This window comes from Centroberyx gerrardi, chromosome 23 (genome assembly GCF_048128805.1).
Source record: "Centroberyx gerrardi isolate f3 chromosome 23, fCenGer3.hap1.cur.20231027, whole genome shotgun sequence".
Lineage (NCBI taxonomy): Eukaryota > Metazoa > Chordata > Actinopteri > Beryciformes > Berycidae > Centroberyx > Centroberyx gerrardi.
The window spans coordinates 1,432,735-1,555,478 of record NC_136019.1 but is presented as its reverse complement, the minus strand read 5'-3'; the positions used below and the strand labels follow the sequence as shown (position 1 = coordinate 1,555,478).

The window sequence follows — 122,744 nt, the reverse complement described above, 5'->3', positions numbered from 1 at the left end:
TTTTGACATTGTACAGAAAATTTTTAAAATAGACTTTTATGCCACCAATATTTTAAAAAGTAGTTTTCATAGATTTGTTGAAGAATGTGTAATGAGATATATTAGATTTAAATGCATTTCTACTCGCCTGCATGTACAAGTTAGTTTATCAAACACTGGATCAACACTGTGCAGTTATCAGCAGTAACAAACACACCAACACCATGCTAGAAAGAGAATGATAATAACAATAACAATAACATCTGTTAATGACAATAAAATAAATTATTACAAGTGAAGAAATAAACAGAAAAAAAATCAGATTAAATTATTAAATACATAAATGCATTATATACCCTATAGTATTGTGTTTATGTAGTGTGGGTGTGTGGAGTCTCTCTCACTCACTCACTCATTCACTCACCCGCATTATTTCACATGGTGATTGAATCAAGTTGACGTGTTTCTTGTTTCATTCCTCTGATGTTCAGCCTCTGTGTGTGTGTGTGTGTGTGTGTGTGTGTGTGTGTGTGTGTGCGTTGTGTAGTGCAGGACACATTTCTTTTAAAATTTGGATCAGTTTTCTTTGCCCATCAGGAAAAGCTTGTAAATGTAAATGTTCTTCAAATGAGTAAAAATAAAAACCTGTAAATAATCAGATATTAACATGTAATATTGTGTGCTGCATGTGGTCCAGTGAGCCTGAAAATCCATATCGTGTTTTCTCCAGCAGAGGGCGGTGTGACGTCATGAGATGAACTCAGACTGACCGCTCCGTTAAAATGAATGAGAAATAAAACACTGGTGATCTGTCGCTGCGGAGTGATTTTAACTGCTGTGATTCAACCAGAACAGCTTGACTACATGAGTTATGATCAAATCAATCTGACTCCTCCAGGGTCAATCAATACTTTATCATTTATTACCTTGTTCTGTCTTGTGGTTTATTTTATGGACAGACAATAAGCCTATTAATCTAAAGTATATTTAGTCTATGTATGTGTATTTATTTACATTATATTTCTCTAATGATGTAATGTATTTTTCAGTATGTGAAGCAGTTCCACCTGCAGTCAGCTGTCAGTCACATGACTATAACAACATTAGTGATGCAGATGTGTTGGAAACAGCACACACACACACACACACACACACAATTAATAAAGTTGTTGAAAAACTTTGATCTGCCTGTTTACTGTAAATAGAAGTCAGGTTTTTATTCCAGATTCTAGTAAACTCTAATAAACACACAATGGAGAACAGCTTGGATACAACTACACACAATGTCCAGCAGGTGGTGCTATAATCACATACACACACATGCTGTATAAATAAAGTTTATTGTTAGTACCTCATCAGTATTTGGTCAAAGTGATAAACTAGCAGCCATAAGTCACCAAACTATCAGAGGAACATCGATCCTGATGTGAAATGTTTAGAAAAGACTAACAAATAGTTTTATTCCTGTTCTTTGATCTCCTTTAATGATAAATACTAAGAGACTGGATCTGGAATCCTAACAAGGATTCAGGTTTGGCTGAATCCTTGTTAAATCCACCTGGCTGTGTAAAGTAAAACAGACTCTGGGTCAGACTTCAGATTAACTCCATCCCAGACACTGAAGATCTACAGGGACTTTCCACTCTGTTCTGAGTCTCAACTGAAACTCTGCGGACTTTTTAGTGACACATTATAGTCTCTTGATAAGAAGCTGAGTATCAGCATTGGCCTGTTAGGTGTTCCAGTGTTGGTGATACTCACAATCTGTCTACTGCCAACAACAACAGATCATTTCAGAGGGCATTACATAAAAAAATATTGTATTTATTATACAACTGCTCATAATACCAAAGAAATCTTAAGTCTTCTTGAAAAAAGGATTCACAGTTTCTGAAAAATAGACACATCATAAAATACTTCCAGATGATAACCTTTATGATGGAGAACATTCTTATCTCACATAATTTATCTATTGTTATGTGACACACAGACAAAACAAGGCTGCATCTCAAAACTTATGAAAATCCAAATATTGGAACTTTGCAGCAGTAAACAAATCAGTGAAATCATGGCTGAGAGAGTAGATGGCACGTTTTTCCAAACGGTGGAGATTTCATTCTAGCAGCAGTCTCTTCATGCAGAGTGGAGCGCATTGTGAGGAAATGTGTAGAAACAAAAGCACCAATCCAGCGAAGAGGGCGGTCACTCCCCGGCTCGGTGGCTTGGTTTTCTCAGCTGTGGACTGAAGCCTGGCTGCTGTTCAGAGATCAGACAAATACTGAGTGATTAATGTGAAGAGGAAACATTTTACTGTAACAATCTGACAAGAGAACAGAAGAACCACAGCAGATCAGACAGGGGAGCGAGCCTCTCTTCACTTACAAGTAAAACAACAAAACAGACTTTACACCTCACCTGACCTGCAGTACTACAGTGGGAACCATGGTAACAGTAGTACTACAGTGGTATCCATGGTAACTGTAGTGCTATAGAGGCAGCTATGGTAGAACATCACTGTTTTCTTTTAAACCAAATAAGCTGCTGAAATGAACTTAGTGAGGAAAGTTCCACTGAGTTCTACTGATTCAACTCACCAGTGACGGTGAGGGAACAGTCACGGAAGTTCCCTCCATAATCAGTGGACACTTCACACAGGTAAACACCCGAGTCGTTAGTCCTGAGTCTGGACAGGTGAAACCTGATGTGTCCTTCTCTGAGTCTGTGTTCGTGACATCGCACTCGTCCTGCAAACTGCTCATGTTGAGATTCTGGGTCTTCAACACCGTTTTGTAAATAATATAAAGGCTTTTCTTCATTAAGAGAGACCTTTGCACAGTAGATGGTAAGTGAGGAGAGAGACATGTCGGGTTTGGGTGGGAAGATCCATTCCATCGTCACGTTACCGTTCTCCTCTGCCTGATAGGAGATCTGCTTCACATTCACAATGAATGTTCCTGTGGGAGAGAGAGAGGAAAGTGAGGAACAGAGAGACTGAGAGTGTTTACATGCTCACCAATACTCTGATATGAACCTGATTAAGGAAACACTCTGTCTGTACAGGTTTTGTTGGAGATTTTTAGTGTCCATGATGGTCTAAATGCTGTTTCAGAGGCTTTTCCACCACCGAGTGTGGTTCACAATCTACAGTCCAGTATCACTGTCTCTAGTGCCACCTTGTGGTGTCATCATGTTGTCTCCATCTATCTACATATCTGTCTGGAGCTGGGACAGGCAATTATGTGTCAGGAAGAACCAACAGTGTGCAGGTTTTCATTCCAACCCTACAGCAGCTGATTTCACATGTTGTCTATGTCCTGATGTAGAGAGACATGATAAGCATTGACCCTGAATGCTTATTTGACCCTGAAGGGAAAATTGTGTCATTACAGCAACAAATAATTGAGGTGTAGGTTGATGAACAAAGTCTAAAACAGTACTAAAATATGGATAAAATGGTAATACATGATACAAATAAAATACAATAAAATCAAAGTAATTAAGAATGTCTTCGTAATCCTAATAAGGAGTTTCTACTTGCTTAAAAGAATTCTGACTGTATTGCTACTGGCAGAGAGAAAGACAAAGAGGTTGTGAGGGTAATGAAGTGAGAAAATCTGTTACTGAGGCTGAAAATATGTTTATATTTCTGGATAATGAATTGAAGGTGGAAGCTGACCGCAGACACAGGATGAGAGGAAGAGCAGCAGCAGGATCCAGATCATCTTCTCCCTGTGAGAGCAGAGGACAGAGGGGGAGGAGTCATGAACATGTGATGAAACCTAAGTCATCTCAGGCAGTAGAGCCTCTCAGATCCCTTCACACCTCCAGCCGTCCTGTGGACCGACAGCAGACACTGAGCCATGTGAGATATGAAGTCTGGGTCTGATTCACCTGCTGGAGCTGAGAGTGGAAGAATTACCGGCTCCCTGTACTTTATCCTGATGTAACGATGTTCCCTTTTGAAAGAAACAACATTAACAGCAACCGCCGCATGCAGCCCAATGCTACTTTTTACCTTCTGCCACATTGTTGACACCATCTGCAAGTAACTCTGGGTATATGTAATAACACCTCCACCTGCACCTGGGAGTACCTTTCGTCGTATGTGTACCTGTGCACTTTACAATGACAATAAAGTTGAATTGAATTGAATATCACAACGTTTGTTTACACTGCACTTCCCAGGCAGGAACCCTTAAAACTGTATAAAGTGCCACTTATATAGTATATCACTACAATGCAGAGGGCAGTACAGAACACGTATTGTACTAGGGTGTGAAAGCCAAGAGGAGGCGAGACATCAATGGCCCGGCTTGCACTAGGTCAGCCTAGTCTAGTTTGACCAGCACTAATTGATGATTTTAATTGGTCTGTCCTAGTCTAGGTCAGAGGAAGCAAGGTACAGTCAGCAAACACAATGTCAGGAAAAGACAAGACAGGTTATCTGGATCTTCTTCACGTTTTCAAAAGAGGAAGAAAGGTAGGATATGTTATAGGTTATGTTAAACAAGTGATTGATTATCCATATATGGAGAGATAGCAAAGATCAGGCAGCTGTGTGTTGGCGAGCCGACGTCAGCGGCCAGATGGACACTGGAGTGTTGCTGGACTGACACTTGACTGGCTGGTAGCTTCATGGTTAGATGCCTACAAGCTAAAAACCTCATGTGTCCAAATGTTGAGCTTTGCTACAGTCAACATAATATTGGATCACTGTAAACAAAATGTTACCATTTCTCTCCAGTCTGGCAGCTGGTTAGTTAATCCTCCCATTCAGCTCTATTTATGTGGGCTGCTGAACATTAAATGCAAAAACGAATTCCCTTCACATGAAACGTCTTATTTTCTACTTCAGACATTGTTTCCCTTAAGCTTGAGAAAATTTTTTAAATTACATTTTGAACTTGTGTCTGTATATTTTAGTAATGCTAGTAGACTCCTCGAGACATTCAGAGAGGATGAGGCTTTTCATGATGATCTTTGATGTGGCATTGAAAATATCAGCTTCCTAACAGAAGGACATCACAGGTGAAATAATTTACTTCTTAAAATAAGTTATGCTTAAAGTTAAGTCTCCACACCTAACAACCAAACCAAAGTGTGTTATTATTAGGTTGGAGTATGAGGTAATGAAATATATACCTTTTGATTAAATGTAACTCATTGGATTACAACTGGATTTGATCTTTTTTTTTTTTTTTTTACAGTATAGAGACAGATGAGTGATGAGCACATACTGTATATCATATATATTTAAAGTTGTACATATTAATTGATAACTGTGTCTGTTTATTTTTTGCACAACCTGAACAAGAGAGAGGAGGAGACAGAGAAAGAGAGATGAGTGGAGGAGAGAAATAAAAGGCAAGAGAAGAGTTCAGGAGGGCAGACGAGGAGAGAGACAGCAGACTACAATATACTGTCTCACTGTCGGCCTGTACAGACTGCTGCTCCACTGTTTACTATGCTGCTTCATTTACACCCGTATGTTCATGTCAAATTGTACCAGATTGACTCATTTTGCTGTTTGCTGACCCCCCTATTATGGTTCTGTGACAAGCTGAAATCCCAAAAACGAGCGCAAAGGGCATTTGGCTTTGAGCCAAATTGCGCGTTTTTGTACAGGTCCACTTGTATAGCTATATACACACCCTATAATATGCAGATAATAATAATTCCATGTGAATCGTTGACTTCTGCACAGACAGGCTGTGAGCGGAGCGGAAAACTGACTGAAAACTGAATGAATGGGCGGTGCAGACTCATGTTTACCCACAGGTGAAGTTTTGTATTGTTGGGCGGAGCTTCTCGGGCGGAGCTTGTGGCATTAGCGGGAGAAAACGTAATACGGCATAGATCTGAGAGAAGGGCAACAGCATAGAACGTCACGTGTACTCCCGTCACTTAGACGATTGACTCTTTGAAAAAGAGAGGAAAGTGACGGCTAACTCTGATTGGTTCTCTGTAAAAGGGGGAAAGTGTTCACCAACTCTGATTGGGTAAAGAGAAAGCATGAGTGAATGATAAGTAGTCTTCCTGATTGAAATGACGTAATACTTCACTTAATGAGAGAAAAGGAAGAGATGAAACAACTGTCAGTATGTTGTTCGGCCAAAAATAGTTTAGGGAGAAAGGTAAACAGATTATTTTACTGTGTGGAGAACAACGTTTCTTATCAGCTGACAGGATCTCTCTTTCTCTCTCGCATAAAGTTTTGTACAGGTCCACTTGTATAGCTATATACACACCCTATAATATGCAGATAATAATATAATAATTCCATGTGAATCGTTGACTTCTTCAGTCTTGAAATATACAGACGGCTGTTTCTCTAACGGATCAGACTGACAGATATTTGACCTGTTATCATCTGCATCTGCACTGTGTTACATCTTTTAAACGTTTGATCAGTGAAAGTTCAAGCTGGAACTCATCAGAAGACAACAGAGAAGTGATGCTGACAGATCCAGCACTCCGACAATAAAAACCTGATTCCTTCATTTTTTCACCAAAACCCACAGTGAACTGGTAACGTAACCTAGTTGAATGAGAAGACCAAGTAGTGGATCAGCTGTGAACTGAGACCAGGAAAGAGTCTCTTACCTTCAGGTGAACACTGTCTGTATTTCCAGTGACAAACATCCAGAGAGACAAGATTTCTCCTGCAGTCCGTACAAAAAGAGAAGGAGCAGAGATCATACAGACAGGCTGTGAGCGGAGCGGAAAACTGACTGAACACTGAATGAATGGGCGGTGCAGACTCATGTTTACCCACAGGTGAAGTTTTTTATTGTTGGGCGGAGCTTCTTGGGCGGAGCGTGTGGTTTTTGCGGGAGAAAACGTTTAAAAAAAACGTGAAACTGACAGGAAGTCGGTTGAAGCTTTCACATCAATATAAATGAGATTGTTTTCCAAATTGATTCTCCTGTTTACTGTAGTCAGGTTTTTATTCCAGATTCTAGTGAACTCTAATAAACACACAGTAGAGAACAACTTGGATACAACTACACACAATGTCCAGCAGGTGGTGCATTAATCACACACATACACACATGCTGTATAAATAAAGTTTATTATTAGTACCTAAGTAGAAAAGACTAACAAATAGTTCCTTTTTTCCTGTTCTTTGATCTCCTTTAATGATAAATACTAAGAGACTGGATCTGGACTCAGGATTCAGGTTTGGCTGAATCCTTGTTAAATCCACCTGGCTGTGTAAAGTCAAACTGACTCTGGGTCAGACTTTATTTGGATCGTCCAGTGTTGATCCTCAACTATCAGGAGACAGACAGTCTGTTCAACAAAGAGTCTCTACAGACTGAGACTCTAAACCTGATCTGTTTCTGGTCCTGATCCGGGAGAACAGGCAGCTGAGTTTGATATTACTGTAATACAACCACTCAGAATACCAAAGAAATCCCAGAATTAATGAGATTCATATTTTCTGCAAAATAAATGCATCGTAAAATAGGCTACTTCCAGAAGATAATCTGTCCGATTGAAATCATAATTATGTCACATAGTTTAGCTAATGTTATCTAAAAACGCCTCATGTTTGGTTCCATTTTTGACAGTCACAGCTGTCTTGCACACAATGGTAAAATAAAAAACAGTTGTGTTTTTTTCATAAACAAAATCGCATTATAAAGGCAGCAGAAGCCACTTCAACCGTTGGTTCCAAATACAGAAAGTTGCGTGTGGACACGGTCCCTCTCTGTGTGACAAAACCCCTACTGATTTATCTGTGTGATATTAAACTTCCTGTTCCAGCTGAGTCTGTTATTCAAATGCAGGTGTCAGTTTTAGACTCTGCAGCCTCCAGTTTGTGTCTGCATGTCAACTGCATGTCCGTTAACGGTAGAGGGGGCGTCACTAACTGAAAACAGGTTTTTTTCTTGTGTAAAGAAAGGCTGCTGCTTTGCCCACAGCTGCAGCTCTGTATCTCTGTATCTCTGTATCTCTGTTCCTTTCTCCACCTGTATGGACTGCAGGAGAAATCCAGTTTTTTCCTGGATCTATTGGATCTATTGGATCTATTGGAAATACATTATTCACCTAAAGGTAATCTTTCTTGATCCATTCCTTGGCCATCTCATTCATGTAGGTTAAAACTTTATATGGACTTTTTGCCTTCTGGTAGATAAACAGACTGCAGGCTGGTGCATTTTTCCTCCTTATTAGTTTGGATTGTGTGAATATGCAGTAAGTTTGATTTATTTATTCAAGGATGATTACTTCTGTTTAGTAAATGTATGGTTTCTTTCTTGATGTATATAATGGCCATTTATTCCTGATAATTGTTATTGTTTGTTTAATTAGAATGTTTGATCATGACTCAGGTAGGCAGGGCTGATATGGATCCTGCTGGATTAATGATCCAGTGTAAAAAGGAATATTTAATGTTGATGTTGAAATACCTTGAAATTGTGAACAGCCTATTGATTTGTTACCAGCCAACCAATCCAAGCTAATGTAAAATGGTTGTCAGGTGCTCATCTGTCCTAATAGACAGCCCACGGTCTTAATAATCCTGTAAACCTGCATAAAAGGCATTAAAAAATCCCTTAATTTAGTGTCTCTGTGAATCAATCCATGAATAAATCCCTTATAAACCCATGATAGTAACCTTACTTTTTTAAAGCTATGTTATTTTTAATGGATAATTAATGTTTATGTAATGAGAAATTAAAGACATTTCAAATGAAGGGGTTTGTTTCGTACCCTCTAGACCTTCCAGTCTGCAGTCTGCACTTCAACTCCCGTTGTTTTGAGTTTCTAGTCACATTAACAGGCGCCATCTTGTGGTAAAAGGCCGTGAGGCCTGCTGCAGAGAAACAGCTGAGGTTAGAAACTTGGAAGATTTTTACAACAATATTACTTTGAATTTATTCAGAGAACCAAACAAAAAAAAATCCTGCAGGAATTTATTTGTGGAAGTTTTGTCCTGCAGGAATCCTGTAGGAGCGACCAAATCCTGTCGGAAGTAGCTGCAGGATTCCTAGAGGACTGTGACCGGTCCTGCAGGAACTCTTTAAGCCCTGCATTAATAAGCTAATTCCTGCTGGAGTCCTGAAGGACCATGACCTGCAGGATCTTAAAATTCCTGCATTATTTAAGTAAATTCCAGCAGGAATCATTCAATGAAAACCAGGAAAATTATCACAAAAATTGGTGTATTAGCATTATCATTATTTATATTTTTATATAATGTATATTTGGTGTCAAATGAAACATGTTTGGTAAACAGCAGTGTAACAAGCAGGATAAAGTACAGGGAGCCGGCAATTCTTCCTCTCTCAGCTCCAGCAGGTGAATCAGACCCAGACTTCATATCTCACATGGCTCAGTGTCTGCTGTCGGTCCACAGGATGGCTGGAGGTGTGAAGGGATCTGAGAGGCTCTACTGCCTGAGATGACTTAGGTTTCATCACATGTTCATGACTCCTCCCCCTCTGTCCTCTGCTCTCACAGGGAGAAGATGATCTGGATCCTGCTGCTGCTCTTCCTCTCATCCTGTGTCTGCGGTCAGCTTCCACCTTCAATTCATTATCCAGAAATATAAACATATTTTCAGCCTCAGTAACAGATTTTCTCACTTCATTACCCTCACAGCCTCTTTGTCTTTTTAATTTGTTACATCTGTATGTTTACATGCACACCAATACTCAAATTACTGTCAGTAAGGGACTGTTCGTTATTTATGAGAGGGGGGGCTGGGATGTGACTTTTTTTTTTTTTTTTTATCTTGACCCTCCCCGGAGCTACAAATATTTTTCCCTGAGCCTCCGTGAGTGACTGGGGGAAAATGCATGACCCTCCCCAGTGAGAATTTTTCCATTGAAAAGACTATGGTCACCGGTGAAAAGACGTTCAAAACAGGTTTAAAAGTTAAAGTTTTTTCACCGACTATTTGAAGACGTTGATTGAACGTTCAAAGACAGGAAAAATAAAGGGAGAGAAAGAGATGGGGGGCGACATGCAACAAAAGTCCACTGCTGGATTCAAACAGACTAAAACTCTCCAACAAAACCTATATAGACAGAGTGTTTCCTTAATCAGGTTCATATCAGAGTATTGGTGAGCATGTAAACACTCTCAGTCTCTCTGTTTCTCTCTGTCCTCACTTTCCTCTCTCTCTCCCACAGGAACATTCATTGTGAATGTGAAGCAGATCTCCTATCAGGCAGAGGAGAACGGTAACGTGACGATGGAATGGATCTTCCCACCCAAACCCGACATGTCTCTCTCCTCACTCAGCATCCTTTGTTCACTGGTGTCTCCAGCTGAAGAAAAGACTTTATATCTTCTACGAAACAGTGTTGAAGAACCAGAATCTCAACATGAGCAGTTTGCAGGACGAGTGCGATGTGACGAACACAGACTCAGAGAAGGAACCATCATGTTTCACCTGTCCAGACTCAGGACTAACGACTCGGGTGTTTACCTGTGTGAAGTGTTCACTGATTATGGAGAGAACTATGGTGAATGTTCGCTCAACGTCACTGGTGAGTTGACTCAGTAGAACTCAGTAGAACTTTCCTCACTAGATTCATTTCAGCAGCATCTTTAGTTTTAGAAAACTACTGCAGGGTGGGACTGTTATCATGGTTATCACTGTAGTACTACTGCTACTAAACAACTGTCCAACAATAGCTGGTGACCCGAATACCTGAACTGACCTCCCTGGTTTTTTATTTTCTTCAATTAGTGAAGGACACCTTGAACTTCTATTTTTAAAATAACTATATTACAGATTTTTTACAAACATTATTTAACATTGAAATAAACACACAGAGTTATCTACTGTGGCTGGTTGAGCCAAACCTGTAATGAACAACTAAAGACAACAAATGATCTAAAACAAATTAAATATTGTCTGAACATAATACTTAGCTTCAGTCAAATTTATTTGACTTCTGAGAGCCGGATCCTTCTGTGGCAGAATTCTGACTTTATTCTCACAGGTCAATAGATTCTGAGATTAATCTCAGAACTCAAATAAACTTCCTGTTGGCATTCGGTTCACACAGCTTCACAGCTTCAAGTTGGCTGTCTCACCTTTGTCATTTTAGCTAAATCCAAAATATTCCCAAAAGCAGACAGACATGTTTTCCTTTCTTACAAGTTGATCTCATTCACTGGACATTTTCTTTGTTGCTACAAGGCCTTTCACAGTTCAGCGGTGATGTAGGTGCCTCATTGGTTGAAATAGACTTTCTTTTTTTTCAACTTGGGGCGCTCAAGGAGCTCTTCCAAAAAAAGCGGCAAAAGTGGAAAACTGCAAGACTCCAAGCAACACAAAAGCAGCGCACAAAAAGCTTCACTCACAATGGAAAAAGAAAAAGGCCGTCCTCTGCTGCTAAAACACATCCTGTGTGATCAGGATACTTGTGATTTATTTTCCAGGGAAAATGGGAAGTGCTCCAGATCTACCAGAGGATCCAGAGCAGAGAGAACGTGGACGGTTTGGTCTCATCGGAGTTGTGGCAGCAGCTCTAGTAGCTTTAGTAGCTCTAATAGCTCTAATAGCTCTAATAGCTCTAATAGCTCTAATAGCTCGAAAAGCTCAAAAAGATCAAAAAGCTTGTCGAGCCCATTGCCCAAAAGAACAAGGTAGGCCTATGTTTACTTTTCCTAATTTTTAACATTTTTAACATTATATTTTCAATATATTTTGTGTGTGTCAGTGTGCCATGCTGATTCCTCACTTGTTTTTGTCTCATGTACAGATCAAGAGGAAAACGTCGCCATTGATCTCCTTCCTGTCCAGCAAAGTAATGAAGAAACTGTCTCTTCACTCCAAGGTGCTCCAAGTGTGAATGGACATTGCAGAAATGCTGGGTGTCCCCCCTTGACTCCGCACTGAAAAATGTACGGTTGGACTTTTATTTTGAAAAGCCCTTGGCTTCTCGGCAGTGCATTCCTTGCCCCAAACCTGCGGCTGAATCAGTCCGCCAACTTTCTCTGTCACCCGTCCTATAGGTAGATCAGGCGCTTCACCTCGGGCCTCACTGATCAATTCAGTTTAAAAAAATAGTGGAATGAAGTTGAATGAAGAGAAAATCTCCGTATGAACAAGCCCAGATCCTTTACAGGCACACGTGATGCACTGAAGCATTGCCACACGGTTATCTGTTAAATTACCTAATTCCACTAACGTTACTTAAATACCACAAGGTAAAAACGTTACCTACCGTTAAAGTTTGTAAAACAGCAGAAGAAGAGTTATCAGGTTACTGTTTACATCCCGTTACACAGGAATTGTGGAATTTTAAGCTTCTTTTCCTACGTTTCTATTGACAAGATGCTGCTGCACGCTGAGATGATGCTGAGACTTAAAAGCCCCGCCCCCTCAACCATGATTTGTGGTTTTCAATGTCATGGCCCCCTCTGCACAGGATCTGGATACCAACACTAGTAATTTTGCAGCTGACTCCACTTTTCCCTCCAGACCGACTCGCGGGAACACCGACCCCTTGGTGTCCCGGGACCTCATCATTTACAAATTAAGCACTGACTGTGGATCAACCTGCCAAATAAATCAGATCTGACACCTCAGGGTCTTCTGTTGAAGCACTTTTGAAGATGCACTTTTATACGACTGCCTTTTCTTAATTTTGATGTTTTTGCTGCATTCTGTTGCTCTTCTGTTTTATCATTTGGCACATCTGCTTTCTGAATGTATATTTTATTATTTTACTTCCCTTCTTAATGTATTGTATTTAGAAAAGTGCTTTAATAAAGTTTATTATTATTATGAATATTATTATCATTATTGTTATTATCATTATTATTATTAGCTACACTGACAGTTATGACTATGAATATATTAGGTTCAAGTCTCTCTCTCTCTCTCTCTCTCTCTCTCTCCCTCCCTCCCTCCCTCTCTCCGAGTTCAATTCAAATGCTTCAAAAGCTTTATTGGCATGACTGGGATACAATGTTGCCAAAGCATTACAGTAGTTATACATTGTCAAGTACATAATGTATATGATTAAAATGTAAAAACAAACTACTAAAGATACTAAACAAAAATACAAAACAAAATATTAAAATATACAGTCAACTTGAGAATTATTCATGAAAATGAGCAAAAATGGCTGTAAAAAACCTAACAACGCATTCAAACATATGGGGGGAGCCGTATAGTTTCTTTTTAACACAATAATCTTTCAAACAGAAAAAGTTTTGAGTGCAATTTTTTTCTGCAGAATATAGGTTTCAAAGTATTTGGTACCTTTGTGATTAAAATTAGGTGAAGCTTCTCCTGGAGAGGAGAACAGCGCTGAGCCTCTTCCTGTAAAGTCTGACAGGCTTGGAGAACTCAGCTGGAGCGATCTGGGACCGTTCCTCCATGCAGAACATTTCAAGATCCTTCATATTCTTGGGCTTGAGCTTGTGGACCGCCCTCTTCAGTCCAGACCAAAGGTTTTCAGTAGGGATCAGGTCTGGAGACTGAGATGAACATTGCAAAACACTGATTTTGTGTTCCTGCAACCATTTCTGTGTTGATTTTGATGTGTGTGGGGTCGTTGTCTTGTTGAAAGGTCTTTCTACGGCTAAGTCTCAACCTCCTGGCAGAGACAACCAGGTTTTGGTCTAAAACATGCTGGTACTTAGTGGAATTCATTATATCATCGATCTTAACAACTAGCAGCAAAACAGCTCCAAAGCTTCAATGATCCACCAGCAGATTTTACTGTGAGGATCAGGTGCTTTTCCTTGCATGCAGTCGTCTTTTGTCACCAAACATGCCGACGGTGTGCATGGCCAAAAAGTTCAGTTTTGGTCTCATCTGACCCAGTGATGCTTGGCAAAGTTCAGGTGCTGAAATTCATGTCTGCTCTCAGTAAAGACTGCAGGAACTCGCCTTACACCACAGGAGACGGGCTGCAGCCTAACAACTGAACAAAAGTAAGACAAGAACCAAGCTGTGTGGATATCAACATGTCGCTCAGAGGAAACAGCATTTAACTTGTTTATTAAAAAATAGTTGACAAAATAAATTCAAAATCCAAAACATTATTGCAAGACAGACCTTAGGTTGGTTTCAGTATCAAGCTGTTTCCCTGCCCAACTACTGAGAACTGAGCAGTTTGCTTCAGGAGGAAAGGCACAGATTCAACTGTGGAGTCGATCCGCCATCTAGTGGAGAAAAGTTTTATTACACGGGAACAGTGTTGTTCAGGGGACAGCACAGCGCGGGACACCGGCACATGGCCCATGCTCGTGCTACTCTTGTCTGCTCTTGAAAAAGTACTCAAATCCTTTACTTAAGTAAAAGCAGCAACACCATACTGGAAAAATACTTCATTAAAAGTAAAAGTTCTGTGTTCAAATGTTTACTTCAGTAAAAGTATAGAAGTATTAGCAGTAAAATGAACTGAAGTATGAAATGTAAAAGTCCTCATTCTTTCAGAGTGTTAAATTATTGAAGCATTAACCTGTAAGAAGTATTTTAATGTTGTCGGTCTAACTGCTCCATATACTGTTGGGGAGTTTAAGCTCTAACAATGCAACATATTTTATCAGCTTATCGTATGTTTTGCAGGTAAAACTTTATTCTGCAAAGTAACAAGTAACTCCAGCCGGCAGATAAATGTAGAGGAGGAAAAAGAACAAGATTTCCCTCAACTTTTTGTGAAATATAACATGTAGCCTATTATGTGTATGAAGAAATGAACTTAATATATGAAATGTGTGAATTTGACGTCCTGTACGTGAAAAGGAGCTCCAGCCACTTAATCAAGAATCTACTCATTATAATGGACGAATGTATGAACAGGTCCATGTGGATCTGAACCTGTCACAGGGTGAGGAGGGAGGTAAATGACGTCACTCCTAAACACTATAAATCCATTTTGAAGAAACGTTACCTGAAATTCATCATTCAGTATTTCAGAACCAGAGAATTTCTCCTCAGAAACAGAACGACTGTGTGAGCCGCGGTCTGGAGAAGAGTTAAAGCTTCAGTAGAAACCTGGAATGAGCTTTACTTTTACTAAAACAGTAATTTGGTCAGAATGGTGGAATGACATTCACAGCATATAAAATGTAAGTAATTTATTTTACTAAAAGCATATAAAATGAAACAATATGATAAAAAAAAAAAAATAATAGTACACATTTAAAAATAGAGTTTACAAAAAGCAGTTTATTAAAAGCATGTCAATAAGTTGCTTTTGATTGGCCCACAGTTCCTTATCCACAGACTGACTCAGTGCAAGTCAACACATCTCAACTGTTCAGTTAGCATGTTGACCAGGTGGCTCCCTGCTCATATCTACATACTGCACAGAACATATTACATAGGTAACATGTTAGCATGATGTCACATTGTACATGTTAGCATGATGTCACATTGTACATGAACACAGGATGACACACTGACTGACAGACAGATATATCAGCTCAGTGCTTAAGGCTTTAGATGAAGGATCTGCAGGCAGGGCCGGCTCTACACTACAGGGGGCCGAGGCAGAACTTTGTTTGGGACCCCCGTACCCCCCACACTGTAATAAAGGCTCCAAGTATACAAATGGTGATCAAAGAGTTTCAGTATTTGCAGTAATAGAATTTCAAACAGTAATGTAAAGACATTAAACACTGAGGGAGACATGAATAACAGCACACTGAACAGAACAGCTTAAGGTAACATAATGGAACATAAATATGACATTAACATGTAAGATGAAACCTCAACACTGTTGGCGCACTACACAGCTGCATAAAATAAAGTTAAATAAGAAAAGCAAATACATCACTGTATTCACAAAGCTTCCTAGTACTAAGAGTCCTTGTGGTGAAATTCTAAGAAAATTCTTGAAACTATGTTTTCTAAGAATTTCCCCTTAAAAGTAAGATTAAATCCTAGTAAAGATAAAAGCTATTCAAGAAGCATCTTAGCGCTTAAGAGAGCTCCTAAGGTGAAAAACTGTTCAAAGTAGAGAGGAGGACTTTTAGGAGGCAGAAGAGAAAATGTCTGAAAGACACAAAGGAGAAATGTTCTCCAATCACTGAATGACAGTGACTCAGTTAAACTCTACAGATTAGTTTGTGCAGGATGATGTTTGTGGTTGATCTCATTACAGATGTGCTCACATCTCCCATTTAACAAAGCAGCGCTATTATTAACTGCAGCCTCAGCAATTTGGAAATTGCAGAAGTTCATTTTGTGATTTTGATTTCTTTTCGATTAATTGTTCATCTCTGCATTAGACACAGAACACGTTGTTTCCTTGAATGGGACATTTCATGTGTATTTATATAGTCAGTGCACTGTAAACTGTAAATTGTCGTCACCTGTAAGTAACTAAGTAAGCTGTTCTACACTTGCAACTAACTGTAAACTGCAGATGGAACCAGATGTCATATTTTGAAATAATTTCTCCTTCCTCTGTGTCTTGCAGCCATTTTCTCTTCTGCTTAAGAAACTCCTCAGCCTCCTAAAAGTCCTCCTCTCTACTCTGACCAGTTTTTCACCTTAGGAGCTCTCTTAAGGGCTATATAAGATGCTTCTTGAATGACTTTCATCTTTACTAGGATTTAATCTTACATTTAAGGGGAAATTCTTAGAAAATGTCATAATTCTAAGAATGTTATTAGAATTTCACTGCTAGGACCAACTTTAGTACTAGGAAGCTTCTTCTCTCTCTCTCTCTCTCTCTCTCTCTCTCTCTCTCTCTCTCTCTCTCTCTCTCTCTCTCTCTCTCTCTCACAAGCAGTGTAACATTTTACTGGATAATTTCTGCAATGTCCATTCTGACATGGAGCAGCTTGGGCTGAGGGAACAAGCTCTTTGTTCTTTGTCTGGTCAGTCAGGGGCCCGATGTCGACCTTTATCCCATGGCGCACAATGCGGCCAGGGGCAGAGAGTGGCCAAATCAGGTCACTCACTCAAGCACAGGCTCCGGCCTGCGCTTCGTCAGATGGCCTCTAGAGGGCGTGAGGACACACACACAAAATCTATTCATAAAATGTTTAAAACTAGGAAAAGCAAATACCTTGTTGTTTGCTTGGGCAACAGTATTTACAAATGAATAATACTACAGATACTAGAGCTGCTAGAGCTGCTGCCACAACTCCGATGAGACCAAACCATCCATGTTCTCTCTGCTCTGGATCCTCTGGTAGATCTGGGGCAGTTCCCATTTCCCCTGGAAAATAAAACACAAGTGAGTATCCTCATCACACAGGATGTGTTTTAGCAGCAGAGGACGGCCGTTTCTTGTTTCAATGTGAGTGAAGCTTTTTGCAAGCTGCTTTTGCGTTGCTGGAGTCTTGCAGTTTCCTGCTTTTGGTGCCTTTTTTGGAAGAGCGCCTTGAAAAAAACCCTTCAATTTCAGCCAATGAGGCACTGACATCACCGTCGCTTTTTCTCTGTTATCCGCTTAGATCAGCAGAGAGGTGGGATTTCTGCAGTGACTCTTGAAAATTGGCTTAGAATGTATTTTACAGTTTTTTTTGATTGCCAAGACACATTTCTTGAAATTATGCTCCATTTCCCAAAACTCTAAACACAAATGCATAACTGCACACTCATCTTCACAAACTTCAAACTTCCATGTCAAAACCAAACTCTCCACTCAAAACCATGTGATCTTACATCTAAACCAAACTTTGCCTTCAGACATCACACAAAAGCCATCAAATACACGTACACTACAAAATAGCCATTACACACTGGAGAGATCAATTCAAAACACTACCGTGAAAACCTGTTACTGCAATGAATACAGTAATGGTGCTTATGGTTTTCCCCCAGAACAACCTCTTTACATGATGAACACAATGTAAAGACACAACACATGTATACATTTTAAAAATGTTTAATTCCTCAATGTACTGTAGTAAAATAAACTGAAATTGAGTGAAAAAGTAAATGTACTGTAAAAAATATGCAACTGATAAAGAACGTAGAATACAGTAAAATAATTTCCATGTATTTACCAATATAAACCAATGAAAAAAAAAAACAGTTTGTACATAAAGAAAGAAATCACATTTATTCTGCGTCAGCATCCCGTCTCTGGTCTGGGTCAGGCCAGAGATTCTCATCAACATCACATCACAAAACAGGTGAACTGTCCCATGGCCCTTTTATCTGTCTATCCTGAGGTTCTGATTGGTGTGTGAGCAATTTTGACTATTAGTGTTTGCACCTGGGGAATTGTGTGTTAATTGGGTTCAAGCTGTGATGACTTGAGTTAATGATATTGAATGCCAGTGCTTTCTAAATGAGCATATGGTGCAGCCGGTGATATATGAAGGGATTTGTGTGTAGAGTTTTTCACAAAAAGTTCAACAAATCTGAATCATGTGTGGAAACAGGGGAATAGTGTTTATAGTTTTGGGAAATGGGTCTGTCTTTTGGTAGATGGCGTCATGGTTTGGGGTGTTTAGTTAATAGGCCCAGTTATAGTGTGTAAGCGATCGAGAAAAACTGTAATAATAAGGTATATCCTGATATTTTGGCTAGTATGTGAATTATATATATAATGTAGTGCACGGCTCGCCACACTAGAGGTCAGAGGTCAGTCAAGTGTAGCGCAGCAGCAGCCGCTGATCAGTGAAAGGCCAAGTAGCACCAAAGAAAATGTCCAGTGAATGAGATCAACTTGTTAAAAAGAAAAACGTGTCTGCCTGCGTTTGGGAATATTTTGGATTTAGTCCAAATGACAAAAGTGAGACAGACAACTTGGATGAAGCTGTGTGAACCGAATGCCAAGAGGAAGTTTGAGTTCTGAGATGAATGTCAGAATCTGTTGATCTCTGAGAATAAAGTCAGAAGTCTGCCACAGAAGGATCTGGCTTTCAGAAGTCAAATACATTTTTCATGTGGCCCTATAATCCTCTTCCACAGACTAAGTCTTGGTGTTCTGTTCAGACAATATTTAATTTGTTTTAGAACATTTGTTGTCTTTAGTTCGGCTCAACTGGCCACCATAGATAACTGTGTGTGGTGATGAGCCCATTTATTTAAATTCATTCGTTAAATAATGTTTGTAAAAAATCTATAATAAAGTTATTTTAAACACAGAAATTCAACGTGTCCTTCACTGATCGAAGAAAATAAAAAACAGGTGGGTCAATTCAGGTATTCTGGACACCAGCTATTGTTGGACAATTGTGCTTTGGACATATTTATTTTCAACCTGGACTTTATTTTTTTTTGCTGTGTAAGGCGGGATTTCCCATCTAAACAAACCAAACTTCTCAGATGAAATTGAGCGTGCTCATCTTTCATCCGCATTTCATTCACAAACAAAATGTATATCGGTAGGTTACCAGCCCTACTGGTAACCCCATCCTGCAGTAGGACTACAGTGGTAACCATGGCAACTGTCCAATCCTGCAGTAGTTTTCCCTTTAACTAAAGATGTTGCTTAAATGAATCTAGTGAGGAAAGTTCTACTGAGTCAACTTACCAGTGACGGTGAGCGAACATTCACGGACGTTCCCTCCATAACCAGTGGACACTTCACACAGGTATGTTCCTGAGTCGTTAGTCCTGAGTCTGGACAGATGAAGTGGGATGTGTCCTTCTCTGAGTCTGTGTTCGTCACATCGCACTCGTCCTGCAAACTGCTCATGTTGAGATTCTGGGTCTTCAACACCGTTTTGTAAATAATATAAAGGCTTTTCTTCATTAAGAGAGACCTTTGCACAGTAGATGGTAAGTGAGGAGAGAGACATGTTGGGTTTGGGTGGGAAGATCCATTCCATCGTCATGTTACCGTTCTCCTCTGCCTGATAGGAGGTCTGCTTCACATTCACAATGAATGTTCCTGTGGGAGAGAGAGAGGAAAGTGAGGAACAGAGAGACTGAGAGTGTTTACATGCTCACCAATACTCTGATATTAACCTGTGTGAGATAGCTGTAGCCTGAGGGCCTTTAGTGAAGTAGGAGGCTGACTCAGAAGGCGATTTGAAGGTCCCACAGGTGGACATTTATTTACAGTGCAACAAAAACAAAAACAAAAGAAAACAAAAATTCAAAAAACTGAAGATTTACAGAACAGAGGATATTAACCTGATTAAGGAAACACTCTGTCTATATAGGTTTTGTTGGAGCGTTTTAGTGTCCATGATGGTCTAAATGCTGTTTCAGAGGCTTTTCCACCTGACAAGCCTAACCCAAAGTCTACAGTCCAGTGTCAGTGTCTCTGGTGCCACCTTGTGGTGTCATCATGTTGTCACCATCTACTGTATCTACATATCTGTCTAGAGCAGGGCAATCATGTGCCATGGAGGGCCAAGTGTCTGCAGGTTTTCATTCCCACCAAAGACTGCAGCAGCTCATTTCACTGATTAATAAACCTTCAACCAGAGAGGAGAAAGTAATCAGTCAAATCACCTGGTGTAGACTTTGGTTGGAATGAAAACCTGCAGACTCTTGACCCTCCATGGCACATGGCTGCCCTGCTCTACTCTAGAGAGACATGATTAGCAGATTAATTTAATTGATTTTTTAATTGATTGAGAGGAAATTAGGTCATTACAGAAACAAAGAATAGAGGTGTAGGTTGGAGAACAAAGAGTAAAAAGGTCAAGTCAAGTCAAGTCAAATTATATTATCCCACTAGGGGAAATTTAGTAGCCAGGTATTAAAACACATTCAATCCATCATAAAATACAACATGAAAGACAACACACCAGACAGGACACAGAGACAACAATAGAATACAGTACAGTGCAAGATCACTTCATATGAAGAAAAGACGAACAAATTGCTGAGTGCAGAAAGTGCTTAGTACAATTATTTGTGCAAATTTAGCCTTCTAATTGCAGTGCAAACAAAAGAGTCTTTTAATTTTTTGGTCCTCTGAATTGGAACTCTATCTCTTCTACCTGAAGGTAGAAGCTCAAACTCCCTCTGCAGGGCTGGTCAGTACAGTCCAATATGGCATGAGCCTTCCTTACGACCTGCCGATCGTAAAGGTCAGAGAGCTGTGCTTGGTTCACCCCAATAACTTTACTGGCCGCTCTGACAAGCCGACCAAGCCTATTCTTATTGGCCAGATTCAGGTTCCCAAACCACGCCACAATACAAAAAGACAGCACCGACGCAATAAAAGTTCTGTAGAACAGAGTCATCATTTTGGTGCACACATTAAAATAATTCATTTTTCTCAAGAAGTAAAGACGTTGTTGTACCTTCTTAGAAATGGCATCTGCATTAGCCTGAAAGCACAAGCTATTATCAAACACAGTACCCAAATATTTGTAGTTCTCCACCAAATCAATCTCAGTTCCCTCAATAACTGTGAGTTTGGGGATGGGTGCTGACTTCCTAAAATCAATAATCATGTCTTTGGTTTTAAACACATTCAGTTCAAGGAAAGACTCCTTACACCATGACACAAAGTCATTAACAACCGGCCCATGATCTTGTTCCCCCCCCCCCCCCCCCCTTCAGCAGGCTTACTATAACCGAATCATCTGTGAACTTTATAATGTGTCTATTCTCAAACTTGCTCTGACAGCTATTTGTGTAAAGAATATAAAGAAGGGGAGAGAGTACACATCCTTGGGGTGAACCAGTGGATGAGTGGAGCTTCTTTGAGAGGACACCGTTAACTCTCACACACTGTGATCTATCTGTCAGAAAGTCTAAAATCCATCCAATAATATTAATATCAAGATTAAAATCTGAGAGAAGTTTCTCTGCAAGCAAATATGGCTGTATTATATGGTGTTAAAAGCAGTAGAAAAATCAATGAACAGAAGTCTGGCATGAGTCAGGGGGCCCTCAAGGTGACGATACAGGCAGTTCAGCAGCATCAGGGTGGCGTCCTCTACGCCTCTGCCAGCTCTGTAAGCAAACTGCAGAGGATCTAAAGAACCCTGCACCTGCTGCTGAACAGCTTTATCACCTTCTCAAAAGCCTTCATAACTAAGGATGTAAGTGCTACAGGTCTAAAATCATTTAAGGTCTTTGGATTAGACCTTAAATGATTTTAGACCTGTAGCACTTACATCCTAAGGTGCTAAATCATATGAATAAAAATGTAATACATGATACAAGTAATAAATATGATCATTAAATTAAAGCAATAATTAAAGATAGAGCGTTGTCATTGATACTAATGAGGAGTTTCTACTTGCTAAAGATAATTCTGACCGTATTGCTATTGGCAGAGAGACAAAGAGGCTGTGAGGGCAATGAAGTGAGAAAATCTGTTAGTGAGGCTGAAAATATGTTTATATTTCTGGATAATGAATTGAAGGTGGAAGCTGACCGCAGGATGAGAGGAAGAGCAGCAGCAGGATCCAGATCATCTTCTCCCTGTGAGAGCAGAGGACAGAGGGGGAGGAGTCATGAACAAACTCATCTTGAGGGCTGGCCTTACCTTACCTTAGCAACCCCTCACCTAACAACCACCTAGTAACACCTTAGCAACACCTGGAAACACCCTAGCAACCCCTGTATATCACCTAGCAACCACCCAGTAACACCCTGGCAACCCCTGTCACCTAGCAACCACCTAGTAGCACCCTAGCAACCCCTGTCTATCACCTAGCAACCACCTAGTAACACCCTAGCAACCCATGTCTATCACCTAGTAACCAGTTAGTAACACCCTAGCAACCCCTATCTATTACCTAGAAACCACCTAGTAACACTCTAGCAACTAATAATGATTACCTAGCAACCAGATAGTAACGCCCTAGCAACCACTATCACCTAGCAACCATCTAATAACATGCAAAGACAAGTAAAATACCCGGTGGTGAATACAGTGACTTTTTACAGAAGCCTGTTTATTGCAGTCAACAACAGTCAGCAACATTTATTTTCCAGGAGCTAATTCCTATTGCTGCTAAAACTACTACAACTACTACTTATACAAGTTCTTCTGCAACTGCAACTACTAATACTACTACTCCTACGACTAGTACTACAACAAGTAATAATGCTACTATTACCACTAGTGCTACTACTACTACAGTTACTAGCACTATACTTCTGTTAGTATTACTACTGTTACTCCTACTACTGCAACTACTATTGTAGAACTGACTTCTACTACTAAAACTTCCACAACTACTAATGCTACTACTACAACAACTATGCTACTTCTACCAACTGATCTTTTTAAACATTACCTATTCAATTGATAACTACAGGACGTTTGGCTTTCAATTAATTACTTACATCCCATGTATCAAACTCTAACAATATTTAAACTGTTTTCAACTTTCAAAGTAGCCTTATCCTATTTGTTTAACTATGTTAGAGCGGGAATATTTCTTGGATGGTACAGTGAGCAGCCTAGCAAGTTAACACAACAGAAAAAAACCTCATGAAAGCCTTTTGTATCACTTTATTAATCTTTAAAACCTTTGCTATCCTTTTAGAAATAAAAGGATAGCAGAATGTGCGATGCTGCGTTCATCAGATGTTCTGTAAATACGAGCTACCGACTCTGAAAAAACGTCACCTCAACCTCGTAGTGGCAATTACAAGCAGGATATGAGGGGATTTTTAGTAGACTGTGATATCTCCCACCTAGCATCACAAACTGTGTGAGTGTGTCAACACAAGCTGTAAAAATACCAAATCCGCCGATGCTGGCGGTTCAATGTATGAAAAATCACAGTTATCAGTTTTATTCACACTAACACAACCCACCACACTCATAAAAAGCAAGAAACTGAAACGAAACATCTGCTGTAGTTTGTTTATGGATGATTTTAAATTCGTAAGTACAAATGATGTGGGCATTTCAACGAGTAAAAAACGTAAAGAAACTTTCAAACGAACACAGTAGCCCATTCTTTTGTTCTTCCAAAATGACTTGAACGCAGCAGAAGACGTCACCCAGTAAATTAGGCCTAGCCTACTTGTTGACAGTCTTCTCTTGTCGTCTCCTCTTTAAAGAGGAAGTATGTGAGCAACGCTAAAAAGTTTCAAATGGACTTTTATAACTGTAACTGACAGTTATTTAAAGACATGTGGGACTGCAGTGTGTTTGCCATGTCTTCAACCTACGGACAGCATCAATATTTGCCTCTCTTTTAATTTGTTTAATAAGAAAGACTTAGAAATATCAGTATCCACAACATAAATTAGGCTACTCCCTTTAAGCCTTGACTGCGACCCAGCATGGAGCTTCACTGCGACCTTGTCTCAGTAGGCGATCTACGCCTAAAATATATCAATATATTGCAAAACCTCCCCAAGTTCTCCCTGCAGAGCATCAGTTAACCTCAGTGGGTTTGATGGATTTTCTTTAACTTGATGATTTCAGCTCTACACTGTCCCGTCCTCATCACTTGGCTCCCCTCCCCCCAAAAAAAACAAGTTCTCAGGTATTTTGCAAAAAAAAACAAAAAAAACAACAACTTTATGACAGCTCATAAGCATGCCTCAGCACTACACCAAACAGTATCATTCATTTATATATATATATATAAAAAAAAAAACATAACTGCGTCACAAGTCTTACCTGAGCTCATGCTGCTGCAGACATTTTGCAGGTTTCAATAGAGACAACAGCAGCAGCAGCTTATAGGACAGTCTGTTCAGAGGCAGAAAGAGGGCATGTTACTGTTTGGCAGAGAGGAAACCTGTGGTTCAAGTCCACACAGGTTTCCTCTCTGCCAAACAGAGATCTCTCTCTCTCACAGTTGATATTTTGTGCTGCTGTTCTTTAAAGTTGACAAAGTTTAAAGTTGTATTCATGTTCAAAAATTCCCCAAAAATAATGTAAATATTCAATGTTTGCTCCAGAGGTTTTTTCTTGTCAGGGTGGAAAAACATTTAGACCATTTAGGCCATCATGTGTTTTTTTCAGTACCCTCCTTGTTTGTGTGACTGATCTTGTCTGAAGCCTTACATTAGATATCTGAACTGATCTGAGGTCTGTGGAAGAGGGTTGAACTCTGCTCTTTTGCTTTTCCAGCTCTTTTCAACAGAGTTTATCAGCTGATGGATCCTGCAGAGCCTCACTGGTCCAGCAGTTAGAGAGACTGTCTTGTAATCAGAAGGTCTCAGGTTTGAGTCCTGCAGCTTCACCTCAGAGGTTTTACTGTCAGTAAAGTGTAGAAATGTCCTGAGGCTTCAGGCTGCAGATCAGAGCTTCTGTCTGTTTATTAGAGAGCTGCTGTTATTTCAACCAGCTGACATGGAGGATTTCATTCAACAGGTGATCAGGTCTTGTGCTTTAGACAGGTGATGTGGTCCAGAGGTTAGAGAGCAGGACTGGAAACCAGAAGGGTCCTGGTTAAGTTCCAGCAGAGTGTCTTCAGTCTGTTGAAGCTGCTTTAGATCAGACTGTCAGCTAAACCTCCTGCCTGTAAAGAGTCGTGCTGTCAGTCAGACTTTGTATAACTTTATTATGCTGACCAGGTGGATTTCATTCAACAGAGATCACCAGCTGAAGCCTGATGGTCCAGCAGTTAGAGAGAGCGGCTTGTAAACTGAAGATCGCAGGTTCAAGTCTTTCCAGTCAGACTCCTGCTGACTCTTTATAACTCACTCTGCTCTGAGTCTCCACCAGTGGAAAGCATGCTGAATTTGACCTGTCAGCTGAAGTGGGCTTTATAAATAAAGTTTGAATTGAATTGAAACACAGATACCGTGTGGCCAAAATAACAGAGGAGTGAAGGCTGCAGCTTCACCTGACCGATCTACAGCTCACTTCTCATCCAACTTAACATTTTATTTTGAAAACACCAAGACTATATGTAATTACTGATAACTATAACTATATAAATAATAATAACTATAAAAATAACTCATAGAGTCCTTTTCAGCTGGATACTTATTTAATTTTGGTATTTATTGCAGAATATTCTCTTCAATTCGATCAGCAAACTGACATTAAGACTGGGACTCGTTTCAGAGGGTGTGTGTGTGTGTGTGTGTGTGTCTGTGTGTGTCTGTGTGTGCATACAGACTGTATCTGATGGATCCTCTATGGTGAAATACTGGTTAGAGGACCTTGCCTGTTACTTCCCCTCTGCTGACTTGTGGCTGTCTGGAAGAGGAACTTCACCAGCTGACTTACTTAGTTTCACTGGACAAAGTGATATGGAAAACAGTGATCTCAGTGTGCAACACCATCATCTGTACAGATGGATGCAGAGTGCAGACTGTCTGTCCACAGCCCAGCTGCTGTGTAATCTGTCAATAACTGTAATGCTTCTAAGAAAAACCTTTCAGTTTCAAAGAGTGACAGAAAAATAAAGCTCCATTACATCAGTTTGACTTCAGTTCATTGCTTTGCTTCATTCCTCTGTATAAAGTCTATGAGCTTTGCTGTTCAGCAGCTCAGAGTTCACATTGTGTCAAAATTAACGTCCTTTTTCTGAAGTCACATTATAGTCCATGTGGTTTCTGATGCTGATCGGCCCAGAGGGAGGCTGGATCATTTTTGGGCGACATGTTTTGAGACATTTCAGACATTTTCCACCTCAAGCCCATGACTGCTCCAAGGTCTTCACCATAACTTCCCTTTTGGCCACTATGACAGCAGTTTCTAGATTTCTTTTAACCTTACATTAGCTGTGGGACACTGGATACTGTTATGTCCGAACAGAAATGTTTTAGACCAGTGATTCCCAAAGTGTGGGCCGCGGCCCCCTGGTGGGCCATGAAGGTACTGCAGGCGGGCCGCGAGAGGTCATTTACAATAAATAAATAAAAAGTTTTTAATTTTCAATTTTGTCATTAAGTTTGAAATTACCATAAATTATTTATGATTAAATATTTGCATTAAAAAAAGTAATCAGAACTAATAAAACAAAGCCATGGGATTTAAATTACGTGTTATTCTTCATTTATCTGACCTATTTTTGATCCGTCTGGAAGATATCTTATATCTCGTCATTGGCGGGGAATTGTAATTGAGGGAACACCTCATCATTGGCAGGGGAAGAGTAAAAATGGAGCGATGGCTATCAGGTTGCAAAAGGAAAGCTGTTAATGGAGAATCAACCTCCACAAGCGAATCATCAGAAGATCAAAATGAATCCGTGAAAACAAAAAGAAGGACTCGTAGAAAGTACTCAAGTGAGTACCTATCGCTGGGATAGGGGAATACTTCATCTTAGTCTCGTGTGTTGATCAGAGTTGTGATTAAAGGGTTGGGTGGGCCGCGGAAGATTTTCAGATTTCATATTGGGCCGCGGCATTCTTAAGTTTGGGAATGGCTGTTTTAGACAGATTCAGGTAGAAAAACAACACACGATCCGAGCTATTTAGTTTAACACTGCTTTATTTGCCAAAACGTCTACTCGCTTTCAGATGCCATTTGATACTGGCTCTCTGATTAGGCTTGCCCTAGTGCTGACCTGAAGCGCAGCCAATCAGCATCCATCAATTAGGTGTCAAACAACTCACAGCACTCTGTTGAACATTTAGTGCACGCAATATTTGCCATCATGGCCTCTTGTTTCTCATAAACCACAGATACAATCAACAAAAATTATCTTTGGTCAACAATTTTAATCGCTCTTAGCAGTACCCGAGTTTATTCCCATCACACTAGTAAATAATTGTAGCAATTTACCCAAAGTTATCATGGACTGGAAGACTGAATAGTCACACTGCCAAGGACTTAGCAGGTGTTTTGGATTTCTAGTAGATCTGCTGCCCATAACCTGCCAGACAAATGAGTTTCCAAAGTGAACACACACAAAACTCCTGATGTTGGATAATGTATTCAGTTCATTTAATAGGAAAAGAAATAGCCTAAGTTACAAAGTGCTGTTAGGAAACAAGCCAATATAAAGTATATTTTAAAAAGCTGCAGTGCAATAGGTAACATGACAACAAGAACACAACATTCAACATTCATCAAGGAGGTTATGTCACAGAACCTGATTCCCTGGCTGATCAAACATTCATCATTCAACATTCGGAGGCTGTCATCATTCAAACCAGTCAGATTTCACTGGGCGGAGCCTGACACTGGTGCTCACTGGTTTACTGTTGTAGGAACAACAAGGAAGTTGCTACAGTTAGCTACTAGCTAGCAAAACAAAACTGATGTGATGCTGGTGTGGGCCGTGCAGCAGCTTATTCTGTCTTCTAAATAAAAACTTTAACGTTTTACGTTAATCTCTGGTGTGGACAGTTACTTTCCTGATAGTTGGATCGCTGCAATAACAATAACTTAAATTCACTTGGTGAGGTGGCTAGTGTTGCAGAAAGACTAACGATGGAAACTTGTTCTACTCAGGAGGAAAAACAAGCCAGAGCTGCTGTTTTGCCGTCATCCAAACTGACAGTCCTATCTCTTTAGATGATCTTACTTTAATTATCATTTTATGAATCATAGTCACCAGGTATAAATACTGTATGTAAAAGTAAAAAATAAAGTCAGCAGGTAATGGATAAAATAGCATTTATCTCCATCGACCTTCGAGAGAAAAGAACAAAACAAAAGAACTGTTAACAATAAATATGCATGGCACCGTTCTGCAACCCTGTTCTTTCACAGTTTCCTTTTCTAAGGAAAACAATGTCTTTTAGTGCAAATGAATGTGCTGTAACTTCAAAACTTAACATGTCTAGCCCTCGAAATATTATTTTTTGAGTCATACTAGACAGGTCTGACATGAATTCGTCAGGTCAGGTCAGACCAATCACAATCTAAAGAGTTTTACTGGATAAAGTTACTGGATATACTGTAACCTTAACGAGTGAGTTGTTCCAAGACAACCAAGGCATTCACAAGAAAACAACACTATGTTGCTGTGAGTGCTCAATGCCACAAAATCCAGCCAGTAGCTGTATTGCCTACATATGCAACAGTGAATCTAAGGTTGCAGCAGAGGGAGGGTCGGTAGCAAGTTCAGTTCCACTGTTGAATACCTGAACTACTTGGATGGGCTCCTGCTTTGGTTTTCTGAGTAGAGATCTCATTTTTGAAGCAAAGTCTTCATGTGGAGCTGAATGCAGTATGTGAAAATGGTTACTAACAACCACTAATGGTAATTCTACTGCTATTCCTGCCAATCTTAATCCCATTCCAGTGTAGACAAACATCATTCCCCAGGTTGATGGCTTTCTTCTCTCAGGAATTGTCTGATCAGTGGCTGCTGTGAAGAGATCAAACAAAACAAGAGGAAACATTTTACTGTTACAATCCAACAAGAAAACAAAATAACCACAGCAGATAAAAAGGAGAGAGGAGGAGGAGACATAGTATTTTAACCTAGTTGAATGAGAAGACCAAGTAGTGAATCAGCTGTGAACTGAGACCAGGAAAGAGTCTCTTACCTTCAGGTGAACACTGTCTGTATTTCCAGTGACAAACATCCAGAGAGACAAGATTTCTCCTGCAGTCCGTACAGAAAGAGAAGGAGCAGAGATCATACAGACAGGCTGTGAGCGGAGCGGAAAACTGACTGAAAACTATGAATGGACGGTGCAGACTCATGTTTACCCACAGGTGAAGTTTTTTATTGTTGGGCGGAGCTTCTCAGGCGGAGCGTGTGGTTTTAGCGGAGAAAACGTTTTAAAAAAACGTTAAACCGACAGCAAGTCGGTTGAAGCTTTCACATCAATAGAAATGAGATTGTATTCCATATTGATTCTCCTGTTTACTGTAGTCAGGTTTTTATTCCAGATTCTAGTGAACTCTAATAAACACACAGTAGAGAACAACTTGGATACAATTACACACAATGTCCAGCAGGTGGTGCTATAATCACACACATACACACATGCTGTATAAATAAAGTTTATTATTAGTACCTAAGTAGAAAAGACTAACAAGTAATTCTTTTTTTCCTGTTCTTTGATATCCTTTAATGATAAATACTTAGAGACTGGATCTGGACTCAGGACTCAGGTTTGGCTGAATCCTTGTTAAATCCACCTGGCTGTGTAAAGTCAAACTGACTCTGGGTCAGACTTTATTTGGATCGTCCAGTGTTGATCCTCAACTATCAGGAGACAGACAGTCTGTTCAACAAAGAGTCTCTACAGACTGAGACTCTAAACCTGATCTGTTTCTGGTCCTGATCCGGGAGAACAGGCAGCTGAGTTTGACATTACTGTAATACAACCACTCAGAATACCAAAGAAATCCCAGAATTAATGAGATTCATATTTTCTGCAAAATAAATGCATCGTAAAATAGGCTACTTCCAGAAGATAATCTGTCCGATTGAAATCATAATTATGTCACATAGTTTAGTTAATGTTATCTAAAAACGCCTCATGTTTGGTTCCATTTTTGACAGTCACAGCTGTCTTGCACACAATGGTTAAATAAAAAACAGTCGTGGTTTTTTAATAAACAAAATCGCATTATAAAGGCAGCAGAAGCCACTTTAACCGTTGGTTCCAAATACAGAAAGTTGCGTGTGGACACGGTCCCTCTCTGTGTGACAAAACCCCTACTGATTTATCTGTGTGATATTAAACTTCCTGTTCCAACTGAGTCAGTTATTAAAATGCAGGTGTCACAGTTTTAGACTGCAGCCTCCAGTTTGTGTCTGCATGTCAACTGCATGTCCGTTAACGGTAGAGGGGGCGTCACTAACTGAAAACAGGTTTTTTTTTCTTGTGTAAAGAAAGGCTGCTGCTTTGCCTACAGCTGCAGCTCTGTATCTCTGTATCTCTGTATCTCTGTATCTCTGTATCTCTGCTCCTTTCTCCACCTGTATGGGCTGCAGGAGAAATCCTGTTTTTTCTGGATCTATTGGAAATACATTATTCACCTAAAGGTAATCTTTCTTGATCCATTCCTTGGCCATCTCATTCATGTAGGTTAAAACTTTATATGGACTTTTTGCCTTCTGGTAGATAAACAGACTGCAGGCTGGTGCATTTTACCTCCGTATTAGTTTGGATTGTGTGAATATGCAGTAAGTTTGATTTATTTATTCAAGGATGATTACTTCTGTTTAGTAAATATATGGTTTCTTTCTTGATGTATATAATGGCCATTTATTCCTGATAATTGTTGTTGTTTGTTTAATTAGAATGTTTGATCATGACTCAGGTAGGCAGGGCTGTATGGATCCTGCTGGATTAATGATCCAGTGTAAAAAGGAATATTTAATGTTGATGTTGAAATACCTTGAAATTGTGAACAGCCTATTGATTTTTGTTCTCCTTTGTTTTGTTACCAGCCAACCAATCCAAGCTAATGTAAAATGGTTGCCAGGTGCTCATCTGTCCTAATAGACAGCCCACGGTCCGGAGTCAGCAGCGAGTGGAAATACACTCATCATTCCAGCCGTAATATTTTACAATCATAAGATATTCATATTGGACGTGGTTAGTTAAAATTTGGCTGGCTGACAGACCCGATGAGTGAAGAGAACTTGTCGCCAAACTCCATTCAAAAAGTTTCATGTTTCCTTATTTATCATCAAGCGATGCACACATCGTAGATCATCACTTGAGACCTTTTTCGTATCTCTAGGAGCCGCTGGACAAGTCGGCAGTAAGTGATTCACCAAGCAGAACTTAATTTCTATAAAATCTCAATTTGGTTCACCTGCTGTTCCCACATCCTTCTTCCACCAGCACATCATGGAGCATCACACAGGAATTATTGCTGTGCCAATTTTAACTCCAATTTCAATAAATATTCATCTGATTTTGATGTTGAGCTCTAAGTTATTTAATGCAGCTGAGCTCTGACATTCAGCAACGCATTTTGAATGTTGCCCCCACCCTGAATAAATAAATAAATAATTAAATAAATGAATAAATAAATAAATCGTGCTCTCTGCCTAATATTTTGGGGGAAAGGTTCTGTGAAGAAAGTGGAGGCATTCTGTCTGTTATTTCTGTTTCACATTTGTTCATGTAATTAAACTTGACTCCTTAATTTAATGAAAAATTCAGGGAGACAGGAACTTTTCCATTAATTTCCTCTTAATAACGCTGTAAACCTGCAGCATGAAAGGCATAAAAAAATCCCTTAATTTAGTGTCTCTGTGAATCAACCCATGAATAAATCCCTTATAAACCCATGATACTAACCTTACTTTTTTAAAGCTATGTTATTTTTAATGGATAATTAATGTTCATGTAATGAGAAATTAAAGACATTTCAGGGATAAATTAAGGGGTTTGTTTCGTACCCTCTAGACCTTCCAGTCTGCAGTCTGCACTTCAACTCCCGTTGTTTTGAGTTTCTAGTCACATTAACAGGCGCCATGTTGTGGTAAAAGGCCGTGAGGCCTGCTGCAGAGAAACAGCTGAGGTTAGAAACTTGGAAGATTTTTACAACAATATTACTTTGAATTTATTCAGAGAACCAAAGAAAAAAAAAATCCTGCAGGAATTTATGGTTTTGTCCTGCAGGAATCCTGTAGGAGCGACCAAATCCTGTCGGAAGTAGCTGCAGGATTCCTAGAGGACTGTGACCGGTCCTGCAGGAACTCTTTAAGCCCTGCATTAATAAGCTAATTCCTGCTGGAGTCCTGAAGGACCATGACCTGCAGGATCTTAAAATTCCTGCATTATTTAAGTAAATTCCAGCAGGAATCATTCAAGGAAAACCAGGAAAATTATCACAAAAATTGGTGTATTAGCATTATCATTATTTATATTTTTATATAATGTATATTTGGTGTCAAATGAAACATGTTTGGTAAGCAGCAGTGTAACAAGCAGGATAAAGTACAGGGAGCCGGTAATTCTTCCTCTCTCAGCTCCAGCAGGTGAATCAGACCCAGACTTCATATCTCACATGGCTCAGTGTCTGCTGTCGGTCCACAGGATGGCTGGAGGTGTGAAGGGATCTGAGAGGCTCTACTGCCTGAGATGACTTAGGTTTCATCACATGTTCATGACTCCTCCCCCTCTGTCCTCTGCTCTCACAGGGAGAAGATGATCTGGATCCTGCTGCTGCTCTTCCTCACATCCTGTGTCTGCGGTCAGCTTCCACCTTCAATTCATTATCTAGAAATATAAACATATTTTCAGCCTCTGAAACAGCATTTAGACCATCATGGACACTAAAACTCTCCAACAAAACCTATATAGACAGAGTGTTTCCTTAATCAGGTTAATATCAGAGTATTGGTGAGCATGTAAACACTCTCAGTCTCTCTGTTCCTCACTTTCCTCTCTCTCTCCCACAGGAACATTCATTGTGAATGTAAAGCAGATCTCCTATCAGGCAGAGGAGAACGGTAACGTGACGATGGAATGGATCTTCCCACCCAAACCCGACATGTCTCTCTCCTCACTCAGCATCCTTTGTTCACTGGTGTCTCCAGCTGAAGAAAATACTTTATATTATTTACAAAACGGTGTTGAAGACCCAGAATCTCAACATGAGCAGTTTGCAGGACGAGTGCGATGTGACGAACACAGACTCAGAGAAGGACACATCCCACTTCATCTGTCCAGACTCAGGACTAACGACTCAGGAACGTACCTGTGTGAAGTGTCCACTGATTATGGAGGGAACTTCCATGACTGTTCGCTCAACGTCACTGGTGAGTAGAACTCAGTAGAACTTTCCTCACTAGATTCATTTCAGCAACATCTGTAGTAACAACTGTAGTACTACTGCAGGAGGGGACTGTTACCATGGTTACCAGTGTAGTACTACTGCAGGAGGGGACTGTTACCAGCAGGACTGGGCGGTATACCTTATTTTAATGTGTACTGAAAATTTATTTGACTTCTGAGAGCCGGATCCTTGTGTGGCAGAATTCTGACTTTATTTTCACAGATCAATAGATTCTGAGATTAATCTCAGAACTCAAATAAACTTCCTGTTGGCATTCGGTTCACACAGCTTCAAGTTGGCTGTCTCACCTTTGTCATTTTAGCTAAATCCAAAATATTCCCAAAAGCAGACAGACATGTTTTCCTTTCTTACAAGTTGATCTCATTCACTGGACATTTTCTTTGTTGCTACAAGGCCTTTCACAGTTCAGTGGTGATGTAGGTGCCTCATTGGTTGAAGTAGACTTTTTGTTTTTTTCAACTTGGGGCGCTCAAGGAGCTCTTCCAAAAAAAGCGCCAAAAGTGGAAAACTGCAAGACTCCAAGCAACACAAAAGCAGCGCACAAAAAGCTTCACTCACATTGAAAACAAGAAAAGGTTGTCCTCTGCTGCTAAAACACATCCTGTGTGATCAGGATACTTGTGTTTTATTTTCCAGGGAAAATGGGAACTGCCCCAGATCTACCAGAGGATCCAGAGCAGAGAGAACATGGACGGTTTGGTCTCATCGGAGTTGTGGCAGCAGCTCTAGTAGTTCTTGTAGCTCTAGTAGTATTCACTCGTCAACGCTGTTGCTCAAACGAACAACAAGGTATTTGCTTTTCCTAGTTTGAAACATTTTATAAATAGAATTTCTGTGTGTGTGTCCTTACTTGTTATTGTCTGATGTACAGGTCAAGGCCAAGAGGAAAACGTCGGCATTGAGCTCCTGACTGACCAGACAAAGAAGAAAGAGCTCGTCTCCTCAGCCCAAGCTGCTCCATGTGGAGAGAGAGAGAGAGAGAGAGGGAAACAGAGGGTGATGAACCAGGAGCTCAGATGGACGGACAGCAGCGTAGGCCTCTGCCTCCGTGAGTTGGATGAAATTGAAACTGAAGTCATAAGTTGAATGAAAGTGAGGAGGGAAAGAGTTCTGCTCGTGCTACAAAGACTCTGGAGTCCGGTCTGATTAATGGCAGAGACTGTAAAGGGGAATAACACAAAGTTTCCTCAGCAGTGCGTCGCTTTTGGGCCCGAGCCAGATGTCCGTTTCATGCGGAATCATGTGAAGGAAGAGGGAAGTCGGCCGCCTCACGTTCTGCAGGTTGACTGGGTTAGAGAACAGTTGGACCTTGATCAGGACCTGGTTCTCATGGTCTGTTGTCCTGGGATTTCTGCACAAACAGATTGACGATCACAGCTGGGCCGCAGTCTGAAGAGGATGTGTGACTGTAAACAGCTGTTTATGTAGAGCAGATGACGTCACGCCTTTGAACTCACCGGCTCCCAACCTGCTGTAGTTCAGATGTTTCAGGTGTCTGTCCTGAGACGCCATTTTGAGTAAGGTGACTACTGGGACTTGTAGTCCTTTGGTCCCTACATGTGTTGAGGTCATGGTGTTCCTTCTGCACAGCATTTTTCTGTGCTTGACTTGCACTTTATGCATAGGACACTCCATTTCCTTGAATGGGAAATGTATTTAATGTAAATCTATCAAATCTATCATGTTTATCTATCAAACTGTTGCAGCTTGTTTGAGGAGAGACTCTGTGTTCAGAGAGAGGAACAAGCTCCTCCTCTTTGCCTCCATATTCACAGGGAAATCTGTTAAAGATGAAAGAAAGACCATGATTTTGGATGAAAATCTGATATGTTTACCTTTCTTATTTTAGCACTTTGTCATATTTTGCAATAATCGATTTTTGGTTTGTGATGTAAGTGGACAACATTTTAGCCATAAGCTTTCCCTATATGCTGACTATGCAGTTGCGACACCATTGTTGAGTTTCTTTTCTTACATGTTAATTTCGTATTTATGTTCCATTGTTTTATTGTACCTTGCTTTATTTTGTTCAGTGTGCTGTTATTCATGTCTCCCTCAGTGTTTAATGTCTTTACATTACTGTTTGAAATTATATTACTGCAAATACTGAAACTCTTTTATGAGCATTTGTATACTTGGAGCCTTTATTACAGTGTGGGGGGTACGGGGGTCCCAAACAAAGTTCTGCCTCGGCCCCCTGTAGTGTAGAGCCGGCCCTGCCTGCAGATCCTTCATCTAAAGCCTTAAGCACTGAGCTGATATATCTGTCTGTCAGTCAGTGTGTCATCCTGTGTTCATGTACAATGTGGCATCATGCTAACATGTACAATGTGACATCATGCTAACATGTTACCTGTGTAATATGTTCTGTGCAGTATGTAGATATGAGCAGGGAGCCACCTGGTCAACATGCTAACTGAACAGTTGAGATGTGTTGACTTGAGTCAGTCTGTGGATAAGGAACTGTGGGCCAATCAAAAGCAACTTATTGACATGCTTTTAATAAACTGCTTTTTGTAAACTCTATTTTTAAATGTGTACTATTATATTTTTTTTATCATATTGTTTCATTTTATATGCTTTTAGTAAAATAAATTACTTACATTTTATATGTTGTGTATGTCATTCCACCATTCTGACCAAATTACTGTTTTAGTAAAAGTAAAGCTCATTCCAGGTTTCTAATGAATTCTTTAACTCTTCTCCAGACCGCGGCTCACACAGTCGTTCTGTTTCTGAGGAGAAATTCTCTGGTTCTGAAATACTGAATGATGAATTTCAGGTAACGTTTCTTCAAAATGGATTTATAGTGTTTAGGAGTGACGTCATTTACCTCCCTCCTCACCCTGTGACAGGTTCAGATCCACATGGACCCGTTCATACATCCGTCCATTATAATAAGTAGATTATTGATTAAGTGGCTGGAGCTCCTTTTCATGTACAGGAAGTCAAATAAGTTCATAACTTATTAACTTAACATAAATTCATAAGTTCATTACTTCATACACACAATAGGCTATGTGCTATATTTCACAAAAAGCTAATGACAAAAATGCAACACATACATTTTAGCAACATGTACATGCAGACAATTTGGAGGTACTGGCACTTTCCTTGAGTATTTCCATTTTGTGACACTACATTTCAGAGGGAAATATTGTACTTTTTCCTCCACTACATTTATCTGACGACTGGAGTTACTTGTTACTTTGTAGAATAAGATTTTTACATGCACAACAGACGATAAGCTCATAAAATATGTTGCATTGTTAGAGTTTAAACTCCCCAACAGTATATGGAACAGTTAGATCGACAACATTAAAATACTTACTACTGAAAGAATGAGGACTTTTACTTTTGATACTTCAGTACATTTTACTGCTAGAAATATGTTATAGTACTTAAGTAAAGGATTTGAGTACTTTTTCCACCACTGATATGTACAGGTGTCTGTATATGTCAGGTAAGGGCAGAGGGAGCCGAGGGAGGGAAACTAATAAAACTTGTGTTTTGGTACCAGTAGTACCGACCCGTCCGTCATCACTCTCCATGATTGCACGTGCCCCTCGCTGAATTTCGCTCCCCGTGTAATAAAACTTTTCTCCACTAGATGGCGGATCGACTCCACAGCTTGATACTGAAACCAAACTAAGGTCTGTCTTGCAATAATGATTTGGATTTTGAATTTATTTTGTCACCTATTTTTTAATAAACAAGTTAAATGCTATTTCCTCTGAGCAACATGTTGATATCCACACAGTCTGAACTTGCTTGGTTCTTCTTGTCTTTTGTCCAGTTGTTAGGCTGCAGCCCATCTCCTGTGGTGTAAGGCGAGTTCCTGCAGTCTTTACTGAGAGCAGGACATGATTCGGCATGTTTGGTGACAAAAGACAACTGCATGCAAGGAAAAGCACCTGATCCCCACAGTAAAATCTGCTGGTGGATCATTGAAGCTTTGGAGCTGTTTTCCTGCTAGCTGTTAAGATCGATGACATAATGAATTCCACTAAGTACCAGCATGTTTTAGACCAAAACCTGTTTGTCTCTGCCAGGAGGTTGAGACTTAGCCGTAGAAAGACCTTTCAACAAGACAACGACCCCAAACACACATCAAAATCAACACAGAAATGGTTGCAGGAACACAAAATCAGTGTTTTGCAATGTTCATCTCAGTCTCCAGACCTGATCCCTACTGAAAACCTTTGGTCTGGACTGAAGAGGGCGATCCACAAGGCCAGACCCAAGAATATGAAGGATCTTGAGATGTTCTGCATGGAGGAACGGTCCCAGATCGCTCCAGCTGAGTTCTCCAAGCCTGTCAGACTTTACAGGAAGAGGCTCAGCGCTGTTCTCCTCTCCAGGAGAAGCTTCACCTAATTTTAATCGTAAGGGTGCCAAAAACTTACCTTGAAAAACCTATATTTTGCAGAAAAATGTTTTACTCAATAAAATGTTTTCTGTTTGTAAGATTATTGTGTTAAAAGTATACGGCTCCCCCATATGTTTGAATGCGTTGTTAGGTTTTTACAGCCATTTTTGCTCATTTTCATGAATAATTCTCAACTTGACTGTATATTGTAATATTTCGTTTTTTATTTTTGTTTTGTATTTTTTGTAGTTTGTTTTTGCATTTTAATCATATACAGTATGTACTTGACATGTACTTGACAATGTATACTGCTTTGGCAACATTGTATCCTAACAGTCATGCCAATAAAGCTTATTTGAATTGAACTGAGAGAGAGAGAGAGAGAGAGAGAGAGAGACTTGAAGGACAAATACGCTATGCTCCTATGCTATAGCTATACAGATGGAGTACCTAATATATTCATAGTCATAACTGCCAGTGTAGCTAATAATAATAATAATAATGATAATAACAATAATAATGATAATAATAATAAACTTTATTAAAGTGCTTTTCTAAATGGATTTACAAAGTGCTTTAGAGAAGAAATGATAAAACAGGTACAATAATTAAGAAGGGAAGTAAAATTAAAAAAAAAACACATGCAAAAAGCAGACAAACAAATGATAAAACAGAGAAGATCAATAGAAAGCAGCAATAAAAACATCAAAACAAAGGCAGTCGTACAAAAGTGCATCTTTAAAAGTGCTTCAACAGAAGACACTGAGGTGTCAGATCTGATTTCTTTGGCAGGTTGATCCACAGTGCAGCTGCTCTGACTGAGGAGTGTCCTTCAGTTTGGACAGTTTGACTGTCTTGTCTGTTACTGCTGATTAATGTCCAAAAGGATTTTTGTCGCCTCCTGACGCTGTTAGTTTCAAATCCTGTTGAAGCTACTGAACTAATGTTAGCAAGACTGGAGTCAGTTCAGCTGCAAAATTACTAGTGTTGGTATCCAGATCCTGTGCAGAGGGGGCCATGACATTGAAAACCACAAATCATGGTTGAGGGGGCGGGGCTTTTAAGCCTCAGTGTCATCTCAGTGTGCAGCAGCATCTTGTCAATAGAAATGTAGGAAGCTTAAAAAAATCTTAAAATTCCACAACTTGCTCCAAACTCTCCTGTGTTAGTGACGGGATGTAAACAGTAACCTGATAACTCTTCTTCTGCTGTTCTACAAACTTTAACGGTAGGTAACGTTTTTACCTTGTGGTATTTAAGTAACGTTAGTGGAATTAGGTAATTTAACAGATAACCGTGTGGCAATGCTTCAGTGCATCACGTGTGCCTGTAAAGGATCTGGGCTTGTTCATACGGAGATTTTCTCTTCATTCAACTTCATTCCACTATTTTTTAAAACTGAATTGATCAGTGAGGCCCGAGGCGAAGTGCCTGATCTACCTATAGGACGGGTGACAGAGAAAGTTGGCAGACTGATTCAGCCGCAGGTTGGGGGCAAGGAATGCTCTGCCGAGAAGCCAAGGGCTTTTCAAAATAAAAGGCCCACAGTACATTTTTCAGTGCGGAGTCAAGGGGGGACACCCAGCATTTCTGCAATGTCCATTCACACTTGGAGCAGCCTGGGGTGAAGAGACAGTTTCTTCATTACTTTGCTGGACAGGAAGGAGATCAATGGCAACGTTTTCCTATTGATCTGTACATGAGACAAAAACAAGTGAGGAATGAGCATGGCTCACTGACACACACACAAATTATATTTATAAAATGTTAAAAATTAGGAAAAGCAAATATAAGCCTACCTTGTTCTTTTGGGCAATGGGCTAGACAAGCTTTTTGATCTTTTTGAGCTGTCCGAGCTATTAGAGCTACTAAAGCTACTAGAGCTGCTGCTCCAACTCCGATGAGACCAAACCATCCAGGTTCTCTCTGCTCTGGACCTTCTGGTGTTTTCAGTTGTTTTGCAGCTGCATGGAGAAATCATACCAGAGTTTATATATAATATACATCCAAAACTGAACTCTAAATCAAAAAAAATAACAAAGAAGCTAGTAATGTCAGCTTACCAGTAACATTGAGGTCACATGTTTTAAAGTGGCCGTCCCTTCCAACAGCTACAACACAGTGATAAGTTCCCGTGTCGTTGAGCCTGAGTTCAGAGAACTGGCATTCAATCCGTCCCTTCCTGGCGAGTTCTGCATCGCACCACACTCGCCCCCTGTACTGCTCATCTGGAAAGAGTTTGTCCTCCACGCCGTTTTCCACATGGAAAATCTTCCTCAGCGGTTCAGGTTTGACGTACAGAAGGTCGATGAACAGTGTGTGAAGAGACATGTCGGCCGTGGCTGGGTAGAGCCATGTCAGAGTGACGTTACACTGCTCCTCTGCCTGGTAGACGCTCTGAGTTACACTGACAGTAAATGGAAACTGGTCTGCAGCAGCTGAAGAGCAAGAAAGACAGAAAGGGAGAAGGGAAGAGAGCAAAAAATCTGAAAATCAGCAGTTCAAGAGTTCAGAGCATACCACCAAAATACTCTGTGAAAAATACTGCAACATCTTAGATTCATATAATGTTAAAGCCAGCCAGTAAACAGTAACAAGGACACACAGTGTCTCGATGTGCAGCAGCAGTGCTGCAGAGAGCAGAGTGAAGGATCCTGCTCAGTGTTTGGAGACGTTGCTCTGCCTCCTAACGGCCACTAGGGGGCACACAGGCTAACAGTGAGGAGGTGAGGGAGCTACTGTACAGGTCCATGAGCTGCTTTGTATCTAAAAATAAAATCTTTCATCATTTGAAGAAGCAAACTATGGCTACTCACCAATGTCATGACAGCACAGACAGATGATCAGCAGCCTGCCACAGCTTTCCATCCTGCCATCGCGTCATTGGTCGATCCTGGTGGGGAAGAAGACAGAGGTGCTTGGACCAAAGGATTTGGTCGCTACTGTCCACAATTGTTATATATAAACAATCACAATCCAATTATTTTCAAAATACAAGCTTTTTTTCTTTTCCATTAAATCAAGGGATTTATTAAAATATTTGAAAACATCTAAGTTGGGAACACCTTGTGTCGTGTTTGGTTCTAAAAGACAGCCAATCACAAAGAAGAGGAGGTGGGCCATTCTCAGTTTGACACCAGAAAGGGAGCCGTTATTTTTCAAAAGCCACAATAAAGAAAAGAAGCTACGTTTTTGGAATCTTTTTATTTTCAAACTTGCAGAAATGTCCTGTTTTAGCATGATGTGTTACATTTTATGATGATTTTTCTATCTGTACTGTCTGATTTCTTTAATAGCTGTTATCTGTAGCCTGCATTAGCTTTTTGATCTTAGCTAGCTAGCATTCAGTGTCTTCAAAAAGCAAGAAAGTGTGACTTCTTTTGCAATTGCTTTTGAAGACATTGGTGAAAACTATCAAATGTAATTCAATAGTGAGTGAATTAGCTAAAAAATGGCTACAAGATGATAACTTTAGCTACAGACCTCTAAAATATACAGATAGATATACAGATAGAAAGAAATCATCATGTAATGTAACACACGCTAAAACAGGACATTTCTACGAGTGCGAAAATGAAAAGATTCCAAAAGCATACAGCTTATTTTCTTTATTGTGGCTTTTGAAAAATAACTGCTCCCTTTCTGGGGCCAAAGTCAAACTGAGAATGGCCCGCCTCCTCTTCTTTGTGATTGGCTGTCTTTTAGAACCAATCACGACAGAAGGTGCCCTCAGAACGTTTTTCAATAACTAAAAGTCACATGAGCGTCAAAGATCCTGGTTCAGTCTGGAGACAGAGCCATGACTCCTAACGTCCACTAGGGGGCAGATAGGAGCTGCAGGTAAATACACTTTACACTTGCCCGAGGTGTGATCAAGCCAACTTTGCTTGAGTCCCAAGTCAGTCTCAAGTCTTGAAGTACAAGTCTGAAGTCGAGTCGCAAGTCTAAATGTAGATTACCTTACCAAGTCGGATCAAATCAAGAGTCCAGTATCAATTTAATAGCCTAAAGAAAACTAAATATCTAGGACTTTTCAACGCAATAACTCAAAACGCAATCACTTAAAACACACACACACACACACACACACACACACACACACAATCTCTCTCTCTCTCTCTCTTTTAAAGTGGCAGAAGGGCTTATTTTCTGAGTAAAAACACTTCCATCATCTATCTGAAAGCACTCTGCATGTTCATAATCAGGAAAGTCAACACTGAACCTTACTATGTTTCATTTGGTCTCATCAGTCTCTGACCGAACCTCATCATCTGAGGTTCATACCTTTGCATGAATTCTTATCAGTATACTTTAACATAAGGTATACCGCCCAGTCCTACTGGTAACAGTCCCATCCTGCAGTAGTACTACTGCGGTAACCATGGTAACAGTTCCCTCCTGCAGTAGTACCACAGTGTTAACCATGGCAAAAGTCCGATCCTGCAGTAGTACTACAGTGGTAACCATGGTAACAGCAGTACTGTAGAGGTAGCCATGGTAACAGTCCCATTCTGCAGTAGTTTTCCTTCTAACTAAAGAAGCTGCTGAAATGAATCTAGTGAGGAAAGTTCTACTGAGTTCTACTGAGTTCTACTTACCAGTGACATTGAGCGAGCACGCACTGAAGTTCCCTCCATAATCAGTGGACACTTCACACAGGTACGTTCCTGAGTCGTTAGTCCTGAGTTTGGACAGATGAAGTGGGATGTGTCCTTCTCTGAGTCTGTGTTCGTCACATCGCACTCGTCCTGCAAACTGCTCATGTTGAGATTCTGCGTCTTCAACACCGTTTTGTAAATAATATAAAGTATTTTCTTCAGTTGGAGACACCAGCGAACAAAGGATGTAAAGTGAGGAGAGAGACATGTCAGGTTTGGGTGGGAAGATCCATTCCATCGTCACGTTACCGTTCTCCTCTGCCTGATAGGAGATCTGCTTCACATTCACAATGAATGTTCCTGTGGGAGAGAGAGAGGAAAGTGAGGAACAGAGAGACTGAGAGTGTTTACATGCTCACCAATACTCTGATATGAACCTGATTAAGGAAACACTCTGTCTATATAGGTTTTGTTGGAGAGTTTTAGTGTCCATGATGGTCTAAATGCTGTTTCAGAGGCTTTTCCACCTGACAAGAAGAAAACTCTGGAGGAAACATCACAATATCAGCTGATTTACTGACAGTAATTTGAGTATTGGTGTGCATGTAAACATACAGTTGTAACAAATTAAAAAGACAAAGAGGCTGTGAGGGTAATGAAGTAAGAAAATCTGTTACTGAGGCTGAAAATATGTTTATATTTCTGGATAATGAATTGAAGGTGGAAGCTGACCGCAGACACAGGATGTGAGGAAGAGCAGCAGCAGGATCCAGATCATCTTCTCCCTGTGAGAGCAGAGGACAGAGGGGGAGGAGTCATGAACATGTGATGAAACCTAAGTCATCTCAGGCAGTAGAGCCTCTCAGATCCCTTCACACCTCCAGCCGTCCTGTGGACCGACAGCAGACACCGAGCCATGTGAGATATGAAGTCTGGGTCTGATTCACCTGCTGGAGCTGAGAGTGGAAGAATTACCGGCTCCCTGTACTTTATCCTGATTATTACACTGCTGCTTACCAAACATGTTTCATTTGACACCAAATATTGATTTCAATGATCTATATTACAAGCAGAAGTAATTTACTGTAACTGTAGCAACTCTGTAGCTAGCATCCATGCTACACTGTAGCAGAACTGTAACCATAGCAACATCTGTAGGTAGCATCCATGCTACACATAGCAGAACCAGACTGTGGTTACAGTTACAGAAAGTCCTACATTCATGCAGATTCATGCAGGAAAACTGAGGGAATCCTGCTGGATTTTCATGATCATTTTCCTGTGGGATTTTTGAAGGATTCCTGCTGGATTTTACTTAAATAATGCAGTAATTTTAAAATCCTGCAGGTCATGGTCCCTCAGGACTCCAGCAGGAATTAGCTGTATTAATGCAGGGCTTAAAGAGTTCCTGCAGGACCGGTCACAGTCCTCTAGGAATCCTGCAGCTGCTTCCTACAGGATTTGGTCGCTCCTACAGGATTCCTCAAAGTTCAACCTTTACCAAGCAATCAAATCAAATTTTACCACAAAGTGGAGCCAGTTAACGTGATCAGAGGTCAAAAACGACACTTGAACTGCAGAGCGCAGAGAGTGGAAGGCGGGTGGAGGGGTGGAGATTCATTTTACAGAAATATCTGGAAGGCCTTCGGCGGATGCAGCTATAACTTCTAGTTTCAATACTTTAATCACATGAATAAATGTGAAACACTTTCGGGATAAAAAAAAAAAAAAAACTAAAAAGAACTCTGGTAGTTAATGTAGAGGTGCACGTCTTCCAAGTAATATATTTTAGACAAGATAAAAATTAAAATAATTTGATTGTTAAAATTGATTATTTTTGAAACATTTTTTATTCACAACAAAAATGTTCTGCAACCAAACCATTCCCTGCAATTATTCATTTTAACAATATAGCCCCCTTTATATAATATTTAAAACAAAACATAATTAATACCTAAGTGATAAATGAATAATGTGTGTGATGTAAAGTAGTGTTGTTGATAACAAGGTGCAGGTGACAGCAGCAGCAGTGAAGTGGACTTGGGTCTGCTGAGTGTGGGCAAAGAGGAGAGGGGGGTGTTTCTGTTTCTGGGACGCTGGAATACACTGTTGAGCCTTCTTGAGCTGTCGTGGGCCTAATTCAACGAAACATGGGTGAAGGAGGAGCCACTTGAAAACCCCAATGATTTACCTACACTCACTCACCCTGAAGCTAGAGCAGGTAGCTGGTGAATGTTGCTGCCTGTCTTATGGTGCTGTAGATTTATGACGTTGTAGCCTGATGTTTTCTATGGTACTCACTGGTATGGTAGTGTATCATTCTGTTAAACTCTGAATTGGATCTATATGAATGCTCACCTTGGATTATGGCACAAGGGATATTAACATCATATCCTATGTATTGATAAATGCTAAAATAAGACCTCTAGGAATGTACAAAGTTCTGTTCTATTTTTTTATTTTTTTCTTTATTACAAAAATGGTAAAAAAAAACAACAAAAAAAAAACATATCAATCAATATTATGAATATTTTATACAAATTAACATACAAGATGTATAAGGCCTATGTTCATTTGTATGTGTGGCGTTGAAGAGAACTACCCAGCAAACATTTCCTCAACCTGCGTCGAGGCCAACAAGTCTAATAGACGTCGAGTCACAACGTGACTTTATTTCGACCATTTGCCAACATGACAATACAATCTTAGGGGAATGGTGATTTCGAGGAAAACTTGTTTTACAGTGGTGTAACCGAATAAACACTGTATTTAATTACAAGGATATAATTCCGTAACTTGAGTGCGAGCGGCAATGTTTACGCATGAATCGCAAAGGTTATTATTCCAAACGCAGTATGCTATCATGTACTGTATATGGCCAATATAGGGGCTATAATAGGTTTATCTTTTATTCCAGCATTTCCTCTAGTTGGCTTTATAGGAACTATTTTTCCTTGCGCATCAACACTACTAGTAATTCCTTCGGCCTCCAATGCATGTGCCACCAGGGAGATCCATGGATGTGGACAGACACTTCGAGTTCGACAGGGGATGCGAGTTGGTCAGGTGAGTTAACAAAAGGCACTTCGATTTAAAATACAAATGTATTTGCAAAGACGTATTGTGCTTTTACCCTTTGCAATCAAAACTTTTGAGATTTAGGCTACATGGCTTTTTTTCTAGATAGCTGCTTTTCATATTTGTAAATAATAATTGGGGGGGAAAAACATAGCTAGCATGCTAGCTATGTGTTCTGTAGAGGAAAATGAAACACGTGCATATTCATGTGGCAAAGCAGTTTTCCCATGCATTAATCCTGTGAGTTTTTGGTTATTTTCAGGACCCATTACATTACATTACATTACGTCATTTAGCAGACGCTTTTGTCCAAAGCGACTTACAATAGTACATTTTGTCAACAGTAGTGAAACCAACTGTGCATCACAGTCTTCATCAGTTAAGCCTTTTAATAGGAATAAGTAGCATCCGTTGAAATTATTATTATTATTATTATTATTATTTTTTAAAGTTCTTTAAGTTTAAAGAAGGGTAAGAAGATAGGTAAGTTCAAGAGAGGTCCAGGTGTAACCTGAAGAGATGTGTCTTTAGTCTCCGCTGAAAGATGGGCAGTGATTCGACCGTTCTGACAGAAGGGGGCGGAGCTCGTTCCACCATTGTGGCGCCAGGGATGACAAGGGTCGCGACCGGGATGAGCGACTTCTGAGCCCACGTAGTGATGGAGGGACGAGGCGACCTGCGAGGGTGGAGGAGCGGAGGTTTGGAACCTGACCATAGATTGCAGATATGGAGGGGCAGTCTGATGTACTGCCCTGTAGGCGAGTACCAGTGTCTTGAATTTGATGTGTGCAGAGATGGGAAGACAGTGAAGCGACCGGAAGAGGGGAGTGACGTGAGAGAATTTTGGTTGGTTGAACACCAGACGGGCTGCAGCGTTCTGAATGCGCTGTAGAGGTCTGATGGCAGAGGGTCGCCCGGCCAGAAGAACGTTGCAGTAGTCCAGGCGGGAGATGACAAGTGCCTGGACCAGGAGTTGTGCCGCTCATCTCGTAAGGAACGGGCGAATTTTGCGGATGTTGTAGAGGGAGAACCTACAGGAGCGGGTTGTCGCTGCAATGTAGGCAAAGCAGGACAGCTGGTTGTCCAGGATCACCCCGAGGTTCTTGGCAGTCTGAGAGGGCAACACAGTGGTGTTGTCAATGGTGATGGAGAGGTCTGTGAGAGGGCAATCTTTCCCTGGGAAGAGTAGCTCTGTCTTTTCAAGATTGAGTTTGAGGTGGTGCACAGACATCCAAGCACTGATGTCTTTGAGACATGCAGAGATGCGTCCATCAATTTGTGTATCTGAGGGTGGAGGGGGGAAGGAGAGGTAGAGTTGAGTGTCGTCGGCATAACAGTGATAGGAGAAGCCATGAGAGGAGATCACATGGCCGAGGGATTTAGTATAGAGAGAGAATAGCATGGGCCCCAGGACTGAGCCCTGAGGGACACCGGTGTTAAGAGTGCAGGGTCTGGACAGAGATCCCCTCCATGAGACCTGGTAAGTGTGCAGATCCAGTGATTCCCAGTTCAGTTAGGATGGAGAGAAGGATTTGGTGGTCGACTGTATCAAAAGCAGCAGACAAGTCAAGGAGGACAAGGACAGAGGAGAGGGATGAAGCCCTGGCAGTGTGCAGGGCCTCTGTGACAGCAAGGAGAGCAGTCTCAGTAAAGTGAGAAGCCTTGAAACCGGATTGAAGAGGGTCCAAGAGGTCATTCTGGGAGAGATAGAGAGAGAGTTGGTTGGAAACTGCTCGCTCAAGGGTTTTGGATAGAAAGGAGAGAAGAGATACAGGTCTGTAGTTCTGGATAGCAGCAGGGTCATGGGAGTGTTTCTTAAGAAGAGGCTTGACTCTGGCAGTCTTTAGAGCAGCTGGAACAAGGCCTGAGGACAGGGAGGAATTGATAAGGGCAGTGAGGAAGGGAGTGATGAGGAGTGTGAGGACATCTTCTGGGGAGAGGGGAGAGAAGGAAGCAAGACCAGAGACAAGGGGCAGAGAAGCAGGTTTGGAGTAAGGAATAGTATTGTTAGTGTCCGGATGCTGGAAGGAACAGCTGATGTCATCCACTTTCTTAGCAAAGTAGGTGACGAAATCATCAGCTGAGAGGGAGGAGGGAGGGGGCAGGGAAGGTGGGTTGAGGAGGGAGGAGAAGGTGGAAAACAGTTTACTGGGGTTGGAGGCAGAAGACTGGATTTCAGTAATGAAGAAGGAAGTCTTTGCTGTTGACACAGCAGAGGTGAAGCTGGAGAGGAGAAGGTGGTAGGCAGTGAGATCGTCAGCTGCCCGAAGCTCTGTTCTATGAGTTTGCAGAGATTCAGACAGCCAAGGAGCAGGTGGAGAGGATCGAGCTGGTTTAGTGGAGTGGGCAGAGAGAGTCAAGAGAGGAGGAAAGAGAGGATAGAAGAGTAGTGGAGGCCTCCTCAGTGGACAGGAGAGAGAACTGCTCGGCTGAGGGAAGCGAGGAAAGGACAGCAGAAGAGAGCGAGGTAGGTGAGAGAGTTTTTAGGTTGCGGCAGGTGGTGATAGTGTGAGTGGATGTTGAGTGGGAAGTGGGGGGTGAGATGGGAAGGGAGAAGGTTATAAAGTGATGGTCAGATACAGGAAGAGATGGTGAAGATCAGGTCAAGCAGGTTCCCTGCCTTCCTTGTGAGTCGGAGGAGATTGAGAGAGGGAGAGGTCAAAGGAAGACAAAAAGTTAAGGAAGGCCAGAGATTGCAATTTCTCCGGCTGGATGTTGAAGTCACCCAGAAGAATGGAGTGCCATCCTCAGGAAAGAATTAGGAGGACACCCATCTCGTCAAGGAAGTCACCAAGCTGACCAGGGGGGCGGTAGATTACCACAACGTTGAGCTTGATAGGTAGAGACAGAAGCAGCATGGAATTCAAAAGAGGATATTGAGAGGTGTGAAAGAGGAGTGACAGTGTATGTCCATTTGGGTGAAATGAGAAACTAGCTTACCCTATATAATATACTCTATTTTCCAGACTTTACTCATAGTGGGCGGAGTGGTAGCTTCTGTTGCTAGCTAAATGGAGTTGGTGTAGCCGACAGAAAGCCCTTTAGGCTGGGGCGCTAGATGGCGTTAATTTCCAACAGGACCTGTCCGCAGACAGGCGCCTCTACCGTTGACAGTCAAAAAATGCTCCAACATCAGAAGAGGCTCTGTAAAGATGAATATTATTTTTTTTGTTGTGCCTTTTTTCCAGCTGCTGTGAAGAGATGGAAAGTGAAGGCCACAGAAAATGAAAAAGCAGCCATAGGACTTCACCTGAAACAGGCACCAGCAAGGACTGGGGGACAGGGTTTGGGTCTCAATAAACAAGCAAATGCTACATTATTACCTCCGCCAAGGAGGTTATGTTTTCAGTGCCGTTTGTTTGTTTGTTTGTTTGTTTGTTTGTTTGTCTGTTAGCAGGATTACAGAAAAACTACTGGCCTGTTTTCATGAAACTTCGTGGAAGGGTGTAGCATGGGCCAAGGAAGAACCCATTAAATTCTGGAGCGGATCCAGATCCGACTCAGACTCACGAACAAGCAATAATAGCACGAACCTTGGCGGAGGTCTGCGCTCTCCAAGTGCCCTTCTAGTTTTCAAAATGTTTTTTGTGTTTTCTTTCCTGAATGCTGTCTTTTGTTGAAGAGTATTTATGCTTTCTCTATGCCCTAAATAGGTTAAAGATTTAAAGTATAAGAAAAACGACAAGGTAACATAGAAAGATGTGAATTGTAGCTTAATTCTATTTTCTTTTCTTTCATAATGTGGGGATTTGGTGGCTTTGCTTAAAAGTAAATTTTATATAGGTTGAAATAATGTTGTCTATAAAACGTTGAAACGACGTGGGTCGAAAGACCGACGTCAGAAAAACGTTCATATCAGCCCCTCCACTAGACGTCGTATCGACCTCCAGGACCAACGTTGATTAGACCTCTGATTAGACCCCAATCTTGTATCTGCCTTTTCTTTAAAGAAAACCTGATAAAGATCTTAGTACTGAAATGTCTGAATTGGAGGATTCTGGTTCAAGGTATGGCGCTACGGTGTGTCAGTAAAAACACAGACATGAGGGTTATATCTGACCAGTTTAATTTCAGGATGGACAGGAGTGTGGTCTAAACCAGTAGTTCTCAACGTGGGGTCCGGGGACCACCAGGGGTCCTTGAGGGGGTTCCAGGGGGTCCCCAGCAAACTGATGAATTGTTAAACTTCAGCATTATTTCATTTACAAGAAGTTAACACAGTTAGAGAATGTAGAAGAATGACTGTTTTGATCATAGTTTCTCTGTTATCTCTCTACCTGCAATACAGACAGTCATGGAGTTCTGGACAAAATCACATCTGACAATAACAATATTCTCCGATTTGGGTCTGAGAGACAAAATCTCATCAAATGGGGGTCTGTGGCTCTAATGTGGACTGAATTTGGGGTCCTTGATATGAAAAAGGTTGAGAATCACTGGTCTAAACAGATAAACAACAGACATTGTCGTCACATATGTAATCCATCTGTAGAAACTATTACCTAAAGGTGGACTGTAGAGTATTTGCCCTAACAATAACAAATTCCCTGTATCCAGACCTACAGCAAATTATACTATTGGCCTACTGAAAGAACCAAAAATAAGTAAGAAATGGTATCCATTTCACAATTGCCATAACAAGATGAATAAAACAATGAAGTCAAACAGCATCACTGCCTCTCTCTCCATTAGGCTATGTGGCCAGTTAATGGATTGTGATATTCCAACAGAAGTTACGCTAAACGTAACACAGTTACACATTAACAAATTCACACAGCAACCTGACACATTTCACAGTGGCAGCAGCTCCGGGTAAGCCAATCCTACAGGGTCAGCTTCCATGCAGCAACGGAAATTACACATTACAACAAATATATCCGCTTAAAAGGCTAATTGGTTACTCAGCCTTGTCACACATGCACACTCTTTAACAGAACAGTAAATTGGCACTGTGGTAATACTAGGAACTAAAACATAACTACACTCTTAACAGTTTTACTGTCCGCTCTCCTCTCTCCGCTCCTGCTGGCAGCAGCATACTGCTGTGCTCTGTTCACAGCATAGACCTACTATAAACAACAATTCGCATCGGCACAGTCCCTTTCTAGAGCCTCTTAAACAATGTTGCTCCTAATAAAATCTGTTTAACTGCAGGTGAAGTGGACAGCAATTTTCACTCTTCTCCACCTGTCTTTGAAACATTCGGGTGTACAAACGTTTCACGTGATAAAACAAAGCTTCACAAAAACCAGTTTTTAGATCTCCATGGGAATGCTTCATGCTGCATGCAAGTCCCTGCATGCAGTGTGACCTCAGTGTTGTTGCAGAGCGAGAGAGGCAGATTTGCAATTTGTACGGGAAAACATGGCAAAAAATACACAAGTAAATAAATCTAAAATCATAAAACCTTACAACAGCCCTGTGTAACAGAGAATAGTTCTGCTTCAGTGCTAAACCATCACATCGTCATTTACATATATTTATTAAAGAAGGTATTTTTAAAAAAGAATAGCCCAATAACGTCATGGTTCTTACCTGCTGGCAGAAAAAAATTAAACAGACACCAAATCTGCAGGGCGGAGCCAATCAATCTTGTTAATGTCTATGCTGTGTTGCTATGAAATTATATAATGCAATATTGACATTTGACGTCTACAAAAGTTTAGAACGATGATCTGCCCATGAGATGACAGAGTTTCCCCAGCCTGTTGATACTAGATAGGGTTTACCTCCCTGACACCCGCTGTCTGCTGAGAAACTGAAGGAAAGTTTCTCTTTAGACTGAAGGAGCTCAGCCTGCTCACTGCTCGCCTCAGTCAGGTATCAACACGTTTTGGAAACTTTGCCCACTTAACTGCCAATAAGGAATGCTGAGAACACTGACCTGAACAAAGCCACTGACACATTTGAAAGACTGAAATCGAGACATTTGAACTTGTGTGTGAACACTCATTCACTTTAACACACACACTTAATTCAACACATTTTTTCTACACACCACTTGCTGCCAGCGTCTGGGCAGTGGCATGCACAGACTCTCTAAGGGACAGGGGCAAAAACTTAAAAACGGGCACCTGCTCCACTCGCACCAACCCTAACCCACCTGGTTTGGGGAGGCATACGTGCATGCTGATATAGCCCTTCAACTGGAGTGAATATTCGTTTAGAATACTGAATTAGGTCACACACACACATACACACACACACCTTAAGCAAGTGTGTCTTTCAATGGCATGGACACTTTCTGAGAAGGCACTTTTTCATTTTTTTTTTGCTAGTGTCATTACTAGCAAAGAAAGGCCTTGCCTATGACTTTACACAACACAGAGACAAATGTATTTCTTTGGAGTTTCTCTGCACTCCATTTGATGAACAAACCAAATCCTCCCTAGAGGTCTGCTAAATGAAAACAATTATTAAATTTAAAAAACACATGTTTCCTTGTGACCTTCTAGCAAAAATGAAGCATGGAAGCATCCCATTAGAATATACCTTTGTATGAAAAAAGTGAATGTCTCATGTTCTACAGTAGAAAAAAAACATGCTTCATTTTTGCCCAAATGTCACACCAGATGGGTATTTGGGCCGCTCAAGTGCCCCTCTGGTGTGTTTTTTGGCATCCTGTTTCCTAATGGCAGCGGCACAAGTTCAAATCCGGCTCGTGCCCTTTGCTGCATGTTATCCCTTCTCTCTGCTGTGTCTCTCCTGTCTCTCTCTACTGTGACAGTCACAGTAGAGAGAGCTCTTTCACTTTTCAGCTCTTTCACTGAGGCCCATACAGAGTCAACATGTTCAGACAGGTCAGGTAGAATGGAAAAACTCCCAACAGGACTAACATACACACAGACTGCAGCACTAATACTTTACTAGATAGATAGATAGATAGATAGATAGATAGATGGATAGATGGATAGATGGATAGATGGATAGATAGATAGATAGATAGATAGATAGATAGATACTTTATTGATCCCGAAAGAAATTCTGGTGTACAGTAGCTTATGATTGTAAAATATTACGGCTGGAATGATGCTGCTGACTCCGGACCGTGGGCTGTCTATTAGGACAGATAAGCACCTGCAAACCATTTTACATTAGCTTGGATTGGTTGGCTGGTAACAAATCAATAGGCTGTTCACAATTTCAAGGTATTTCAACATCAACATTAAATATTCCTTTTTACACCGGATCATTAATCCAGCAGGATCCATACAGCCCTGCCTACCTGAGTCATGATCAAACATTATAATTAAACAAACAATAACAATTATCAGGAATAAATGGCCATTATATACATCAAGAAACAAACCATACATTTACTAAACAGAAGTAATCATCCTTGAATAAATAAATCAAACTTACTGCATATTCACACAATCCAAACTAATAAGGAGGAAAAATGCACCAGCCTGCAGTCTGTTTATCTACCAGAAGGCAAAAAGTCCATATAAAGTTTTAACCTACATGAATGAGATGGCCAAGGAATGGATCAAGAAAGATTACCTTTAGGTGAATAATGTATTTCCAATAGATCCAGAAAAAACAGGATTTCTCCTGCAGTCCATACAGGTGGAGAAAGGAACAGAGATACAGAGATACAGAGATACAGCTGTGGGCAAAGCAGCAGCCTTTCTTTACACAAGAAAAAAAAACCTGTTTACTAGGATTTCATTCAGCCCATTTCTTGTTTTCAGTTATAGGAACAATAGAGTAGGCTACACTGTGATATCCGTTGCAACCAATCAGAATCAAGCAAGTTGACACGTTTACAGTCGACGTGAGGCGACGCAACAGGCCTTCGTCGATGCCGTTTCTAGGAAGTCGGTTTGGTCGCTGTCTATTGGTAGAATTACCACCCCGTTACCCTTCAGCCAATCATCTCTGTCAGAGACGCCTGGCAGCGAAGCGGGCGCACCCTTCTTTAAAAAGGCAGGAGTTCAGAAATTTTCAGTTCGTGCACGGTAAAGCTGCCGCCCCGCTCACAGCTGCTCTGTCTCTCCGCTTCTCCTCAGGCTGCCTACGGACTGCATGTTCTCCAGTATTCACCTGAAGGTAACAGACAGAGCTACAGTCTCATTAACCAGCCCTGTGTTGAGTGCAGTGGCGTCGCCAGGGTCTTTTTTCGGGGTTTAAGCCCCGAATATTTTGAGATTAGCCCCGAATATTTTTGATCGGTTAATATGTAGTCCTAAGCATTGGCCTCGTTAGGGTCATTCTGTCGGGGCTTAAGTCCCGAAACTTCTGAGCCTAGCCCCGAATATTGTTTGAGGGAAAAAAAAAAGTTTGCCAGGGCTTGACACCGCTCGACTGTCGCTCCATAGAAACTCCGTGTGTGTTTGTGTGTTTGGGTTTGGCCAGTGTGTGTGAGAGAGACAGAGGGTGGGGTGACTGTGTGTAGGAGCCGATCAGTGTCATGCATGTAGAGCATGTAAATCTTAACAACACCCCTGGTTGTGTGTACAGTTGTGTATAGAGTTGTGTGTAGTGTGTAGAGTTGTGTGTAGAGTTGTGTGTAGAGTTGTGTGTAGAGTTGTGTGTAGAGTTGTGTGTTGTGTGTAGAGTTGTGTGTTGTGTGTAGAGTTGTGTGTTGTGTGTAGAGTTGTGTGTAGAGTTGTGTGTAGAGTTGTGTGTAGAGTTGTGTGTTGTGTGTAGTGGTGTGTTGTGTGTAGAGTTGTGTGTTGTGTGTAGTGGTGTGTTGTGTGTAGTGTTGTGTGTAGAGTTGTGTGTAGTGTTGTGTGTTGTGTGTAGTGGTGTGTTGTGTGTAGAGTTGTGTGTTGTGTGTAGAGTGGTGTGTTGTGTGTAGAGTTGTGTGTTGTGTGTAGTGGTGTGTTGTGTGTAGAGTTGTGTGTTGTGTGTAGTGTTGTGTGTAGTGTTTTGTGTTGTGTGTTGATATGATAAAGAATATAAAACAGGAATATATTTATCAATATGCAGGATATTGGGGCTGGTTGTGGGACAACAGGTCAAAATGCGCCTGTTACTGAACTAGTAGGTTGTGCAACAACTGAATTTTCCTCGGTCAGAAGGAGTTTACAGGCAATCCAGGGACTAAATCCAAACGTTGACTTTGTCACACACACACACCCCCCCCCCATGTTTATTTTTCAGTATTATTCAGCTGTCTTTCAGTTTATCAAAATGCAGGACATTCCGGCTGGTTGTGTGACAATGGTGTGTGTCTCTCTCCCCCCCACCCCATCACCTCTGTCTTCTTCCCCACCAGGATCGACCAATGAAGGGACGGCAGGATGGAAAGCTGTGGCAGGCTGCTGATCATCTGTCTGTGCTGTCATGACATTGGTGAGTAGCTACAGTTTTCATCCTCAAATGATCAAAGATTATTTATTTGTAGATACAAAGCAGCCCATGGACCTGTACAGTAGCTCCCTCACCTCCTCACTGTTAGCCTGTGTGCCCCCTAGTGGCCGTTATCAGAATCAGAATTCTTTACTGTATTATGCCATGTTTGCACATACAAGGAAAGTGACTTGGTGTGGTTGGTGCATAAGGTACATAGACACGATAAGCAAAGAAATTTACAATATAAGCAATATAAATATAGCAAAATACAAAAAATGGCAAAATATTAGCAATGTTAAGATGTTAATTGTAAATTGTATGGTGAGGTAGGAGATGTTGGTGTTGCAGGAACAGCAGTGCATTTGTGTGTGTGTGTGTATGTGTGCAATGTTGTTTGGGATGGCTATTCTGTGGGTGAGTATGGGGGAGGAGTAGGAGGAAATCCCTGATCTGGGCCTTTCACTCCTGCTTTTTTCCTTCCCCTTTGGGATGTGGAGACTGTACGTTAATGTAGCGTGTAGTGACAATGGGGGGAGGGGATAAGGGGCCGTGACAGTGGGGGTCCCGGGCCTTGTTGATGAGGCCAGCTGCAGACGGGAAGAAACTGTTCTTGTGGCGTGAGGTTTTGGTCCTGATGGACCGCAGCCTCCTGCCAGAGGGGAGTGTTTCAAAAAGTTTGTGTCCAGGGTGGGAGGGGTCGTCCACAATCTTTCCTGCTCGCCTCAGGGTCCTTGAGGCGTACAGGTCCTGGAGAGATGGCAGATTGCAGCCAATCACCTTCTCAGTGGAGCAAATGATACGCTGCAGTCTGCTCTTGTCCTTGGCAGCAGCAGCAGCGTGCCAGATGGTGACGGAGGATGTGAGGATGGACTCAATGATGGAGGTGTAGACGTGCACCATCATCGTCTTTGGCAGGTTGAACTTCCTCAGCTGCCGCAGGAAGTACATCCTCTGTTGTGCTTTTTTTTGGTGAGGGAGCTGATGTTCAGCTCCCACTTGAGGTCCTGGTTGATGATGGAGCCCAGGAAGCGGACGGACTCCACAGTGTCGACTGGGGAGTCTCTCAGGGTGACGGGGGTGAGTGGGGCTGGGTTCTTCTTGAAGTCCACAACCATCTCCACTGTCTTTACAGCGTTGAGCTCTAGGTTGTTCAGTCCGCACCAGGACACCAGGCGGTCGATCTCCTGCCTGTAGGCTGACTCATCCCCACCAGAGATGAGCCCTACGATGAGGCAGAGCAACGTCTCCAAACACTGAGCAGGATCCTTCACTCTGCTCTCTGCAGCACTGCTGAACTGTGGAGCTGCTGCACATCTAGATGAATCTTAGCTGTTACAGATTACTGTTACAGATAATGTTGCAGTGTTAGTATTTTGATGGATGAAAAGATCTCTTCACTTGTTGATCTTCTGATTTCTCCCTTTTGCTCTCTTCCCTTCTCCCTTTCTGTCTTTCTTGCTCTTCAGCTGCTGCAGCCCAGTTTCCATTTGCTGTCAGTGTAACTCAGAGCGTCTACCAGGCAGAGGAGCAGTGTAACGTCACTCTGACATGGCTCTACCCAGCCACGGCCGACATGCCTCTTCACACACTGTACATCGACCTTCTGTACGTCAAACCTGAACCGCTGAGGAAGATTTTCCGTGTGGAAGACGGCGTGGAGAACAAACTCTTTCCAGACGAGCAGTACAGGGGGCGAGTGTGGTGCGATGCAGAACTCGCCAGGAAGGGACGGATTGAATGCCAGTTCTCTGAACTCAGGCTCAACGACACAGGAACTTATCAATGTGTTGTAGGTGTTGGAAGGGACGACCACTTTAAAACATGTGACCTCAATGTTACTGGTAAGCTGACATTACTGGCTTCTTTATTTTGTTAAAATACACTTGACATGCCACTTTTAGCAGCATATTCAAAAATACAGACTCAAGACTCAATGTTGGATGGTTTCATTTGCAGCATTTCATATCAATTCACCTGAAAAAAGTGTCAGTTATGTTTTAATAAGATTGAAATTCTCAGTGACCTCCTGGCCTGAAAACCATTAAAGACCTTTGGTTTAAAGTGTCAACTAAAATGCAGAAACAAACATACAAGAACTCAGCCAACTATTCAGCCGTCACCTGAACAGGACCTTAAAGGGCTCAAAGACCCTTTTACATCCTGGATGACTGGATCGGACAGAGAAAAAATAATATAATCCAGGTGCAAATATACTGATGGTGAAGATCTGAGCACCCAAACCTCTGATCAGACGAACATTTGGCACATTAACAACAAAGTGTAAATGCAGAGCATCTTGAATCTGTGTTTAGCAACTATGGAAATGGAAATAAACTTTACCATGCAGGTCCAACCACGGAGTCCAGTCCAATCAAACAGCAGCAGGAAGCTCAGACAGAAACACACAAGGCAAAGATGGACAGTCAGCATACTGGGGGATGGGAAACTAGTAAGACGAGGCGTTTACTGTCAGTTTTAAAGGATGTAAATATTACAAGAGGGGGTGGTGTGCGCCTGATTCTGTGTTTTGCAAGGGAAAGCAAGAGAAACCTGATTCCATTGTATATACTGAAGATGCAATTTAATGTAAGGTGTAAAATGAACCTAGTTCAATCGTATCTAGCCCCAGTTCAAATACAAGATGCATGGAGCCAAAATGCCCAAAGAGGAAGGAGAGAGGAAGAAATAGACCAGTTACAGTGAAAAGCTTGGCATAGCATGATGTTGCAATCCTCTGACACCCAAATATTTTTGGTGTTAAGTTTAGTCTGAGTTTGGTTTCATTCATGTTTTGGTCCTACTCTAAAGGGACATTTCATGGCAACAGTGGAAATTTTAAATATGACCCCCCTTTACTTACTTCATGGAAAGTGGAATAAATTGGAATGTTTTTCAATTTCCCATTTTCTCTAGAATTGGTGTTTTTTGCTGTGTGGTCCACCACTGCTGAGTGGATACACAGTACTGTATATATTGTATACAAACTCTGTTATCTCCATGCAGCTGCAGAACATCTACCAGAGGATCCAAAGCAGAGAGAACTTCTACGGTTTGGTGTCATCGGAGTTGTGGCAGCAGCTGTAGCAGCTCTAGCAGTTCTAGTAGCTGTAGTTGTAGCTGTGCCATTCGCTCGTCAACGCTGTTGCCCAAGCGAACAACAAGGTATTTGGTTTTCCTAATTTTAAACATTTTCTAAATAGAATTTGTGTGTGTGTCCTCACTTGTTATTGTCTGATGTACAGGTCAAGGCCAAGAGGAAAACGTCAACATTGAGCTCCTGACTGACCAGACAAAGAACAAAGAGTTCATCTCCTCAGCCCAAGCTGCTCCATGTGGGAATGGCCATTGCAGAAAAGATCCAGTATGATGTTACAGAGAGAGAGAGAGACACACTCTGGAGTCCAATCTAATCAATGGCATAGACTGTAAAGGGGTATAACACAAAGTTTCCTCAATTGTTTTACAAAGGAATGTAATTTCTATACATTCAACGTGCAATACACATCTGTTACAGTTTTTTCTGAATGCTTAAACACTAACAGTGATTCTTGAAGCACTATCTCTGAAACCATTAACACTTGTAGCCAATGCATTTACCAAGTGTGCCAAACTGAATGCACGTTCTCTGCTTTACACTCAGTTTGTAATTTTATAACACACTTTTTGCAAAATTGTAAACACAACTCACTGCTTTACACTCAGTTTGCAATTCTGTAAAGTTTTGTCATACATGTAGTAACGTAAACACACATACACACAGGTATCCATATGTGTAAAGTATGGATGTGTATTCCGAACATAACACACTATCAATACAAATAAGGGGGAAAAGTTTTTTGTTTTTGTTTTGTTTTTATACACATCCATACTTTACACATTTGGATACCTGTGTGTATGTGTGTTTACGTTACTACATGTATGACAAAACTTTACAGTATTGCAAACTGCTATGCCCTGCACACAGAAAAAGCAAAAGCCACAAGTGTTTTTCATTTATACTATCAGTGCGTAGTTGGTGCTTCGTGTGCTTATTCAAATGATGGTTTGTGTGTTTGTATTGACGCAAAAACACAATGTTTTAAAAGAGTTTGAAGAGTTTTGCAAGAATTGTTTACTTTTGCAAGAGATGTATAATGTTTTGCTGGTTTGGTGTAAGGTTTTGTGGTTAGTGTGTAGAGTTTTGCAAAAATAGCCTATAGTTTCAAAGATAGTGCCTAAGCAATCAGAAAAAACTGTAAAACTAATCTAATTCCGCCCAGATGATTCAGCGTTACTTTAGGAGTCTTTGGGGTCCAAAGTCGTCCTTACTTTGTGTATGCAGTTGTCAGGACAGCAGTGAGTCTCTTTTAGGCCCGAGCCACTTGGTGCAGATCATCAGCTGTCCTGGAGTTTGGAGAATTCTTTTACAATTCAGAGTAGATGGGAGTCATGTGAAGGAAGAGGGAAGCCGGTTGCCTCACGTTCTGCAGGTTGCAGCTGTGTTGGTGTTCTGTTCCTTCAGGTTGGCGAAGACTGGACAGATGTGACAGACTGGGTTAGAGAACAGTTGGACTTTGATCAGGACCTGGTTCTCATGGTCTGTTGTCCTGGGATTTCTGCACAAACAGATTGACGATCACAGCTGGGCCGCAGTCTAAAGAGGATGTGTGACTGTAAACAGCTGTTTATGTAGAGCAGATGATGTCACGCCTTTGAACTCACCGGCTCCCAACCTGCTGCAGTTCAGATGTTTTAGGTGTCTGTCCTGAGACGCCATTTTGAGTAAGGTGACTACTGGGACTTGTAGTCCTTTGGTCCCTACATGTGTTGAGGTCATGATGTTCCTTCTGCACAGCATTTTTCTGTGCTTGACTTGCACTTTATGCATAGGACACTCCATTTCCTTGAATGGGAAATGTATTTAATGTTAATCTATATAGTCAGTACACTGTAAACTGTAAATTGTCATCACCTGTAAGTAACTAAGCAAGCTGTTATAACTTGCAAGTAACTAAACTGTTGCAGCTTGTTTGAGGAGAGACTCTGTGTTCAGAGGGTATCTCATATTCAGGGAAATCTGTTAAAGATGAAAGAAAGACCATGATTTTGGATGAAAATCTGATATATTTACCTTTCTTATTTTAGCACTTTGTCATATTTTGCAATAATCGGTTTTTGATTTGTGATGTAAGTGGACAAAGTTTTAGCCATAAGCTTTCCCTATATGCTGACTATGCAGTTGCGACACCATTGTTGAGTTTCTTAATTTCGTATTTATGTTTCATTGTATTATTTTACCTTGCTTTATTTTGTTCAGTGTGCTGTTATTCATGTCTCCCTCAGTGTTTAATGTCTTTACATTACTGTTTGAAATTCTATTACTGCAAATACTGAAACTCTTTTATCAGCATTTGTATACTTGGAGCCTTTATTACAGTGTGGGGGGTACGGGTGTCCCAAACAAAGTTCTGCCTCGGCCCCCTGTAGTGTAGAGCCGGCCCTGCCTGCAGATCCTTCATCTAAAGCCTTAAGCACTGAGCTGATATATCTGTCTGTCAGTCAGTGTGTCATCCTGTGTTCATGTACAATGTGACATCATGCTAACATGTACAATGTGACATCATGCTAACATGTTACCTATGTAATATGTTCTGTGCAGTATGTAGATATGAGCAGGGAGCCACCTGGTCAACATGCTAACTGAACAGTTGAGATGTGTTGACTTGCACTGAGTCAGTTTGTGGATAAGGAACTGTGGGCCAATCAAAAGCAACTTATTGACATGCTTTTAATAAACTGCTTTTTGTAAACTATTTTTAAATGTGTACTATTATATTTTTTTTATCATATTGTTTCATTTTATATGCTTTTAGTAAAATAAATTACTTAAATTTTATATGCTGTGAATGTCATTCCACCATTCTGACCAAATGACTGTTTTAATAAAAGTAAAGCTCATTCCAGGTTTCTACTGAAGCTTTAACTCTTCTCCAGACCGCGGCTCACACAGTCGTTCTGTTTCTGAGGAGAAATTCTCTGGTTCTGAAATACTGAATGATGAATTTCAGGTAACGTTTCTTCAAAATGGATTTATAGTGTTTAGGAGTGACGTCATTTACCTCCCTTCTCTGTGACAGGTTCAGATCCACATGGACCCGTTCATACATCCGTCCATTATAATAAGTAGATTCTTGATTAAGTGGCTGGAGCTCCTTTTCATGTACAGGAAGTCAAATAAGTTCATAACTTATTAACTTAACATAAATTCATAAGTTCATTACTTCATACACACAATAGGCTATGTGCTATATTTCACAAAAAGCTAATGACAAAAATGCAACACATACATTTTAGCAACATGTACATGCAGTCAATTTGCAGGTACTGGCACTTTCCTTGAGTATTTCCATTTTGTGACACTACATTTCAGAGGGAAATATTGTACTTTTTCCTCCACTACATTTATCTGACGACTGGAGTTACTTGTTACTTTGTAGAATAAGATTTTTACATGCACAACAGACGATAAGCTCATTAAATATGTTGCATTGTTAGAGTTTAAACTCCCCAACAGTATATGGAACAGTTAGATCGACAACATTAAAATACTTACTACTGAAAGAATGAGGACTTTTACTTTTGATACTTCAGTACATTTTACTGCTATAAATATGCTATAGTATTTAAGTAAAGGATTTGAGTACTTTTTCCACCACTGAAATGTGCAGGTGTCTGTATATGTCAGGTAAGGGCGGAGGGAGCCGAGGGAGGGAAACTAATAAAACTTGTGTTTTGGTACCAGTAGTACCGACCCGTCCGTCATCACTCTCCATGATTGCACGTGCCCCTCGCCGAATTTGCCAAACTTTCAGTCAGACAAGAGCAGCACGAGCACGGACCATGTGCCGGTGCTCCATGCAGTGCTGTTCCCCCGACCACCACCGCTCCCCGTGTAATAAAACTTTTCTCCACTAGATGGCGGATCGACTCCACAGTTGAATCTGTGCCTTTCCTCCTGAAGCAAACTGCTCAGTTCTCAGTAGTTGGGCAAACCAACCTAAGGTCTGTCTTGCAATAATGTTTTGGATTTTGAATTTATTTTGTCACCTATTTGTAGGTGGTTAAATGCTATTTCCTCTGAGCAACATGTTGATATCCACACAGTCTGAACTTGCTTGGTTCTTCTTGTCTTTTGTCCAGTTGTTAGGCTGCAGCCCATCTCCTGTGGTGTAAGGCGAGTTCCTGCAGTCTTTACTGAGAGCAGGACATGAATTTCAGCACCTGAACTTTGCCAAGCATCATTGGATCAGATGAGACCAAAATTTAAATTTTTGGCCTTGCACACCGTCGGCATGTTTGGTGAAAAAGACGACTGCATGCAAGGAAAAGCACCTGATCCCCACAGTAAAATCTGCTGGTGGATCATTGAAGCTTTGGAGGTGTTTTGCTGCTAGCTGTTAAGATCGATGATATAATGAATTCAACTAAGTACCAGCATGTTTTAGACCAAAACCTGGTTGTCTCTGCCAGGAGGTTGAGACTTAGCCGTAGAAAGACCTTTCAACAAGACAACGACCCCAAACACACATCAAAATCAACACAGAAATGGTTGCAGGAACACAAAATCAGTGTTTTGCAATGTTCATCTCAGTCTCCAGACCTGATCCCTACTGAAAACCTTTGGTCTGAGCTGAAGAGGGCGGTCCACAAGCTCAAGCCCAAGAATATGAAGGATCTTGAAATGTTCTGCATGGAGGAACGGTCCCAGATCGCTCCAGCTGAGTTCTCCAAGCCTGTCAGACTTTACAGGAAGAGGCTCAGCGCTGTTCTCCTCTCCAGGAGAAGCTTCACCTAATTTTAATCGGAAGGGTGCCAAAAACTTTGAAACCTATATTTTGCCGAAAAATGTTTTACTCAATAAAACTTTTTCTGTTTGTAAGATTATTGTGTTAAAAGAAAAGTATACGGCTCCCCCATATGTTTGAATGCGTTGTTAGGTTTTTACAGCCATTTTTGCTCATTTTCATGAATAATTCTCAACTTGACTGTATATTGTAATATTTCGTTTTTTATTTTTGTTTTGTATTTTTTGTAGTTTGTTTTTGCATTTTAATCATATACAGCATGTACTTGACATGTACTTGACAATGTATACTGCTTTGGCAACATTGTATCCTAACAGTCATGCCAATAAAGCTTATTTGAATTGAACTGAGAGAGAGAGAGAGAGAGAGACTTGAAGGACAAATATGCTATGCTCCTATGCTATAGCTATACAGATGGAGTACCTAATATATTCATAGTCATAACTGCCAGTGTAGCTAATAATAATAATAATAATAATGATGATAATAACAATAATAATGATAATAATAATAAACTTTATTAAAGCGCTTTTCTAAATGGATTTACAAAGTGCTTTAGAGAAGAAATGATAAAACAGGTACAATAATTAAGAAGGGAAGTAAAATAAAAATAAAAACATTCAAAAAGCAGACAAACAAATGATAAAACAGAGAAGATCAATAGAAAGCAGCAATAAAAACATCAAAACAAAGGCAGTCCTATAAAAGTGCATCTTTAAAAGTGCTTCAACAGAAGACACTGAGGTGTCAGATCTGATTTCTTTGGCAGGTTGATCCACAGTGCAGCTGCTCTGACTGAGGAGTGTCCTTCAGTTTGGACAGTTTGACTGTCTTGTCTGTTACTGCTGATTAATGTCCAAAAGGATTTTTGTCGCCGCCTGACGCTGTTAGTTTCAAATCCTGTTGAAGCTACTGAACTAACGTTAGCAAGACTGGAGTCAGTTCAGCTGCAAAATTACTAGTGTTGGTATCCAGATCCTGTGCAGAGGGGGCGATGACATTGAAAGGGGGCTTTTAAGTCTCAGCGTCATCTCAGTGTGCAGCAGCATCTTGTCAATAGAAATGTAGGAAGCTTAAAAAATTAAAATTCCACAACTTGCTCCAAACTCTCCTGTGTTAGTGACGGGATGTAAACAGTAACCTGATAACTCTTCTTCTGCTGTTCTACAAACTTTAACGGTAGGTAACGTTTTTACCTTGTGGTATTTAAGTAACGTTAGTGGAATTAGGTAATTTAACAGATAACCGTGTGGCAATGCTTCAGTGCATCACGTGTGCCTGTAAAGGATCTGGGCTTGTTCATACGGAGATTTTCTCTTCATTCAACTTCATTCCACTATTTTTTAAATTGATTGGTGGGGCCCGAGGTGAAGTGCCTGATCTACCTATAGGACGGGTGACAGAGAAAGTTGGCGGACTGATTCAGCCGCAGGTTGGGGGCAAGGAATGCTCTGCCGAGAAGCCAAGGGCTTTTCAAAATAAAAGGCCCACAGTACATTTTTCAGTGCGGAGTCAAGGGGGGACACCCAGCATTTCTGCAATGTCCATTCACACTTGGAGCAGCTTGGGGTGAAGAGACAGTTTCTTCATTACTTTGCTGGACAGGAAGGAGATCAATGGCAACGTTTTCCTATTGATCTGTACATGAGACAAAAACAAGTGAGGAATCAGCATGGCACACTGACACACACACAAATTATATTTATAAAATGTTAAAAATTAGGAAAAGCAAATATAAGCCTACCTTGTTCTTTTGGGCAATGGGCTCGACAAGCTTTTTGATCTTTTTGAGCTGTTCGAGCTATTAGAGCTACTAAAGCTACTAGAGCTGCTGCTCCAACTCCGATGAGACCAAACCATCCAGGTTCTCTCTGCTCTGGACCTTCTGGTGTTTTCGGTTGTTTTGCAGCTGCATGGAGAAATCATACCAGAGTTTGTATATAATACACATCCAAAACTGAATTCTAACAAAATAACAAAGAAGCTAGTAATGTCAGCTTACCAGTAACATTGAGGTCACATGTTTTAAAGTGGCCGTCCCTTCCAACAGCTACAACACAGTGATAAGTTCCCGTGTCGTTGAGCCTGAGTTCAGAGAACTGGCATTCAATCCGTCCCTTCCTGGCGAGTTCTGCATCGCACCACACTCGCCCCCTGTACTGCTCGTCTGGAAAGAGTTTGTCCTCCACGCCGTTTTCCACATGGAAAATCTTCCTCCACGGTTCAGGTTTGACGTACAGAAGGTCGATGAACAGCGTGTGAAGAGGCATGTCGGCCGTGGCTGGGTAGAGCCATGTCAGAGTGACGTTACACTGCTCCTCTGCCTGGTAGACGCTCTGAGTTACACTGACAGTAAATGGAAACTGGTCTGCAGCAGCTGAAGAGCAAGAAAGACAGAAAGGGAGAAGGGAAGAGAGCAAAAAATCTGAAAATCAACAGTTCAAGAGTTCAGAGCATACCACCAAAATACTCTGTGAAAAATACTGCAACATCTAAGATTCATATAATGTTAAAGCCAGCCAGTAAACAGTAACAAGGACACACAGTGTCTTGATGTGCAGCAGCTCCACAGTTCAGCAGTGCTGCAGAGAGCAGAGTGAAGGATCCTGCTCAGTGTTTGGAGACGTTGCTCTGCCTCCTAACGGCCACTAGGGGGCACACAGGCTAACAGTGAGGAGGTGAGGGAGCTACTGTACAGGTCCATGAGCTGCTTTGTATCTAAAAATAAATCTTTCATCATTTGAAGAAGCAAACTATGGCTACTCACCAATGTCATGACAGCACAGACAGATGATCAGCAGCCTGCCACAGCTTTCCATCCTGCCATCGCGTCATTGGTTGATCCTGGTGGGGAAGAAGACAGAGGTGCTTGGACCAAAGGATTTGGTCGCTACTTTGGTCCACAATTGTTATATATAAACAATCACAATCCAATTATTTTCAAAATATAAGCTTTTTTTCTTTTTCATTAAATCAAGGGATTTAACATATAATTTAAAATATTTGAAAACATCTAAGTTGGGAACACCTTGTGTCGTGATTGGTTCTAAAAGACAGCCAATCACAAAGAAGAGGAGGTGGGCCATTCTCAGTTTGACACCAGAAAGGGAGCCGTTATTTTTCAAAAGCCACAATAAAGAAAAGAAGCTACGTTTTTGGAGTCTTTTTATTTTCAAACTTGCAGAAATGTCCTGTTTTAGCATGATGTGTTACATTTTATGATGATTTTTCTATCTGTACTGTCTGATTTCTTTAATAGCTGTTATCTGTAGCCTGCATTGGCTTTTTGATCTTAGCTAGCTAGCATTCAGTGTCTTCAAAAAGCAAGAAAGTGTGACTTCTTTTGCAATTGCTTTTGAAGACATTGGTGAAAACTATCAAATGTAATTCAATAGTGAGTGAATTAGCTAAAAAATGGCTACAAGATGATAACTTTTACTTAAATACACTTGCCAGAGGTGTGATCAAGCCAACTTTGCTTGAGTCCCAAGTCAGTCTCAAGTCTTGAAGTACAAGTCTGAAGTCGAGTCGCAAGTCTAAATGTAGATTACCTTACCAAGTCGGATCAAATCAAGAGTCCAGTATCAATTTAATATCCTAAAGAAAACTAAATATCTAGGACTTTTCAATGCAATATGGTTTTAATAGGATAAAAACTTGGTAAGAGCATCATGAGTTTGATTTCTATAATCAGTTTCAACTTCAATAAATTCAATCATTCCATACAAATTCAGAAAACAGAATTTAAATTCAGTCGTCTGCTGGAACAAATCTCATCACTTTCAATCTAAGTCATTTACACAAACACAAGATCTCAAGTCAAGCCTTTAGAAACCTTTTCAAGTCATCAAAGTACAAGTCAGAGTCAAGTCCCAAGTCACCAGAACCCAAGTCAAGTCCAGTCTCAAGTCTTCTCTTCATACATCACGTCAAGTCTTAAGCAATTAAAACTGGGACTCGAGTCCCACCTCTGGTTCTTGCAGGGGTTTGGCAGGGTGATTTAGATTGACTTGGTTGTGTTTGATGCAATAGGAAAACAGCTATTAAATTACTTTTATCATTTACGTTTAATTATATTTATATGAAACAATTGTCATTCACATCACATTTTGTAATGCCAAAAGTAGTTTCCAGCACACACACACACACACACACAATGTCTCTCTCTCTCTCTCTCTCTCTCTCTCTCTCTCCTGGCGTTCACATCTACTACAAAAGCCTCAAGTGTCTCTCTCTCTTGGCTCTCAGCCTTGTCTTTTCCCCACATTTCATTTACGCAGCCAACTCCCATTGGTTTATGTTCTGAAGTTTAGCTTTTTTATGCTAAAAACATACAGTAGCTATTGCCTTTGACTTACTACTGCTAGATATCGATGTGTTTTCATTTTATGCTTTTCAGTATTTTTTCCAGCTATGATGATGATGATGAAGATAGAGTATATGCCTCTCCTATTTGGCTTATATCACTGTCCAATCAATTCCTTTCCCACTCACTGACATGTTCTGGAGGAGATCTTTGCCTATAAATATCTCATATCTGTATTTTTCAACGATGGATCCAGAGTTGATCAGATTGCTCCACGAGCCAGTAAATAGCCTTACATTTACATGAATTCACCCCTTATCAAAATCCCCTTGAAATGAGTTAAGGGAGTTATTAATGGAGGAGATCCCATCAAAACCTCCTTAAACACCCCTTAATGTTTGAGTCCATAGCCTACTTTCTAATTTAATGTAATCCATAATAAGTTCCATAATAACCCTGCTTGGTTTACAGTTGTATGGAACCAGTTGTGTGATTGTGCTCTCATTGATTCGCTTGAGTTGGCGCGTCATTGCGTCATCACATTTACATTTCAACTTCGCTGTCACTGTTTGTCTCTGATGTCTCCTAGTGCCGCCTGGTGCCACCGGATATCACTGACTTCCCTTCCTGCCTTCCTGTCACTTAAAACACACACACACACACACACACACACACACACACAATCTCTCTCTCTCTCTCACTCTCTCTCTCTCTCTTTTAAAGTGGCAGAAGGGCTTATTTTCTGAGTAAAAACACTTCCATCATCTATCTGAAAGCACTCTGCATGTTCATAATCAGGAAAGTCAACACTGAACCTTACTATGTTTCATTTGGTCTCATCAGTCTCAACATCTCATCATGACCGAACCTCATCATCTGAGGTTCGGTCAGAGCGGTGTGGGTTTTTGTTTTTAGGTTTTTGGAAAATGGAGTTTCAGTTCAGGAAATGTGTGTAAGCAGTTGTGAAAAACTGTAAACAAATGCAGAGACCGTAGTGGATTTGTATGGATATATAGTGACATCTAGTGGAGAAAACTGATAATGACAACTCAAAACTTTCTTTTCCCTGGACCTAAACTGACTAAATGTAGGTTCTCACTCTTGGACCTGGACTCATTACAACATACTGGTAGTTTTGTCATGTGGGGAATCAAACTGAGTGAAGGCAGTCTCTCAGTCTCGAACCAGGTGTTACAGATGTGACATCATCAAGGTGTGACATCATCAAGGTGTGCGTGGAAGCTGGACAAGGAGAACCATGAGAGCAGGAGAGACTCTGATTCCTGCTGATTCCCCTCCGCAGGGTGAAGATGATCTGACCTGTTTTCCTGTGATAATTTGTTTTCTTTGTTTTCTCCAGATATCAAGTTATTTATGTCATTATCTCACCAAGTATGAACAAAGGAAAAAATATAATTAGTAATAACACATTTTGTTATCTTGAGATAATGAGAAAATTATGTCCTTATCTCGGAAAACATTTTTTGTTATCCCAAGATCTCAAGATAACTTTCTCATTATATCAGGATAAAAAAAAATGTTTTCCCCAAAATAATGAGATAAAAATAACTCAACATCTTGAGAAAACAAAGAAAATTAACTCCTTATCTTGTGAAAACAGTATAGCCTAAATAAAATGTATGAATTTATGTCCTCAATGGGCTTCCTTACCTGTAGAATTGACTGATTTATTCAATCCTGGTTCAGCTGTGAGGAGCTTTTTGTCACTTTGTGTCACTTTTTCCAAAATTGTGGAGTTCTCCTGTTGGAATGAAATTCAAAGAATATACAATTAAAACAAAATATTTCACCAAAAGTAAACTACTTTTAAAACTACAACTAAAATTGTTCATTTACATTCACAGTTTACTTTTTTTTCTGAAATTGCTTTACACACCAACACTGTAACAATGACCACAACCTGACACTCATGTACCGAACACAAGCACGCTTTCTGCTTTTCACTCAGATTGCAGTTCTAAATCACACTTTTGGTAAAACACACACATCTCTACTTCATAAATAAAATCTCTTGCCTTTATGCTAAACTGAAATTCCCTGCTGGAGACATCAAGTAGCTGTAAAAATTCTTCAATTACAAATCAGAGCAGGAGGCCAAAGGTGATTCTCTTATTTCAGAACTGAATGGATGGAAACACTGCACTCCTAGAGGAGGAACAGTCCTGTATTTTTAAGACTACCAGGTCTTACAAACCTGAACAGGAGACTTTAGAGAGCATGGTGAAGGCAAACAGCCATTAGACTGAGGGGACTCCAGAGTCAGATCCCTGCAGACCATCTCATGTTTCTACTGACAGATGAGCTTGTTGACACTGGACCACTGGTAAAATACAATATTTTGTTCTTGGATTTCGTGTTTGGCTACTAACATGATAATGTTTTACAAAAGGCTACTGTTTATCAGTAATGAAAATGAAGGCATGAAGCCACTGATAAGTAAAAGTATTCATGAGAAACCAAATCAGACCAGCTGAGATATCATGTTTGATGGATGGATGGACGGGCACAACCTGATCCAAAAAAAAGAAATACAGTGAATCATTTCTGAAATGTCCATTCATGCATAGAGATCACTGGCGGGGGTTTTCCTCCTGTTTTCCTCTGGGTCTTTATCTGTACATGAAACAGTAACAAGTGAGGAATGAGCATAGCACATTGGCATGCACGCACACATAAATTATATTTAGAAAATGTTACAAATGTTAAAAATAATGAAAAGCCAACATACCATATTGGCCTTTTGGGGGACAGTGATGAGGAAAGAATACTGCTAGCGCCGCTAGAGCTGCTAGAGCTATTAGAGCTTGTGGCACAGCTGTGGTGAAATCAAACATCCATCTTCTCTCTGCTCTGGATCCAAGGTCCAACTGTTCTCTAACCCAGTCTATAACATCTGTCCAGTCTTCACCAACCTGAAGGAACAGAACACCAATACAGCTGCAACCTGCAGAACGTGAGGCGACCGGCTGGGGAAACTTTGTGTTATTCCTCTTTACAGTCTTTGCCATTAATTAGACTGGACTTGAGTCTTTGTAGCATGAGCAGAACTCTTTTCCTCCCCACTTTGATTCAACTTGTTCATTCAGTTTCAGTTTCATTCAACTCCGCAAACGTCTACACTGCTGTCCCTCCATCTGAGCTCCTGGTTCATCACCCCCTGTTTCGCTGAGATGAGCTCTTGGTTCTTTGTCTGGTCAGTCATGAGCCCAATGTTGACATTTCCTCTTGGCCTTGAGCTGTACATGAGGCAATAACAAGTGAGGACACACACATGAATTCTATTTATGAAATGTTTAAAACTAGGAAAGGCAAATACCTTGCTGTTCGTTTGGACAAGAGTGTTGACGAGCGAATGCTGCTAGAGCTGCTAGAGCTACTAGAGCTGCTGCCACAACTCCGAAGAGACCAAACCATCCAAGTTTTCTCTGCTCTGGATCCTCTGGTAGATCTGGGGCAGTTCCCATTTTCCCTGGAAAATAAAACACAAGTAAGTATCCTGATCACACAGGATGTGTTTTAGCAGCAGAGGATGGCCTTTTCTTGTTTTCAATGTGAGTGAAGCTTTTTGTGAGCTGCCTTTGTGTTGCTGGAGTCTTGCAGTTTCCTAGTTTTGGTGCCTTTTTTGGAAGAGCTCCTTGAGCGCCCCAAGAAAAATACGTCAACTTTAGACAATAAGGCACCTACATCACTGTCGTTGTTTCTCTATATTCTGCTTGGATCAACAGAGAGTGGTTTAGTAAGAGTCAGTCAAAATGTTTGGATGCATGTGATCAGAACAAGGACACACAGTGTCACAGATGTGAAGCAGCGACAGTTCAGCAGTGTTGCTGCTGAGAGGAGAGTGAAGGATCTGGTTCAGTGTCTGTAGAGAGAAATGACTCCTAACAGCCACTAGGGGGCAGAAAGGCTAACAGTGAGTTACTTTACAGGTCCATGAGTTGCATCTATAAACATGATTTGGATTAAAGGATAATTCCGGTTTTATTTTATTTTTTTTGCTGTGTAAGGCGGGATTTCCCATCTAAACAAACCAAACTTTTCAGGTTAAAGTGAGAGTGCAGATTGATTTGAAAGAAATCAGTTAGGAACTAGCCTACTTTTCATTCACAAATAAAATGTAAGATGTTTGCTTTCATACGACTATTTTATGCTTACATCTTTGACCCATAAATCTCCTCCATGGATTATGTTATGTCTGAAGTTTGGATTTGTATCATAAATGATATCATGAATGGGATTGAATGGCATCTAGAGCTAGGGAACAGCAGCCTCACTGATAATGGAGATAACAGTGATAACAGTGTAAACATCCACAGCAGTTCCATAAGGGAGAGATGCCAATCAGAAAAATGAGGTGAACTTTCACCAATACCAATAAAAACCAATAAAACACTGTTGACGATGGTACTGTGAAAATTCATACCTTTGCATGAATTCTTATCAGTATACTTTAACATAAGGTATACCGCCCAGTCCTACTGGTAACAGTCCCATCCTGCAGTAGTACTACTGCGGTAACCATGGTAACAGTTCCCTCCTGCAGTAGTACCACAGTGTTAACCATGGCAACAGTCCCATCCTGCAGTAGTACTACAGTGGTAACCATGGTAACAGCAGTACTGTAGAGGTAGCCATGGTAACAGTCCCATTCTGCAGTAGTTTTCCTTCTAACTAAAGAAGCTGCTGAAATGAATCTAGTGAGGAAAGTTCTACTGAGTTCTACTGAGTTCTACTTACCAGTGACATTGAGCGAGCACGCACTGAAGTTCCCTCCATAATCAGTGGACACTTCACACAGGTACGTTCCTGAGTCGTTAGTCCTGAGTCTGGACAGATGAAGTGGGATGTGTCCTTCTCTGAGTCTGTGTTCGTCACATCGCACTCGTCCTGCAAACTGCTCATGTTGAGATTCTGGGTCTTCAACACCGTTTTGTAAATAATATAAAGTATTTTCTTCAGTTGGAGACACCAGTGAACAAAGGATGTAAAGTGAGGAGAGAGACATGTCGGGTTTGGGTGGGAAGATCCATTCCATCGTCACGTTACCGTTCTCCTCTGCCTGATAGGAGGTCTGCTTCACATTCACAATGAATGTTCCTGTGGGAGAGAGAGAGGAAAGTGAGGAACAGAGAGACTGAGAGTGTTTACATGCTCACCAATACTCTGATATTAACCTGATTAAGGAAACACTCTGTCTATATAGGTTTTGTTTGAGAGTTTTAGTGTCCATGATGGTCTCAATGCTGTTTCAGAGGCTTTTCCACCTGACAAGAAGAAAACTCTGGAGGAAACATCACAATATCAGCTGATTTACTGACAGTAATTTGAGTATTGGTGTGCATGTAAACATACAGTTGTAACAAATTAAAAAGACAAAGAGGCTGTGAGGGTAATGAAGTAAGAAAATCTGTTACTGAGGCTGAAAATATGTTTATATTTCTGGATAATGAATTGAAGGTGGAAGCTGACCGCAGACACAGGATGTGAGGAAGAGCAGCAGCAGGATCCAGATCATCTTCTCCCTGTGAGAGCAGAGGACAGAGGGGGAGGAGTCATGAACATGTGATGAAACCTAAGTCATCTCAGGCAGTAGAGCCTCTCAGATCCCTTCACACCTCCAGCCGTCCTGTGGACCGACAGCAGACACCGAGCCATGTGAGATATGAAGTCTGGGTCTGATTCACCTGCTGGAGCTGAGAGTGGAAGAATTACCGGCTCCCTGTACTTTATCCTGATTATTACACTGCTGCTTACCAAACATGTTTCATTTGACAACAAATATTGATTTCAATGATCTATATTATGTATGTATATATGTGGTTACAGTTACAGAAAGTCCTACATTCATGCAGATTCATGCAGGAAAACTGAGGGAATCCTGCTGGATTTTCATGATCATTTTCCTGTGGGATTTTTGAAGGATTCCTGCTGGATTTTACTTAAATAATGCAGTAATTTTAAAATCCTGCAGGTCATGGTCCCTCAGGACTCCAGCAGGAATTAGCTGTATTAATGCAGGGCTTAAAGAGTTCCTGCAGGACCGGTCACAGTCCTCTAGGAATCCTGCAGCTGCTTCCTACAGGATTTGGTCGCTCCTACAGGATTCCTCAAAGTTCAACCTTTACCAAGCAATCAAATCAAATTTTACCACAAAGTGGAGCCAGTTAACGTGATCAGAGGTCAAAAACGACACTTGAACTGCAGAGCGCAGAGAGTGGAAGGCGGGTGGAGGGGTGGAGATTCATTTTACAGAAATATCTGGAAGGCCTTCGGCGGATGCAGCTATAACTTCTAGTTTCAATACTTTAATCACATGAATAAATGTGAAACACTTTCGGGATAAAAAAAAAAAAAAAACTAAAAAGAACTCTGGTAGTTAATGTAGAGGTGCACGTCTTCCAAGTAATATATTTTAGACAAGATAAAAATTAAAATAATTTGATTGTTAAAATTGATTATTTTTGAAACATTTTTTATTCACAACAAAAATGTTCTGCAACCAAACCATTCCCTGCAATTATTCATTTTAACAATATAGCCCCCTTTATATAATATTTAAAACAAAACATAATTAATACCTAAGTGATAAATGAATAATGTGTGTGATGTAAAGTAGTGTTGTTGATAACAAGCTGCAGGTGACAGCAGCAGCAGTGAAGTGGACTTGGCTCTGCTGAGTGTGGGCAGAGAGGGGAGGGGGGTGTTTCTGTTTCTGGGACGCTGGAATACACTGTTGAGCCTTCTTGAGGTGTCGTGGGCCTAATTCAACGAAACATGGGTGAAGGAGGAGCCACTTGAAAACCCCAATGATTTACCTACACTCACTCACCCTGAAGCTAGAGCAGGTAGCTGGTGAATGTTGCTGCCTGTCTTATGGTACTGTAGATTTATGACGTTGTAGCCTGATGTTTTCTATGGTACTCACTGGTATGGTAGTGTATCATTCTGTTAAACTCTGAATTGGATCTATATGAATGCTCACCTTGGATTATGGCACAAGGGATATTAATATCATATCCTGTGTATTGATAAATGCTAAAATAAGACCTCTAGGAATGTACAAAGTTCTGTTCTATTTTTTTCTTTTTTTTCTTTCTTACAAAAATGGTAAAAAAAAAACTAAAAAAAAACATATCAATCAATATTATGAATATTTTATACAAATTAACATACAAGATGTATAAGGCCTATGTTCATTTGTATGTGTGGCGTTGAAGAGAACTACCCAGCAAACATTTCCTCAACCTGCGTCGAGGCCAACAAGTCTAATAGACGTCGAGTCACAACGTGACTTTATTTCGACCATTTGCCAACATGACAATACAATCTTAGGGGAATGGTGATTTCGAGGAAAACTTGTTTTACAGTGGTGTAACCGAATAAACACTGTATTTAATTACAAGGATATAATTTTGTAACTTGAGTGCGAGTGGCAATGTTTACGCATGAATCGCAAAGGTTATTATTCCAAACGCAGTATGCTATCATGTACTGTATATGGCCAATATAGGGGCTATAATAGGTTTATCTTTTATTCCAGCATTTCCTCTAGTTGCCTTTATAGGAACTATTTTTCCTTGCGCATCAACACTAAGTAATCCCTTCGGCCTCCAATGCATGCGCCACCGGGGAGATCAGACAGGCACTTCGAGTTCGACAGGGGATGCGAGTTGGTCAGGTGAGTTAACAAAAGGCACTTTGATTTAAAATACAAATGTATTTACAAAGACGTATTGTGCTTTTACCCTTTGCATTCAAAACTTTTGAGATTGAGGCTACATGGCTTTTTTTCTTTTTGTTCTGATCATAGTTTCTCTGTTATCTCTCTACCTACAATACAGACAGTCATGGAGTTCTGGACAAAATCATATCTGACAATAACAATATTCTCAGATTTGGGTCCGAGAGACAAAATCTCATCAAATGGGGGTCTGTGGCTCTAATGTGGACTGAATTTGGGGTCCTTGATATGAAAAAGGTTGAGAATCACTGGTCTAAACAGATAAACAACAGACATTGTCGTCACATATGTAATCCATCTGTAGAAACTATTACCTAAAGCTGGACTGTAGAGTATTTGCCCTAACAATAACAAATTCCCTGTATCCAGACCTACAGCAAATTATACTATTGGCCTACTGAAAGAACCAAAAATAAGTAAGAAATGGTATCCATTTCACAATTGCCATAACAAGATGAATAAAACAATGAAGTCAAACAGCATCACTGCCTCTCTCTCCATTAGGCTATGTGGCCAGTTAATGGATTGTGATATTCCAACAGAAGTTACGCTAAACGTAACACAGTTACACATTAACAAATTCACACAGCAACCTGACACATTTCACAGTGGCAGCAGCTCCGGGTAAGCCAATCCTACAGGGTCAGCTTCCATGCAGCAACGGAAATTACACATTACAACAAATATATCCGCTTAAAAGGCTAATTGGTTACTCAGCCTTGTCACACATGCACACTCTTTAACAGAACAGTAAATTGGCACTGTGGTAATACTAGGAACTAAAACATAACTACACTCTTAACAGTTTTACTGTCCGCTCTCCTCTCTCCGCTCCTGCTGGCAGCAGCATACTGCTGTGCTCTGTTCACAGCATAGACTCACTATAAACAACAATTCGCATCGGCACAGTCCCTTTCTAGAGCCTCTTAAACTATGTTGCTCCTAATAAAATCTGTTTAACTGCAGGTGAAGTGGACAGCAATTTTCACTCTTCTCCACCTGTCTTTGAAACATTCGGGTGTACAAACGTTTCACGTGATAAAACAAAGCTTCACAAAAACCAGTTTTTAGATCTCCATGGGAATGCTTCATGCTGCATGCAAGTCCCTGCATGCAGTGTGACCTCAGTGTTGTTGCAGAGCGAGAGAGGCAGATTTGCAATTTGTACGGGAAAACATGGCAAAAAATACACAAATAAATAAATAAATGTGAGCAAATATCCTACTACAGCTCCTACTGCATTCATTTAAATATGACCTGGCACATTTGTAAATCTTTTCTGTGACTTCAAAGTTGGAAAATTTGCACCTCACTCTAGTTCATAGTTCTCATGAACCTTACAACCTTACAACAGCCCTGTGTAACAGAGAATAGTTCTGCTTCAGTGCTAAACCATCACATCGTCATTTACATATATTTATTAAAGAACGTATTTTTAAAAAAGAATAGCCCAAGAACGTCATGGTTCTTACCTGCTGGCAGAAAAAAACGAAACAGACACCAAATCTGCAGGGCGTAGCCAATCAATCTTGTTAATGTCTATGCTGTGTTGCTCTGAAATTATATAATGCAATATTGACATTTGACGTCTACAAAAGTTTAGAATGATGATCTGCCCATGAGATGACAGAGTTTCCCCAGCCTGTTGATACTAGATAGGATTTACCTCCCTGACACCCGCTGTCTGCTGAGAAACTGAAGGAAAGTTTCTCTTTAGACTGAAGGAGCTCAGCCTGCTCACTGCTCACCTCAGTCAGGTATCAACACGTTTTGGAAACTTTGCCCACTTAACTGCCAATAAGGAATGCTGAGAACACTGACCTGAACAAAGCCACTGACGCATTTAAAAACTGAAATTGAGACATTTGAACTTGTAGGGTCGATGCATCTTACATGACCTAATGTGAAAAGGTAAATAAACATGCCAAAATTCAGCTATGCCCTTTTTTTCTATAACCTAATAGTTGTCAGTTTCAATCAACAGTATTGCAGTTTGCTTATTATTAGTTGTAGTCTTGTAGTACTTTATACCTAAGATGAGAAGACAGAGGTCTCCGTAGGAACCCCTGTTATGGTTCTACAGAGAACCACGGTACTAACAGGGCAGAAGTCTCACAGCAGCCAGGAGGTCGTGACCCTCAGTGCTCCTCGATTTGGCCGTGATGCCTTAGAGACAACCGCTCCACTGACGGATCAAGGCAGCCTGTGTGGATGTGGATCTTATTCAGTTGTTAAATATTTGTTAGAAATTGGTCATGACGTCGGCCTTGGAAGAAAAAAGACTTCTGACCGACTGCTACATGATGTCTGGTTGAAGTGCTGTGTAAAAGCCCAACTCTGCCCGCATATCATTAGCAATCAACAAACAGTTGCATTTCATTTCTTGCACTCTAAACACGGTTACTGGAATCAAAGCCCTTTCTGTTAATGTTTTTGTCTTCCTCTTCTGTACGGTAGGAAACCTCAGAGACTTTGATCTGAGGCAGGTGTTCTTCATGCAGGAAAGGCTTGTGGATTTCATATTCCTTTTTATTTTCCAAAGTTGAAGTTCGGCGCTGCTGTTGGAGAGTCTGCACAGAACAATGTTATTACACAGGTGTACTAGTGAGATGCCACTGCAGTAAGGGTGACTTGTTTACTTTCGCTTACTTACCCGGATTCGAGATGTTACATGCCTTTAGATGGCATAAAAACATGTGATAATAAAACATGTAATAATAAAACGTGATAATAAGTACTTGAGAAAGGTTTTACTCTCCATAGAGGGTTAGGGTTACATTCTACTGGATGGCAGTGCTAGAGTTTATAAACCTAATACATTTAGAGAAATGCTTTTCAAGATCCCTCATAACATTTATCCCTCTAATCATTCCTCGTCAAAATATATGGACAGAAGCAATTTCTATGAATGTGAAAAGGTTAACACTTTTTTAGTCACTTATCTTAGTACTGATAGGATCTTATGGCATGAATTTGACATATATGCTGTTTGTCTGACAAAGATAAAACATTTGACTGTGTTGTGAATTCCGTTATTGTGGAAAATAGCTACTACATGAGTGATATGGATTATTTACGCAAATCTTTAAACTAAGGCTAATAAGAACCAATCCTCCTGACTTGCTATCATACATTTTGTCATAACTTCCAAACATAACTGTATTTTTTTCCCCCATGTCTTTACTCTTTATTTTTCTGTTTTCTTATGTTCTTTTCTATCTCCTAAGTTACTTTCTCTTCATTAACTTGTTGTTTATCTGTGTACACATCTGAAACAGGGGCGAGCTGAGCTTGGAGCGGACCAATAGCTTGGTATTTCCCCTAAAGCTGAAGACAGTCAACAGTCAAAGAGCCGCTGAGTTTCCCTTCAGCCGCCGCCTAGAAAGTTTCCCCTCACTGCCACTGACAGCTGACCCGACCTTTCCCCACAGGCTGCCAATAAACTACAGGAGAAATCTTCTGTTCTCTGGATGTTTGTCGTTGGAAATACATGAGGCCAATACAGAAGCTATGTGTAAAGCAGAAAGTTGAAGGGACAGGTGTGTTTGCTTATCAGGGATAAAGAAAGTAAAACAAAACGGATCGCTTGCAGGCAAGCACGAACATAGACTGTAAAGAAAGGGGCAGGACAAGCCGGTTGTCGTGTCTCATGACTTATGAAGTATGATGTATTCAGCAGTGTCCCCATTGTTTCAAGGGAAAAACTGCGGAGCTTGTGTGTCACTCACAACCAGGTCTATATGCCTCTAGTCTCTGCACCTTCCTCTCTTTCTTGGTCTCATGCAGTTCCCAGCTGATCCACTCCTTGATCTTCGAATTCACCTACAGGTTAAAACTTTACCAGTTCACCAGGGGATTTTACCTTTTGGTAGATAAATGAAGGAAACAGGTTTTCATTCTTGACCAAGGACTGAATCTATCAGCGTCACACCACTTATCTGCTTCTTCCATTTAATGAGTTAAAAATTTCTTACATTACTGTCAAACTGTGATAAAGAATATAAAATGTGAGCATGTTTTTTGACTTTTAGTCAGTATTATTCAACTGTCCTGCAAAGTCAACATGCCTGTCTTGCAGTTGGATCATTTTCCACAGGAGGAGAGACGCTGCTGCCTGACTCTCTATAATTAATTGGAAGAATTTCACAGCTGGAGTAAAAAACTCTACAGGAAGACTATGAGCAGCTGTTGACTGAATGTGATCGATCTGATCTGTTATTGATGTCAAACTGTGACGCACTGACACTCAGTCTGGTCCAGGACTGTGCTGATATGAAGATTACATAGTACAACTATCTCAATACACGATATTATCTCTAATTATTAAAAAAATGAAAACTTCAAAAACAGTACTGCAGTAAGCTCCAATTACTTAAAAACTAGTTTATCAGATCAATTACAAGAGATTTGACCAAAATTATAAAATGCTGCTTTAGCTTATAGAAACTGTAAGGAGAAAGTAAGAGGAGTTTTAAACAACACAAATAAAAATCCAAATAACAGCATCTAAAGTAAATAAAGTAAAATGAGTCTCAAATAAAGTTCAACTGGTCTGCATCCACTTTAACTCAGTGAGCAACATGAACACAAGTTTATTAGAGGACTTCTCCTTCTGGGAAAAATAAAACTCTTCAAACACCTGCAGTCTGTCCTGATATTTCCCTCTGAACCTCTGCTGCCCCCTGCTGGATTAAAGCAGAGCTGAGATATTACTGGGTTCATGTCAGGATGCACAAGTTCTTTAAACAGATTCATTTCATCCATCCGTCTCTTACTGTCTTTTTGTCAGTGATCCTGATGAAAACCTGCTGGACGAGGTAAAAAAGTCATTTTCAAATCCTGCTGCATCCAAACCATCAAAAATAAGTGAAGAAAAGCTGCAGCCGAGTTCAACAAAGCATCTCATGTGATCACCGCCTCATGCTGGAGGATGTGATGATGAATCTACTCATTATAATGGACGGATGTATGAACAGGTCCATGTGGATTTGAACCTGTCACAGGGTGAGGAGGGAGGTAAATGACGTCACTCCTAAACACTATAAATCCTTTTTGAAGAAACGTTACCTGAAATTCATCATTCAGTATTTCAGAACCAGAGAATTTCTCCTCAGAAACAGAACGACTGTGTGAGCCGCGGTCTGGAGAAGAGTTAAAGCTTCATTAGAAACCTGGAATGAGCTTTACTTTTATTAAAACAGTTTGTCAGAATTATATAATGACATTCACAACATATAAAATCAAAGTAAAATATTTTACTAAAAGTAAAATATAAATATATATATATATATATTATTTAAAAATTATTTGCAATAGTCTCTGTTTATATAGTACTTATCTAAAAGCAGAGCTTACAAAATGGCTCATCAAAAGGAATAATGAAAAGAAAATGTAATATTTGTAGAAAGGAGTTGAGACCAAATGGGAAACATTCAAAAGTGATTTAAAAAATAAATTAAGATACATCACAACAGTAAAAGTGGGAAAAGAAAAAACAAATAAAACATGATAATAAAAAAGTGCTTTTCCAGAATAATGTAGAATTATCTATCTTATGTTTAACAGTACAGGATTGGATTGGCACACAGTAATCACAATTCGCTTATCCACATATTGCACAGAACATATTAGCCTACATAGGTAGCATGTTAGCATGATGCCATATTGTTAAAAGACTTTCAGTATTTGCAGTAATAGAATTTCGAACAGTAATGTAAAGACATTAAAGACTGAGGAAGATAACAGCGCAAATATGATAAAAAAATATATAATTAGTGATAGTCTATATAGTACATATCTAAAAGCAGAGCTTTTAGTTCAAAAGTGATTACACAAAAAAAATTAAACACCACAAGATTAAAAGTGGGAAATCAAACAAATATAAACAAATAAATTAAAGCATGTTTATAAAGTGCATTTGATAGAAAGTATATGATTGGCACACAGTTGTGCTTTACTTTGTCAGTTGTCAGAATGGTGGAATGACATTCACAGCATATAAAATTAAACAATATGATGAAAAATATGATTAGTGATAGTCTATAATACATATTTAAAAATAGAGTTTACAAAATGGAAAAGTGCTTAATAACAAGGAAATGTTTGCATGCGTTAAAGTGATTAAAAAATAAATGAAAAAATCACCACAAGATTAAAAGTGGGAAATCAAAAACAATATTAAAAGCATGTCAATAAAGTGCTTTTCATTGGCCCACAGTTCCTTATCCACAAACTGACTCAGTGCAAGTCAACACATCTCAACTGTTCAGTTAGCATGTTGACCAGGTGGCTCCCTGCTCATATCTACATACTGCACAGAACATATTACATAGGTAACATGTTAGCATGATGTCACATTGTACATGTTAGCATGATGTCACATTGTACATGAACACAGGATGACACACTGACTGACAGACAGATATATCAGCTCAGTGCTTAAGGCTTTAGATGAAGGATCTGCAGGCAGGGCCGGCTCTACACTACAGGGGGCCGAGGCAGAACTTTGTTTGGGACCCCCGTACCCCCCACACTGTAATAAAGGCTCCAAGTATACAAATGCTGATAAAAGAGTTTCAGTATTTGCAGTAATAGAATTTCAAACTGTAATCTATAGACATTAAATACTGAGGGAGACATGAATAACAGCACACTGAACAAAATAAAGCAAGGTAAAATAATACAATGGAACATAAATACGAAATTAAGAAACTCAACAATGGTGTCGCAACTGCATAGTCAGCATATAGGGAAAGCTTATGGCTAAAATTTTGTCCACTTACATCACAAACCAAAAACCGATTATTGCAAAATATGACAAAGTGCTAAAATAAGAAAGGTAAATATATCAGATTTTCATCCAAAATCATGGTCTTTCTTTCATCTTTAACAGATTTCCCTGTGAATATGGAGGCAAAGAGGAGGAGCTTGTTCCTCTCTCTGAACACAGAGTCTCTCCTCAAACAAGCTGCAACAGTTTAGTTACTTGCAAGTTATAACAGCTTGCTTAGTTACTTACAGGTGATGACAATTTACAGTTTACAGTGTACTGACTAGATTAACATTAAATACATTTCCCATTCAAGGAAATGGAGTGTCCTATGCATAAAGTGCAAGTCAAGCACAGAAAAATGCTGTGCAGAAGGAACACCATGACCTCAACACATGTAGGGACCAAAGGACTACAAGTCCCAGCCTTCACCTCTCTCAAAATGGCGTCTCAGGACAGACACCTGAAACATCTGAACTACAGCAGGTTGGGAGCCGGTGAGTTCAAAGGCATGATGTCATCTGCTCTACATAAACAGCTGTTTACAGTCACACATCCTCTTCAGACTGCGGCCCAGCTGTGATCGTCAATCTGTTTGTGCAGAAATCCCAGGACAACAGACCATGAGAACCAGGTCCTGATCAAGGTCCAACTGTTCTCTAACCCAGTCAACCTGCAGAACATGAAGCAACCGGCTTCCCTCTTCCTTCACATGATTCTGCATGAAACGGACATCGGGCTCGGGCCCAAAAGCGACGCACTGCTGAGGAAACTTTGTGTTATTCCCCTTTACAGTCTCTGCCATTAATCAGACCGGACTCCAGAGTCTTTGTAGCATGAGCAGAACTCTTTCCCTCCTCACTTTCATTCAACATATGACTTCAGTTTCAGTTTCATCCAACTCACGGAGGCAGAGGCCTACGCTGCTGTCCGTCCATCTGAGCTCCTGGTTCATCACCCTCTGTTTCCCTCTCTCTCTCTCTCTCTCTCTCTGTCTGTCCATTCCCACATGGAGCAGCTTGGGCTGAGGAGATGAGCTCTTTCTTCTTTGTCTGGTCAGTCAGGAGCGACGTTTTCCTCTTGGCCTTGACCTGTACATCAGACAATAACAAGTAAGGACACACACACAGAAATTATATTTATAAAATGTTTCAAACTAGGAAAAGCAAATACCTTGTTGTTCGTTTGAGCAACAGCGTTGACGAGTGAATACTACTAGAACTACTAGAGCTACAAGAACTACTAGAGCTGCTGCCACAACTCCGATGAGACCAAACCATCCATGTTCTCTCTGCTCTGGATCCTCTGGTAGATCTGGGGCAGTTCCCATTTTCCCTGGAAAATAAAACACAAGTATCCTGATCACACAGGATGTGTTTTAGCAGCAGAGGACAACCTTTTTCTTTTTCCAACGTGAGTGAAGCTTTTTGTGAGCTGCTTTTGTGTTGCTTGGAGTCTTGCAGTTTTCCACTTTTGGCGCTTTTTTTGGAAGAGCTCCTTGAGCGCCCCAAGTTGAAAAAAACAAAAAGTCTACTTCAACCAATGAGGCACCTACATCACCGCTGAACTGTGAAAGGCCTTGTAGCAACAAAGAAAATGTCCAGTGAATGAGATCAACTTGTAAGAAAGGAAAACATGTCTGTCTGCTTTTGGGAATATTTTGGATTTAGCTAAAATGACAAAGGTGAGACAGCCAACTTGAAGCTGTGAAGCTGTGTGAACCGAATGCCAACAGGAAGTTTATTTGAGTTCTGAGATTAATCTCAGAATCTATTGACCTGTGAGAATAAAGTCAGAATTCTGCCACAGAAGGATCCGGCTCTCAGAAGTCAAATAAATTTGACTGAAGCTAAGTATTATGTTCAGACAATATTTAATTTGTTTTAGATCATTTGTTGTCTTTAGTTGTTCATTACAGGTTTGGCACAACCGGCCACAATAGATAACTCTGTGTGTTTATTTCAATGTTAAATAATGTTTGTAAAAAATCTGTAATATAGTTATTTTAAAAATAGAAGTTCAAAGTGTCCTTCACTAATTGAAGAAAATAAAAAACAGGGAGGTCAGTTCAGGTATTCGGGTCACCAGCTATTGTTGGACAGTTGTTTATTTCCTGGTTTTGCAAATCCGACAGCATTATAAATTCAAACCTTTACATGAATTCATATCAGTATACATTAAAATAAGGTATACCGCCCAGTGCTGCTGGTAACAGTCCCCTCCTGCAGCAGTACTACAGTGGTAACCATGGTAACAGTCCTCTCCTGCAGTAGTACTACAGTGGTAACCATGGTAACAGTCCCCTCCTGCAGTAGTACTACAGTGGTAACCATGGTAACAGTCCTCTCCTGCAGTAGTACTACAGTGGTAACCATGGTAACAGCCCCACCCTGCAGTAGTTTTTATTTTAACTAGAGAAGCTGCTGAAATGAATCTAGTGAGGAAAGTTCTACTGAGTTCTACTGAGTTCTACTCACAAGTGACATTGAGCGAACAGTCATGGAAGTTCCCTCCATAATCAGTGAACAGTTCACACAGGTACGTTCCTGAGTCGTTAGTCCTGAGTCTGGACAGGTGAAGTGGGATGTGTCCTTCTCTGAGTCTGTGTTCGTCACATCGCACTCGTCCTGCAAACTGCTCATGTTGAGATTCTGGGACTTCAACACCGTTTTGTAAATAATATAAAGTCTTTTCTTCAGTTGGAGACACCTTTACACAGTAGATGGTAAGTAAGGAGAGAGACATGTCGGGTTTGGGTGGGAAGATCCATTCCATCGTCACGTTACCGTTCTCCTCTGCCTGATAGGAGATCTGCTTCACATTCACAATGAATGTTCCTGTGGGAGAGAGAGAGGAAAGTGAGGAACAGAGAGACTGAGAGTGTTTACATGCTCACCAATACTCTGATATGAACCTGATTAAGGAAACACTCTGTCTATATAGGTTTTGTTGGAGAGTTTTAGTGTCCATGATGGTCTAAATGCTGTTTCAGAGGCTTTTCAACCTGACAAGAAGAAAACTCTGGAGGAAACATCACAATATCAGCTGATTTACTGACAGAAATTTGAGTATTGGTGTGCATGTAAACATACAGATGTAACATATTAAAAAGACAAAGAGGCTGTGAGAGTAATGAAGTGAGAAAATCTGTTACTGAGGCTGAAAATATGTTTAGATTTCTGGATAATGAATTGAAGGTGGAAGCTGACCGCAGACACAGGATGAGAGGAAGAGCAGCAGCAGGATCCAGATCATCTTCTCCCTGTGAGAGCAGAGGACAGAGGGGGAGGAGTCATGAACATGTGATGAAACCTAAGTCATCTCATACACAGATAGAGATGAGGTGAAACAGCTTTAATCCAAAGTGAATACTGGGACTGGAATAAACTTGTTGTGTAAGGAATCCAGTTTATTTTCCCCACTGAGATCTGTTCATCAGGAAGGAGCCACATTCAGCTCAGTCAGCTTGTGTTTGGTAGCTACTGTAGCTATGGCTTTGACACGTTTTCCATCTCAGGAAAGTAGTTCCGTAGCACCGAAAATAGTCCCCGGCGTAATGAAGCATTTGTTCCCATTTGAATTTGATTTGGTAATAACTACAACAGCCTGACTTTTCATGGTAACAGTTAGCGATTTTTAAAATTGAAACTATGTCTTTGTGAGCTGTATTTAAAAGTTTTTAGCTTACAATTGGAGCCAGTGACTTCCGGGTTGACGGCTAAAAACGGAACGTGGGAAGTCAGAAAGTAACGGGAGCAGAGCAAACGTATTGTTGATTTTGTTATTTTCATAGGATTGTTGATGGTAAGCAATGCATTAAAAACACCAGTTTTATCCTTTAAGCAAACCATAAATGACATAATTTATTGTGATGCTGGGACAAAAACCAACACCTGTTGACACAAACCAGTTGACCAGCTGAGCCCAAAATGCATTAGTGATCGTACATGAAAACATGACACACTGTCACACGTGAAGCAGCTACACAGTTCAGCAGCGTTGCAGAGAGGTGGAGAGTGAAGGATCCTACTTCAGAGATAGAGCCATGACTCCTAACGGCCATAGGGGGCAGATGGGAGCTAACAGTGAGGAGGTGAGTGAGCTACTTTATTTACTTATTAGTTTATTATGTAGTTAATTATCCCTAGTTTTCTTTTGCCTTGACTAGACCTAACCCCTAACCAGCCACCTATTAGGAACAGTCTGGTTTGTACATCCTGTTAATGACAAACTCATGATAAGGAGGGAATTTATGAAAGAATTAAAGTTACAGACACCAAGATGTGGGACCATAATTGTCTTTTCAAAAATTTAAATTAAGATTAAAAAAGGAAAAAGAAGAAAATCTATAGAAAATCTATAGAAAAATATGTTTGCCAACAAACCAGCAGCACTTCCAGTAGTTCTCGAGCTCTCCTCACTACTATCTAGCCTCCCATTTATAAACCTAAAATCATCTGGATTTTTAACTCAAATATCCCCATCTGTTCAGTCTTTTGAAATTATAAGTGAACATTAAAGATGAACAATTCAACCAGCATCACAACACCAGCTGTCTACTAATGCTGTTTTATGTAAATTGTCACAAATGTTGAAGAGGGCAGTCCAGAGTCCACACTTGTTGACAAGGGTTATAATATCTGCAGGATTGTTCCTTAGGTCTATAAAAAAAACATAAAACCATAAAACCTCTGTTCAACTTACCCTCCGAGTTAAAGAATAACTAACATTTGTTCTCCTGTCTCTCCTTTAACCCCACCTTTTTGAAGGAGTAGAATTTGATTCCATTTCCAAGTCATGACACTATTACTGTAATATATAACTTTGGAAAAATAAACTTGGTAAACTAACTTGGAAATATATATATGCAGTTGTTTCACATGTATTGAAGTTGGGTGGCATTTGTTTCTGGACAGGAAAATACATTTGTGATCATCTTTGTTTATTTACGAGTCGTGATATAAATTTGTAAATCTTGTTTTGTGCATTTATTTATTTTTAAGACAAATCTGACCTCATATTCCTTGGTCTTCTCCCCAGAAGCCCAACATAAAAAATCTGATTCCTTCATTTATCTTCCAGAAGGCCAAAGTCCATCGTGCATTAGCAAGGTTTTAACCTATGTGAATAAAAAGACCAAGGAGTGGATTACCTGGGAACTGAGACCAGGAAAGAGTCTCTTACCTTTTAGCCTATATGTATTTCTAATGGCAAACATCCAGAGAACACAACATTTCCCCTGCAGCAGTCCGTACAGGCAGCCTGTGGAGGAAGGTGCAGCGATGCAGCGAAGTGTGAACAACGCTACAAACTGAAAAATGACGGAATGGAATTCTGCTCCTGCTCTTAAGTGTCTTAAGGTTTAAAGGGCACTTGAGATGGTTGTACCGGGAAGAGGCCTTTGGGTACAAAGTTTCTTATCTGGTTCTTATCTAGAGTAAGATAAATAACGGCCAGTGAAAATGAAAGTTAGAACAGTTAGTTCCGGTCGAGCAATTTGATTGGACAAGAGGCATTCCATGAGTGCTGATATACAGTATAACAGCACTGGGACGCTGTACTGTATGTATCACTCTGCTTCACAGCTGTTCTAATGTAATCTTGATCAGGCTGCGTTCACACACAGTGTTTTTTTTGTGTGGAGAAAGCTGCCTGGAGCTTCTTGTGAGGAGAAATAAAAAGCGGATCACGACAACGTCATCTGACGTTAGCCGAGTAGCTCCTAGCTAACCAGCTGGTTAGCACTTCTAGCAGACAATACAGTGTTGTGCAACAAACAAATGCTTACCAGATATTCCCAGTACACGTCCACACACAACTGTAACTTAATTCGCACCTAGTAGCGACAGCGCAAATATGGATATATTTGACCTTAATTATGAACTGTCGGCCGAGGCGGAAGATTGGGAAGAAAGTAAGCTGAAATCGTCTGTGCTAACCTAAAAGTAGCTGCTAGCGTGCAGTCGGGAAACTGTTTTGTTGCTTGGCAACACTTGGTAGTGGAATCCTGAGCGAACTGTTTTTGTTGACGGAGACAAATAACAGTCAAAAAATCATCTGTTGTTTCAAATTACCATTACTTGATGAATAGCTTTGTTTATACAACTGTTGTATAAAAGCAATATCACACTCGAGGTCGTGCTGTTGTACTGTATATCAGCACGATTGTGATTATCTTCTACGACCGAATCACAGCCGTGATTATCTACAGTGCAACAGCACGACCTCGAGTGTGATATTGCTTAATTTTCATGAAAGAGTCTTTCAACTGCTGTTGTTGCTACATCCATCATCTCTGCCTCTCCCTCAACCTCCTCAAACCCACAAGATAGCAGTGTTCCTCTCACCATAATCAGAAAAATACAAGATTGTTCCAGCATCTGCTCCACTCAGCAGTCCAGGGAACTTCCTATCAAGAGACTATAATGTGTCACTGAAAAGTCTACTGAGTTTCAGCTGAGACTCATAGCAGAGTGAAAGTCTCTATAGATATTCAGTGTCTGGTATAAAGTTCATGTTAGAAACAGATCAGGTTTAGTGTCTGTCTCCTGATAGTTGAGGATCAACACTGGACGATCCAAATAAAGTCTGACCCAGAGTCTGTTTTACTTTACACAGCCAGGTGGATTTAACAAGGATTCAGCCAAACCTGAATCCTGAGTCCAGATCCAGTCTCTTAGTATTTATCATTAAAGGAGATCAAAGAACAGGAATAAAACTATTTGTTGATATTTTCTAAACATTTCACATCAGGACCGATGTTCCTCTGATAGTTTGGTGACTTATGGCTGCTAGTTTATCACTTTGACCAAATACTGATGAGGTACTAATAATAAACTTGACTTATACAGCATGTGTGTGTGTGTGTGTGTGTGTGTGTGTGTGTGTGTGTGTGTGCCAGCTATTCTCTACTGTGGTTAAAGGAGAGTCTCTTTTAAGATTCAATACTTTATTGCCATATCAACAGAGCTGATTGGAATTTGTCTTAGTGAGCTCACTTAAACACAGACAAACACATAGAGCCACTCACTTAAAAAACACATAATACATTCAAAAAAGAAAGTATAAAACAAATAGATGACATCCAAGCCATAAAATAATCACAAAAGCATAAAACAAATGGGTAGAATAAAATAAACTCCAAAACATAAGAACACCATGGGTAAAACACTAGCACCTGTAGTGGAATTAGCAGCAACATCAAACGACCCACTAGATAAAGTGCTTCAAGTGCGTAAGTAAGTGCATAATAAAAATTTAAAAAAATCTGTCTTATTGCACAGTTATTTAAACCTGCTGAGCGACCTGCGCTGCTAAGTTTAGACTGTTAAGGAGGCGGACAGCTTCTGGATATGTGCTATTCTGGAATCTGGATGTTCTGGTCTTAACACTTCTAAGTCTTTTTTTGAGAAGGCAGAAGATTAAAAAGGTTGTTAGCCGGGTGAGAGGGGTCTTTTAAAACTTTAAGGCCCTTCTTTTGTAATCTAGCGTTACAGATTTCCGCTAGGGGTGGGAGATCGCATCCGATAATTCCGGATGCAGTAGGTACCACTTTGTCCAACTGTCTCCTGTCCTCAGCTGACATGTTGCCAAACCACACAGTTATTGCATAAGTAAGGATGCTCTCCACTGCTGCTCTATAACACTGCACCACACCATTCCTGGATATACCACATTTTCTCAGCTGTCTTAAAAAGAAGGGGCATTTTGTTCAATTAAGGGAAAAGGGGCAGGTGCCCAAGCACCCATAGCCCCCGCCCCTCTGCACATGGCTGGTGCGTGTGCGGATTTTGACGCGCGTTCCCAACAAGCCGCGAGGGTTCAGCTCTAGAACTGTGTAAGAAACGAGTACAATCTATTTAAAAGTGATTAAAAATAAATACCTCATTGTACCAGAGGCAATGTGACGCAGCAGAGCAACCTTGTGGGTGTTTTTACATTGCACATTAAAATAAATCAATCAAATCAATGTGTATCCATGATCCTGTAGTTAAAACGATCTAGTTAATTAATTCAGTACCAGTTAATATAGCCTACACTTCCAAACCCTGCATAACCAACTGCACTATCACTTGGCAAAACTCAACTTGATATCTCCTCTGAAAACCACGGCTGGCGCGCCACACGCTACAAAGACGGAGTCTGTGTAGCAGGTAATAAACCAAGATCAAAGAGAGATGACTAAACCCCGACTCATCAAAGAGATGTTTAGTCATCTCTTTGATCTGATCTCTTTGATCTTTGATCTGTCTGAACGGGAAAGCCCCGTTCAGACAGAGACGACTGGCTGCTGAGCGGGCGGGCGCACTCCTCTTTAGAAGGCAGAAGTGAACTTCTCAGTCACTTCGCGCATGGTAAAGCTGCCGCCCCGCCCACAGCTGCTCTGTATCTCCGCTTCTCCTCAGGCTGCCTACGGACTGCATGTTCTCCAGTATTCAGCTGAAGGTAACAGACAGAGCTACAGTCTCATTAACCAGCCCTGTGTTGAGTGCAGGGGTCTTTCTTTCGGGGTTTAAACCCCGAATATTTTGAGATTAGCCCCGAATATTTTTGATCAGTTAATATGTAGTCCTAAGTGAAGTTTTACAGTGTTCAAGATTTCTGTCGCCTGTCGTAGTTTGAGTCGAACTAAATGAATAGGAACGTTATGGATGATTTTAATCCGTCGGTCCTAGTCTAGGTCAGAGAAGGCAAGGTGGGATACAGCCAGGAAACACAATGTCAGGAAAAGACAAGACAGGTTATGGATCTTCTTCACGTTTTCAAAAGAGGAAGAAAGGTAAGATATGTTATAGGTTAGTTTAATCAAGTGATTGATTATCCATATCTGGAAAGACATCAATCAGAGTTGACTGACACGTGGTTGATAGCTTCATGGTTAGATGCCTACAAGCTACAGCAGTTGTTTTTTTTAGCTCAGCATCTTCAATATAATATTGGATCACTGTAAACAAAATGTTACTGTTTCTCTCCAGTCAGCTGGTTAGTCAGTTAGTTACTGAATCCTCCATTCAGCTCTACTTATGTGGGCTGCTGAACATTAAATGCAAAAACTAATTCTCTTCACATGAAACATCTATATTATTTTCAACTTAAGACATTGTTTCCCTTAAATGTGAGAGTTTAAAAATGTAATTTTTAATTTTACTATGCTGGTAGACTCCTCCAGCCATTCAGAGAGGATGAGGCTTTTCATGGTGATCTTTGATGTGACATTGAAAATATCAGCTTCCTAACAGAAGGACATCACAGGTTAAATAATTTACTTCTTAAAATGAGTTATGCTTAAAGTTTCCATACATAACAAACAAACCAAAGTAGCTCACTATTAGGTTGTAGTAATATAGTGATATAGGTAGTGAAATATATAGAAATGTAACTTTTGATTAAATATAACTCACTGGATTACGATTGGATTGGATCTTTTTTTTACAGTAAAGAGACAGATGAGGAGTGAGGAGCACATACTGTAATATATTTAAAGTTTTATATATTAATTGATAACTGTGTCTCTGTTCATTTTTTGCAAAACCTGAAATGAACAAGAGAGAGGAGACAGAGACAAAGAGAGATGAGGTGAGGAGACAAATAAGAAACTGGCAAGAGAAGAAACACGTCAACTTGATTCTTGACAGTCGTTGGGAAATCACCACATGAATAATGCGGTGTGTGTGGAGTCTCTTTCTCACTCATTCACAGTCAACACACCCACACTACATATAGCCTACATCATATAAACACAGTAGCCCACTATAGGGTATATAATGCATTTATGTATTTAATAATTTCATCAGATTTTTTTTCTTTTTCTATTTTTTTCTTCACTTGTAATAATTTTCATTTATTGTTATAAACAGATAGTATTGTTATTATCATTCTCTTTCTATATCTATTATTTTCTCCTCTATGCTTTGGCAACACAAATGTGTTTACATGTCATGCCAATAAAGCAAGTTGAAACTGAGAGAGAGGTTTCCCAACGAAGCAGCAAACGAAGCACACACACACACACACACACACACACACACACACACACACACACACACACAGACAGAGAGAGAGATCCTAACTGTCAGCTGATAAGAAACGTTGCTCTCCGCACAGTAAAATAATCTGTTTACCTTTCTCCCTAAACTCCTTTTGGCCGAACAACATACTGACAGTTGTTTCATTTCTTCCTTTTCTCTCAGTAAGTGAAGTATTTCGTCATTTCAATCAGGAAGACTACTTATCATTCACGCATGCTTTCTCTTTACCCAATCAGAGTTGGTGAAAACTTTCTCTCTTTTCCAGAGAACCAATCAGAGTTAGCCGTCACTTCCCTCTCTTTTTCAAAGAGCCAATCATCTAAGTGACGGTTAGTGAGTCTGCACCGTCCATTCATTCAGTTTTCAGTCAGTTTTCCGCTCCGCTCACAGCCTGTCTGTATGATCTCTGCTCCTTCTCTTTCTGTACGGACTGCAGGAGAAATCTTGTCTCTCTGGATGTTTGTCACTGGAAATACAGACAGTGTTCACCTGAAGGTAAGAGACTCTTTCCTGGTCTCAGTTCACAGCTGATCCACTACTTGGTCTTCTCATTCAACTAGGTTACGTTACCAGTTCACTGTGGGTTTTGGTGAAAAAAATGAAGGAATCAGGTTTTTATTGTCGGAGTGCTGGATCTGTCAGCGTCACTTCTCTGTTGTCTTCTGATGAGTTGCAGCTTGAACTTTCACTGATCAAACGTTTAAAAGATGTAACACAGTGCAGATGCAGATGATAACAGGTCAAATATCTGTCAGTCTGATCCGTTAGAGAAAGAGCCGTCTGTATATTTCAAGACTGCAGAAGTCAACGATTCACATGGAATTATTATATTATTATCTGCATATTATAGAGTCAATATATAGCTATACAAGTAGACCTGTACAAAAACGCGCGCAAAGGGCATAAAGCCAATTTGGCTTCATGCCCTGGCGCCCTGGCGATTTCCTGTCGGTTTAACGTTTTGTTTTTTTACGTTTACTCCCGCAAAAACCACACGCTCCGCCCGAGAAGCTCTGCCCAACAATACAAAACTTCACCTGTGGGTAAACATGAGTCTGCACCGCCCATTCATTCTCGCCCTGGCGCTGTGACTAGCCCCAGCTATAATAGGGGGGTCAGCAAACAGCAAAATGCGTCAATCTGGTGCAATTTGACATGGACATACGGGTGTAAATGAAGCAGCATAGTAAACAGTGGAGCAGCAGTCTGTACAGGCCGACAGTGAGACAGTATATTGTAGTCTGTCTGTCTCTCTCCTCGTCTGCCCTCCTGAACTCTTCTCTTGCCTCTTATATCTCTCCTCCACTCATCTCTCTTTCTCTGTCTCCTCCTCTCTCTTGTTCAGGTTGTGCAAAACATAAACAGACACAGTTATCAATTAATATGTACAACTTTAAATATATATGATATACAGTATGTGCTCATCTGTCTCTATACTGTAAAAAAAAAAAAAAAAGATCAAATCCAGTTGTAATCCAATGAGTTACATTTAATCAAAAGGTATATATTTCATTACCTCATACTCCAACCTAATAGTAAGACACTTTGGTTTGGTTGTTAGGTGTGGAAACTTAACTTTAAGCATAACTTATTTTAAGAAGTAAATTATTTCACCTGTGATGTCCTTCTGTTAGGAAGCTGATATTTTCAATGCCACATCAAAGATCATCATGAAAAGCCTCATCCTCTCTGAATGTCTCGAGGAGTCTACTAGTATTACTAAAATATACAGACACAAGTTCAAAATGTAATTTAAAAAATGTTCTCAAGCTTAAGGGAAACAATGTCTGAAGTAGAAAATAAGACGTTTCATGTGATATGCATTTAATGTTCAGCAGCCCACATAAATAGAGCTGAATGGGAGGATTAACTAACCAGCTGCCAGACTGGAGAGAAATGGTAACATTTTGTTTACAGTGATCCAATATTATGTTGACTGTAGCAAAGCTCAACATTTGGACACATGAGGTTTTTAGCTTGTAGGCATCTAACCATGAAGCTACCAGCCAGTCAAGTGTCAGTCCAGCAACACTCCAGTGTCCATCTGGCCGCTGTCGTCGGCTCGCCAACACACAGCTGCCTGATCTTTGCTATCTCTCCATATATGGATAATCAATCACTTGTTTAACATAACCTATAACATATCCTACCTTTCTTCCTCTTTTGAAAACGTGAAGAAGATCCAGATAACCTGTCTTGTCTTTTCCTGACATTGTGTTTCCTGGCTGTACCTTGCTTCCTCTGACCTAGACTAGGACCGACCAATTAAAATAATCAATTAGTGCTGGTCAAACTAGACTAGGCTGACCTAGTGCAAGCCGGGCCATTGATGTCTCGCCTCCTCTTGGCTTTCACACCCTAGTACAATACGTGTTCTGTACTGCCCTCTGCATTGTAGTGATATACTATATAAGTGGCACTTTATACCATTTTAAGGGTTCCTGCCTGGGAAGTGCGTGTAAACAAACATTTTGATATTCAATTTAATTCAATTTTATTATCATTGTAAAGTGCACAGGTACACATACGACGAAAGATACTCCCAGGTGCAGGTGGAGGTGTTATTACATATACCCAGAGTTACTTGCAGATGGTGTCAACAATGTGGCAGAAGGTAAAAAGTAGCATTGGGCTGCATGCAGCGGTTGCTGTTAATGTTGTTTCTTTCAAAAGGGAACATTGTTACATCAGGATAAAGTACAGGGAGCCGGTAATTCTTCCACTCTCAGCTCCAGCAGGTGAATCAGACCCAGACTTCATATCTCACATGGCTCAGTGTCTGCTGTCGGTCCACAGGACGGCTGGAGGTGTGAAGGGATCTGAGAGGCTCTACTGCCTGAGATGACTTAGGTTTCATCACATGTTCATGACTCCTCCCCCTCTGTCCTCTGCTCTCACAGGGAGAAGATGATCTGGATCCTGCTGCTGCTCTTCCTCTCATCCTGTGTCTGCGGTCAGCTTCCACCTTCAATTCATTATCTAGAAATATAAACATATTTTCAGCCTCAGTAACAGATTTTCTCACTTCATTACCCTCACAGCCTCTTTGTCTTTTTAATTTGTTACATCTGTATGTTTACATGCACACCAATACTCAAATTACTATCAGTAAATCAGCTGATATTGTGATGTTTCCTCCAGAGTTTTCTTCTTGTCAGGTGGAAAAGCCTCTGAAACAGCATTTAGACCATCATGGACACTAAAACTCTCCAACAAAACCTATATAGACAGAGTGTTTCCTTAATCAGGTTCATATCAGATTATTGGTGAGCATGTAAACACTCTCAGTCTCTCTGTTCCTCACTTTCCTCTCTCTCTCCCTCAGAAATATTCATTGTGAATGTGAAGCAGATCTCCTATCAGGCAGAGGAGAACGGTAACGTGACGATGGAATGGATCTTCCCACCCAAACCTGACATGTCTCTCTCCTCACTTGGCATCCGTTGTTCACTGGTGTGTCCAACTGAAGAAAAGACTGTATATCTTCTACAAAACGGTGTTGAAGAACCAGAATCTCAACATGAGCAGTTTGCAGGACGAGTGCGATGTGACGAACACAGACTCAGAGAAGGAACCATCAGGTTTCACCTGTCCAGACTCAGGACTAACGACTCAGGAACGTACCTGTGTGAAGTGTTCACTGGTTATGGAGGGAACTTCCATGCATGTTCGCTTAATGTCACTGGTGAGTTGACTCAGTAGAACTCAGTAGAACTTTCCTCACTAGATTCATTTCAGCAGCTTCTTTAGTTAAAAGAAAAACTACTGCAGGGTGGGACTGTTACCATGGTTACCACTGTAGTATTACTGCAGGAGGGGACTGTTACCAGCAGCACTGGGCGGTATACCTTATTTTAATGTATACTGATATGAATTCATGTAAAGGTTTGAATTTACAATGCTGTCGGATTTGCAAAACCAGGAAATAAACAACTGTCCAACAATAGCTGGTGACCCGAATACCTGAACTGACCTCCCTGTTTTTTATTTTCATCAATCAGTGAAGGACACTTTGAACTTCTATTTTTAAAATAACTATTTTGCAGATTTTTTACAAACATTATTTAACATTGAAATAATGAGATTAATCTCAGAACTCAAATAAACTTCCTGTTGGCATTCGGTTCACACAGCTTCACAGCTTCAAGTTGGCTGTCTCACCTTTGTCATTTTAGCTAAATCCAAAATATTCCCAAAAGCAGACAGACATGTTTTCCTTTCTTACAAGTTGATCTCATTCACTGGACATTTTCTTTGTTGCTACAAGGCCTTTCACAGTTCAGCGGTGATGTAGGTGCCTCATTGGTTGAAGTAGACTTTTTGTTTTTTTCAACTTGGGGCGCTCAAGGAGCTCTTCCAAAAAAGGCGCCAAAAGTGGAAAACTGCAAGACTCCAAGCAACACAAAAGCAGCTCACAAAAAGCTTCACTCACGTTGGAAAAAGAAAAAGGTTGTCCTCTGCTGCTAAAACACATCCTGTGTGATCAGGATACTTGTGCTTTATTTTCCAGGGAAAATGGGAAGTGCCCCAGATCTACCAGAGGATCCAGAGCAGAGAGAACGTGGACGGTTTGGTCTCATCGGAGTTGTGGCAGCAGTTCTAGTAGTTCTTGTAGCTCTAGTAGTATTCACTCGTCAACGCTGTTGCTCAAACGAACAACAAGGTATTTGCTTTTCCTAGTTTGAAACATTTTCTAAATATAATTTCTGTGTGTGTCCTCACTTGTTATTGTCTGATGTACAGGTCAAGGCCAAGAGGAAAACGTCGCTCCTGACTGACCAGACAAAGAAGAAAGAGCTCGTCTCCTCAGCCCAAGCTGCTCCATGTGGGAATGGACAGAGAGAGAGAGAGAGAAAGAGAGAGAGGGAAACAGAGGGTGATGAACCAGGAGCTCAGATGGACGGACAGCAGCGTAGGCCTCTGCCTCCGTGAGTTGGATGAAATTGAAACTGAAGTCATAAGTTGAATGAAAGTGAGGAGAGAAAGAGTTCTGCTCGTGCTACAAAGACTCTGGAGTCCGGTCTAATTAATGGCAGAGACTGTAAAGGGGAATAACACAAAGTTTCCTCAGCAGTGCGTCGCTTTTGGGCCCGAGCCAGATGTCCGTTTCATGCGGAGTCATGTGAAGGAAGAGGGAAGCCGGTCGCCTCACGTTCTGCAGGTTGACTGGGTTAGAGAACAGTTGGACCTTGATCAGGACCTGGTTCTCATGGTCTGTTGTCCTGGGATTTCTGCACAAACAGATTGACGATCACAGCTGGGCCGCAGTCTGAAGAGGATGTGTGACTGTAAACAGCTGTTTATGTAGAGCAGATGACGTCACGCCTTTGAACTCACCGGCTCCCAACCTGCTGTAGTTCAGATGTTTCAGGCGTCTGTCCTGAGACGCCATTTTGAGTAAGGTGATTACTGGGACTTGTAGTCCTTTGGTCCCTACATGTGTTGAGGTCATGGTGTTCCTTCTGCACAGCATTTTTCTTTGCTTGACTTGAACTTAATGCATAGGACACTCCATTTTCTTGAATGGGAAATGTATTTAATGTTAATCTATATAGTCAGTACACTGTAAACTGTAAATTGTCATCACCTGTAAGTAACTAAGCAAGCTGTTATAACTTGCAAGTAACTAAACTGTTGCAGCTTGTTTGAGGAGAGACTCTGTGTTCAGAGAGAGGAACAAGCTCCTCCTCTTTGCCTCCATATTCACAGGGAAATCTGTTAAAGATGAAAGAAAGACCATGATTTTGGATGAAAATCTGATATATTTACCATTCTTATTTTAGCACTTTGTCATATTTTGCAATAATCGATTTTTGGTTTGTGATGTACGTAGACAAAGTTTTAGCCATAAGCTTTCCCTATATGCTGACTATGCAGTTGCGACACCATTGTTGAGTTTCTTAATTTCGTATTTATGTTCCATTGTATTATTTTACCTTGCTTTATTTTGTTCAGTGTGCTGTTATTCATGTCTCCCTCAGTGTTTAATGTCTTTACATTACTGTTTGAAATTCTATTACTGCAAATACTGAAACTCTTTTATCAGCATTTGTGTACTTGGAGCCTTTATTACAGTGTGGGGGGTACGGGGGTCCCAAACAAAGTTCTGCCTCGGCCCCCTGTAGTGTAGAGCCGGCCCTGCCTGCAGATCCTTCATCTAAAGCCTTAAGCACTGAGCTGATATATCTGTCTGTCAGTCAGTGTGTCATCCTGTGTTCATGTACAATGTGACATCATGCTAACATCTACAATGTGACATCATGCTAACATGTTACCTATGTAATATGTTCTGTGCAGTATGTAGATATGAGCAGGGAGCCACCTGGTCAACATGCTAACTGAACAGTTGAGATGTGTTGACTTGCACTGAGTCAGTCTGTGGATAAGGAACTGTGGGCCAATCAAAAGCAACTTATTGACATGCTTTTAATAAACTGCTTTTTGTAAACTCTTTTTTTAAATGTGTACTATTTTATATATATATATATTTTTTATCATATTGTTTCATTTTATATGCTTTTAGTAAAATAAATTACTTAAATTTTATATGCTGTGAATGTCATTCCACCATTCTGACCAAATTACTATTTTAATAAAAGTAAAGCTCATTCCAGGTTTCTACTGAAGCTTTAACTCTTCTCCAGACCGCGGCTCACACAGTCGTTCTGTTTCTGAGGAGAAATTCTCTGGTTCTGAAATACTGAATGATGAATTTCAGGTAACGTTTCTTCAAAATGGATTTATAGTGTTTAGGAGTGACGTCATTTACCTCCCTCCTCACCCTGTGACAGGTTCAGATCCACATGGACCCGTTCATACATCCGTCCATTATAATGAATAGATTCTTGATTAAGTGGCTGGAGCTCCTTTTCACGTACAGGAGGTCAAATAAGTTCATAACTTATTAACTTAACATAAGTTCATAAGTTCATTACTTCATACACACAATAGGCTATGTGCTATATTTCACAAAAAGCTAATGACAAAAATGCAACACATACCTTTTAGCAACATGTACATGCAGACAATTTGGAGGTACTGGCACTTTCCTTGAGTATTTCCATTTTGTGACACTACATTTCAGAGGGAAATACTGTACTTTTTCCTCCACTACATTTATCTGACGACTGGAGTTACTTGTTACTTTGTAGAATAAGATTTTTACATGCACAACAGACGATAAGCTCATAAAATATGTTGCATTGTTAGAGTTTAAACTCCCAAACAGTATATGGAACAGTTAGATCGACAACATTAAAATACTTACTACTGAAAGAATGAGGACTTTTACTTTTGATACTTCAGTACATTTCACTGCTATAAATATGTTATAGTACTTAAGTAAAGGATTTGAATACTTTTTCCACCACTGATATGTACAGGTGTCTGTATATGTCAGGTAAGGGCAGAGGGAGCCGAGGGAGGGAAACTAATAAAACTTGTGTTTTGGTACCAGTAGTACCGACCCGTCCGTCATCACTCTCCATGATTGCACGTGCCCCTCGCTGAATTTCGCTCCCCGTGTAATAAAACTTTTCTCCACTAGATGGCGGATCGACTCCACAGCTTGATACTGAAACCAAACTAAGGTCTGTCTTGCAATAATGTTTTGGATTTTGAATTTATTTTGTCACCTATTTTTTAATAAACAAGTTAAATGCTATTTCCTCTGAGCAACATGTTGATATCCACACAGTCTGAACTTGCTTGGTTCTTCTTGTCTTTTGTCCAGTTGTTAGGCTGCAGCCCATCTCCTGTGGTGTAAGGTGAGTTCCTGCAGTCTTTACTGAGAGCAGGACATGAATTTCAGCACCTGAACTTTGCCAAGCATCATTGGATCAGATGAGACCAAAATATAAATTTTTGGCCATGCACACCGTCGGCATGTTTGGTGAAAAAGACGACTGCATGCAAGGAAAAGCACCTGATCCCCACAGTAAAATCTGCTGGTGGATCATTGAAGCTTTGGAGCTGTTTTGCTGCTAGCTGTTAAGATCGATGACATAATGAATTCCACTAAGTACCAGCATGTTTTAGACCAAAACCTGGTTGTCTCTGCCAGGAGGTTGAGACTTGGCCGTAGAAAGACCTTTCAACAAGACAACGACCCCAAACACACATCAAAATCAACACAGAAATGGTTGCAGGAATACAAAATCAGTGTTTTGCAATGTTCATCTCAGTCTCCAGACCTGATCCCTACTGAAAACCTTTGGTCTGGACTGAAGAGGGCGGTCCACAAGCTCAAGCCCAAGAATATGAAGGATCTTGAGATGTTCTGCATGGATGAACGGTCCCAGATCGCTCCAGCTGAGTTCTCCAAGCCTGTCAGACTTTACAGGAAGAGGCTCAGCGCTGTTCTCCTCTCCAGGAGAAGCTTCACCTAATTTTAATCGTAAGGGTGCCAAAAACTTACCTTGAAAAACCTATATTTTGCCGAAAAATGTTTTACTCAATAAAACTTTTTCTGTTTGTAAGATTATTGTGTTAAAAGAAAAGTATACGGCTCCCCCATATGTTTGAATGCGTTGTTAGGTTTTTACAGCCATTTTTGCTCATTTTCATGAATAATTCTCAACTTGACTGTATATTGTAATATTTCGTTTTTTATTTTTGTTTTGTATTTTTTGTAGTTTGTTTTTGCATTTTAATCATATACAGTATGTACTTGACATGTACTTGACAATGTATACTGCTTTGGCAACATTGTATCCTAACAGTCATGCCAATAAAGCTTATTTGAACTGAACTGAGAGAGAGAGAGAGAGAGAGAGAGAGAGAGAGAGAGAGAGAGAGACTTGAAGGACAAATATGCTATGCTCCTATGCTATAGCTATACAGATGGAGTACCTAATATATTCATAGTCATAACTGCCAGTGTAGCTAATAATAATAATAATAATAATAATGATAATAACAATAATAATGATAATAATAATAAACTTTATTAAAGCGCTTTTCTAAATGGATTTACAAAGTGCTTTAGAGAAGAAATGATAAAACAGGTACAATAATTAAGAAGGGAAGTAAAATAAAAAAAAAAACACATGCAAAAAGCAGACAAACAAATGATAAAACAGAGAAGATCAATAGAACGCAGCAATAAAAACATCAAAACAAAGGCAGTCGTATGAAAGTGCATCTTTAAAAGTGCTTCAACAGAAGACACTGAGGTGTCAGATCTGATTTCTTTGGCAGGTTGATCCACAGTGCAGCTGCTCTGACTGAGGAGTGTCCTTCAGTTTGGACAGTTTGACTGTCTTGTCTGTTACTGCTGATTAATGTCCAAAAGGATTTTTGTCGCCTCCTGACGCTGTTAGTTTCAAATCCTGTTGAAGCTACTGAACTAACGTTAGCAAGACTGGAGTCAGATCAGCTGCAAAATTACTAGTGTTGGTATCCAGATCCTGTGCAGAGGGGGCCATGACACTGAAAACCACAAATCATGGTTGAGGGGGCGGGGCTTTTAAGTCTCAGTGTCATCTCAGCGTGTGCTGCAGCATCTTGTAAATAGAAATGTAGGAAGCTTAAAAAAATCTTAAAAATCTCCTGTGTTAGTGACAGGATGTAAACAGTAACCTGATAACTCTTCTTCTGCTGTTCTACAAACTTTAACGGTAGGTAACGTTTTTATCTTGTGGTATTTAAGTAACGTTAGTGGAATTAGGTAATTTAACAGATAACCGTGTGGCAATGCTTCAGTGCATCACTTGTGCCTGTAAAGGATCTGGGCTTGTTCATACGGAGATTTTCTCTTCATTCAACTTCATTCCACTATTTTTTTAAACTGAATTGATTGGTGGGGCCCGAGGCGAAGCGCCTGATCTACCTATAGGACGAGTGACAGAGAAAGTTGGCGGACTGATTCAGCCGCAGGTTTGGGGCAAGGAATGCTCTGCCGAGAAGCCAAGGGCTTTTCAAAATAAAAGGCCCACAGTACATTTTTCAGTGCGGAGTCAAGGGGGGACACCCAGCATTTCTGCAATGTCCATTCACACTTGGAGCAGCTTGGGGTGAAGAGACAGTTTCTTCATTACTTTGCTGGACAGGAAGGAGATCAATGGCAACGTTTTCCTATTGATCTGTACATGAGACAAAAACAAGTGAGGAATCAGCATGGCACACTGACACACACACAAATTATATTTATAAAATGTTAAAAATTAGGAAAAGCAAATATAAGCCTACCTTGTTCTTTTGGGCAATGGGCTCGACAAGCTTTTTGATCTTTTTGAGCTGTTCGAGCTATTAGAGCTACTAAAGCTACTAGAGCTGCTGCTCCAACTCCGATGAGACCAAACCGTCCAGGTTCTCTCTGCTCTGGACCTTCTGGTGTTTTCGGTTGTTTTGCAGCTGCATGGAGAAATCATACCAGAGTTTGTATATAATACACATCCAAAACTGAATTCTAACAAAATAACAAAGAAGCTAGTAATGTCAGCTTACCAGTAACATTGAGGTCACATGTTTTAAAGTGGCCGTCCCTTCCAACAGCTACAACACAGTGATAAGTTCCTGTGTCGTTGAGCCTGAGTTCAGAGAACTGGCATTCAATCCGTCCCTTCCTGGCGAGTTCTGCATCGCACCACACTCGCCCCCTGTACTGCTCGTCTGGAAAGAGTTTGTCCTCCATGCCGTTTTCCACATGGAAAATCTTCCTCCACGGTTCAGGTTTGACGTACAGAAGGTCGATGAACAGCGTGTGAAGAGGCATGTCGGCCGTGGCTGGGTAGAGCCATATCAGAGTGACGTTACACTGCTCCTCTGCCTGGTAGACGCTCTGAGTTACACTGACAGTAAATGGAAACTGGTCTGCAGCAGCTGAAGAGCAAGAAAGACAGAAAGGGAGAAGGGAAGAGAGCAAAAAATCTGAAAATCAACAGTTCAAGAGTTCAGAGCATACCACCAAAATACTCTGTGAAAAATACTGCAACATCTAAGATTCATATAATGTTAAAGCCAGCCAGTAAACAGTAACAAGGACACACAGTGTCTTGATGTGCAGCAGCTCCACAGTTCAGCAGTGCTGCAGAGAGCAGAGTGAAGGATCCTGCTCAGTGTTTGGAGACGTTGCTCTGCCTCCTAACGGCCACTAGGGGGCACACAGGCTAACAGTGAGGAGGTGAGGGAGCTACTGTACAGGTCCATGAGCTGCTTTGTATCTAAAAATAAATCTTTCATCATTTGAAGAAGCAAACTATGGCTACTCACCAATGTCATGACAGCACAGACAGATGATCAGCAGCCTGCCACAGCTTTCCATCCTGCCATCGCGTCATTGGTTGATCCTGGTGGGGAAGAAGACAGAGGTGCTTGGACCAAAGGATTTGGTCGCTACTTTGGTCCACAATTGTTATATATAAACAATCACAATCCAATTATTTTCAAAATATAAGCTTTTTTTCTTTTTCATTAAATCAAGGGATTTAACATATAATTTAAAATATTTGAAAACATCTAAGTTGGGAACACCTTGTGTCGTGATTGGTTCTAAAAGACAGCCAATCACAAAGAAGAGGAGGTGGGCCATTCTCAGTTTGACCACCGAGTCTTTTTATTTTCAAACTTGCAGAAATGTCCTGTTTTAGCATGATGTGTTACATTTTATGATGATTTTTCTATCTGTACTGTCTGATTTCTTTAATAGCTGTTATCTGTAGCCTGCATTGGCTTTTTGATCTTAGCTAGCTAGCATTCAGTGTCTTCAAAAAGCAAGAAAGTGTGACTTCTTTTGCAATTGCTTTTGAAGACATTGGTGAAAACTATCAAATGTAATTCAATAGTGAGTGAATTAGCTAAAAAATGGCTACAAGATGATAACTTTTACTTAAATACACTTGCCAGAGGTGTGATCAAGCCAACTTTGCTTGAGTCCCAAGTCAGTCTCAAGTCTTGAAGTACAAGTCTGAAGTCGAGTCGCAAGTCTAAATGTAGATTACCTTACCAAGTCGGATCAAATCAAGAGTCCAGTATCAATTTAATATCCTAAAGAAAACTAAATATCTAGGACTTTTCAATGCAATATGGTTTTAATAGGATAAAAACTTGGTAAGAGCATCATGAGTTTGATTTCTATAATCAGTTTCAACTTCAATAAATTCAATCATTCCATACAAATTCAGAAAACAGAATTTAAATTCAGTCGTCTGCTGGAACAAATCTCATCACTTTCAATCTAAGTCATTTACACAAACACAAGATCTCAAGTCAAGCCTTTAGAAACCTTTTCAAGTCATCAAAGTACAAGTCAGAGTCAAGTCCCAAGTCACCAGAACCCAAGTCAAGTCCAGTCTCAAGTCTTCTCTTCATACATCACGTCAAGTCTTAAGCAATTAAAACTGGGACTCGAGTCCCACCTCTGGTTCTTGCAGGGGTTTGGCAGGGTGATTTAGATTGACTTGGTTGTGTTTGATGCAATAGGAAAACAGCTATTAAATTACTTTTATCATTTACGTTTAATTATATTTTCTTCTTTAACTGGCAAATGTAACACTACGAAACCAAACCCCTTAAATGTATCCCTGAAATGTCCTTAATTTCTCCATAACATAAACATTAATTATCCATTAAAAATAACATGGCTTTAAAAAAAAGTATGGTTAGTAATAACTCCTTTAATAAATTTTAAGGAGATTTTTCATGAATAAAGAGGTGAATTAATGTAAATTAATGAAAATGTAAGGTTATTTTAAGGGACTACTGGTTCGTAGAGTAAGATCTGGAAGGTTAGCAAATATTCAAATAGCCTATGTAATAATTTTTCAAATTAATGAATAGCGTGAATGAGAAGACCAAGCAGTGGATCAGCTGTGGACTGAGACCAAGAAAGAGTCTCTTACCTTTTGGTGAACATACAGACAGGCTGTGAGCGAGCGGCAAACTCTCTGTGTGCAAACTGACTGAAAACTGTATGAATGGGCGGTGCCGAATCAGATGTTTTCCCACATGTGAAGTTTTAAATGGGAAACTCCGCCTCCACACAAAGTCCAAAACCTACTTGGTCCAAACGCCTCAGGCATTTCCCCACACACACAGCCTGGAATTTGCTTCCTGGGGGTGGGGTGGGGTGGGGTGGGGCGTGTGGGGGGTGGAATGAAACAATTGTCATTCACATCACATTTTGTAATGCCAAAAGTAGTTTCCAGCACACACACACACACACACACAATGTCTCTCTCTCTCTCTCTCTCTCTCTCTCTCTCTCCCGGCGTTCGCATCTACTACAAAAGCCTCAAGTGTCTCTCTCTCTTGGCTCTCAGCCTTGTCTTTTCCCCACATTTCATTTACGCATCCAACTCCCATTGGTTTATGTTCTGAAGTTTAGCTTTTTTATGCTAAAAACATACAGTAGCTATTGCCTTTGACTTACTACTGCTAGATATCGATGTGTTTTCATTTTATGCTTTTCAGTATTTTTTTCCAGCTATGATGATGATGATGAAGATAGAGTATATGCCTCTCCTATTTGGCTTGTATCACTGTCCAATCAATTACTTTCCCACTCACTGACATGTTCTGGAGGAGATCTTTGCCTATAAATATCGTGCAGTGTCTCATATCTGTGTATCAAAATCCCCTTGAAATGAGTTAAGGGAGTTATTAATGGAGGAGATCCCATCAAAACCTCCTTAAACACCCCTTAATGTTTGACTCCATAGCCTACTTTCTAATTTAATGTAATTTCCATAATAACCCTGCTTGGTTTACAGTTGTATGGAACCAGTTGTGTGATTGTGCTCTGATTGATTCGCTTGAGTTGGCGCGTCATTGCGTCATTACATTTACATTTCAACTTCCCTGTCACTGTTTGTCTCTGATGTCTCCTCGAGCCGCCTGGTGCCGCTGGATAACACTGACTTCCTGCCTTCCTGTCACTTAGACACACACACACACACACACACACACACACACACACACACACACACACACACACACACACACACACACAATCTCTCTCTCTCTCTCTCTCTCTCTCTCTCTCTTTTAAAGTGGCAGAAGGGCTTATTTTCTGAGTAAAAACACTTCCACCATCTATCTGAAAGCACTCGGCATGTTCATAATCAGGAAAGTCAACACTGAACCTGACTATGTTTCATTTGGTCTCATCAGTCTCTGACCAAACCTCATCATCTGAGGTTCGGTCAGAGCGGTGTGGGTTTTTGTTTTTAGGTTTTTGGAAAATGGAGTTTCAGTTCAGGAAATGTGTGTAAGCAGTTGTGAAAAACTGTAAACAAATGCAGAGACCGTAGTGGATTTGTATGGATATATAGTGACATCTAGTGGAGAAAACTGATAATAACAACTCAAAACTTTCTTTTCCCTGGACCTAAACTGACTAAATGTAGGTTCTCACTCTTGGACCTGGACTCATTACAACATACTGGTAGTTTTGTCATGTGGGGAATCAAACTGAGTGAAGGCAGTCTCTCAGTCTCGAACCAGGTGTTATAGATGTGACATCATCAAGGTGTGACATCATCAAGGTGTGCGTGGAAGCTGGACAAGGAGAACCATGAGAGCAGGAGAGACTCTGATTCCTGCTGATTCCCCTCCGCAGGGTGAAGATGATCCGACCTGTTTTCCCGTGATAATGAGTTCCTTTTCTTTGTTTTCTCCACATATCAAGTTATTTATGTCATTATCTCACCAAGTATGAACAAAGGAAAACATATAATTAGTAATAACACATTTTGTTATCTCGAGATAATGAGAAAATTATGTCCTTATCTCGGAAAACAGTTTTTGTTATCCCAAGATCTCAAGATAACTTTCTCATTATCTCAGGATAAAAAAAAATGTTTTCTCCAAAATAATGAGATAAAAATAACTCAACATCTTGAGAAAACAAAGAAAATTAACTCCTTATCTTGTGAAAACAGTATAGCCTAAATAACATGTATGAATTTATGTCCTCAATGGGCTTCCGTACCTGTAGAATTGACTGATTTATTCAATCCTGGTTAGCTGTGAGGAGCTTCAGTCTGGGTGAGTTGGAATAATTATGCTGGAGGACGTGATCATGACTGTTGAGACAATACATGTGTGTGAATCAAATATACTCTTTGTCATGGATGTTTAATGTGTCTGTATGTATAGTATAATCTGTTAACCTGTCACAGGGCGAGGCGGTGGATAAACGGTGTTACTTCTAAACACTATAAATCAAAACCACTGAGTCTGCCTTTAAAAACAAAATGTTTTGGAAGCAAAGATTTTACACTTAACTCTTAACTTTAATAAACCTCATTTTGTCACTTTGTGTCACTTTTTCCAAAATTGTGGAATGAAATTCAAAGAATATACAATTAAAACAAAATATTTCACCAAAAGTAAACTACTTTTAAAACTACAACTAAAATTGTTCATTTACATTCACAGTTTACTTTTTTTCTGAAATTGCTTTACACACCAACACTGTAACAATGACCACAACCTGACAATCATGTACCGAACACAAGCACGCTTTCTGCTTTTCACTCAGATTGCAGTTCTAAATCACACTTTTGGTAAAACACACACATCTCTACTTCATGAATAAAATCTCTTGCCTTTATGCTTTCTGTCTTCTTCACATTTCAATAAGAAGTGAGCAAATTACAATGCAAAGAGTTCTGTCAATAAATAAGAATATACAGTGCAAAAAATATGAGTTCAGGTTTTGTAGTGAACTGAGCAACACTTCAGTTTTCCTCCAGGAAACCTCTGAGGAAAATGACCTGAACACATGAAACCTGTATTTTATTAATAAAGTTATCACAATCCTTTCTGTTTTCATGACTTTTGTGTTTTGAAGCTTTTGCATGAATAGAAATGAGATTGTATTTGAAAGAGACTCTCCTTCAACCACAGTAGAGAATAGCTGGCATGCACACACACACACACACACACACACACACACACGACACACACACACACACAATTAATAAAGTTGTTGAAAAACTTTGATCTGCCTGTTTACTGTAAATAGAAGTCACGTTTTTATTCCAGATTCTAGTAAACTCTCATAAACACACAGTAGAGAACAGCTTGGATACAACTACACACAATGTCCAGCAGGTGGTGCTACACACACACACACACACACACACACACACACACACACACACACACACATGCTGTATAAATCAAGTTTATTATTAGTACCTCATCAGTATTTGGTCAAAGTGATAAACTAGCAGCCATAAGTCACCAAACTATCAGAGGAACATCAATCCTGATGTGAAATGTTTAGAAAATATCAACAAATAGTTTTATTCCTGTTCTTTGATCTCCTTTAATGATAAATACTAAGAGACTGGATCTGGACTCAGGATTCAGGTTTGGCTGAATCCTTGTTAAATTCACCTGGCTGTGTAAAGTAAAACAGACTCTGGGTCAGACTTTATTTGGATCGTCCAGTGTTGATCCTCAACTATCAGGAGACAGACACTAAACCTGATCTGTTTCTAACATGAACTCTATACCAGACACTGAATATCTATAGAGACTTTCACTCTACTATGAGTCTCAGCTGAAACTCAGTAGACCTTTCAGTGACACATTATAGTCTCTTGATAGGAAGTTCCCTGGACTGCTGAGTGGAGCAGATGCTGGAACAATCTTGTATTTTTCTGATTATGGTGAGAGGAAAACTGCTATCTTGTGGGTTTGAGGAGGTTGAGGGAGAGGCAGAGATGATGGATGTAGCAACAACAGCAGTTGAAAGACTCTTTCATGAAAAATGTAGTTACCATTGGCAGGTTGGCTTATTTTCCTCCCTCTTGTTTTATCTCTAACCCACTAGGATAACTTTCATTTTCACTGGCCGCTGTTTATCTTACTTTAGATAAGAACCAGATAAGAAACTTTATACCCAAAGGACTCTTCCCTGTACAACCATCTCAAGTGCCCTTTAAACCTTAAGAGACTTAAGAGCAGGAGCAGAATTCCATTCCGTCATTTTTCAGTTTGTAGCGTTGTTCACACTTCGCTGCATCGCTGCACCTTCCTCCACAGGCTGCCTGTACGGACTGCTACAGGGGAAATGTTGTGTTCTCTGGATGTTTGCCATTGGAAATACATATAGGCTAAAAGGTAAGAGACTCTTTCCTGGTCTCAGTTCCCAGGTAATCCACTCCTTGGTCTTCTTATTCACATAGGTTAAAACCTTGCTAATGCACGATGGACTTTGGCCTTCTGGAAGATAAATGAAGGAATCAGATTGTTTATGTTGGGCTTCTGGGGAGAAGACCAAGGAATATGAAGTCAGATTTGTCTTAACAAATAAATAAATGCACAAAACAAGATTTACAAATTTATATCACGACTCGTAAATAAACAAAGATGATCACAAATGTATTTTCCTGTCCAGAAACAAATGCCACCCAACTTCAATACATGTGAAACAACTGCATATATATATTTCCAAGTTAGAAGTTTATTTTTCCAAAGTTGTATATTAATAGTGTCATGACTTGGAAATGGAATCAAATTATACTCCTTCAAAAAGGTGGGGTTAAAGGAGAGACAGGAGAACAAATGTTAATTATTCTTTAACTCAGAGTTTAAGTTGAACAGAGGTTTTATGGTTTTATGTTTTTTTTATAGACCTAAGGAACAATCCTGCAGATATTATAACCCTTGTCAACAAGTGTGGACTCTGGACTGCCCTCTTCAACATTTGTGACAATTTACATAAAACAGCATTAGTAGACAGCTGGTGTTGTGATGCTGGTTGAATTGTTCATCTTTAATGTTCACTTATAATTTCAAAAGACTGAACAGATGGGGATATTTGAGTTAAAAATCCAGATGATTTTAGGTTTATAAATGGGAGGCTAGATAGGAGTGAGGAGAGCTCGAGAACTACTGGAAGTGCTGCTGGTTTGTTGGCAAATATATTTTTCTATAGATTTTCTATAGATTTTCTTCTTTTTCCTTTTTTTTTATCTTAATTTAAATGTTTGAAAAGACAATTATGGTCCTACATCTTGGTGTCTGTAACTGTAATTCTTTCATAAATTCCCTCGTTGCCATGAGTTTGTCATTAACAGGATGTACAAACCCAACCCAGTCGCCAGAATAAAATGTTGGCATTGTACGTTTCTGCAAACCACGGATACGTTGAATCTCAACATTTCTGAACCAGAAATACGTTTCATATCAACATTTCTAGATACGTGCATATCAACGTTATAGTGTTTTAACCGCTCGTGGCGCTTTTGAGGCGCTTTTGGCGTTTTGAGGGAATAGAATGAGGGTAGGCTATAATAACCATTTTCTGGTTATGAAATAACATACGTTATATATTTTATTACACACCACGTATTTCGAGCATGTGGAACAATAAGATACATGTGAGTAATGATGAATAATGAGTAACAGTAATGTATTGTCAATAACTGTGAGTGTGTGTGTGTGTGTGTGTGTGTGTGTGTGCGTGTGTGTGTGTGTTTGTGTGTGTGTGCGTGTGTGTGTGTGTGTGTGTGTGTGTGTGTGTGTGTGTGAGAGAGAGTTGGTCCCTCCCTGTCCCTCAGAGTCAGAGTCTATCTGCCCCCTAGTGGCCGTTACGAGAAGTTCACTCTCTCACAGTTGAAACTGCTTGTTGGAAAAGATGAAGACCAAACAATGTTCATTTAGGAGAAACTTTAATTCTGACAAACAATTACAGAAAACTAGATAGAAGTTTAGCTTGGAATGATGAGATGACAATAAAATACCAAATGTTGCTAAAGAAAGATATTTTTACCTGTCAATCATCAACAACAGACTCTAGACTGCGGGGCCCAAACTGGCCCGCGGGCCACAGTTTGATTAAATTATATGACCCATAGGTGCCACGAGGCAATGCATAGAGGCAGATAGGATTTTGGGTGGAGAGTGTAATACAGCGGCTTAGCGCAATATGGGGGTAACTGAGGGTCCCTGTGCTATTTATTTGCTATTTATGTGTTATTCAGATGTTTATGTGTAATTGAATGTGGTGTGGTTATGTGTTTTATGTGCAATGTCATGTCATTATGTTTATTCTGAACGGAGCTGCTATGATGCATGACAAATTTTAGAGAAATCTGACAATAAAGTCCTATCGTATCGTATCGTATCGTATCGTATAAAGATTTAAAACATTTATTTTTTAGATTACACAGTCCATCAGGTGAGAAGGTGTTCACTAAAGAGCTGGGTCTTTAGCCAACATCAGGAACATCAGACCCTACCTGTCTGAACATGCAGCACAACTCCTAGTACAGGCTCTTGTAATATCACGCCTTGACTACTGCTATTACTACTACTACTATTGCTTTCACTACAACCTCCACAAAACTGAGGTGCACTCCCTTTCACACTAAAACCTTTTGAACATTTAAAGTCTCAGTCATCCCCAAGGCTTAAAAAGCCTTCTGTCTGTATAAACCTGGTCAGTTCATTTGTTAGAAAGAGCAGGTCTTCCTAGTGTTTTGTACATTCATACATTCAACTGATGGTTCCATACACAATATTGGCTTCACTGTTTGATATTGTCCCGATATTTTGAGCAAAATAAGACAATTATCACTGAAAAAATATTGTTTTTATTTCTGAGGGGAAACAAAAACGAATGTGCAAACCATAAACAGGGTGACTACATGTCTGTAAAATTAAAGAGTGATATTTAAAACATTTTAAAAAACTAAAAAAACAAACAAACATTAAGACCAATCTCATCCCCAAATAAGCCTGAAGAGTAAAAAAAACAGTAAAGTATACATCTGCACAACCAGGGTAATTTCTTACTCGGAAAGTAGTGTAAAGAGAAACAAATCAGACCTGTAAAACTTTATTTAAGACACAATCACAACATTTAACCAGATACCAGACTGGAGTTTTTTATTGTGATGTGTGTAACGTGTTGCTCATGTTGGCTCTCTTAATACTTCAAACAGTCTTTCTCTTGTCAGTATTTGTCTTTTTTTGACATTTTCTTCATTAATTGGATTAATTTTGCTTGAATCCAGCTGGGCTCACTGGAGCTGCGATGACCCAAGTTAAAACTGGCTAGACTTGTGCTCTCTAGTCTTCAAACAATGCAAAAGAGAAAATCATGGATATTGTCAATTTTTGTAGCACTAAATTCTGTGTCACAAATGTTCATTACCTATCTAACACTCAGTGTAGGCCTATATTTGGCATTTTACAGTCAGGAATGATCACAACACCAGAAGTAATATATCCTGTAATGGAAACCTTGTTGTAATGAATCAGTCCATCTAACAGCATGTTGGGTGTGTTTGTGTAAAGGTGTTCGCTCTACTATGAGTCTGTCTGAGGAGAGAGAGGAGGGGCTCCCTCTCTCTAAAACCACTCTGTCTGGGGAACATGACAGCCAGACCAAAGCTGAGAGGTAAGATGAGGATCTCTAACTGTCCATGACTGTTCTCCATCTCAGAGCTCAGCAGTGAAATCATTAACCCATCATTATTCAGAGTAAAAGCTCTGTCTCTGTTGTGTTGAAGCCCAGTCCAGCAGGAGAGAGCAGACTCCCCTGTACCCAGCTGTGTGTCCATGAAGAGTGCCCGGTCCAAGGGTTTCTTTATTCATTTTAAAGAACAGCATTTATCAGACAAAAAGTAAGTTGTTATTTGCATTAAAACATATAACATTATATATATATTTTTTTTAACAATTACTGTATTTATCCAGAAGGGTTTTACTTTACATACATGCTCTTTTGCAGCATTGCTCTGCTTCACATCCATACAGTTACAGATATTCATACCAGAGCTGCTCAGTACAACCACAGTCTTCTGCTGTTGGTCACTGAGCAGCTCTACCAGAACAGTCTGGGTGTTGAGATCCTTGCTTAAGGTCTAATTGGTGGTAGTTGCACAGGGTGGAGAAAGAGTTACATATTCACTCTGACTTTCAAAGTTGGTACTGGGATTCAAACTGGCAACCTGCTGGTCAAAACCCGGCTTCTCTAACATGTTTACTGCCACCACCCCTGTTTTATCAATCCATAGCAGGATCCAGCAGGAGAGAGCAGACTCCCCTGTACCCAGCTGTGTGTTCATGAAGAGTGATGCCTCTATGGATCCTCCTCTTGAGTTCAAAGATGGACAGCACTCTACTGAGCAAAGGTAAAAATTGAAAACAGATGAGTTTGTTATTATTCGATTCTACTGAACAGAGGAAAGAAGTCATGATACTCTGTTGATTTAGTTTCTTCTCTCAAACCATCACATAAAATAATCAAAACAGCATTTACAGTGGAGTTCACATTGTGTTTCTACTAGGATCCATCATGACAGAACATAGTCACCTTTAACCGCCTGTGTGTGTGTGTGTGTGTGTGTGACATTATATGACCTAATACATCATGTTTTCTCCAGAGTCCACCAGGAGAGGTCAGAGGTTCCCAGTGGTCAGTCTGTCCAGGAGCTTCAAACAGACCTGAACTCCATATTTATGGTGTGTAAATGTACAACAACACATTTTACTTTACATTTTACTTTACAGCTACAAATGAAATCCAAAACAGCCACTCTGGTAGTAACAGTCTTCAAGCTGCACTCTTTAGACCAGTGGGCTTTCAGTCTATGCCAGATAGATCTGATGTTGTTATTCACGATTTTAGTAAGAAAGTTTAATTCAAATATTATTCTGTTCCAGCTGCTTGAGGAGAACATCGTCACTTTTGTGAAGAATGAGCTGAAGAGATTCCAGAGGGTTCTGAGTGCAGATTACCCAGAATGCTTAGAGAGGCAGAGGGAGGATGAGGAGGATGTGGATGGTGAGGAGGAAGAGCAGAGGAGGAGCAGCAGAGAGGCTTTTCTGCAGATCACACTGCTCTTCCTGAGGAGAATGAAGCAGGAGGAGCTGGCTGACTCTCTGCAGAGCAGTAAGAGGCTTTTAACAGGTTTAACATGATGGTGAGGGGAAATGATGGGAAAATGTGAGATGTTTACATCTACAACTCTGCTGTAAATATAGACATTTCTCAAAAAAGATCTATTCAATTCCAGATTGGAAGGTAAATGAGCACAATCCTCATGAATCATCAGCTAAAATTATTGATTTGTTCATGTGGGTGTATCATGCTGAACACAGTATTGTTTATTTAAAAAAAATACCACCAGAGCTGCCTTTCACATTCGGCTGCACACACAGTCAGGACCTGTTTGTCCACCAGTGATGAGCAGAATAGATGCCATGGGGTTGGGAAAAGTATACATTCACTGAGAAATGTTTACACTTCTCATATTTACAGCAACATCCACTGATTGATGTAATTTGTTCATCCAGAAACTCTTGCTGCAGTGTGCCAACGTCAACTCAAATCCAATCTGAAGGAGGAGTTTCAGTGTTTGTTTGAGGGGATTTCTAAAGCAGGAAACCCAACACTTCTGAATCAGATCTACACAGAGCTCCACATTACAGAGGGAGGGAGTGGAGAGGTCAATGATGAACATGAGGTCAGACAGATTGAAGCAGCATCCAGGAAACCAGCGAGACCAGAAACAACAATCAAATGTGAAGACATCTTTAAAGCCTTACCTGGAAGAGATGAACCAATCAGAACATTGATGACAAAGGGAGTGGCTGGAATCGGGAAAACAGTCTTAACACAGAAGTTCACTCTGGACTGGGCTGAAGACAAAGCCAACCAGGATATACAGTTCACATTCCCATTCACTTTCCGAGAGCTGAATCTGCTGAAAGGGAAAAAGTACAGCTTGGTGGAACTTCTTCATCACTTCTTTATTGAGACCAAAGAAGCAGGAATCTGCAGGTTTGACAAGTTCCAGGTTGTGTTCATCTTTGACGGTCTGGATGAGTGTCGACTTCCTCTAGACTTCCAGAACAACGAGATCTGGACTGATGTTACAGAGTCGACCTCAGTGGACGTGCTGCTAACAAACCTCATCAAGGGGAAACTGCTTCCCTCTGCTCGCCTCTGGATAACCACACGACCTGCAGCAGCCAATCAGATCCCTCCTGAGTGCGTTGACATGGTGACAGAGGTGAGAGGCTTCACTGACCCACAGAAGGAGGAGTACTTCATGAAGAGATTCAGAGATGAGGAGCAGGCCAGCAGAATCATCTCCCACATCAAGACTTCACGAAGCCTCCACATCATGTGCCACATCCCAGTCTTCTGCTGGATCACTGCTACAGTTCTGGAGCATGTGTTGAAAACCAGTGAGAGAGAAGACCTGCCCAAGACCCTGACTGAGATGTACATCCACTTCCTGGTGGTTCAGTCCAAACAGGGGAAGGTCAAGTATCATGGGAGAGCTGAGACAGATCCACTCTGGAATAAAACGAGCAGGAAGATGATTCTCTCTCTGGGAAAACTGGCTTTTGAGCAGCTGGAGAAAGGCAACCTGATCTTCTATGAAGCCGACCTGACAGAGTGTGGCATTGATATCAGAGCAGCCTCAGTGTACTCAGGAGTGTTCACACAGATCTTTAAAGAGGAGCGTGGGCTGAACCAGGACAAGGTGTTCTGCTTTGTCCATCTGAGCATTCAGGAGTTTCTGGCTGCTGTCTACATGTTCCACTGTCACACAAACAGGAATAAGAAGGTACTGAAGACATTCCTGGGAGAAGACTTGGAACAATCCCTGGATATCTTCCTCAGGAGAGCTATGGACAAATCCCTGAAGAGCAAAAATGGCCACCTGGACCTCTTTGTCCGCTTCCTTCATGGCCTCTCCCTGGAGTCCAGCCAGAGACTCTTAGGAAGCCTGCTGGGTCAGACAGAGAGCAGACCAGAAAGCATCCAGAGAGCCATCAGCAACCTGAAGAAGATGAACAGCTCCAGTACCTCTCCTGACAGAAGCATCAACATCTTCCACTGTTTGATGGAGATGAACGACCAGTCAGTACATCAGGAGATCCAAGAGTTCCTGAAGTCAGAGAACAGATCAGAGAAGAAACTCTCTGCGATCCACTGCTCAGCTCTGGCCTACATGCTGCAGATGTCAGAGGAGGTTCTGGATGTGTTGGACCTGGAGACCTACAACACATCAGTGGAGGGACGACGGAGACTGATCCCAGCTGTGAGGAACTGCAGGAAGGCTCGGTTAGTCCTGATGTGAATACCAACAGTATAGAACAGTGTAGAGCGACCTTCATACCTGACACCATCAGAATTACAATAAAGATCTATAGTTCCTCAAACATACACACTATTAACTGTTGTTCTACATAGCAGTGGTTGGGTGTAAAGCATTACAAAGTAATGTGTTACTGTAATCACATTACTTTTTCCCGTAACAGAGTAAAGTAAGGCATTACTGTTCCAGTTTCAGTTTCACATTACAGTTACTGATCTAACAGATCGGTTGTTTCTTGAGTTTCATTCTTTAGTCTAGTTCAACTCTTTATTGGTGTAATGTCTATGAAAGATTCCCCTCGTCTTCTCCTGCCTTCAGCTCATGTCAGAAATATCAGAATTACAGAGAACGAGTCGACAAAGTGGGAAATACGACTCGGAAAGTTGGAATTTAATGCTGTAGGCTCAAAACCTAAAAGTAACTAAACCCCAACCAAATCTGTGGTGAAGCCGGACTCTAATGGTGTCAGGCTGTTTTACTGAGTTGTTTTACCAGAATTTGAAATGAACTGCCTGTGGAGGTTAGGCTAAAATCTGTATAATATAAATTATTGTCATTATTGTCATTATTATTATTATTATTAGTAGTAGTAGTAGTAGTAATAGTAGTAGTAGTAGTAGTAGTATGCTGTATAAGTTTTGAATGGTATGCTAGTCTCAGCTCTGCTTTGATAATCACTCATTTTACATTAAATCTGTAAACAGACTTTCTGGCTGTGAACTGTCAGAGACCTCAGCTCTGAAGTCCAACCCCTCCTTTATTCTTTATTCAGATTGAGGGGCTGCAGCTTGTCAGAGACTCACTGTGAAGTCCTGGTCTCAGCTCTGAAGTCCAACCCCTCCCATCTGAGAGAGCTGGACCTGAGTTACAACGACCTGCAGGATTCAGGAGTGAAGCTGGTCTCTGCTGGGCTGGAGAGTCCACACTGTAGACTGGAGACTCTCAGGTAAAGTCACTTTACGGTTTTTCTCAGTTGATTCTACACATTTCTCCAAACTAAGGTCCGTTCTCTCAAAACAGGATTCCTGAATCTGTAAAGGTCGCCCTGCAGGTTTTACATGAGGTTTGCAGGTTTTACATTTCAGAGTTTTGTTCAGATCCAGCTTCATATACACAGCAGTGAAGCTCAGTGACTGAGAGAACATCATCCATGCTCTGATATCTTGTCATTAGATTACTGCACCTGTCTCTGTTCCTCTCAGCCATAATTCACTGTCACATCTCCAGCTGGTTCAGAATAGAGCAGCTAGATTTTAACCAGTGGGAAGGTGACATCATCATCTCCCCAGTTTTAACATCTGTCCTCTGGTTACCAGTTAGATATAGAATTAATATTAAAATGTAACTCAACACATTTAAAGCACGGCTAGTTTTGGTCCTGAATTACACTATGGAGCTCTTAGTTCCCTGTGAGCTGAGAGCCAGCTGAGATCTTCAGGTCCTCCTGACTTTCCCTCAGTCCAGACTCAACACTGAAGGTGGTTTCACTTTAGTCCTCAGGGCTTCCAGACTGTGGAAAGCCTTCCTGAGGAACTGAGGTGCAGATTCACTATCATCTTTAAAACTCTTTGTGAAACACACTTTTATTGACTTGCTTTTTAATTTTGTGTAATCTTTTTTGTCACTCCTCACTTCTTAATCTTGTTTCTCATGTTTATATTTTATATTATTATATAAAACTACTTGTTTTTAAAGTGTTTCCTAATTTATATCCACTTTATTTTCTTTTTTATGGCTCGTTGTGCAGCGTAAAAAAGCATGTGCCATTTGGTGGATTTATTTATCCAATCACCTTAGAGCACCATGTGTGAATACATTGTTAGCATGGTTAGCATTCCAAGTGGGAATCAAACCAGTTTCCCTGTCAGTGTTAGTGCTCCAGTCAGCTCAGTATACAGCACCATGCAAACACACTGGGACCTGCTTTAGACCATGGCCTCATCAATACAGTCTGTCAGTAGAAATAATACAATAATGACATTAAATATAAGAGAATAATATTTCCACATGTCTTCTTGTCCTCAGGCTGAGTGTCTGTCAGCTGTCAGAGAGAAGCTGTGAAGCTCTGGCCTCAGTTCTCAGCTCCCAGTCCTCTAGTCTGAGAGAGCTGGACCTGAGTAACAACGACCTGCAGGATTCAGGAGTGAAGCTGCTCTCTGCTGGACTGGAGAGTCCACACTGTAGACTGGAGACTCTCAGGTAAGATCAGGTTATGATGCTTTTGTGTAACAATATGTTGTAACTATAACATTGTATGCTGTTTTATGATGGATTTGTCTTGTTGTTTTTTTTGTAGTCATCATTTTTCTGCATTTGTCAAATAAGGCGAACAAGTAAAACATTTCTATCTGTTTTGTCAGGTTGAATCAAAACAAGCTCACAGATAAATGCTGTAAGGAGTTGTCATCAGGTCTCAGCTCTCAGTCCTCTAGTCTGAGAGAGCTGGACCTGAGTAACAACGACCTGCAGGATTCAGGAGTGAAGCTGCTCTCTGCTGGACTGGAGAGTCCACACTGTAGACTGGAGACTCTCAGGTAAGATCAGGTTATGATGCTTTTGTGTAACAATATGTTGTAACTATAACATTGTATGCTGTTTTATGATTAATTTGTTTTGTTTTTTTTGTTGGTTTTTGTTTTTTGTAGTCATAATTTTTCTACATTTGTCAAACAAGGCGAACAAGTAAAACATTTGTATGTGTTTTGTCAGCTTGAATCAAAACAAGCTCACAGAGAAATGCTGTAAGGAGTTGTCATCAGTTCTCAGCTCCCAGTCCTCTAGTCTGAGAGAGCTGGACCTGAGTAACAACGACCTGCAGGATTCAGGACTGAAGCTGCTCTCTGCTGGACTGGAGAGTCCACACTGTAGACTGGAGACTCTCAGGTCAGGATCACTGTTACTGTTCAACAGACAACCATTTCAGTTCTGCTTTACATGCACATTAATGTCAGAGAAAATACCTGAGCTCTCATTTTCCTGCTGATGTGGTTTTTGAAAGCAGCTGAGAAACCAAATTCAGCTCTACTTTCTCTCCTCTGAGAGAATATTTCATTATTTCTCTCCTCACTGCCTCTGTTGGTGAAACCTGAAGTAAAGGACTCGTTAGATTCTGTCAAACTGAGTCGAGAACTGAAATGAAAACACAAACCCGATCCTTGGGTCAGCTCTTAATATTGAAGACAGTTTTTGTGTTATAATAACTGATTTCAGAGCAGTTTATTAATGAGAAAATCCAACATGTAACTGTGAGCTACGATCTGTTTTTCAGAAAACCTGCACAAAAGCTGCAAAAGCAATCTCACAATAAACAATAAATAACAAACTATTAGTGCTGGGGGATAAAGCTGAAAATGTTATTACAATAAAAATGTTCATATCAGGCGATGTCGAGTTTTATCACAATATATAAAATCACTATTTCTGTCAAGTTTAAAGGGTTAATTTTGCTCCTGAATAAAAGTTGAGATTAGATCAGTCAACTTTCATTTAAAACATGTCTTTATTGCTAGAATAAAAGTAAAATAATAATAATAATAAAAAAAGCGGGAGTGAAGTGGTTTTTCAGTCTCATTTTTCAACACTATAACCTCATATAATATTTAAATAAGAATAATGAAACAAAGCAGTGAAGCCGTTCTTCCAGTTCGACCTGAACGCAGCAGAAAACCAGCAGCCAGTGAAGTAAACAAGGAAGAGTGTGAGCAACCTAAAAAATATAAAATGGACTATTATAAGTGAGACATTATAAGTGTTCAGTCGCAGCTGCTGGAGAGTGTGTTTGCTGTGTGTATGTGTGTGTGTGTGTGTGTGTGTGTGTGTGTGTGTGTGTGTGTGTGTGTTGGACAGCACTCCTGTTTAAAGCAATACTCCACTTAGTTTTTTAACATGGAGATTTTTCAGCACCTGACCGCCATGAAAACCAGAATATAAACTACTGACCAGGACCAGATGCAGCTGGACCAGTTTGTAGAGTTGAAAATCTCCTGAAAACTGACATTGAACACGTTGGTGAACAGATTGAACAACAGATCCTGCTGGAAGACAATAAAGCAGCAACTGGTCTGCAGATACATTGTATGTCTGTTCTGAGTTTACATTAAAATTAATATCTAAAAATAAAGTAGATCCGGTCTCCCAAGCAGGAACTATCTCTCCTAAATGGTATCCTATCGCTATGTTCTCTTCTATCAATGAAAATGCTGTTTGGTGAAATTCTTTTCTAAATAGTCGTACCAAACATCAATTAAAAATCACAGCAGCAGGATCTGATGCTGAATCTGTTCACCAACGTGTTCAATGTCAGTTTCCATTCAAATGAATGGGAAGTAAAAATCTGAACTACAAACTGGTCCAGCTGCATCTGATCTTGGTCAGTAGATTATATTCTGGTTTTCAAATAAATAACTCCATGTTGAAACTAAGTGGAATATTGATTTAACTGAGGCTACGTAAAACTCTACAGTGAAGGAAGTGATGAAATGTTGAATCCATCAATCTTCATGAGTAAAACTAGGAAAACAAGGTCCAGGTTGAAAATAACCAGAATTATGTTTTACAAGAGAAACTCTGCTGTGATCAATATTATTGAAAATTATCAAGCTGCTTTAATTTTGAAATCAAGGAAAATTTAACCAAGATAATTATTAATATTGTTTCATCACCCAGCACTACAAACTATACATCACTGAAAGACAATGCAACAATAAGCAATATGTTGCTGTTTGCGTGTGTGTGTGTGTGTGTGTGTGTGTGTGTGTGTGTGCGTGTGTGTGTGTGTGTGTGTGTGTGTGTGTGTGTGTGTGTGTGTGTGTGTGTGTGCATGTGTGTGTGTGTCTGCAGGCTGTCAGGCTGTCTGCTCACAGAGGAAGGCTGTGCTTCTCTGGCCTCAGCTCTGAGCTCCAACCCCTCCCATCTGAGAGAGCTGGACCTGAGCTACAATCATCCAGGAGCCTCAGGAGTGAAGCTGCTCTCTGCTGGACTGGAGGATCCACACTGGAGACTGGACTCTCTCAGGTCTGGAGAGGCAACGTCTGCTAGAAGGCTGAGAGTCACACACATTTTCTCTGTCACACTGAGAAGCTGAGGAGTATTGATTCATGTTTAACGGTGGATATGAGTGATGTATGGAAAATCCTTCATAGGGAAGGTTATGTTTCTATCATCAAATAGAATATTCTGGTCTGACTTTGTTTCCCCCACAGTGTGGACCATGGTGGAGTCCAGAGGTTGAAACCAGGTGTGAGGAAGTGTAAGTGTGTATTTAGTTTGATTCAGGAAAACAAAGCAGCAAACATTCAACTGCTTACATGGAAAGTCCCTCTACACAGCAGTTTGTGACATCTATTCATTCAAGTCCTACTGTGAATGAAGATGATGGCTGATATAATGTGTCATCATGAAACTCTTAAGAAATTAAAGGTCAAAGTGTTAATAAATCAACAAATAATAAACAGCTCTATTAGAATAAGAATAGTTTCTGTATTGTGTCTTGTTCTCTCCATCAGATGCCTGTGAACTCACACTGGACCCAAACACAGCAAACAGAAACCTCTTCCTGTCTGAAGACAACAGAAAGGTGACAAGGGTGAGAGAGGAGCAGCCATATCCTGCTCACCCAGAGAGATTTGACAGCTGGTCTCAGCTGCTGTGTAGAAATGGTCTGACTGGTCGCTGTTACTGGGAAGTCGAGTGGGAAGGAAAGGTTTGTATAGGAGTGACTTACAGAGGAATCAGTAGGAGAGGAAGGAGTGAAGACAGCAGGCTTGGAGGGAATAAAAAGTCCTGGAGGCTGGACTGCTCTGGTGATCGTTACTCTGCCTGGCACAATAACACATCAGTATCTACAGGAATCTCCTCCTCTTACTCTGACAGAGTAGCAGTGTATCTGGACTGGCTTGCTGGCTCTCTGTCCTTCTACAGAGTTTCCTCTGACACACTGATCCACATCCACACCTTCCACTCCACATTCACTGAACCACTCTATCCTGGGTTCTGGTTTAGGTCGTTTGGTTCCTCAGTGTCTCTTGTCAGATAGAGGAGGGAGAGAGAAACACTCACACTGCTGACCAAAGACAGCTGCTGACATGATATTCACTCTGTACAGGATCTCACACACACACACACACACACACACACACACACACACACACAGCTATGCCTTAAAATGAGAATATTAATGTTTGTAATCACATCACATGTACAAGAAACCAGATATTTTATTTGGAAGATGAAATGAATGAGATATTTAACCAGACAGAATCAAGTTATTGTTGTTCACCTGAGAGTCTGTTGTTGATGATTGACAGGTTAAAATATCTTTCCGTTGGACCTTTGTTTTGTTTGGTATTTTATTAATGTCACACCAAGCTAAACATCTATCATGTTTCCAACAATTTAAGGTAAAATTAACATTGATCTCATTGTTTTCAAACAAGCACAGTTTCAAACATTTTATTTTATACTTTTTATTGTCAATTTTTATTTTTTACTTAACATGTGATTATAATTTTCCTAAAATCAACCAATATCTTGTTCCATAGTGGTATAAATGAGGAGATGAGTGTGTGACATTTGACATTAAACAAATCTTATCCATTCTGGTTATTATTTAATACTAAAACTTGTGTGTGTAAAAGCACGATGATTGAAATCTGTCATGTTTTAAATATCTTAGACTTTGTTGCTGTTTATCATCTGTTGGTGTGTCCATGTTACATCATCAAGTGCGTCTCCATTTTCCCCCTGAATATATTGTTATATTTCATGAATAAATACAGACACTGATTTGGTTGTTGTTTCTACTCCAAACACACAGTTTTGCAGCATGATGTATTTACTTTGTACATCAGGTTGTTAGATTGCTGTGGATGCAGATCAGCTGTCAGGCTGCGGTCTGTTGGCTGAAGGCTTCAGAAGTCCAGATCTGAAACTGAGCTGACAGCAGCTGAGAATGATCCGACCTCTGCATGGTCACCTTCTGAAAAATGCTTTTATATGTATTCCTTTTGCTTTCAATTACACATATTCATGATGAACTAACTTTTAATTACATTCCTGCAGTAATGTGTTTAATCTCATTTTTCCTATACAGAGGGAACTATGTAACTATAAAAAAGGAGCTACACAAAGCTCTACAGTGAAGTAAGTGATAATTTGAACACAATCAGTCGTCAT

The 122,744-nt window shown here is 40.4% G+C and overlaps 7 protein-coding genes and 1 long non-coding RNA gene across 17 annotated transcripts; 4 read left to right on the top strand and 4 right to left on the bottom strand.

Annotated features, from left to right (window-relative positions):
- Positions 1–1,300: 1,300 nt before the first annotated feature.
- Positions 1,301–24,450, bottom strand: LOC139919989 (uncharacterized). Its single transcript, XM_078291690.1, has 4 exons — positions 24,432–24,450; positions 3,656–3,708; positions 2,574–2,933; positions 1,301–2,235 (listed from the first exon to the last, which is right to left on the bottom strand). The coding sequence occupies exons 2-4, from the start codon at positions 3,699–3,701 to the stop codon at positions 2,093–2,095; spliced, it is 549 nt and encodes a 182-aa protein (XP_078147816.1). The 5' UTR covers positions 3,702–3,708; positions 24,432–24,450; the 3' UTR covers positions 1,301–2,092.
- On the top strand, positions 7,985–35,140 carry LOC139919990 (uncharacterized). 4 transcript variants are annotated; one of them, XM_078291666.1, is made up of 5 exons: positions 7,985–8,040; positions 9,451–9,503; positions 10,125–10,484; positions 34,077–34,229; positions 34,312–35,137. In XM_078291666.1, the coding sequence occupies exons 2-5, from the start codon at positions 9,458–9,460 to the stop codon at positions 34,524–34,526; spliced, it is 774 nt and encodes a 257-aa protein (XP_078147792.1). In that variant the 5' UTR covers positions 7,985–8,040; positions 9,451–9,457; the 3' UTR covers positions 34,527–35,137. The 4 variants fall into 4 exon arrangements, with proteins under 4 accessions (XP_078147792.1, XP_078147791.1, XP_078147793.1 ...); XM_078291665.1 differs by lacking the exon at positions 7,985–8,040 and adding an exon at positions 8,095–8,170; XM_078291667.1 differs by lacking the exons at positions 7,985–8,040; positions 9,451–9,503; positions 10,125–10,484 and adding exons at positions 30,650–30,666; positions 32,782–32,834; positions 33,043–33,402 and having other exon boundaries at positions 34,312–35,140.
- Positions 35,141–38,329: 3,189 nt separating this feature from the next.
- LOC144543535 (programmed cell death 1 ligand 1-like) lies at positions 38,330–43,271 on the bottom strand. 2 transcript variants are annotated; one of them, XM_078291685.1, is made up of 6 exons: positions 43,140–43,271; positions 42,408–42,767; positions 40,626–40,702; positions 39,873–40,247; positions 39,609–39,773; positions 38,330–39,502 (listed from the first exon to the last, which is right to left on the bottom strand). In XM_078291685.1, the coding sequence occupies exons 3-6, from the start codon at positions 40,675–40,677 to the stop codon at positions 39,495–39,497; spliced, it is 600 nt and encodes a 199-aa protein (XP_078147811.1). In that variant the 5' UTR covers positions 40,678–40,702; positions 42,408–42,767; positions 43,140–43,271; the 3' UTR covers positions 38,330–39,494. The 2 variants fall into 2 exon arrangements, with proteins under 2 accessions (XP_078147811.1, XP_078147812.1); XM_078291686.1 differs by lacking the exons at positions 42,408–42,767; positions 43,140–43,271 and having other exon boundaries at positions 40,626–40,834.
- A 10,182-nt stretch (positions 43,272–53,453) lies between these two features.
- LOC139913967 (programmed cell death 1 ligand 1-like) lies at positions 53,454–58,490 on the top strand. Its single transcript, XM_078291676.1, has 5 exons — positions 53,454–53,537; positions 54,709–54,785; positions 56,252–56,626; positions 57,789–57,947; positions 58,028–58,490. Exons 2-5 carry the CDS (start codon positions 54,734–54,736, stop codon positions 58,150–58,152), a joined length of 711 nt encoding a protein of 236 aa, XP_078147802.1. The 5' UTR covers positions 53,454–53,537; positions 54,709–54,733; the 3' UTR covers positions 58,153–58,490.
- A 4,663-nt stretch (positions 58,491–63,153) lies between these two features.
- LOC139915722 (programmed cell death 1 ligand 1-like) lies at positions 63,154–84,730 on the bottom strand. 3 transcript variants are annotated; one of them, XR_013507964.1, is made up of 11 exons: positions 76,170–76,393; positions 72,426–72,478; positions 71,694–72,053; positions 70,273–70,425; positions 69,685–70,192; positions 69,151–69,569; positions 68,607–68,697; positions 65,397–65,473; positions 64,632–65,006; positions 64,374–64,538; positions 63,155–64,267 (listed from the first exon to the last, which is right to left on the bottom strand). XR_013507964.1 is itself a non-coding variant. In XM_078291675.1 (9 exons), exons 6-9 carry the CDS (start codon positions 65,446–65,448, stop codon positions 64,260–64,262), a joined length of 600 nt encoding a protein of 199 aa, XP_078147801.1. In that variant the 5' UTR covers positions 65,449–65,473; positions 68,607–69,569; positions 69,685–70,192; positions 82,640–82,801; positions 83,944–84,303; positions 84,676–84,730; the 3' UTR covers positions 63,162–64,259. The 3 variants fall into 3 exon arrangements, 1 of the variants encoding a protein (XP_078147801.1); XR_013507963.1 differs by having other exon boundaries at positions 63,154–64,267; positions 68,607–69,569; XM_078291675.1 differs by lacking the exons at positions 70,273–70,425; positions 71,694–72,053; positions 72,426–72,478; positions 76,170–76,393 and adding exons at positions 82,640–82,801; positions 83,944–84,303; positions 84,676–84,730 and having other exon boundaries at positions 63,162–64,267; positions 68,607–69,569.
- Positions 84,731–91,854: 7,124 nt separating this feature from the next.
- Positions 91,855–96,086, top strand: LOC139922843 (uncharacterized). Its single transcript, XR_013507981.1, has 4 exons — positions 91,855–91,989; positions 94,395–94,447; positions 94,820–95,179; positions 96,005–96,086. It is a non-coding gene; the product is annotated as an uncharacterized LOC139922843 (long non-coding RNA).
- Positions 96,087–100,582: 4,496 nt separating this feature from the next.
- LOC139915721 (programmed cell death 1 ligand 1-like) lies at positions 100,583–106,456 on the bottom strand. 2 transcript variants are annotated; one of them, XM_078291840.1, is made up of 5 exons: positions 106,424–106,456; positions 102,706–102,782; positions 101,941–102,315; positions 101,683–101,847; positions 100,583–101,576 (listed from the first exon to the last, which is right to left on the bottom strand). In XM_078291840.1, exons 2-5 carry the CDS (start codon positions 102,755–102,757, stop codon positions 101,569–101,571), a joined length of 600 nt encoding a protein of 199 aa, XP_078147966.1. In that variant the 5' UTR covers positions 102,758–102,782; positions 106,424–106,456; the 3' UTR covers positions 100,583–101,568. The 2 variants fall into 2 exon arrangements, with proteins under 2 accessions (XP_078147966.1, XP_078147967.1); XM_078291841.1 differs by lacking the exon at positions 106,424–106,456 and adding an exon at positions 104,334–104,532.
- Positions 106,457–111,638: 5,182 nt separating this feature from the next.
- On the top strand, positions 111,639–122,170 carry LOC139915620 (protein NLRC3-like). 3 transcript variants are annotated; one of them, XM_078291643.1, is made up of 13 exons: positions 111,639–111,853; positions 111,966–112,079; positions 112,473–112,589; positions 112,842–112,920; positions 113,122–113,350; positions 113,755–115,537; positions 116,344–116,517; positions 117,597–117,770; positions 117,932–118,105; positions 118,281–118,454; positions 120,411–120,584; positions 120,773–120,819; positions 121,076–122,170. In XM_078291643.1, the coding sequence occupies exons 1-13, from the start codon at positions 111,765–111,767 to the stop codon at positions 121,603–121,605; spliced, it is 3,858 nt and encodes a 1,285-aa protein (XP_078147769.1). In that variant the 5' UTR covers positions 111,639–111,764; the 3' UTR covers positions 121,606–122,170. The 3 variants fall into 3 exon arrangements, with proteins under 3 accessions (XP_078147769.1, XP_078147767.1, XP_078147768.1); XM_078291641.1 differs by lacking the exon at positions 118,281–118,454; XM_078291642.1 differs by lacking the exons at positions 111,966–112,079; positions 118,281–118,454.
- The last annotated feature ends 574 nt before the right edge of the window (positions 122,171–122,744 follow it).

Coding starts and splice junctions, on each gene's coding strand:
- LOC139919990 (XM_078291664.1), top strand. Junction 32,835..33,042: donor CCTCACATCCTGTGTCTGCG/GTCAGCTTCCAC, acceptor TCTCTCCCACAG/GAACATTCATTGTGAATGTA. Junction 34,230..34,311: donor TTGCTCAAACGAACAACAAG/GTATTTGCTTTT, acceptor TCTGATGTACAG/GTCAAGGCCAAGAGGAAAAC.
- LOC144543535 (XM_078291685.1), bottom strand. CDS start 40,677: ATGGAAAGCTGTGGCAGGCTGCTGATCATCTGTCTGTGCTGTCATGAC. Junction 40,248..40,625: donor TCTGTGCTGTCATGACATTG/GTGAGTAGCCAT, acceptor CTTGCTCTTCAG/CTGCTGCAGACCAGTTTCCA. Junction 39,774..39,872: donor ATGTGACCTCAATGTTACTG/GTAAGCTGACAT, acceptor TTCTCCATGCAG/CTGCAAAACAACTGAAAACA.
- LOC139915722 (XM_078291675.1), bottom strand. CDS start 65,448: ATGGAAAGCTGTGGCAGGCTGCTGATCATCTGTCTGTGCTGTCATGAC. Junction 65,007..65,396: donor TCTGTGCTGTCATGACATTG/GTGAGTAGCCAT, acceptor CTTGCTCTTCAG/CTGCTGCAGACCAGTTTCCA. Junction 64,539..64,631: donor ATGTGACCTCAATGTTACTG/GTAAGCTGACAT, acceptor TTCTCCATGCAG/CTGCAAAACAACCGAAAACA.
- LOC139919989 (XM_078291690.1), bottom strand. CDS start 3,701: ATGATCTGGATCCTGCTGCTGCTCTTCCTCTCATCCTGTGTCTGCG. Junction 2,934..3,655: donor CCTCTCATCCTGTGTCTGCG/GTCAGCTTCCAC, acceptor TCTCTCCCACAG/GAACATTCATTGTGAATGTG. Junction 2,236..2,573: donor CTGTTCCCTCACCGTCACTG/GTGAGTTGAATC, acceptor ATCTCTGAACAG/CAGCCAGGCTTCAGTCCACA.
- LOC139915620 (XM_078291643.1), top strand. CDS start 111,765: ATGAGTCTGTCTGAGGAGAGAGAGGAGGGGCTCCCTCTCTCTAAAACC. Junction 116,518..117,596: donor TGTAGACTGGAGACTCTCAG/GTAAAGTCACTT, acceptor TCTTGTCCTCAG/GCTGAGTGTCTGTCAGCTGT. Junction 117,771..117,931: donor TGTAGACTGGAGACTCTCAG/GTAAGATCAGGT, acceptor CTGTTTTGTCAG/GTTGAATCAAAACAAGCTCA.
- LOC139915721 (XM_078291840.1), bottom strand. CDS start 102,757: ATGGAAAGCTGTGGCAGGCTGCTGATCATCTGTCTGTGCTGTCATGAC. Junction 102,316..102,705: donor TCTGTGCTGTCATGACATTG/GTGAGTAGCCAT, acceptor CTTGCTCTTCAG/CTGCTGCAGACCAGTTTCCA. Junction 101,848..101,940: donor ATGTGACCTCAATGTTACTG/GTAAGCTGACAT, acceptor TTCTCCATGCAG/CTGCAAAACAACCGAAAACA.
- LOC139913967 (XM_078291676.1), top strand. CDS start 54,734: ATGGAAAGCTGTGGCAGGCTGCTGATCATCTGTCTGTGCTGTCATGAC. Junction 54,786..56,251: donor TCTGTGCTGTCATGACATTG/GTGAGTAGCTAC, acceptor CTTGCTCTTCAG/CTGCTGCAGCCCAGTTTCCA. Junction 56,627..57,788: donor ATGTGACCTCAATGTTACTG/GTAAGCTGACAT, acceptor ATCTCCATGCAG/CTGCAGAACATCTACCAGAG.